We start from the raw sequence: 144,179 nt of genomic DNA, 5'->3' as shown, positions 1-144,179 counted from the left end.
AGTCACCATGCTAGGGGTGGTAGCAGAGCAGGATAAAATGGAGAGTGGGAAATGGCCCAGAAAGGCCCAGAAGGCAAGCCCTGCACACTGAGAGAATGAGAGACACAGGAGAGACCAGCTCTATGTCCCAATCCTTGGGGACCAAGGCCCTCACAATGGCCTGGATGGCTTGCCACTCTCCAGCTCCCATGACCTCTGACCTCGTCCCTTTCTTTTCTCCCCCTTGCTCACAAGGCTGCAGCCACAGTGATTTCTTCAAACTTCAAACACTGGACTAACAGCCCGAGACTTCGCACCTGGGGTCCTCCTGGTGTGCAGCTCCTCCGGGCCACTTGCACATCTGCTCTCCTCTTGACCTCCATTGACCTTCTCCTGAGGCTCGTCTCACCAGCCTTCCCCGCACTCTCCATCCTCCTCCTCTTCCTACCTCTCCTCTGTGGTGCCTGTGGCTTCCTAGCACACCAGGTCATCGTACTCGTTGGTTAGGTTTTATGGTTGGACTGCCCTCACTTGCAGTCACCTCCATGAAGGCAGGGACTTTTGTCTGGTTTGTCCCCTGCGGTATTCCTGCAGCTGGCACATGGTAAGTGCTCATTAAATATTTCCTCAGTGGTATATCTGATCATGGTGACGTGGAAGAGGGCTGGCCTGGGTAGGAGGAGAAACTAGAGCTGGTCAGGCGTGTTCTATCAGAGCCTAGTGGGATCCTAGGCAGGGGGAAAGGGGCTAGAAAAGAGGGGCCAGGTGCAGCCTGGGTTTACAAGAGAGAGAGGGCGAGACAGAACTTGTGTTTGGAGGACAGTCGCAGCACTGAGGGGAGGGCTGGGAGTACAGGAGAGGAACCTGGAAAGTCAGGTTCTGCAAATGGAGGGAGGAGAACCTACCAGGGAGGAGGTGATCAGATTGCAAAGGCAGGAAAGGCCATGTGAGGGACGCTTGGGTAGGAGAGGAGGTCATCTGGGGATCACTGGTGTCCTTTTGGAGAGGAGTTTTAATCACGTGGCCAAGACACTAGACCTGTGCTGTACATGTGGTGGCCACCTGTGTCTGCTGAGAGCTCGAACTGGACTCTAAAAATTGTGGAAAGTTAGAGAAAAACCGATGCAATATATCTCAACAATTTTGATATTGATCATGTATTTAAAAAGATAATTTTATCTTAAGTATGTGAGGAGAAATTAAGCTATATTAGGTCAAATAAAATGTTATTTAAAAGTAGTTTTGCTGGTTTTGGTTTTTTTTTTTTTTACTTTTTAAATAGGATTACTAGAAACTTTAAAATTGTACATGTGGCCCAAATCATATTTCTATTGGACAGAGCTGGCCTTAAGAGTTACCAGTATAGATAAATGAATTTCTTTCTTCCTCTCTCCCTCCTTCTAGTTTTCTGTCTTCTTCTTCCCGCTCTCTCTCCCCTCTCTCTCTCTCCCTTCCTTTCTTTCTAGAAACAAATTCCTTTTAGCAGCTACTTTGTTTTCTGAACGGATGCCCAAGTATTTAATCTTCTGTCCCCAATAAAAATAGATGCTTTTCATATCAAATCATCAAATTGCTTTAACATTAATTTCCTGGAACTATGTTAAAGTCAGTGAAACACAGCCCATTAGCTGTACCAAGCTCTTATCCTCCCTGGGAGAAAGAGAAACTGCATAAATGAGGTTTCCTCTACATTAAGCAGCAAATAAATGAAGACCTTGGAAGAAACCACCTATGAGAAGTCCTGGAATTGCAATTACCCGCCCTCCAATTGGGTAGGCAGAAGTTTTCTTACAATATAACCGTCTTCCAAATAATGGTCCCTCTCGGTAGGAGGGAGGGAGACTGTGGGCTGCATGGGTCCAAGACAAAGAAGCTACTGATTTGGACACTTGAACCGCTGCTGAAGAAGGAAATTCTCAATGTTCATCTTGGCTGGGGCCACGGATTGTTCTTGGACGATGTGAGGCCGGCAGCGAGCCTTTATTTATCTGCTGGTCGTGCAGTGAATTTGCTCACTTTGAGAAAAATCAAACGACACTTTAAAAAGTTGTTTCTACTGCCCTCTGATTTTTATTTAAAAAAATAATATAGATAGATAAAGATATAGATAAAATGCAGCGTAGCTGTGTAAACATCCTTCCTGGAGGAGGGAGCCAGCAAGAACCAGGCAGTAGTCATTTCTATCCATGAGGAAACAGATTCCAAGTGGTCCTGAAGCCCACAAATTGTTCATTTTGTCCTTCAACAGCTGAGTGGAGAAGAGGCCTCTTCTGTACCTTGCCATCCACTCCCCACAGCCTGCCTCTCTCTCTAGGAGCTTCTGTGGGTTAATAGGAGGCCCCTCTCCACCAGAGTGGGGTGTTGGTTTTTTTTTTTGTGTGTGTGTGTGTGTTGTTTTTTTTTTTTTTTTTTTTAGTTAACACAAGTGATTTCTTCCTCAAATATTTATTTAGAAACTTGAGGTTTAAGTGGATACCTCTGGTAACCAGTTAGCATTTTCTAATCAAGGAGCAGTGAAACCAAACACAAGATTTACTGGTGCTTTCTTAGTTTCCAATGCCCTAATCTAGTTGAAGGGCAAAGAAATAATTACAGAAGGTCCTCATGTACTGATCTATTTTCTAAACAGAAGGACTCTAGTTTGCATCCAGAATCCTTGCTCAGAGGTCAGACTCACCTCAATATTGATAATAGTCACCAGCCAGCCAGAGTAGAGGTTGGGTTTCCATTGGCTGCTGACCACTCCGGCCATTTCAGTGTGACTGAGCTCCTCAGAGGGGACCCTGGGATGAGGATTTATTGCATGTGACTGATTTCAGAAATCCTGCCAGGGACTAGGGGAACAAGACAGGGACAAGGCCAAGCAGGTCCAATCTCCGGCCAAGTGCCAGCCTCAGCCTGACCCCACTCGGGAATGTAAGTTATTCCTCAGCGTCAGTCTTCACCGGAGGCAGGGAGGCTTGCCCTTCATCCCCCAGACACCAATCCCTGGACAAGGGCCAACCTGGGCAAGGTGCTTACCTCTGGCCAAGGATAGACACATGAAACAGGAAAGGGCTGGGAGACTGGGGGTGGTACCATGAGTATCTGCTGCACCATAATTTGAGCCTAGATAGAATCTTCTTTTTATTGGTACATTATAATTTTACATAATGGTGTGATTCATTAAGCTGTATCCACACATGCACTTAACATCTATTGATAAATCTCATTCCCCAGTACCTTCTCTTTCCTTCCCCTCTTCTCTCTCCCTGATCTGCTTGCTCTACTGTACTGATCTCATTACTACTACTACTACTACTCTTCTTCTTCTTCTTCTTCTTGCATTGTATATATGGGATTCATTGTGGTATAAATGGACATAGCATAATTTGGTTGATTTTATTCCCCAGTACTTCCCTATTCCCCCCTTCCTCCATTCTCCATCTCCTTTCTCTACTCTATTAGCTGGACAGAACCTTGACATCTTCCATGATTCTACTTCTCTATCTCCCAGGATTCCTTACCCTACGTTCTGGGTTGAGATGGTAATGGACATTTGACCTTTTGTGTCGCCCAATTTCTATTCTCCCCTTCATCATTGTAACTTAATGATTAAAGTAATTTAGGAAAACCAAAGTAATAGTAATTTTAAGAAATCCTTCTTCTCCTTCTTACTCTGTATCTTTTGGCAGAGATGGCTAGCCCAGATCCCATGGGTGGGTGCATGGATGCAGGGTCCAGGCCATCAAAACAGTCCTCTCTCCCTCTGGCCCAGTGACTGGCCCAGGGATGGTATCTTGGCCAGGTACAGGAGCAGAAACCACTCCTGCAGCTTCTAAGCAAAAGGTATTCAATGCAGGACAACAGGTGCTCATGAAATCCCAGGAAGGGCCGAAGGAGCACGCTCTGGTTTCCAGGAAAGATGCTCATTTCCCAGCCAGGATGCAGGAAGCAGGTGGAGAGTGGGGAGGCCCCCGTGGGGACGCCTATGTTCAAGAACATACCTAGTTGCTGCCATCCAGGCTTCCAAAGCTTCCTGATGCACGCGAAGGTGAGACCGGACACTGAAAGAACTATCCTTGGCCAGGAGCCATGACCAAAGCAATGAGAAAAGGGTCCCCCTCACGGCTGCCTTCCACACCTCACGCTAGAGCATCTGATGCGTAGGACCCAACCTGCTCGCACAACCCTACCTGGGATTTTAGTTTTCCAGCCTTGGCTGTGCAGGGGGTCAGAATGGGCTGTGTGGGCCAGCTCACCATGTCCCTGACAAGCACATAGCCCAACTCAAGTGACGAGAGTCAGAGCAGGACTTCAGTTTGGTCCATGGGAAGCGGGAAACTCTCTGTTTCTTGCAGGGTGTGAAAATGAGAAGCCAGTTGGTGGCTGCGGAAAGCCATTTAACAACCTCTAAGGACCGAAGGTGAGGCCAGTGCACAGTGAGGAGGAACCAAGGAGAGACCTACAGACACTTCTTGCTGATGACACCACTTGAAGGGTCAGAGAGGGGAGGTGACTTATCCAGGCCACATATCAGTCGGAGGCGGAGGTGAGTCTACAACTCCAGCCATGTGACTCCCCCTCCAGGCCTTCACTCATCACCTGGACCCTGGCCTTTGCTTAGAACCCGAGGTCCCTTCCCTGAGGCCAGCAGCCCTCCCACCCACCTCTGGGCGGGTCACCCAATGCCTGTTTGCCAGCCTGGGAAGTGGTGATTGGTCTGAGCCCCTGAGCAGCAGAGCTGTTGGAGAAGGCTCAGGGCACATTTTTGCAGCAGACAAGGTGGAGCCTGGGGCTGTGTGAAGGAACTAGAACAGAGCCTGGCTACTGAGGAGCTGGGAGCTGGCTTTGAAAACACCCTAGGGGTTCTCTCCAGTGGCAGTGAAATGCAGCCACACCGGTTCAGGCTATTTTAAGCTTCGGAAACCAAGGGAGGTGAGGCGGGGTGAACCCGTGGGCTCCAGGCAGATGAGTTCCAGGCCGGCTTTCTCTGTTCCTCCAAGGTCACCTTGGGTCCTTTCCCTATCACTGGGACTTTGCTTCTCTCTTTCCTCTTCCCTTTGGATGGGAAGGAAGGGCCTTCTGACCTCGGAGAAGGAGTCTGGGGCGGAGGGAGGTCGCCTGGTGGGGAGGACTCAGATTAAATAGAAAAATGGGCAAAAACATTGTCAGCTGGACCCTGAGCACTTTCCTTAAATGTGTTTGTCATTTTTATTTCATGGAATCCTCTCCACAACCCTTTGAGGACTAATGTCTCTATTTGTCACAGGATGAAACAGAGGTTCAGAGAAAGGAAATAGTTTGCCCGTGGTCACACAACACAGCTGAGATTTGAAAACAGGCGTGTCTGGGCTCCTCACTGTTATATATTATGTGAACTCAAAATTCAGCAACAGTCGAAGCGACCTTTTACTTACATTTGCTACTCTCTGTTCCTCTAAGGGCTCTGGAAGTTCCATGACGGAAGCCCCATTTTTCAGATTAGGATACTGAAGTTCAAAGAGCTTAAGAAATCTGGCTAAGGACATTCAAGGTTATTCAAGTTACATTCAGCCCTGCTAGGACAGAACCCAATTCTGTCTCCATGGCCGGCTTCTTATCTTGGAATCGGGCATAGATTTTGAAGGTTCTGAAGACATTTCAAAGACTCCCAGGACACCTACTTCAATCTCTTTCTCATTGTAAAATGAGGTTTTAAAATGTTAGGCGACTGGCCCGGGATCACAGCACAGCTCATGGCTTCACAGAATAGAACCCAGACTCTGGACTCTTGGGCTGTGCATTAGCAAACTTCTGTCTCCTGTGGACTTACAGTAGGGTTTCAGGAATGTCTTATCTTCATTTCCAGTTGGTCTGCACTGGGCAGTGTGGTTTCTACCACTTTGGCTTAGGTTTCTCTATCTGTTCACTTCACCTTCTGTCAGGTAGTTAATGAGGTGTGATGCCCAAAGAGGGGAGCGAGGCAGGCTGCTGCCGCTGTACTAGACAGTTCTGTAAGGAGAAGACTTTTCAGGAAATGACTCTCCCTGTAATCTAGTGCAGGAAATACTTGCTGAAATATCCATTGACTACACCCATTCTGTCATCCATAATTTTTTGCCATCTAAGTCCTAAGCATATCTATAGTCAGATGCCACAAAATTTCGCTAGGTACTTCTTTAAATTTTCTTATAGACAGACACTTGTCTGAGGCTGAGGGTGGTGGTAATAAGCAATAAGACAGAATGAAAATCTAGGATCTGGAATCTAGAATGGAGCACAAGAGGAGGCAGTTCTAGAATCAAGAATCCAGGAACCAATAGGCTTTTGATATCATGTTTTTTTTTTCTTGAGTGCTTTAAACAATACTGTTTCGAATACAACTAAAAGTATGGCAGAAAGTCACATTTTAATTCCTTAATTTGCCCTCACTTTTGCATTAAGTCGATAAATATTCACCAAGCTTCTTCTTATGCTGGGCACTATAAAAACCAGATGCTAAGGATACAGGTGCTCTTCCTGGAGCCCACAATCTAGCAAGACAGATAAATGTGTGGATGTCCAACTCCAAAACCATGACCCACCACAAGGAAAGCATGGGGCCACTGGTTTTTTCCTTGGGTAAGGGTGGGTGGGATTCTTGAGCTTCATGGAGGCCTGGGAGGCAGTTTTGGGAGGCTTGTGGGGAGGAGGGATTTCAGGTGAAGAGACTCACAAGGCTGAAGGCCGGTGGCTGGAGGAAGCTACAGGGTTGGCTGCAAGAAGTTGAGTCTTGCTAAAAGAGGGGGCCCTGGGGGAAAGAAGGGGTTACGGAGTTGTAAGAGGGAGAGGTGAGGGGCAAATGGGAGCCAGCGTGAATTCTGAAGAGCCGTGTGTGTGTGTGTGTGTGTGTGTGTGTGTGTGTGTGTGTGTGTTTTGGAAAGGAATTTATGTTGTGTCCTGGAGGCAGCAAAGAGCTATTGAAGAGGTTAAGCAGGAATGTGACGTGACCAGCTTTCTATTTTAGAAAACTTACTCCGGCTCCTGGTGGAGGATAAACTGGACGATTAGTGAGACCAACAACTAGAAGCCGGTTAGGGAGGATGTCAGTGACCAAAGAGCAGTTCAACGCACCAAGCGCCTGCACAAAGCCAGGGAAAGTAGAAACAGGAACTAGAGGACGCAGGAATCGAGGTGCTTAAGGGGAAGAAAATAAAGGAATTGATAATGAGGGCTCAATTTTTGGACTGGGCATTTGGTTTAAAAAAAAAAGTGGGGAGTGCTTTTTAAAAAACTAAAAAATATGTTATAAACCATTTATGGATTACAGGAAGTTGGGAAAATAAAGAGAAGAAATACCCATCATTCTAGCACCACCCATATGTTTATTTTGATTCATTTCCTTCCAACAGATCAATTTCTTTCTTTTTTTGGAGGGGTTGGGGGGGGTAGGTACCAGGGTTTGAACTCAGGGATGCTTGGCCACTGAGCCACATCCCCAGACCTATTTTTTGTATTTATTTAGAGACAGGGTCTCACTGAGTTGCTTAGTGCCTTGCCGTTGCTGAGGCTGGCTTTGAACTCATGATTCTCCAGCCTCCTGAGCTGCTGGGATCACAGGCGTGGAGATCCAACACATCAATCTCTTAGGTGATGCTTTTCTTGAATGTTGGATGGTGGTTGGGCAACACTGTGTTCTTCAAACCTGTGCAAGACTCACTTTAGACCCACATCTGGAAGCTCTGCCTTCGTTTCTTATTTTGAGGAAGACAATATTTCTGGCCCATCTCAGAATCAGTCACTTTGACTCAGGTCTTATCATGAGCATTTCAGTGTCATTTGTTCCATAGCTTGTGCAGTAGATGACATGTCCCTTCTCCCTCCCCACGGGCCATAAAAAATGGTCAAGGTGATGAAACTCCTTATGCCTTTGTGTCCTGGAAAATTGAGCCTGAGCTGCCAAGAAATGACAGTGTTCAAATTGATCCTTGCTCTGGCCTGTGGGGCCGGCTCTTGGAGAAGTTGGTGGGGGAGAGAATGGACTTTCCATTTAGCACTCTGCTATTTTCACTGCCAGGGCATGACCTGAGCCTTGCTTCAGCCCCCTGCCTGGCTCCACCAGGAGTGTCCACTATTGGCATGCTCCGAGTTCTCCACAGGCACGAAGTGAAGGCTGAAGCCCGGTTTGGGGAAGGTGTTAGGCAGCATGTCAGTGGTCCTGGCTTCAAATGAAAGGCCTCAGGGGGGCATCCAGACGGTGCCCTTGTTCTGTGTTATCAGGCCGAAGGGTGATCTTAGGCAAAGCGCACACTGGACAGAGAGAGGCCAGCCTGGAAGGGGAGCCAAGTCCGTTTGCTAAACCGCGGTGCAGTTTCAATGGAGCATTGGCAAATACGCAGCTACTGGATTCATTCTTTGGATTCTTCCTGTCCCCGTGGCCACAGGGAGACTTTGTCTCCTGGGCATCCACTGGGAGAAACGTAATGATCAGTGCATCGGGCACAGGAGGGACCTAAAGAGTGGCAGAGGAAGAACTGGGAACGTGCTGCTGACCAGAAGCAGGGGCTGGAGCAGTCTTTATCTGTCACCTGCCCTTGTGCAGGGAGAGCAGGATGGCATCCAAGGGTATGTTTGCTGGGACTTTGCCCAGGCTAATTTTCCATGACAATGGCTGCTCTATGCTCTTTGAGGAGCATTGCAATGGCTTTGCAGGCCTTGTGTGGCCCTGGCCCGAGTTGGAAAAGACTCCCTCTTGGACTTCCGGCTCAACCCAGTAGCGGGTGAGGGACTCTGGCTGCGAGTTACCCGGGAGGCCAGACAAGCATTTCCCTGCTGCACCACCATTTTTACAGAAGGGAGCCTTTACTGGTCACAGCAGGGCTGTCCAGGACGCAGCAAGTGGCCATCCCTGACCACTGGGCTCTTTCACTCCAGCTGGAAGGAAGGTTGGATTTGTACTCCACACAGTCCCTGAGAGATTCTGCCAGACAGCATGTCAGAGTGTTTTTCTGACTTTCTGGGGGCCTCACTCTTCACAGCCTGTTCTTATGAAAAATGCTAGGTGAGGTCAGAGAAAGAAAGACACCTGGAAACCAGGACTGGGCTGAAGGGCACCAGCAAGAGTGGACACTTAGTGGTGAGCAGAGTTACAAGCTGGTTTTGATGTTCCCTGATGACTTTAAGAATAGATAGAGAATCAAATAAAGGAAACTACTGATAAGGGATTTGTGACATAAGCAAGGAAAAATGCAAGTGCTCTGTTCTTTTGAGAGCAATACAGACAGCAAACAAGGAAATGCCATAAGCCGTGACCCATAGTGTGTACACACACAGGGGAGATTCTTGCTTTCAAGTCACCTTCATGAAAAGATAAAACTTAGTGAGGGAAATGACTCATAATTACTATTATTAGTATTTTTTAAGTTTGTTCTTTCAATCAAGGTGGCTCTTAAGTAGAGTTTCCCCGGGGCAACTTAATCTCTTATGTCAACATGTTGCCTACACAGGCCTCACATTCACACCTTGGGCGTAAGAGTCGAGATGGATGCTGTCCACAAGGCAGCCAATCCCTTATTAACCCCATGGGGACTCTCCACTTACAGGGCTCTAGGCTTCCTAAGCTTAAGTGCGTGGGTCCTGAGGCAGAGACGGGACCAAGAGGAGCCTTCCTAATTCTTTTTGGCAGCAAGTGACAGAAAGCAACTTTGAAGCACTTTATGAGCTAGGAAAAGGCAACTCCCAAAAGAATTAAAAAAAAAAAATTGTTTCTAGAAGAATGGGGAAGAGGAGCAAGGTAGGCAGAAGTAACAGTGTCTACTGCAACCTGTGCCTGGGCCCCCTTCCCTCCCCTTCCTCTCCCAGGTGTTTCCGCTGCCACTGGGCCATCTCCCACTCAGGACCTCTTGTTTGATCTCAACTCAACTTCTCCCACCTTGGGCACATGGCATGCATCCCAGTGAAAATCCTGATCTGTCTAATGCCTATTCGAGGTAGATCAAGGCCCACGAAAGAATTAGGATTGGCAATAGGCCAAAAGTATGGAATGAAAAGGATCCTACGGCCTTCGAATCTTACATTGGGGCTAAGGTTGATGCAGCAAAGAGATGTAATTAAAAATTCTTCCCTTTCCATCTCAGTAAACCCACCTATTCCCAAGATTCCAGGGAGTGAGCATTTGACAATATTCAACCTGCACTGCTAAAAAGCCAATATTTGACTGCTGATTGTGCTAAGAAATGTAAGAAGAAACTCAGCATTTTGCTTTGACTCTTGCCTGCAAGTGAGTTCAGGTAAGGAATCATATGGACAATTTCATGAAGATTCAAGAATAGGGCACACTGAGCTCAGAAAACGGAAACCGGAGACGATTCTTGATTCCCTCCAGGTACGTCAATAGTAGGTCGCTTCCTCTTTCAAGCCATTTGCTGGAAATGTGTGTGTGTTTGAATGTTTATTTACTCAGCTCTACACTCCTGTTAGGCTGCAAGAAAAGTATTAATCTTGTACACAGCAGTGTCCCCAACACCCAGCAAAGTACTCCCTGTGTTTCCGATGAGTTCATGGATCTTCACCTTAAGCACCACCATATGAAAGACCAGCTAACTCTATCTGCTTCTATCAGGTCTGACCTCATTTGGTTCCTCTGCTTACTCGCTTTTTCTCCCATAACCTAATTGCACCTGACCATCATGCTCTTTTATACATCATGAGATTTGGGATTAGCTTCCACCACTGACTATTCTATTTTATTGGTTCAAATTGTTGAGTGAGGTAGTGGAGGAAGACGAGAGAGAGAGAGAGAGAGAGAGAGAGAGAGAGAGAGATGACCAATTAATCAGCTCATCTATATGCATCAGGTCACAGGTCAAGAGCCAACCAGAAGAAGATTGATTACCCTTGAGTCTGATGGATGCCCACTTCGATCATCAGCTGAAGTGGAGGCAAAAGGTCACTATTAATGGGTTCAAAACAGGGTCCTGGTCAGCATAGGTCCCTGCATGGGGAATTTCTTAGAGAAAAAAGGTATGTGTGTAGCAGGCAATGTTTGACTTCTCTGGTAAAATATGACATTCCCTCTAAAGAGCTACTGTAATCAGAGAGAGAAACCACAAAGGCAGACTCACACTAATCAGTATAGAAGCTGGTGCATCCCTGCATGTCTGCCTTGCTGCATGATCTAGCCATCTTTTCTCCCTTCTTTCTAGAAAAGACGTCTTTCCTGGCCACAGGAGAGTACATGTGATTCAGAGGGGACTAATGGGTGAACTTCAGCTCCCCAGACACAGTGATTGGGTCAAGGGTGAGCAAAACCAAGCCAGGAAGAGTCCTTCCTTGAGATTTTAACAATGAATCTGGACGAGAGCGATCCTTTTCTCCTCTGAGACCATGGATCTGCTGCAGCAGACATTTTCTCCATCATGAGCTGGAGAGAATGAGCCATGAGTCCGAAGTGGGGACGGACGACAGGCTCAGAGAGCATCCAGACAGCTCTTAACTCCTGATGCCTGAAGGTCAAGTCTACCCTTGTTTTGTTCTTCCCATTGTTCGATTCAGAGATTGAATAAACTCTCCCTTCCTCTCTCTTTCTCTCCCTCCTTTCCTTCCTTTGCTTCAGTTAGTTCAAGTGGACTTTTTCTTGCCACCAAGGAAGTTCGGAATTAATACAAATGCTGAATTTGGTCATTTAGGCTAAACAAATTTTTTGCTAGATTATGAATAAAATTCTGAAATGCGTGGACATTCAAAGGGGTTGGGGAAGAGTACACTGGCTCAAGAATCTAGGAAAGACTTCGTGGTGGTAAACCTTTACTCTGAGGAGGGACAGAAGATAAAATGATGAAAGGGAGGGAAGGCATAAGAATGATCCTGGTGTGGATGAGCAGCACTGTTTTAGCATCTTCTCAAGGGTTGATTCCATCTATCTGTTTTCAAATGGAAATTCCTTTAGAATGTGAACTATTTCTTTTTTCATCCTTTCCATAACCAACAATCTTTACAACAGTTTTATGTAAACTCCAAGAAGGATAGTGTTAGTATTCTGAAAATACCCAGTGGTATTCTTATTACTTCCACAGTACTGAGAAACCCATTCCTAGCAGGGAATCTTCGTAATAAGAGGAGTCATAATTTAAATTTTCATAACATCTTATTTTTCCTTGCTTTAAATGCTCTTCCTATAATACAGTAGCCCAACAATCTTTAACAGCTTCCAGAACTCTTTTAGCTTTTCCTTGGTACATGGTAGGCCTAGAATAGTTTTAAGACTCTTTTCTGTGTTAAGTATTATTTTTAAAAGTCTGATGAAATCTATGAGTTCTCTCAAGGAAAGTGTACATATTCCATGTGTGCTACTTTTGCATAAAACTCCAGGGGATTTTCAACCACTCCTGAGACCTCTAGAGAACCACCAAGCCCTGGATAAAAACCCTAATAGTTATAGGATCTAGTATTTTAGTTATAGTGCGACACCTGTATGCCTTGAACTGCCCACAGACATCTTTTCCTACCGTTTTTTTTTTTTTTTCTTTTCTCTCCTTGGGCCTTGTTTTCTTGTGTTTAAATTTGTTTTATCACGACCTACTTCTTTTCCTTGGGAAATCATTTGCAGAACTTGTTTGGGGCTAGCTTGGAGTCACACACATTCCCCTCTTCCCCCCCTCAAAAAAAAAAAAAGAAAAGAAAAAAGAAATTGTGCTGGTTTCTGCCCAGTACGTAGAGACTTGACTCTAGTTTAATTGAATGGCTTAGGGTTATTTCGACCACCCAGGTTACATGAATTGGGGACCTTGTGGCAGACTGAATGGTAGGCAAGATATGCTCACCACTTGATTCCCTAATCTAGGAAAGTCACCTTATTTGGAAGAGATTCTGCTCATATAATTAAGATAAAGGACCTTGAGGTGAGGATCTGGATAGTCTGGATGAATCTTCAATCCAACAATAAATGTTATCATGAAGGACAAACAGAGGAGAAGCAGAGGTCAAGGGCTGCTGACAGCCACCCACACAGAGTTGGAAGAGACAAGGAATGACTCTCCTCTAGAGCCTTTGCAGGGAGCCACACCTGCTAACACCTTGATTTTAGACTCCCGGCCTCCAGAACTGTCAGAAAATACATTTCTGTTGATTTGAGTCCCCAGTTTGGCGTAATTTGTTATAGCAGCTACAGGAAGTCGACATGGGCTCCAAATCCACACAAGGGTTGACCTGTTATGACAATTCCTCTAGGGCCTTCCCTCATTCCTGCCCGGCTCAGCTGGGAGACAACATTCCTTGCTGTCCCCTGGGGCAGAGAATGTCAAAAACAGGGAAGGACATTTGACTACAAGTTAGTCTGCCACCGTTTCCCCGTTTCCTGGATGCTGGAGGAAGATTTAAGATTCCCGGGTCAGAAACAAAGGAAAGCTTATTACTCGCAGCAATAGCAGTAGCCAGAAGATCAGCATTCGAGTCAGTTCCCAATCTCTAATTCCCATCGAGTGACATGAAGGAATTCAAATAATGCACATAAATAGGTTTTTTTATGGGAAAGAAATCTGGGGTTGAGTGAACAAGTTGAACCTGTCCTCCTGTGGTGCCACAAGGAGATGCCATCTCTGTTACACTGGACAGTAGGCCTGCAAGTCCTTTGCTCTAAAGGGCGATATTATTTCCATTTTCCAAGACTAAGCAAATCTGTTCTTTGCTTTGGAGGGAAAAACTGTCTTCTAAGGCTGGTCACTGACAAACATCCTAGGGAAAATAGCTCAGGATGAAGGTGGTCAGTGCTACGGCCTGTGAGATGTGCAGAAATATCAGGGACCCTTGGAGACAGGGTGGTCTCCTAACAGAAGGTGCGGAGGGATTGGGTTTTCTTCTGACTTTCTCTCACTCTGAAGGTTTATAAGTTATTGATTGCTACTTAACCTTATCTTCCCTCTACCAGAAATGGGCTAGGCAGCTCATGCCAGCCTTCCTGGAGGTAACAGAATCAGAAACATAAATATAGGATGATTCTGCACATAAAATGCAATGACAGAAATGTGTAGGCTTCCGGCGGGTGAGGACGGGTGTTTTGCAGACTACTAAGAGATTTGGTGCAAGTTATTAAAGCCTATCGCCCTGCAAGGCTGTTTGAGCTGCCTTTCAAAGTCCTTCCAAAAGAGGAATTCTCCAACTATTTTGGGGAGTCATAGCATTGTTCAAAAAGTACAACTTCCCAGGGTGTCTACTTTGAAGGAAGCCTGACTTATTTGTATCTAGGGCTCAGTGTGAAGGTTCAAAAGCAAATGAGCTGCTTTAATACTTTCTCTTATTTACGGAAAGTCTACCAGCACTAAACTGTGAGGGAGAATTCAGGCAGGAAAGAAGACAAGGGACAAACAAGAATGACAGTTGTGCCAGGGACATTTCTCTACCTGACAGCACATTCCCACCTAGGGGTTGGGGGTGGCAGCGCCCAACTGGAGGCTTTGGTTGAAGCAGGAGGAGGCGGGAGTTGGGTAAGCCCTCCCAGCCCCTCCTGTGATCTGTTTTTATTTGTTGTTTCCCTATGTGAAGTGTTCCCTGGACTAGAAAGCTAGCTCTTCACTCTGCTCTGTGGCTGCTGAGCCTTTCACCATCTGCTACCTAACTCGACAGCCCACTTGGAGCTAGAAGTCCCCAAATCAACTAGACTGAACAGAGTTGTACCTCAATTCAACAAAAAATGCCTGCTTTCTACCAATTTCTCTGGATCCCATTGGTATGAGACCAACCTTTACAGGGACACAAGTCAATGAAATGCAGGTAAAATCAATTGATTAAGCTGGGGGGGAGAGACAGACAGAGAGACAGAGAGAGGAGACAGAAATAGACTGCAAAGTAACGAGAAATCCAAATTACCTTTGTTACGTGAAGCAAAACATTTCTGAATTTAGTACCTAGCCTAGAACAAACCCAACCACTGAGATGTGAACCTTTTTTTTTTTTTCTTCCTCCTCTTTTTTCCCTTTTTATTTTTGAGAGCAAAGCACATGTTTCCCCCTGCGTCAGCAAGCCGGGCAAATGCTGAGTTTAAGGCAATCAAAGGGCATGAACTTGAACTAAAGTTTGAAAATATAGACTGTCCTAGATAGTATCTCAAGGTTGGGAGACATTTTGACATAGAGCTGAACATAAGTCTTTTCTCCTCCATAGAACCAGTTACCCTCTGCTCTGGAAGCCGGAGAAATGGTTTACATTTCCCATAGTGAAAACAAAGATGACCCCAGTTGAACAAAAAATCACAGTTTTCCCACAGTTTGGTTCTTTATCTTGGGTCACGAGGGACATCAGACCTTGAGCTGGAAGGTGAGTTTGTAAGGGTGAAGGTGCCTCTGGAATGGAACGTGTAGGTTTTACTTAAGAGTTTTCCTAGAAATGTGCAATGACCTTTGATGGCTGTGGGTTAACTTGTGGTCCCATGGCACCAAATGGTCACATTTAAAAGATTGCAGGAGCTGATATAGAAAAGAGCCAGGTTATCTGCCCAGATCTTATAACAAGACAAAAAGGGACTCTGAGCACCCTCTCTGACGGAGTTCGGGGTCTGGAATCCTCAGGAAGAGGCCCAAGAGAGTCAGATAGCTCAATGGGCAGGGATAGGCCCAACTTGAAAGTCAGCTTCTAGCTCAGTTAAAGTAGGAGCAAAATGGACGGTCAATTGTAGTTCAAAGAGCCCTTTACTGGGCACCTTGATGAGAGTTGCTCCTTTGGGAGGGACCAGGGCCTTCAGCCAGGCAGAATTCAGAGTTGCAAGGACAGAAAGCATGGAATCCCCCAGTGGATCCTCAAGAATGAGAGTAAACGGGGCCCTCCTACTCCCACCCCTTGGTCTCTGAAATCATGTGTCCTCTCTACTGGAGACCACCCCACCTAGGAGTCTCTGGCCTAATAAACATGGTGCATCCTGAAGCATGCTCCCCACCCTTCCAGGGAGTGTCCTTTGAGCTGGCATCTCAGCTGTAGCATTGACAGGCTGTCCTGACGTTCTTGGAAGCAGGCTATCCCAGTGCAGATCACCAAGTCAACTGCCACAAGCAGATGTCCAACTGGAGAATGAGAGGCCAGTGTCTGCTCTTTGCAGGCTTTCCCAATTTTCAGGAGTGATATGTTTGGCTTCAAGGAAGGGCTTCCATCATCTGTGACTTACTTTACAACACTCTCCCATGATATACACGTGTGTGTTGGTGTCCAACTGTATCCTCAGGAAAATTAGTGACGATGTGGGCTACTCCACTTAGAAACTCACAGTCTAGGGATGATGAGTTTGCATTTGGAAACTGTAAAGGCCATCTGAGATGTCAACAAGTGTGCTGAATGACCTCTAGATTCAGGTTCTGTGCTGCTCCACATGCTATCTGTGAACCCTAAGATCTGACTCTACAAACTGTACATCATTCAGCCCTTCTACTCTGGTTTTCTGTGGAAAGGTGCCAGCAGGTGACTAGGGCGGAGGGAGAAAGAGGCTGAGGATTTATCCCCAACTCCCAAAGCCACACAACTCTTTTCAGGCTACAGGTTGGCAGTGATCCCACCCCTCACTCCGAGGCTGCAGCTACTACCTGGCAGCCCTCTGCTTCAGGTATGGCTCCCTCCAGGTTCTGAAGACCACTTCTTCCTACATCCCTTCAGGCTTGCGAGAGTAGCAAAGCCCCTCACAGTTCCTGGCCCAGCGTGCTTCACTGTCCTTTGCTAGTGCCCTCTGATCCTGACCACACCTTTGCAAAGGTCCCTTCGCTGCACTTTCTTCCATGAACTTGTTTGAGTGTGTCATCTGTTTTCTGCACAGGATTTTGACAAATACAAGTACTTTTATCTCGAGTCAACTCTAGAAGTTTTATTAATTAGCATTTTAAAAACAATTTTTATGTGGATGAGTGGTGTTGAAGATGGGAGAATTAATTAGCTATTGCTCTTGCAAAAAATAGAGTATTAGAATCTATTCCACCAGGCAATTCCTTCTGAACTGCCATTTTGGGTCAAATAGCCACCTGTTTAGGAAAGTTGGCCATGACGAGACGATTGGCTAAAACTTGCCAGGTGAACACTCCTGCAATCATTTCAAGAGAGTCCTGTGCCAGGTACTCATAGAATCTAGGACAGATTGCTGGGACTTTCTCGAGTTCATAGGTGGATTGGATGGATTGATTTGTTTGCTTATGGATTTATTTTTGTCTGCTTGCTCATAAAAAAAAATGTGTATCAGAATTTGGCTGGAACTTCTGGATTGTGGGTGAGAGAACTTTAGTCTTCCCCTACTTCAAACAGTTTAAAGCTACCAACACTTGAAAGAATGATTCAGTAATTAGGAACCATCCGACTGGCTTAGATCAGGCCACCACAGAGAAAAGCCTTCGCTCTCCTCCCTGACAAGGAGGGAAGAAAAATTGCCTTTCCCAAACACTGCACTTCCCCAAGGATCAAAGACCACAGTGGCTCTGCCCTTTGTGTCCCCTTTGTGGACCAAGGGTGGCAGGAAGGAGGAGGAAGGGCTTTGCGGTATCTTCGTAAATGTTGCAGTGGGTGCTCCCCCTGCATCTGAGGACTCTTCCAGGAGATGAGGTACTTAGCAACTCTGTTTTCAGCTATGAGCCCTTGTTACCAGTGGGGCCTGACATGGGGCCAGGCCTTGTTATAATTTACATTTACAGATGCAAATTTCACTGTAGGAAACCTCCAGAGACAGCATATGGCTAATATCTTTGAAGTGCAAGAAAGGAAAAAGGAGGCGCGTGGAGGCTGAGCCACTCACCAAGGCCGATCTGTATGTGGTGGACAGGGAGTAACTGCAGCCCCAGTTGCCTACCACATCTGGGCTGCTGTCTGCAGCAGTCCAGTAAAATTAAGTAAATTTAAGTGCAGAATCTGAAAGAGGTACATTTGTCAGTCACAACACACCACTCCAAGTCCAGGACCATGCTGCATGAAGCAGGCTGAGTAGAGGAAGCGGGCTTCCTTCCCAGAGAGCTGACTGCCTGGCTGGAATCCACAGCTAACTCCCAACATGGAACCAGAGCCCAGCTAGCCCATTGGAGTGTGACCAGCTCTAAGAACTCAGGAGCACAAAGAAGGGTAATTCGGGTGATGGTTCAAAAAGACCTGGCTCAAATGCTAGCTCTTCTTAGACAAGTCACGTGACCTTTCTAAGCCTCACTTTACCTTTCATTTAAAGGAAATACACAACAGGACCTCCATCAGAGGATGGTGGGAATGAAGAGCCACCTGCTCGTTGCTGAGCATAGAGCAGAACCGCATGGCACGTGCCCTATTGGCTACCCAGCATTCATCAGCTAATACGTTAGCAATCACAGAGAAGGGTACCATCAGCAGAGTCACCTTGCTGCTGCTTCTCAGAGCCACTGTGCATATGGTGTCCCAAAGCACTCCATGGGGGGGGGGGTGGAATAACCTTGAAGAATGCTAATTAAATGATCCAAATGACCTGCCAAGGAAATATGATGCAGAAACAGGATTAGCCGAGGGTCAGCCAATTATGGTGGGATTACTCTGTCACTGATTTGTCGGGGGTGACTGAGCGGCACACAGTATTTGGGGAGCAGTAATCACCTGCTTTCCCACACACGGAATCAGCCTCAGCCTTTCAATCTGCCAAAATGCACGCGGACTGCTAAAAATGACTCAGAAATCCGTTTGCTGAGTTGTCTTTGCAAAGCCTGGGCTGTTCTGCTATGCAGGGAAGGATTAATTGTTCTCAAGGTTTCTGTTTGCTAATCTCCTCACTAGCTTCACAAACACCCAAGGTCATGTCCAGTGTGGGTCAGACTACTGTAATGCAACTCCAAGGTGGTAATAGTCTGAGGCCAGAGTGCATTCCTGTTCCGAGTTCTTCCTGAGTTAATTAAAAAGGTGATCACCAGGCTACCACACAGGAACAGAACCAGAAAGAGACTGCCTGTCTGTCCAGTAGAGGGACAAACATTTCCATATAAGGCAAATGGAGATGAAGTTCCAGAAGTTTGAAAGGTAACTGTGGCTCAAAAGCCAGTATGTGTTCCAGTAGGAAACAGAGCCTTAATCTAGTGTAGGCTCTGCAAGGGCCCCACAGCATAGGATCAATTGGAAAAATCAAGATATTAAACAGAGTCCATATTCTATTAATACACAGGAAGATTTTGCGGTTATTTTGTCACTTGCAAAACCTGTGGTCTTGTAAATTGACCTACGAAGTGACACTGATTTAATAAGGGGAATTAGGATGAAAGTTATGCTGAAGAGAAATGTCTTTGTCTCTGGATTTGCCTGGAGTGGTCACTTACTTCTAAGGGAAAGTTTCCCACTTCGGAAAGTCCAGCTTGACCTAGTCGTCAGCATTGCAATGTCTCCCTGGAATCTCTTGGAATTTTCTCAATTACCTAGAACAAGGTTGATAAGGACTTTCCAAAAATCCATTTTATACCTATTTCATACCCAATCGAATGGATACTATTTCAAAACAAAACAAAACAGAACCTTACAAGGATTAGCAAGAATGTGGAGAAATTGGAACCCTCAGGCGCTGTTCACGGATTGTAAATGGAAAACAGTATGTAGGTTCCTCAAAAAACTGAAAGTAGAAGTATTACATGACTCAGCAACCCCACTTCTGGGTATGTATCCAAAAGAGTTGAAAGCAGGATCTCAAAGGGATGGCTGCACATCCATATTCGCCGCAGCATTATTCACCACAGCCAAGATGTGCTAGCAAGCCCAATGTCTCCTGACTGAAGGCGTGGATAAAGAACATGGGGAAGTTCAAGGCCAGCCTCAGCAAGTGTCTCAAAATAAAAAGGACTGGGGATATAGCTCTGTGGTAAAACATCCCTGGGTTCAATCCCAGTACCAAAACAAACATACATACAAAAAGTAAAAAAGAAAAACAATGTGGCATATACACACACATAAGGGAATATTATTCAGCCTTAAAAATGAGGAAAATCCTGTCATATTCTACAACATGAGGAAACTTAAGGAGATAAGCCTGTGACAAAAAGACAAATACTGGGTGATATATATATATATATATATATATATATATATATATATTTTTTTTTTTTTTTTTTTAAAGAGAGAGAGAGAGAGAGACAGAGAATTTTTAAATATTTATTCTTTAGATTTCGGCGGACACAACATCTTTGTTTGTATGTGGTGCTGAGGATCGAACCCTGGCCGCCCGCATGCCAGGCGAGCGCGCTACCGCTTGAGCCACATCCCCAGCCCTGGGTGATTCCCTTTACATAGGGAATCCAAAGTAGTTAAACAAATGGAAAGTGAGATGGTAGATATTAGGGACTGGGGGGTGGAGGGAAAAGGAGTTGCTTAATGGGTAGAGAGTTTCAGATTTATCAGATGAAAAACTTCTGGGGACCTGTTTTAAAACAATGTGAATACACTGAACACTACTAAGCTGTCACTTAAAAAGGGTCAAGATGGTACATTTTTGTCATGAGCCAGCCATGGGCTGTGTGTGTGAGCTGTGAGCATTTGAGCACAGGAGGACTGACCTTGTTCCTGCTCTGACTGGGCCATGCCTAGGTGTCCTTTACCACTCCCCCCACCCTCTGCCTTTGATCCCACCCAGCACCTGAGGTGGGCGTGGCCTCCCAACATGTCAGTCAACCTGCTGACCACAAGACATCTCCAAGCAACCCCCTGAAACCCAATCCCTTACCTTATTTGGGTTGAACTTTCTTGCGTGTGTTCCCCCTCAATAAATCGGGTTTCAGGTTTGCTGTCTCCTTGGCCTGCCTCTCTTGTCTCCCTTGTGGGGCTGAGGTCAAAGAGCCGTCACTGAACCCCCAAGAAAAAAAGGTGCTTCCTGTGTCTGTGTGATTATTTAGTGCCAGCCCAATTCACCTGAAGTGACCCTGACTGATTTAGTTGTGTGTCGTGGAACATTTTGTTATGTGGTTTTTATCCCAATAGAGAAAAAACTTAATTAGTGTTTTAAAAAGTTAAAACTAATTCATAGATAGAGGGATGGGTGGACAGATTGGCAATAAAATAATTAAAATGTTCATTGTAGGATCAAGGCACCATATATGTGTATGTGTGTTTAATTTTTTTGTGTGTTCTTAAAAATTTCACAATAAGGGCTGGAGTTGTGGCTCAATGGTAGAGCACTTGCCTGGCATGGGTGAGACCCTGGGTTTGATGCTCAGCACCACATATAAATTAAAATGAAAGATCCATTGACAATTAAAAAAAATGTTAAAAATTTTTTCACAATAAAATATTAAGAATGAAAAATCATGTAGTAATTAAGATTTATATTTATGCACCCTCTATATACTTATACTGCATATGTAGCTAATATAACTCATTTTTCTTTTTGTTTGTTTGAGATAGAATCTTGCCACATTCCAAAGACTGGCCTCAAACACTCATGCTTAAGCCAGCCTCCTGCCTCAGCCTCCTGAGTATGGGGACTATAGGCCTGCACCACTGTGCCCAGCTTATAACTCATTTTTCTTAAAAAAGAGTTAACATGATTTGAATGAGTGGAATATTGTGAAAATAAAAAGAAGGACTCTTCCTTGCATTGATTTGTTCAACATTAACTCATCAGCTAACACATGCAGCAGTTTTTAGAAAATCAACTGAGGTAGAACTAAATAGCAACTAACCACCGAGCAACTAACCCCTGCTCCTCATTCTCCAGCTCTAATCCTGCTCCCCAGAGCTAACTGTACCTGATCACTTCCATTTCTTTGTTTCTGGTGGTTATTCCTCTGCCTTAACTGAAATGCTTATACCACTCATTTTATCCTCATTAGACATCGTCTGCTGACTTCCTGCCCCTGTGGATCTGCTCCCATATACTGTCGCCTCCCACCATCTCCTCCCCTCCCCACTGCCTTCCCTCTTCCACTTCTTCCCTGCTAAATACATTATCCCGGTTCATCCACCAGTTAGCTCTGCAAATTTTCAAGTGCATACCTCTATCCCCAACTTTTGTACCATCAACCATCCCTTTTATCTTCCGATTCTTTTGTTTGTGTGATGGAGGTTTTGATCTATCTTCATCCTCACCTATACCTCTCCTCCCACTCACCCTTCACCCTTATGGCTGTTCATCATCTTTGACTTGCCTTTATATTGCTATATCTGCTTGACTATGTCAAACAAACCCACAAACCCACAACAACTCCATGTTGAAAGGTTTCATCCCGGCATGGCTAACAAGCACACCACTAAGTATATATAGCCCCTTGGAAATAGCTGGACAACTGGGAAGTACTCATGTTTACCAACACTAAGCTCCAAAAACAGGTGAGCCACCATGGCCTCCAAGTTATCAAATCCCAAATACTGATCGGGTAGGACTTTTCTCAGAAGCTGATGATTTCATTGTTGTCGTGTGGGTTATTGTTACTTGTTTGTTTGAGATGGGTTCTGGATGTATTGCCTAGGCTGGGCTCAAACTCTTGATCCTTCCACCTCAGTCCCTCAAGCAGCTGGGATTAAAGGTGTGTGCCACTGTTCCTGGATCAGAAACTGGTTGTGAAGTGCTCTGCCCTGCACTGAGCTCTCTGTGCTCTGCTTCCCCCAGAACCCTGCAAGCAGCCTTGTCCCAGGATTTCATATAATACTTTAGCAGGTGACAGCCTTGAATTGCTGTCAAAATCATTTGGCAAAGCAAGGAGAGAGCCTCTCCTAATTTTATGAACAGAGGAGAAAGCATAAGTTCAGAGAAATTCCATGCCTTACTCTAGCCACACAATTATTGCTGCTATTACTTAATTAAACTTGAATTGATCTGTAAATTCCAAGAATTGACTCTTGGCCTCTTCATCCAAGAATGATGTCCACCTTCTAATCTCAAAAACCTATGGATATGTCACTTTACATGGCAAAAGGGATTCTGCAAATGTTATTAAGTACTTGAGATGGAGATGCTATTCTGGATTAAATGACCATGATCCTTAAAAAGGGAGAACTTTCCCAACTCTGGGCCGAATGAATCATGACTGTGGAAGAAAGGGGTCAAAGTGATATTCACATGTGAGACTGAAATGCCATCCGTGGCTTTGAGGATGGAGGACATTTGCCAAGAATGCAGGTAGGCTTCTAGAAGATGGAAAAGGCAGGACCATGATTCCTCCCCCACCGCCCACAAAAGGAACAGAGTCCTTCCTGTCTGATTTTAGCCCAGTATGACCCATTTTAGACCTCTGGTCTACAGAACTTTACAATAATAAATGTGTGTTGTTTTAAATTTGTTGTAATTTGACAACTAATATATTAGATAACTAATTCATGGCCCTGGTCCAGATTGGCAGGCCCTCAAAAGATCTAAAAGCAGCCGATTTCTCATAATGACTAGGTACTAGAGAACTGTTTATAAATTATGCATAGAGAAATTTGGAACTTTTGCAAAATGAGTCATGGTGACATCTGAGTTTTTCCATATAGCTGAGTGTTTACCTGTTAAAGACTCAAAGTATATTTTTAATCTTAAACATTTTGTAAGGTGAACATTTTAAACCTTCAAGAAGATTAAATCCTTTCTAAATCATATTGATAGATAGATATGTAATATAAATATTATACTTCCACATAGAATATATATCTTCATATATAAGATGTGTCCATTAGTTCCACACATTTATTTATTCAGATATAATACATATGCATACATATATATATAATGCATATATATTCATATTTCTTTCTCCTTAAGCAGAATATATTAAACTTTAATTAACATTTTCATAATATGTGGGAGAACTTATTTTGACTATTAATCATTACCCAATATTAAAGCATTGTCCCTGGGGATGACTAAATGACAGAAAGTTACTGAATGTTGGAGATTTTTTTTTTTCAAGATGGCAATTTGAAATATTCTATCCTTCTTTCCTGATTTTTTTCAGATTATCTTTCCTGAAATTTGGCTCAGACAACTTGGTTACTAGTTGGTTACTACCACTTTGATAACAAATATTCCCAAACTGCCATTTAATAGGGAACCCTAAACCATGTGTTTACCTTGACTATATTAAAAAGAAATCACGTTTTTCAGCTCCCTGCAATCTTTAATCCTGATAGTGTGGGTTATTTTAGCTTTATTTTATCTATTTATTTTTATGTGGTGCTGAGAATCAAACCCAGTGCTTCACACATGCTAGCCAAGTGCTCTACCACTGAGCCACATCCCCAGCCCCACTCATAGTGTTTTGTACACATATTTTCTAGTTAGTAAACTTTTGAACTACCAGCAGGGTGAGATTAGGCAATGAAGCTCCGAGAAGTTAACTGGCTCTGGTGTCCAGCGGCTGACCTGTGGCAGGGACATGGTGAAAACTCAGGCTCCCTTAGTTCCTGTTCTTGGACCTGGGAGACCTATCATTCTGCCTTCAGATTGAGCAGCAAACCCTGCATTTCTTCCAAGGACCCTTTAAACCAATCAAAGAAACGTACACAATCACCATCTCCCTGCTCCAAGTACTATTCCTCTCCACCCAGTCTCAGAAGATCTAACCAACACAGTCCTCCCAACTCTGACCACAGCCACCTTGGGAAGGCATTTAAGAGGTTCCAGTTCCTAGCAGTCTGGTGGCAGCTGTTGAGGTCACCACCTGCTGGAATGGCTGAGACAGGAGGCTCCTTTCCAGGGGGTGAAATGACTGGGTCCAGGTTTATACCCAAGAGCTCCCAGTTTACTGGCCCTGAGCACTAGACTGACTTGCTCATCTGAGATCCTTCTGTGGTTGCCAATCACTGTAAGACGAAGAGACGTCAACAGGTCTGTGAGCGTAGTCTCTTCTAAGTTCACTTAGCTTGGCTAGAAAGGAGGGCCGTGGGGGTGTGTGTGTGTGTGTGTGTGTGGACTGAATGGGCTGTGTGGGACTGTCTGTGGGCGTGGTTGAGGATAATCCTGTGTCTGCGTGTCCCCGTGTGTGGTTCTGGGAGGTGGAAGGGGTATGGGGTTGTGCGTGTGTTTGTGTGCACATCGTTGTCTGTTCATGGATGCAGCTGAAGGAGAAACGGGAGAAGGGGAGAGTGGGGGACAGCTGAAAAGAGAGCCAGCAGAAAAGACAGAAATAGACGTATGGAAGGCAGAGCCAAGAGCAAGTGCAACAAGAAGGGAGAGGGGAAATGAGTCAGGAGGCGAAGGTATAGAGGAGAGCCGAGCGCAGGCCGAATGCTCGACACGAGCCAGGGAGAGGTCCACTTCTGGCGTAGGAAATGCCTCGTTGGTGGAGGCAGGTGGGTGCCAAGGCTTCCAGAGAAATCATGCCACCTCTGGGCACTTTCTGTCTCGTTGTCATAGAGGGGCTGTGCGGCCTGCTGTCTCCATGCTCATGTGTGTCCAGCCACGGAGCCTTAGCCCTGTCTCCAACCCCAGGGCCCTGGAAGGTGGCGCTAGGCCATCGACCCCCTTGTCAGACCTATGACTTATTTTTTTCTAACTTAGCAGCATCAAACAAAAGAAGTCACTCTTGTCCACTGCGTCAACATGGTATACAGTCCCTGCCTGGCCCGGAGCCTCCCGCTCAGGACATGCACGGGATGGGGATCAGGGTCTCTCAGGGGTCTTGGCGTGCAGGACTAAAGGGGCGGGGCCTGAGTCTCAGGACAGCTACAAACCACACAGGGCATTGGGTGCTGAGCAGTGACCAGGGAGAGATGCCCAGGGAGAGGATGTTGGTCTAGCAGGAAGGCCAGGGACTACTTGCTTTGGAGTAGGGTTAGCTTCCCTGTGGACCTTATCAATAGAATTTTCCTACTTCTGGGTCTCAGTGTCCTCGTGTGTAAAGAAAGGGTTGCACTGGATCAGTGGATTCTCAAGTGCTCTGGGGACTCCAGAGGGATCCATCGAATTCCATCAGGGACTGTGGCCAGGTGAGGGAGCCAGGAATCAGGTATCCTTTTGCATCAACCTGAGCTGCCTTTGTTTGAAGATCTTGAGCAGAAGCAAGTGTGAAGACCTCTGGGCTGCATGATCCCCATGTTCCTGCCAGACCCAGCACTTCGAGGTCCTACACAAAGTCAGGGAACAGGTAGTGCTACTCGGACCCAGAAGAAAGGCTGACAGTGAACTTAAAGTAGAGGCTCCTTTTTTTTCCTCCCATGTGATTAAGGCATCTAGATCCTTTGGCTGGTGGCAGCACTGAAAATTCACCCACACAAGCTGACGCCCAAACAGCACAAGCTGAAAGGGGTTAAAGCCACACCCAACCCCAAAGGGCACCATCTTGTCACCCTGGGAGTTCTGGACTGGGCAAACCATTGGTTGACATTATTTAGCCACAAATAAGCTATGGGTTTCAAGCTATCCCCTTGAAATCCATGCTACCTTGATGGTTGCAAGAAGCCAAGAGAAACCCGGCTGACTCGCTGGCTTAGAAGATCAGAGACAAGCTCTGGAGGACGGTGGTGGCCATGCCCACCTCCCTCTGACTCCGTTTTGTGTGCCAGGCCCTCCCAGCTGGTCCAAGCCAGTCCTTTCCTCCCACTCCTCATGTGATCCACCCACTATATCAACAAGCAGCTGTTGGCCCTCAGCTTCTTAGACGTAAGTCATTTCTGGATCCATGAGCTGCCCCTAAAGACTGGCCATGGCATATTCTGGAGGGATCAGAAATTGGGCAACCAGCAGAAACCAACCGTTCTCAGCTGAGTTCTCTTTGAGCTTTTCTCTTGATGTGGGAGCTATGGGGTAGGGGTGAGGGGCTGGTGTGCCGAGGGGGTCAGGAGAAGGCATCCCCCACCAGACTGAAAAATGACCAACTGCCTAAAAGCCAGGTGGATAAATCTGCCAGATCAGTAAAATGGCCTCCTGTTCTAGTGGAAGGGGATAGCAAACACAGACGTACAAAGCAGAGTAGTAATTATATCGCAGAAGAAGATGCTAAATACCTAAATGCCTGCCTGGTATCAGAGGGAATGTTATGGCGCCGGGTTTTACAGGCAGTCACTAGCTCGGATCCGGAGTGATTCTTCTCTCACTCTTTAAAAGGGCTGAGCCCGTATTTGACCAATGGCCACCTCAGTTGCCGTTTTGTGCATCGTTACCTTAAACCTCAGTCTCACTCCTCAGGCTGGAATGTTCTCCTCTGGAGCTGTCCTGAAGCCAGGGGAACCTCTTCACGGTGGGACTGTAGCTTATTTGGCACGTGGGTGGCTCTCATGATAACACCTGCAGATGTTGCTCCTCCAGGAGATCCCGCCAGGTCCTGAGCAGATGGCGCCTTCATCCCAGGATGCTGTGGCCTGGGAAGTGGCCCACCACTTCAAGCAGTGGCCTATTGATGAGAAGGTTCAAAGGCCAGGCTCCTTGCCTCAAAGGACAACGTGACAGCCATGTGGAAATGCTCCAGTGGCCCCGTGCCTAGGGTCACAGCTCGGCTTTACCTGAGGGAGCCATGCTTGCCCAGCCCCTCCTCCTCTGACTCCCTTCCAGGTCTCTCCTGGAGAGCATGACCTCACCCATCACACACCCTGGAGCTGCCTCCTCAGACTGTTTCTGAAACCTGAACAGAGACGGTGCAGAGATCCCTAATTCAAGGGCCCTGAAGAGCCTGGGTCCCCAGGTCTTTTACCTGGTGTCATAGACGGCTTCCCCCAAGCCAGCCCTGTTTCCTTCAGAGTTTTGCTGGGTGGCAGGTGCAAGTTATGGACCAGATGGACAGCAGGTCACATCCCCAGAAGGAGCTCTGCCAACTGATCTTGGTTTCAGGAGACAAATTCCTCCTGGGATGCACCTATAGAGGAAGGTGTACCAGACCTGAAGACCATGGGTTTAGGCAAAAGTGAACCCATCTGCTTTGGGCAGATGTGTAGAAGCCTACGTGAGAGGCTTCCCCTTACCCGACCACAGATGTCGACTGAAATTCCCTGTTAGAGATGCAGTCCCTCTGTTGAATACAATGTGACTTATTATGTTGTCAGCTGTTCGCAGTTTCATGTGAATTACATTGTCCCAATGTGATGATTATTCTGGGCAGCATGGGGTGAGCAGGGAGGAAATTTAGGATCAGAATTAGAAAGTGGGGTGAAGGCACCTCTGCCATGGGTTGGGGTGATTCAAGGAGCCATCGCCAAGGTCTGGCTTCTTTCCAGTTTGCCAATGATGTTGTCAGTGATGTGTTAGTAGCTTTTCGTCACTTAAGCAAAATACCTGACAAGAACAACTAGAGGAGGAAAAATGTATTTGGGCTTGTGGTTTCAGATGTCTCAGTCCATGGTTGGCCAACTACATTGCTCTAGACCCAAGGTGAGGCGGAACATCATGCAGAGGAGAGCTACTCAGTACATGGTAACTGGTAAGCAGAGAGAGAGAAGACCAGGGACAGATATAGTCCCATTGACCTACTTCCTCCATGCATGCCCCACCTGCCTACAGTTACCACTCAGTAGTCCATTCAGTTATCAATGGGTTAATCCAGCAAATGGATCAATCCACTGATGAGGTTAGAACCCTAATCATTGCCTAAAACCCCACCTCTGAACCTTGCTGCACTGGAGATCATGTTTTCAAAACAAGAGCTTTGGGAGGGACACTCCAGACCCAAACCATAGCCTGGTGACAATAGTCATTTTTAAACTTCTCCTTCCTCTTTCAGGGTCACATGCAATGAGGGACACATAGGATTTCAACATGCTCGCCCTTCCACACAAAGACAAATATGATATGCTTCGATGGATGGATAGGAGGTACCGAGAGTAGTCCAACTCATACAAACAGAAAGTAGAATGGTGGTTGCCAAGGACTGGGAAGTTCTGGGCATCTGTTGGTCGACAATGTGAATATTCTTAACACCACTGAACGGAACACTGAAAGATGGTCGATGGTAAATTTTTATCATGATTAAAAATATGTTTAAATGCATGATCTTCAAGGATAATTTGAGCTTTTCATATAGTTCATTCTCAGGAACTATTTGTCTGACTCATTTGCAGAGCTCATTCCTTTGGCACTTTCCCAAACTTAAGAGGAAAGTTTAAAAGGAAAAAAAAAAAATAGAGCAAACTGTTTCTAAATCCACCCGTATTCCAAAATTTTCCCGTATTGAGAATTTTCCCAGTATGGAGCCGTTCCTAAACCTGCCTCGTCCTTGGTTCCAAACTCTCCCATCCTGCTCTGCCTCTCTCTCAGTCTCTGGTCGCCTCCCTCCTTTCAGATTCCACTTCTCCTTCCAGGATGTTGACCGGGCTCCGGCCTCAGCACATCCTTCTACATTGTCATGTTTTTTTTTCATTCTTCTCGTTCGTTGTGGCTCTCATAAGGCTCAGAGATTGATTTGGGGGTATTTACTGAGTTCTTCTTGGCCATCCTAGGGGATAGAGATGGGTAAGGACAGAAATGGAGACAATCAGGGAAGGAACAGTGGACATCCTTTCCATGAGGCCGTGAAAATACTTCCTATACAGTATTTTTTACCCTGTCAAATCAGGGCTTTTACCCTCTTTTTTTCAGCTTTCGTTTGGGTCCTTGTTCATGCTCTCATGAGGTGGTACAGCAATTCAGTTCACTGAATTCCACGGTTCGTATTGAAACCTACTGTTCACAGGTGCCATTAAAAGATCAGAAATGGCATCTGCCCTCAAGAGGCTGATGGTCTGGGGAAAAGAAATCACAAAGAGTAAGCAGAGGGCTGCGGTGGTGGCTCAGTGGTAGCGCGCTTGCGGAGCACGTTTGAGGCACTGGGTTAAAATCCTCAGCACCCCATAAAAATAAAGAAATAAAATAAAGATGGTGTGTCCATCTACAACTAAAAAAATCCTTAAAAAAAAAAAAAAAGAGTAAGCAGAAGCATTCTTCCCAGCCCAGCACAGCTGCCTGTCCAGAGCACTTAGATTATATTAGTTGTTAGAACGGGGAGTGCTTCTCCCTAACTTGGTTGACCAGTGTTTCCTCAGTGTGGCGGGGGAAGGGGTGTCCTTACTGACATTTGGGACAGGACAATTCCTCAGTGCGGAGGGGTGTTCCATGACTTTCAGGACAGTGAACAATTCTGCTCCTAGGCACTCAATTCTGGAAGAATCCCCAGCCCATTGTTTTAGCAATTCTCCAAAAAGTCCCCCACATTTATCTCCATGTGCTTCCCAGAGGCCATGTTTCCCAGTGGGAGCCCCCAGGCTGTGGTGTAGATAGAGATCCCTCCCCATTTGTAATTTCCCAAAGGATGTGACCCTGGGAACAGCCCCAGGACGCCAAAGCCAGAACAAGATGACAAAGTGGGGTTCAGATAGGGCACAGAAAGTGCTGAGGGGATGACAGGGGGTTGGCTATGAGTCCCCCAACCTACCCGCTTCATCAGGATCTAACCCAGGGGGTTTTCCAGAGGAGCCCACAGGTTCCAGAGCTGGGACAATGTATTCATGCCACCGGGGGCGGGGGGGGGGGACACAAAGGACTGGCCTCTGACTCTGTGGACTGTGGTTTTCTCAGCACTGCAAGAAATTGGTAGGCCAGAGAAGACTGTTTCAGAGGTTCCAGAGAGCTGCTGGACTGGGGCGCCCCGATCCCCACGTTTGTGGGGCTGTTTAAAAGCTTCTGTTCTCTCCAATATTTATGTTGAAACTTAATCCCCAAGGCAACCATGTTAAGAGGTGGGGCCTTTAGGATGTGACTAGACCACATAGCTCTACCCGTATCGGAGGGGATTAGTGTCTTATCGAAGGGACGAAGGAAACTGGCCAGGCCCTCTTTGCCCTTCAGTCTCTTATGCCATGTGAGGACATAGTCGTCCAGCCCCTCTCGAAAGTTAACACCGCCATCTTGGAACCAGAGAGCAGCCCTCGCCATAGGCTGAACCTGCCGGCACCTTGATCTGGGATTTCCCAGCCTGCAGAACAGTGAGCGATAAATTCTATTCTTTATTAATTATCCAATCTGTAGTATTTTACTATAGCAGCAGGAACAAACCAAGACAGGGGCTACCCTGGATCTCATCCAAATGACAGCCTGGTGGGATCAGGAGGCTCCAGCAAGAGAGACTGGAGGTACAACCCTGAGGATGTCCTAGGCTGTTGAGGGCCACTGGGAATGGAGATGTAGCTACCCCATCAAGGGAACTACAAGAGAGAGGGTCAGCTGGAAATCTCTGAAAGGGCCCTGGGAGCAGGCCATCCTTAACCATCTGCCAGGCTCAGGAGCAGAGCCCAGCTTAGGAGTCACTGTGCATGATAGGAACTGTCTTCTGTCTCTGCTTTTTTTTCCCCCGGCCTGCACAGAAGAGGTGACCGAGGAGAGACAGAGGATCAGAAAGAAGCCAGCAGGTTTTCTACTCAAAAATTGCTCCAAGCTGGGAAAGGAGGGAGAACATTTCATTTACTAAATCAAAACTGTGCTTGGGTCTTTCTACCTCTAGCATTTAATGCCCAAAGACTGGAGTGACCCAGTTGCAGGTGAATATCACCCTTCCTGGGTAAAATCTGAAGAAGTGAAGAGAGAGGAACAGTTAAAGTGTTTTGATCACAATCCAAATGTCACGCCGGTTGAAGGAGGTTTTCATATAGATTAATTTCAGAGTAATTATCCTAACTTCACTCCACTGTGCTGTGTAAACTGCTTCAGGGAGACGTGATCTGCTTGCTGAGTAGGCAGCAAAAATCTTGGCAAGGGTACAGGTTTTATAATCACCCCCCCTCCCCCACCAGGCAATTAGGCCCTTATCGGTCTTCATTTAGATGAACAGGACAAGCTTCTGTAATTAACATATTGTCCTCAACTTAGCATGTCTGTCTGGCTCAAAAACACAATGTGTAATTTATTGTGACTGGTTTTATTGAATGGAACAAAAAAAAAATAATAATAAATTAGCCATAAATTTAGAGAGATGGCACATTTGGCGACTTTAACAGCAAGACAAAAGACCAGCTCCCAAGAGGACCGACAGGAGGGATATTTTGCTCCCTGCGGAGCTCCTCCAATGTCAGGAGTGTATGAAGCGGGTGTGAGCTTCAGGTGGACCAGCATCGGTGCTTTCAAATGACTCAGTGGAGGCTGTGGTATGTTTAAGGATGAAAAAGGGCCACACTGGTCCCAGGCACTCAGGAGAGAGCTGATGGAAACCATCAAGCTGTTTGTGGTCCATGCACAGGAGTGGCCAGGTGGCTCAGAGGGACTTGCTGGGACATTGGCTGCTTTACCTTCAAGGCAGGGTCAGCACAGCCACAATCTGCTCATCAGCCCAGGCTGCTAGGGTCAAATACCACGGACCGGGTGGCTTAAGCAACAGTTATTTCTTACAATTCTGGAGGCTAAAGTCCAAGATCAAGGTGCAGGCAGATCTGGCTCCCGGTGAAGACCTTTCCTGGCTTGTAGACAACTACCTTCCCATTGTGTCATGACATGGCACCCAGGAAGCTCGGGCCTCTCCTCTTCTTACAAGGGCACTAATCCCCATCACGGGGACCCCACCCTCATGACCTCATCTAAAGCTGATCACCTCACCTCCTAAGACGGTCACATTGGGGGTTAGAGCTTCAACCTATGAATCTGAACATTCAGTCCGTTACACACAGAAGCCGTTCTCTGCGGGATGCCCTCGGAGCTTCACTCGCGCCAACCCCCGGTTAAGAATCAGAGCAGGCTCTTTCCTTTCCCACACTCCAGCCTTTTAGGCGGCAGGGAGGGGGGACGTCAGGGGAGCTTTAGCCACGGTGTGATCAATGAGGGCCTTCAAACATTATTTGTTGGGACGAGTTTATCCTGTTCCAAAAAGAATTTAGGTGCCTTGCAAAGATAAAGGAGTTAGCAGTTGGTGAGAAAAATGAGGTATCGGGGAAACAAAGGAAGGGACAAAATATGGGCCAGACCTTAAAATAGAAGCAAGTCTGATCTATTCTGCTCAAGTAGGGAACAGTGCCATGTTTTCTGGGAGGCCAATGGCATGCTGTCCCGTCGTCTCTCTTTTTAAATTTGGAGTGAAGTCGTGTTCCTCTCAATTTAGGGGCCTGCATTTCGATGAGTTTGTTTTGTTTGGTTTTTTTATTTGGTTCCCTGACCTAAAATCTCCATTTCAATAAGGAAAGTGGGCTCCATCACAGCCAGTTGACAGTGGTCTTGTAACTCCTTCCTCTCGGGTTCTTTTCCTGGGGAACTTGGCAACTTGTAGGGGTGGGAGAGGAAGTCAGAGGTTAAGAGAGAATCGCACGGGCCCTTCAATACAGGAACTCCACGTATTGAAAAAGAAAACTCTGGAGGAAACAATTCTTTTCACCTCGGGATTTAAATGGCTCCAGACTTAACGATTTTCTAGAAGGGAATCAAACTGGGTAGGCATCCTTCCCTGAAGATAAAGCTCCGTAAACAAAGCAGAATTATCTGGATAATGGACTTGACTTTTTTGCTTCAGCTGGGTCGGCACAGTGAAAGAGAGCAGTGTTTATTCAGTTCTGTGATATTTTCATTTGGGGGAACAAAGGCTATCTTTTCTTTCAACTCCAAGAATTGTTTGCCAAGATTATCTTTATTGAAATGCTCTGTATTAATAAGCAACACCTCTACAGTCTCACGTACAAGAGTCATTTTTAGCCTCCAGAGTTAAAAAACAAAACACACAACAATGACAAAAAGGGAAGTTAAGAGGAAAACCGCCCAAGAATTACATTAAGACTTTCTAACGATTGAGCCTGTTATCTACAGGGTCAAGTCCAATGTCTTAGGCAAGAGTGAAAGGATTTGTTGCTTCCTGGCCCTTGTAACTTGGCATCTCACTTCTCCACCAAAAGCTTCCTAAAGGGACCGACCATCTTGACCTGGTGTCTCAGATCTAGGTGTCTGTACCTGTCATCTCAGTTAGGCAGTCTGGGATCTTTGGCTGAAAGTGAGAGAAATTAATGTCGCTCCAACCTGCCCATTCCCAGCCACCTTCAGCCAACTGTTGACAGCAGGTGATGTACAAATGCCTCTGAGCCTCTAAGTGGAATCCCCAGGATGAGTGGCATTATGAGCTGAATTGTTCCCTCCATCAAGTCATAGACTGAAGCTCAACCCAGTACTTCAGCACGAGACTGTATCTGAGATGGGACCTTTAAAGAAATAATTATGTTAAAACAGGGTCAGTGGAGCAGGTTCTAATCCAGTGACTAGCATCCTTAAGAGAACAGATTTGAAGCATGGGAGGAATCGATGAATTCTAGATAGGGCAGAGGGGTGGGAGGGAAAGGGAGGGGGCAGGGGATTGGCAAGGATGGTGGAATGTGATAGACATCATCATCTAAAGTATATGTATGAAGACACGAATTGGTGTCAACATACCTTATATACAACCAGAGATATGAAAAATTGAGCTGTATATGTGTAATAAGAATTGTAATGCATTCCGTTGTCATTTATTTTTTAAAAAATCAATTAAAAAAAAAAAGAACAGATTTGAACACAGATAAAACCTGAGGGGAAGACCAGATCATTTGTTGGGCCGAGTTTATCCTGTTCCAAAAAGAATTTAGGTGAACATGCAGCTAAGAAGATGGCTGTCAGAATGATGGCAAAGAACAAGACCTCAGAAGAACCAAAACTGCCGACACCCTGAACTTGGACTTTCAGCCTCTGGAATTGTGAGAAATTAGATTTTGGTTCCTTCAGCCACACCCTCTGTGGTCTCATTATCACAGCTCAAGCTGGCTAGTCCCCAGGTGGAGCCAGGGAGTCTTCTTGTCTCTTCAGTTTAAGTTTGTTGTGACCCTGTTTCTCTCAGCTTATCCCAGTTATTTCCCGTCCCAGTCATATGAAAAGGAAACCTGAAATTTTAAAGTTATTTTGCCCTTGTTGTTTTTCTCTTCAAGTTTTCAATCCATCACTAAACCAAATCTTCATCGAACACGACTACATGTGAGGTGCTGTTCCAGAGCCAGTCAGGGTGGCCTGGTTTGCTGGCTGGCTCGCCACAAATCCACCAGAGGTGTCAACAAAGCCTTCAACAACGTGGGCTGAGAAAAGCCTGAGTTTTCTTCCTTGAAGTCACTGTTTTTCTAATTATTGAAGAAATTGGGATTGTTAAAGAATTTTGACAGCGATATGAAAAATTGAGTTCTAGGGCTGGGGATGTGGCTCAAGCGGTAGCTCGCTCGCCTGGCATGCGTGCGGCCTGGGTTCGATCCCCAGCACCACATACCAACAAAGATGTTGTGTCCGCCGAGAACTAAAAAATAAATATTAAAAATTCTCTCTCTCTCTCTTTCTCTCTCTCTCCTCTCTCATTCTCTCTTTAAAAAAAAATTGAGTTCTATATATGTAATAAGAATTGTGATGCATTCCGAGGTCATGTATTTAAAAAAAATAAACACAATCAAATAAATAAATAAATGAATATACAAGAATTTTGAAAATTGCCGCAGTCTGGCTGGGCACAAATCACAAGCCACTGAAGCAGGAACAAACTTTATTTCTGAACTCCACCAGCACACTCCACACACGCTCCCCGGGAATTCTCCCGAATGCCACGCGGCTCCTCCAGGAACCAGCAACCGGAAATCCCTCCTCTGGCACTTCCCCAACCAATGGGAACTCTCCGGGAAAAGTAGCAGGCCCGAGGCGGACGGCAGGGGTCTAATATACACAGCTTAACATAACCATTATCATCTCAATGGCTTGCTGGCCACCTCTCAACCACTCCGTTCTGGCAAAAATGCCATGCGTCATTCGGACTCGGCTATGGCTCTCAGCAGAAAATATATATAAAATATTATCAAATTACTTAAATTCACTTCTTCCAGAAGAGATATAGCTATGAAGGTTTTAAGAATTTTCCTCCAACCTGATTGGAAAAATAGATATTGGGAGAATTTCTTCATGTCATGAAGCAACTTTTTAAAATCGTCGATAAAGCCGTAACAACATTCTTTCATATGGATTCATTTTGTCTATCTTCCCTCTATCAAACCATTCACCTAGTCCCATTTCTAGACAATGGGACTCTTTCAAATTATTATTAGTATTGGTTTGCTATGCTAAGTAGCCTGGCTTATTGATCCTTCATATAAATTTTTGTTCAATTTTCTGAAAATTTCCTTATGGTAAGTTCCAAGAAAGAAACTACAGGGATTACAGGAGAGGATCTTTGTAGTTCTTGAGACATCACAAAACTGCCACCATGGAGTGATTGTACAAACGGGACATAGTTTTTACTCTACAATAATCAGGTATAAAGTGACTTCTGCTTAGAATTGATAATCTCAAACTTAAAAGAAAAAAAAAAGTTTCACGAGATGATCAGAAAACTCCTTTGGAAAGCTGGCTATAAGAAGTTCAACTTTTTGCTATTGCATCTGAATTATGTATGGTACAAATCATTCAGCTTGTGCTAATCAAGATGTAATAATGAAAAGCTGATTAAAACTGAAGAATTTTAAATCTAGTATAAAAGATAGAAGGAATGTTAGGAACCACTTGCCATCTTTATAAATGATAAAAACTGAGGCCTAGGGAGGTGGACTCCCTAGGTCATAAGTCTAATCAGAGTTGACTTTGGTACCAATGTCTCCTGGGTCCTCCCCATAGAAATTTATCTTAGGAGATTCAAGTTAGGATGGCGCATAGCGATAATGATACATGACTGCTTCTTGATCATTTCCTATAAGGATATCCCTAACTAACAAGTGGCTTTCATGAGTTTAAAAAATAAAAGCAATCAAAATAAATAAATAAATAAATAAAAGCACCTTCTAATAATTGGTTAATTAGGAGAAGAGTGGTTTGCAAAGAGGATAGGTGTTGACTATGGCTTCTCTTCAGAGGAAAATGAAAATTTAATAATGCCTTCTTTTGATGGACTAGTGAAAGTCCTACTTTCCCTTCCCTACTCAGGACTTTGAAATGAACCATTAGGGAGAGGCAGAGCATTTCCCTTGCAACCTCAGAAACATGGGTTTCATATGCAAGGAAGGTGGGCAAGGAAAAATGTGGTCTCCTGGTTTTAAAAACTTAGTGTTAGGTCGGTGGCCGCGACTTGGTGGCAACTTAGTGGCAACTTAGAACAAAGCAGCCCGAGCCGGGAAAAGAACATCAATCAGATGCCGGCGGAAACGCCTGTCAATCAGCCAGATCTCCTGACTAACGCCTGTCAATCAGCAGGACCCCCTGGCCAATCCTGGAGTTCAGCCAACTCCCCTGACCAACTCCAAGGGGGCAAGGGACTCTAAGAACACCTTTTCCGGTCCGAAGCCCTTCCCTTCCTGCTGTAAGCCCCATAAAAGTCCAGTCCGGTTGAGCTTCCACGCGGTTTCTCCTCAGACCCTTCCTCTGTCCCCTCTGTGGGTCTGATCGAGTTCCGCCCGGGAGTGACATCTCAATAAAGCCTGTTCAGCGGCCCTTTTAAATCTGCCTCCTTTGGCCGCTGCCTGCCTTGTCTGATCTGACACTTAGCATTCTAAAAAAAAAAAACCCAAAATGTTATGCCAGCACTGTCTAACAGAATATAATGTGAGCATTATGTAATTTCCAATTTTCTAATAGTCACTTTAGTAAAAGTAAAGACTAGAACCAGGCATGGTGATGCAAGCCTGTAATCACAGCAACTCTGGAGGCTGAGGCAGGAGGATCACAATTTGAGATCAACCTCAGCAACTTAGTGAGACCCTGTTTCAAAATAAAAAATAAAAGAGTTTGGGGATGTAGCTCAGTGGTAAAGCACCCCTGGGCTCAATCCCCAGTACAAACTACAAAAACAAACAAACAAAAAAAAAAATCAAGAATTGGACACAACAGAGAGAGGGAAAGGAAGGGAGGGAGGGATGTTGAGAAGGAGAGGGAGGGGTAAAAAGGGAGAGAGCGAGATGTCAATCATTCACAGCTGGACGATTTTGTGCACTTGGCCAACAGCTTGAAGTCACGTCCCCAGTGCCAAGGGTTCACCTTCGGCTGACCTGTGGCAGCCACCTGAAGGCTGCCCTGCCCCCTAGAGCCATCAATCACGCCCTGGAGAACTTGTCAGGGAGAGGAGAGGCAGGCTGAGCCCTGGGCAGAGAGTTTTTCTTATCAGGGACTCACAGTCAGAGAAAGAAAGTCTCCTGATTCAGGGAGGGTGGCTTTTGTTTGCTTTTTTGTTTCTCTTTTAGCTGAGGGAGTTCCCTGAAAAGATGAATACCATTGGAAGCGGAAATTCTTGCTAATAAGAAAAAACCTTCCCCATCCATACATGTCCTGCCCAAGGGACTGTCCCAGCTTCAAAGGATTCAGCAATTGTCCCAGAGCCCCTCCTGCTTGGAGCTGCCTGAGGCCCAGTTCCAGTCCAGGGACAGCCACAGGGTTTCCAGAAAGGCCTGCTCTCTGTTTCCTTTCGCTTTGGCCAGCGCTGCATCTAGAGATGCTGAGACCACTGCTGCCCTTGGAGGATTAGGGCAGGGCGCCTAGGAAGGCCAGGGACTTGACTCTCCTGGGCTGTGCGAGTGACAAGACCTGGAAGCAGGGACTGAGGGATATGGAGAGGCCTGGCGACCTCCATGTCCAGGAGAAGGATCCAAAAAGGCAGAGGGCCTTGTCCCAAGCCACAGAGCAGGGTAAAGGCAGAGCTGGAGCTGGATGTGTCCCTGACTGGCAGCCAGCCTCTCTTGCTCGTAATTCATGCTGTAATTCAGCAGATGCTGAAATGTCCCTCTGTATTTTCGGGAGTTGGGAGCGGGGCCTAGAGAGAGAGGGCTGTGCATCATCGGGAGCCGCACCCACACCCAAAGTGGTCACCAAGCCAGTGAGTGGTGGTCCTCACAGTCACCAAGGCAACCCTGGGTGCCAGATTTGCCACTTCATCACTCCATTGATCTTTCTTGTGTCCCTACTGCACACCAGTCTCTGCTCCAGCTACTGGGGGATGCAGCAGGGAGCAAAGTACTCAACCTTTGCCTTCCTTCCCAGGGGGAGAAACAGATAATGCATGCGTAGGTTAGAAAGTGACAAGCAGAGGAGAAGGGATGAGGTATGTGGAGAAGGGAAGGGCTGCCATTCAAAACAGGGTGGTCTGTGAAGACCTGGCTGACAAGCTGTCATCCGGGCACAGTCTTCCTAGTTGGGGAACATTCAGGTGAAATCCTTAAACTTCTGACTCTAAAATAAAACAGCAATGATAACAATAATAGGTAAGTCTATTCAGAGTGCTTCTTCTACAGCCTTCTAAGTTCTTTATATGCATCAAACTTTCCTAGTTGTAGAAGCCCTGTGACACAGGTGCTCTTGGGCCAGGTGGGAAACTGTGGTGGAAAAAAGAAAAAGCCACTTGTGTGACACAGAGGGAGGAGTTGGCAAGCCTGAGACACAGTGGCTGTCGCCTGTTACACCGAGCGGAGACTGGGATACACCTTCTCTTTCCTCCTGGTTTCCCCATTCTGCAGATGAAGGGTGTAGCTATCCCCTACCCAGTGTTTGGATGAAGTGAGTCAACACTGTTGGTGCTCTGCCAGCCTCATGGGACCCTCCTGCTGGTTCTGCATGACTGTCCCCCAGTTCTGGGCACTCTGCTTCCCAAGGTTCCCTCCTGGGCCCTTGTCTGAGCACTTACTCCTGGGCTACTGGGGCTGCTTCTCCTGCAGGCAAAGGTCCATAAGATCCTGGAAGTCCATGATTCCACCTACCCCCAGCCCCTGCCCCAAAGGCCTGTCCTTTGTGCTCTCTTGGGAGAATTCTCACCTTTGCTTCTCCCCTTCCCACCTCCTGGTCCTGTTTCTTCTCACTTCCTTTCTGGTTCCTGGAGAGGGCACTTCCACTGTAAATCACTGGCTTGCGACTGTGACCACATCCAGCTTTGTGCCTGCCGCCCACCACCAGCTCAGTGGGGAACTTTCATCTCCCCAGGCCTCTGGGGGCTGAGCTGCCTGCACTGTTTTCCACCCAGGGGTCCCCAGCTAATTCCCACTGCGCTCCCTGTGTGACCTTTCTCAGGGCTCTGGGAGAGAGACCAAGTCCCCGGTGCAGCACAAGGCCCAGGCGAGATGCATTAGAGAGCTGTATAAGGAAGGCACATGCTTTGGGTAATTGTCAAGGGGACAAATCATAAACCCAGATTTTTGATCAACAAGACTTAAATAGAAACGGAGGCCATTCATTATGCTACCGGATTTAGTGCTTTTAACAAGAAACACGCACACTTATAAAAGTAAGTCCTCAAAATTCAATCTTCTGATCTCCACTATGGCTGATGAATCTCCACAATTTAGTGACATCCATGTGAGCCTGGGGACAGGATAGTCACCATGTTCAGATCCTCAGAGTGTTTATCTTCCTCATTTGGTGAGTACATTTCAACTCCCTTTCAAAGTCAGATGGCTTTAAAGATATTAGCAAATGATCAGATTTACCTTATGAGATCCCGTAGCCTTGCTTCTCTACTGGTGACATTCTTCACCCTGTCCTATATGCCTCTCAGGCCAACAACCTGAAAAATAAGGCTTGTGTTTGCACGTGTGTGGATGCACAGCATTTCTGGAAATTATTGTGTCCAACAGGGACCTCTCGATTTCACTGAGACAGGGTAGCATTACTCTGGAACTGGGCCAATTAAGGGATGCAGGAAGGGCTGGCATGTGTGTAGGGGAGGCAGACCCATCTAAGACTGGAAAGAAAGCCAGAGTCACTTAGTCGAGTGGTCCCCAGTCCCGGAGGGACATCAGCATGGGGATCTGCATGGACAGAGATCCAGAATCAGAACCACCAGGTGCTTGGCCCCAATCCAGCCTCAGTGAACCTTCAGCCTGAAGAGTCTGGCCTGAGGTTATCATAGGTCCCAGGGGGTGGGAGGGGCCAGAATGGGGCAACCAGATCTCAGCACTAGGAAGTCTGTTGCCAGGTCCCAGGGCAGAGTGGGGGAGGGAGCTCAGACAAAGCAAAGCTCAGAACCAGCCAGGGATGCCAGGTGACCACCCAGGACCAGAACAAAGCCCAGATACAGACCTAGGAAAGAAGCACTGAGCCCGACCTGAAGGAGAGCCCAGAGTGGAGCCTGTAAATCCCCCCAGCTTCTGCAGGCCGGGCCAGGAGTGAGTCCTTTCCAAAGGAGTCAGACCCAACTCACATCCAGGTGCGCCGACTTGTGGCTCAACTGCTGCACTAAGTGAGGCCCCCTGGGACCAAATCACAGAAAATCCTCATCCTCATTCTGCTACACCTCCGTCAGCCTGCCTCCAGGGACCGGAAAATGTTTGCCACTCGGGTCCTCTCTGGGGGTGAAGAAGCAGGAGAAAGGGGTTGGATGTTTCTGGAACATTTGTGGGGTGTGAATCTGGTAAAGGAGTATAAAACACTCAGCATGGACAAAGTAAATTGACAGACATCATTGATCACTTATAGGCAAGTCAAAAACCATCTTCTTCCAGTTGGACACATCAACTCTCATGAATGCAGATTTCAAAATCTCTAGGTTCTGCTGGAATTTTGTTGTAGCAAATATTGACCCAAGTTGGTGGGCCGCTGGCAGGGTCTTGCCAATGTTTTGGTTATCTGGAAACTCTGACGGGCTGTAGTGGAGAGAATGGATCCTGGGGAGTCAGGAGACCGGGCTGGGTTCTGGCCCGATCTCTGTTACCAACCACCAGCGTGTCCTTTAATGACCCTCTTGGACTCACTGCCTCCTCCCCGTTTCCACATTCTTAGGATGAGGGGGTTGGGCTAGATCTTTTCCAGCTCTATAAACACGTGATCTTATGACATAAATGGGGGCACCGTAGCTAAAATCATCTGATGTTAATTTGGACTTAAAAACCATTCTGATAAGTGTTTTCAGCCTTAGGAGGTGGCCTGAAGTGCACTTGTGAGATCCAAATTGGCCTCTCCTAAACCCCAAGCCTACGCAAGGCTCGTGGCTTTGGAGAGCTGCTTGGAGTCTCCAGGCTGGACAGATGGTACGGAATTTGGTGCCACTGACAATAAAGGTTGGTCCATATCTGGCTGAATCCTGCAGTAATAAATGCATCAAGTATTTTCTTTCTCTTTTTAGCTGGATGCAGCTCATTTGAAACAGAGCCCAAAACTCCAAATGAGGACACAAGGACCTCAATTGACAGCCTCTCAAGAAGATTAAAACTCAGTTCAGGGTTACTCTAGATCACTCAGGCATAGGCCTGAGTCCAAGCTGTCAGAAGAAACTCTGAGACCCTGATTTGTAGACACTGGGGAGAAGCAGGAGAACACATATGTGAGGGCTCTTGAAGGAAACCTGGTCACTGGTAGCATTTGACCCCATCTCAAACGTCTGCTGCTCTCCTTTTTCAAAATAAGGGGTAAAGTGAAAACAGGTCTTCTCGCAGGTAGGGGGTGACCAAGGGTAGCTTCCTCACGCAGGAGCTTCAGACTGTCACGTGATTATAAAGGGAACACTGCCTTCTGAAAACATTGTTCACAAAATATTTAACTCACAAAATTAAGGGTGAGGAGGAAAGGGGATTCTTCGTCCCTCTAAGGAATTCTTAGGTCCGTGTATGTGAGGTAGGGCCCACTGTCAGAAAGGAAGCCCGTGCATCTGGGAGGGGCGCTTGTCTGGATTTGGGCCAGGCAGAGGGTGATTAGGTAGCAGTGGATACTGGCCAGCCTTGGGTGGGGATCAGAGGTGACCAGATCTCTCCAACATGCCCCATGTGAGGTCATCCCTTTGCCTCGTCAACCACGGACACGCACATTTATGTCACAAGAAAAGAATTTGTCCAGCTGTAAAAAAGATACAGTACAAAATGCCCCATGTGCCTTGGGAGACACCTGGACACCACATACCTGTTACTTAAACATACCTGTTACTTCCCATGATGATGGTGGTACAGAGGGACTTAGGTATTTTTTTAATATTTATTTTATTTTATTTTGGTGTAGATGGACACAACACAATGCCTTTATTTTTTACGTGGTGCTGAGGCTCGAACCCAGGTCCCGCCCATGCTAGGCGAGCGCTCTACCGCTGAGCCACAATCCCAGACTGGGACTTAGATATTTTCAAACCCACAGCTAGTTCAAGAATAATATATATCAGACCTACAAATTATTGTCTTGTGTTATTTCTAGAATCCCATTGTAGAATCCCATTTTTAGATTGTGAAGATAAGTCCATTCCGCTCTCTTTTTAAAAATGGTTATATGACACAAATTTACCATCTTAGGAATTTTAAGTGCACACTGCAGTATTATTATGGTACCACAGATCTCGAGAACGTTTCCAACAAGCAAATCTGAACTCTAGACCCGTGGAACAAGAGCAGCTCCCCATCTGTCCTCTCCAGACTCTGGCCACCACATTCTACTTTCAGTTTCTCTGCACCTGACCACCTTAGATACCCCCGCAGCCCTCAGTCTTTCTCACACTGTCTGGCAACAAGTTCAAGATGCAGATATTATTATTGCTTTCATTTTATAGCAGAGCAGACTGAATCATTGAGAGTGATTTCTCTAACTTCATAGAGCTAGTAAGTAAGAGTCAGACCTTGAACCCAGATCTCCTGACTTCTGGGCTGTGGTGGTGGCCCTTTGCCACAGCACTGCCCACCACCCCTGCTCATATGGAATTAGTAAGAACCAGGGTATTTGCAGATGTAATTAGTCAGGTAAAGATGAGGTCATATTAGACCCCAATCTGATGACTGATGTCCTTAAAAGAAGGCATAAGAACACACAGAGACAAGGAGATGTGCACAGGGAGAGTCCACGTGGAGAGGGAGAGAGAACTTGGAATAGTGAGAAAGCAAGCCAAAAAATGCCAAAGATGGCCAGCGCCTGCCAGAAGCGAGGTGGGGCCAAGGAGGGTTGCTTTCTTGCTGCCTTCAGAGGGAGCTCAGCCCTGCTGGCAACCCGAGTCAGACTCCAAGCCTCCACAAAGGGAGGATAAATTGGTGTTGTTTCAAGCTGCCAAATTCGCTTCAGCAGCCCTGGGAAACCCAAACAGGTGTTATCTCTCTTGAAAAGGAGTCCAATACTGACTTCCTCCATGTCTATGGAGTGTTGAAAGGGGCTTCGGTAGTGCCTAAACACCCTAGAGGCTCCCAGAGGCTCCATCTAGAATTCAGTCTTCCCTCTTCCCCTCCTGGCCAGCATCTATCCTGTCTTCTTTAATTCAGACCAACAGCCCTAACCCAGGACCCAGGAGGAAAAGGGACACCACGGTGAATCCACTGCCTGCCATCCCAGTTGGTAAACATTACAGGACCTGGGCACTGGGGCATGAGATGGTCTTCTTCCATGTGATAGGCTGAAGATTTAAATCTCTCTGCCCTTGTCCTACTCAAGCTCTTGAACCAGAACGCCCTGGAGTAATTTGTTCAGAGCAACCCCAGGTATGCGCGTGTAGAGTTTTGGGTAGTCTCTGCTACCTGTAATTGTATTGGCTTACAGTAAGAAACAGAGGTCAGGATCCAGCTGGATGTGGGAGTGGGTGCCGTAGGATGGCTGTGGGACTTGTTCTGTGCATCCAAGTCAGCATGCTCTCACAGAGGAATCTGCAAAGTCATATGAAAGAAGAGGAAAGCTAAAAGGATGTTCTTCAGACCCATGCTATAGCAAAGGGGTAATGCTCAAATTTGTAGAGGTTTTGAAAAGCAAGAGTTTCCTCTTATGGGAGGAAAAATAGATTAGCATGTGAATCACGATGAAAGTTTCAGGTTTTCTTTACAATAGCGCTGGAAATGCCTTGCATGGTCTGGCTGATCTCCTGGTGAAAGCAGCTGTGTTACATCCACCAGCGTCCAATAACCAGTGACTCAACAATCTGTGGTCCAGTGGACTCTCGAGCTGGAAGAAATCTCAGAGTTGATCCAAACACACTCCTCTGGCAGACAGAGAAGGGTAGGCAGGGAGACCCTCTCCAGTCCCTTCCTTGTCCTCCCTGCCTCACCCCAACCAAGTGGACAAAGGACTTTGCCCTCTGTTTTTCTCTTTGCTTGCCTTTGCTATCTTCTCCTTAAATTCACTTCCGTCTGCATTGTCTCTGACGATACATCATTTGTAGTTTGAGTTGTGGGCTTCAGTGGGATATAACTAATCAACTACCCATCCATCCACTCAACTATCCATCCATCCATCCATCCATCCATCCATCCATCCATCCATCCATCCATCCATCCCATACTTACTGAGCAAACTCCTATGGGTCCACCACTGTGCACCAGGGATGTAGAGATCATTAGGGCAAGATCCCTGTTACCAGTGAGATTGTAATCTGATCAGAGGTATAAAACTAGTATGCAAGTAATGAGCCACAAACCAGCCTTCTTCAAAGAGTAGTTCCCCATCTAGCAAAGCATTTGAAGAATTAGAGAAAAAGATTTTAGTAGAGGATATAGCCAGTCTTATAAGTAGGGATCATTTATTGATCTGTACAATTTGAAAACATAATGAACCTTGGCAACTGAGTATCCTGAATTTTTCAAAATAGCTCTGCTGCAAAAGATTCTATTTTCTTTTTAGTTCATGTGTTCTGACTGTCAGTCAGGAAATGCTGGATGCCATGCTGTCAGGGTTTTCTGAATCCATACATTCTTCTGAGCACCTTCCTTCTCTGCCTTGGATGGATTGGATCGTAGGATTTTCAATTCCAGTGTCTGCCATTACCCCATTTCTATACCCAGAAGAGTAACCACCTGAGCCATACAGTAGCTACTTCAATTACTTGAAGCCTGCTTCAGATGGGCACAGGAGACAAGAAGCTGCGTGAGAGAGTCAAGGAGCACTGGGCTGTTGAGCCAAATGAGAGAATGTGATGAAGATCTTGGAGTAGGCACCAACAAATGCTTCTGGGGAATTCTCCATGCAACTTGGAGTGGGTGTTGGGAATGAGTGGGGGAAAGCCTGGAGAAGATGCTCAGGAGGTGGGAGAGAATCAGAGTGATTCTTTCATCCAATACTTGACCCAGCATGAACTCTGCTGAACTAAGGGCTGGGGCCTGAAGGCTCAGACCCCCATAAGCAAGAAGAGTCTTAAAGTCTTTGCATTTCTGTTTCATAGGTAGAAGGACCCCTACTCTCTCTTTCTTTAACAGCTCGGAGGAAAAAATTAAATCAACATCTTTTTATAGTGAAAACACATCTCTCCATATACGGAAACACATGGCTCCCTGAGACACAAATGTCCAATTAATTGTGGACAAATTTAACCAGAAATTAGGAAGCAGGTTAGGAATGGCCCCAAATCACCTGGGCCTTCATCCACCCTGCCAGCCCCATGGATGTGGAGTTTATTTCCCCAAAGGTTGTGCTTTACTGGTGCGTCAACTTGAATTATCAAGGAAATTTCAAAAATATTCTATATCATATGCACATTTGAAGTGGATGTACAAGTTTAGAGTAGATTGGTTATAAGCCGTCGTTTTCAAACACACTTTGGGTGGCAACTGAATCCCAGGCACTCAATGGGGCTGAAAAGCCGATGTCAGGCTGGTCCTGTGCCTCCTGCGGCTGGGGCTGATCCTCTTTTGAAACAAACAAGACTTTGGGGCCTGAAACCTACTCTGCCAGTCACCAACATAACTCTGCAAGTGAGCTCCCTTCAGTTCCACCCCAAGGACACCAAGGCACTGCCCAGCTCTTTCCTAAAGTGGCATTAGCTGCAGTAATACTCAGAAAACCTTCTGTCTTAAAAATGCTTTGGCCTCAGGCGTTTCACCTACATTTGTCTTATGTGGAGGTGGTTTAAGCACTTGGGGGGCTGTTTCCCCCCTCGTCCATCTCGCCTGTGGATTACAGGAAAGCATTTGGAGCAGGGACGAGGAACTCAATAATCCTTTCTGGATCAGATGGTGAGCTGGGATGGCGAGCATTACCTTCAGCCTGTGTTCCAGGTCACAATACACACTCTCGCTGGGATGGACCTAAGAGAACCTATTTTGTGCCAAGGACCTTACATCTCAGAGAAACTACGGCCCGGAATGGGTTATTGATCCATAAAGCTTGGAATCATGGATTCCTAGAGCTGCAGGACCCTCCAGGCCTTTCGTTAGCTAGTTCAGCCACCAACCCAAGGAGAGACCCTTTCCACACACTGGCTGCCAGATGATCACCGGGCCTGGGCTTGCACATTTCCGGTGACAGAGAATACAATGGGTTTTTTTTTTTTTTTTCTCCGTCCATCCATTTACAGACATGTCTAATTGTTGTGAAGCTCTTCTCCGTAATCAGACAAAATCTGCCTTCCTGTCGCATCCACTGACAGCTGCATTCCAGAGCTTCCGGAACAAAACTTGGTGTCCTCTGGATCCCAGGAGCATTGCTCCCACCCCCACCACGGCATCTACCCATCTGGCCCATTTACTCCCCTGCTTTAGTTCCCTGGAGAGTGAGGTCCACACTGACCGTTGGTGACACGGCAGCTTGGAGTGTTTATTTATTTTGCTTTTGTTTATTAATGATAACCACCACCTGTTCTAAGTCCCACCCATTCCCTTCCCCCTTTCCTGAGGTGCAGAAAGCCCTCATTAGAACAGCGGGTGAGTTCACTGCCCTCTTTAAAAGCAAGGCGATGGAAAAGGCTTGTGTGTCTCTTGACAAGGCTGCTTAAATATAATCACAGATCTGTCACAAAACATGCAGGCTTGTGAGGGGTTGTCACATTTTTTCCTGCAGTGGGAGACGTTTGAAGAAAAAAAAAATTTTTTTTTGAAAGTTAATTCAAAAGGAAGAAAGAGGAAAAATTAAGGACTAAGTGATTTTATGAACATTTTGCATAACTACCATATCACTAGCTTTGCCTGGATTAATGATATCACAGAGGATTTCTAAATAAAAGAGAAAATGAGACTTGGAGCCGTATGCGTAGTAAGGAGTTGGACATTCCCATTCTATGAACTTTCAATTCTCTTGCTCTAGTGAGAGGCGGGAGGTGGAAATACTCATTTCAGGTCCAGATTTAAGCCCATCATCTGAAGGAGGTTTCTTCAGAGATGTCCTGCTCACATGATGGCAATTACTCAGTCACATTCTACACCACGATTCCAGATTCCAGGGGAGTTATGAATTCCCAGGCATTTTTTTAAAAAATGTTCTTTTTAAAGCTATTTGGATTTGTATAAAGGAAAAAAATTCACATCCTTCCGAGTTCTGTTGATGAGACCATGGGGAATGTCCTGGTTTGCTTTGTCTTTCAGGCTGGCCTCTTCAGTGTCCTGAGGACACTGGCCTGGACCTCCAAGTCCTAAAAGGATTCCTCCCTGAACTTAGCATCTGGATGCTTCCAGGGTGTGGCCGCCCCACCTCACCCCATTGCCCAGCATTTGCAGGCACGGTTTCAAGGACATCTGAGCCTAGAGCCCCTAGCTCCTCCTGGCTAGATCCTGGTTGCTGCAGGGACAGTCCTAGGGCCCAAGGCAGTATTAAGTCCTAGAGTCCCAAGGATATTGCTGCGTCACCCCGTTGCCCACTCTCCCAAGCACTGCAGTGATTTTTAAGGCTTCTGCAACCACTGAGCAGAAATAAGACTTCGGAACTCTTCCTGGCTTAAAATGTGCTTTTCGTTTTCTCACCAGCCCACGTCTCCCACCCCTTCTTGCCCTGAATTAGAAGCACATCAGCAGACAGATCTCAGGACCCTAAACTGCCCGAATGGCGGGTGTCTATCTTCTCGTTCTCCAGTTAAATTCTCCTTCCCCTTCTCCTTTTCTTTTTCACAGGGTCAGGCTAAATGAGAGCATTGCATTCAGAGACGGCTTTAGCCTGGAAACACAGCCTCCCACCAACCAGCCTACCCTCTCCTCCAAATGCAAAGCAATCCCACTCTTTTCAATTCCCAGTAGTTGTAATGAGGATTATGAGAAAGCACCGTAGATCAATTTTCAAATGAAATGTAAGAAGGCTTTCCAGTGCCTAATCCTGACTGTAGAGTACAGCCACAGTATTACCTGGAGTTGCTATTAAAAACCAGGCTGAGCCTCAAATTAAGTTACATTGTACCTGCCCAGGGCAGCAGAAAGGGACATCAAAGAAAGGACCCATTTGGATGACAAACAGAAATAAATGCCTGGCCTGGGCATTGAAGACATCTGGCTTTTTTTTTTTTTTTTTTTTTTTTTTTTGAGGCTGATATTTGTAGGTGGGGACAATTAGAGACTTTAATGAGAACTGGATGTGGTTTCCGTATGCCCTCTTCTAACTCTACGTGAGTGAGTCTATTTCTGAAGGCGTCTTGGTGTGTTGATTGTCTATTCCTTGCTCTTTACAATTTCTTTTTGCATTTTAATAAACGAAAGTAGTCTTTTAGGTAAGAAGTCAAGGTTGGCCTGAATGCATGCAAGGTCAGAATTAGACTATTTTAAAGGGAATGTGGTTTCATTACTTTCGACCTAGAGCCATAGTAAATTGCTTGGAGAGGACGGTCTCTTTGGGATTTGCTCAAAGGGAAAAATAACTTTTGTAATTAACATGTCATTTGTCTTTTGAAGGACTTTGAAGTGTTTTGAATTCATTCTCATAGGCAGTTTTAACATTACCTTCTATGATCTTTTTATAGTTTATCTTGATCCAAAATCTGTCAGATTCTGCATTGGGTGACACTTTATAAAAAGCGTTTGGTTGTCCTCGATGAAGCAGGACCAGCAGCTCTAGAGCTGGCCAGACCTGGGTTTGAGCCCTGGCTTGACAGCCCTGGGGGGAGGGGTGGCTGGGGGCATGCCACGCACCTCTCCTGGGTTCTGTTTCCTCACTGGTAAGTGGGAATAATGACAATCTTCACTTCTTGGTGATGTTGTGATGAGAAGAGGACAAAATGCACATGGCCACTGATAACAGGGCTGGGCACGTACATCTGCGGCCCTCCAGGGGTTTCTGAGAAAAGGGGCACAAAACGGTCAACCTCAGAATCTGAAAGGGTCCTGTGCTCTCTCCCACCCTTCCTAGGGGGAAACCAGATGACAAGGACACCTCCTGCTGTGCCCAGGTTTAAGCCTTAAATAAATAAGAGATTTAATCTCGCCGGAAGCAAGAGCATTTTGTTATGGGTACAGAAACATTTTATCAGTCTTCAGGCAAAGTCAACAGTAGATGAAAGGATGTCATTTTTTCCAATTTTTCTGATACGTAGGGTGAGAAAATGGCAGTGTGAGTCTCTGAGCAGCCTTCGAGACACCTGTGGTACGATAAATAAGACCATGCTGGAGTGCATGTGGGGAAGAGACCTGGACTGGGTTTCCTGGACGCCTGGATTCTACGTCTGTCGCCGTCTGTTTAGGGCTGCTGTAGCGAACGCCTTCAGCTGGGTAATTTAAGAAATTTATCACTCACAATTCCAGAGGCCAAGATCAAAGTGCCGGCAGATTCTGAGTCTGGAGAGGGCTTGCTCTTTGTGGGTGGTGACGTCTTGTGGCATCCTCACAAGGGGTACAGGAGCTCCTTCATGCTCTTTTATAAGGGCCCCAGTCCCATTTGTGCGGGTGGGATTCTCATGACTCACCTCCTCACACTACTGCCTGGGGGAGTGTATCATCCATGTGTGAACTCTGGCCACCTCCAGACCACAGCGGTCACGGACAGTGGCACTGCTGATACGTGAGACTCCATGGACCTCTTTCCCCTCAAGAGGTGATGTCTCAACTAGTTGGTCCCCACAGTCTCTTGGGCTCCCGAGTCCACCACCAGCGTCCACTGGCTGTGATTTCTCTTTGGGGGTTAACAAAGCCTGCAGTTAACAGTGTTGGGCCATCCAATGAGACCTACCTTGCAAAAAGGTCACGGCAAGATGTGCCTTTCCTCCCAGATATTTATGCCCAGGAGAAAGACCCCTCCCAGCCGTGCACTAGGGTGACATAGGTGCCAGCGTTGACTCCACAGGTATTCACTGGGCATGTGCCTTTCAGCACTGCTGCCCACCATCAGGCCCGTGGGCATGGTGGTTAAATGGAGAGGAGGGGGGGAGGGTTTCGCTACTTGGTGAAAAAACAAATTCAGGTGAACCCTCTGGCTTTTATATAGATGGCCAACAAAGCTTACCTAACATTTGATCAGAGTGATGGAAGGTCTTTTACACAGAGTTCTGGAACTTTACATATTTAGTTCCAACTGGAGCATCCTCGTCCCCAGTGGAGTCTGGTCCTCTCGGGTGACTCAGTGGGAGCACAGGCTGCTCTTTCTTCCTGACGTCTCTCTCAGGCCAAGCCCACCTGCCCCAACACAACAAGCTCTTAAAAATCAAATGCCCTTCTCTATCCTTTTTAGATGAGGAAACTGCTTTGTGAAGCTTGAAAATGGGCCACCATTTAAGTAGCAAGTTTGGTAGGACTGCTTAGTTGTCAAGATATAGATAACATCTTCAAGTGCCATGTAAACAGATCAAGAGTCGGGGAGCAAACCCCGAGCATCAATTTAAAGAATGACTCCCCCACACGCCGGCTCATGATTCACTCCCTGAACAAGCTGTCTCCCTTGAGCTGCTCCCCAGCTCCCAGGACACCCAGAAGGAGCTGCAGGAGCCCCAGGCTTTGTTGCTCTGATGTCCTCACCACCCCCATCCCCTAAATGAGGGCTCTCCCACTCCTAATTGTTCATATATTTACTCTTTTTATAAAAGATTCAAGTTTAAAAGAAAGGAGGTTTTATTTAATGGGCTAAGAGCTGGAGTTGAATAGAAGGTTCTAAGTGGCACAACTATATAATGGAGGATGGGGGTAAAAGAACACAGACTTTGGGATACTGACAGGCCTTCCAGGAGTGAATGGAGGCCATCTGCGGGCCTTGGTGCCGGGCTTCTTCGGGACAGCCGTCCTGTTAACCTACTCTAACGTTTGCTGGGCTAAGACTAGAGAGGCCTGCTTTGCTTTTCCTTCCTTCTCTCCCTCCTTGCGGCAGTCTGGCTGGGCACAAAATCACAAGCAGCTCAAGCAGGAACAAACTTTATTGCCAAAACTCCTGCGATCGCCAAGCACGAGGTCTTCTCCTGGGACACATCACACCAACAGGAGCTCCCTCCTCCGGAAATCCCTCCTACCGCACTTTCCCAACCAACGGGAACTCTCCCTGGGAGTCCCCGCAAGAGCTCCAAAGTAGCAGGCCGAGGGGGAATAGCAGGGGTCTAATCTCCAATTGAATACACTTCTTAACATAACCATTATCATCTCAATGGCTTGCTGGCATTACCTTTCAACCAAAAATGCCATGCGTCATTCCTACTCGGCTATGGCTCTCAGCACCTCCTGCCCTTCCCTTTTTAAACCAGAACTTTCCATCTGTATTGGCTTTCTCTGCTGTTATGGCAAATTACCACAAATGTGGTGGCTTAGTGCAACAGAGATTTATTGTCTCAGTTCTGGAGGTCAGGAGACCAAGCCACCTCAGGTGGCAGTTCAGAAGCCACCCTTGTTCCATGGCTTGTGGTTCCTTGCAGCAATAGCTGTCTTCCGGCCTCTGCTGCTCTGCTCCCATCTCTCTCATTCTTCTGTGGACCCCTGTGATCACATTGGGACCCCCCAATTGTCCAGGATGATCCCCCATCTCAAGGTCTTTAATAACATCTGCAGTCTCTTCCACACATAAGGTAACGTGTTCTGAGCCTCCAGGGTATCAGGCTGCAGACGTCTTTAGTGGGGGGCATTATTCTGCCCACTCAGCAACAAGAATTGCTGAGGCTGCCAGACCGGGGGAGTGGGAGCTGGGAGGTCACCGAGTGGAAGCAAGGCTCAGGTTTGACTTTGACTTTCTGAGTAAGCCTACAGGCCAGAGCTCTGGAATGGATTTGGACAAATGCCATTATTCTGGGTTCTTTTCACAAAACCATATAGTTCATTGTGCATTTTACCAAAATATTAATTCAACTGCCATTACAGTGACAAGTGTGTATGAATGTATATACAGAAATAAAAATCATCTATCATATCTTCCTTTATTTATTTAGTTTTTTTTTTTTTTTTTTGGTACTAGGAATTGAACCCAGGGGTGCTTTACCACTGAGTTACATCCCACCCTTTTTAAAATTTGAGACAGGGTCTCGATGAGTTGTTGAGGTTGGCCTTGAAATTGTGATCCTCCTGCCTGAGCCTCTCCAGTAGCTGGGATAACCATGCCCAGCTCATCTATCATATTTTATAAAGTTGAAGGCACCCAGAAAACAAAAGGAAAGGTATTTCTGTTGAATTTAGCCCTTCTTCTTCACGGTTTTAGGCAAGATTCTGAATTTTTCAGGTAAGAGTTTAAGGAAGGGGTCAGTGCCTGTTGTAGAGACACGAAAAATCCAAGAGAACTTTGGTGTGTGTGTGTGTGCGTGTGTGTGTGTGCGCATGCTGGGGATCAAACCCAGGTATCCTGTGTGCTAGGCACGCACTCCACCACTAAGTTCTACTCCAGACCAAGAGAACTTTTAACCCTGGTAAAGGGAGTTTTCACCAAGCTATTGAATTTACTTTGGCCCTGCCCTTATTTACCATTGTTTGCACCTATTCTTTGCCCTCTAGTAAATAAAATCAAGAGTTTCCCCGAAACACAGACCATTGTTGGATTTCCCTTCATAAAACAAGTGGCAGCCACCCCTTCCCCCAGCACTACCCCAAGAGCAGCAGAGGTGCTCCTGTGCCTTCAGGACCATCCATATTCCTAGAGAAAATATTGTCTTTCAGTGGCCTAAGGTTGCCCTTAAAAACTTTCTCCCTTCTATCCCCCACAGAATTACGGTCTCTACAGAAATATTTAAAAAGAAGGCATCCCGGGAAAATGCTCATGACTTTCCTCTAGGCCTTTTTACTTTGGGGACACCAGCAACCTGTGCATTTGGATAAAGCTTCATTTGGAATAAAGTTTGAGGTTAGGGAAAGGCAAGCTAATAGCCCTTTGACAAATTCCAATTTTATGTCACCCTCTTAATCTTTAATCTGGTTACCATATGTTGTTTCTGAAGGATTAGTTGATTAAAAGACTGTATTTGCAGTACTAGCTTGCCCAAGCCAGACAATGCCAGAAAATGAGAAAAAAATAAGTAAATGTGCCAATGACATTTGAAAACAATGCTTTTTGTCTAATAAATTCTTACTTTATTTTGAACTTCGGTATCTGTTTTATTGCATGTGTTTAAGGTATAGAAGTAGATTTGATAAGCACCCATACATTGAACTAATTAATATATCTTTCACCTTACCTGGTTACTCCCCTGTTTTTGGTGGTGAGAACATGTAGAATCTACTCTGGGCAGATTTCCAGGGGACAGCCAGCACTACTGGTCATCTCCATGCTGTTCATTACATTTCCAGAATTTACTCATCTTGCATAATGGAAGTGTCCTTGACCACTATCTCTACATTTTCCCCTCCCACTAGCCCTTGGTAGCTACCATTCTACTCTGCTTCTGTGAGTTTTGCTATTTTAGATTCCAGATTTAAGTGAGATTGTAAAGTATTGGTTTATTGGTATCTGGCTTACTTCATTTACTATAATGTCCTACACGTCCATTTATGTTGTCACAAGTGCCAGGATTTCCTTCTCTTCTGAAGGCTGAATAATATTCCATTGTATGAATATATCACATTTTAAAATACATTTATCTATCATTGGCATTTAGATTATTTCTGTATCTAGGCTATCAACAAAATTCAACATCCTTTCATGATAGAAACTCTCAACAAACAGCTATGAAAAAAATGAATTTCAACATAAAAGCAGCACAGGTAACAATATACCTAATGGTGAAAAGCTGAATGCTTTTTCTCTAAGATCAGAAAAAGACAAAAACACACTTTAAAAAAAAACAACATTTCTTTATTTTTTATTATTAATTTTTAAAATTTACATATGACAGAGGAATACATTATAATTCGTATTACACATATAGAGCACAGTTTTTCATTTCTACTTAATGAAGTACAAGAAATCCTAGCCAGAGCAATTAGGAAAGAAAAAGAAATAAAAGGCATCTTAATCCTAAGGAAAGAAGTACAGTTGTCTCTGCAGATGGTATGATCGCATAGAGAGAAAAACCTAAACACTCTATCAAAAAATTGCTAGAACTAATAAGTAAATTCAGCATGCTTAAAATTTTAAAAAAATGTATCTGGACTGGAAATAGAATACAGATTTTATTCTAAATTCATAAGCATTTTTTACAATAAGAAACAAATATAATTATTATTTAGAGAATCTGATATTAAAAAAGAATATGATTTAATTCACTGATACTAACAATGGTTGTAGGTTTGGGACATCTCTAACAATATTTTTGAAACAAAATTTAAACTCTAGTATAAGTAAGTTAGAATTTAATATTGGATTGTGTATTTTAAAATATAGTAAATATTTGCATAGACTTAAATAGTCATTGTAATAGTTTCTTAGGACTACTATTTGTGGTACTTTGATGACTTAAAAACTTTTTTTTTTTGCAGTGCTGGAGATCAAACCCAGAGCATTGTGCATATAGTTTCTGGGCAACAACACTTTGACACTGAGTTATACCCACAGCCCCAGGTGGTTTTTTGTTTGTTTGTTTCTGGTTTTTTTTTTTTTTTTTTTTTTTTTTTTGTCTCTCACAGTTCTGGAGGCTCTAGGTCCACACTCAAGGTGTTGGTAGGGCCATACTACCTCTGAGGTTCCAGGGAGGAATTGGTTTCCATGGATATGGTATATTATTAATTGATTTTTGGAAGTTTAATCAACTCTGCTGACCTACAGTTTATCCCAGTTGGACATTATTCTGACATCAGCTGGTGTGCTGCAATTCAACTCTGGCTTGAACCAACTAAAGTTAATTCACATCCTTCAAGGTAAAGGGTATGATACACAACAAGTTGCCCTCACTTCTGAATGACTTGCTACCAACCTGCGGTGTCCCCATGAGCTTCTTGGATTAATTTATTAGATAATTAATAATAATTTATTAGAACAATCCACAGGACTCAGGAAAATGCTAACCTATGAGTACAGTCAAACAAAAGCCATGGAAGGTAAAGGTCTGGAAAGGTCTAGGATGCAGCTTCTGTGCTTTCTTCTCTTAGAATCAGGGAGTGCCACCCTCCCTGCACATCCATGTTGTCACCAAGCAGGAAGCTCTGCTGATTGCATCCAGGGATTCCATTACATAAGCATGATGTATTGAACACTGGCCAAGTGATTGGTCTCCACCTCTAGATCCTTCCTCTCCTCCCTGGAGTTTAGGAGGTCAGGGTGATAGCATGTCTCAAAATCCAGACCTTCGAATCACAGCGTGGGTCTTCCCAGCTCCCATCCAGAAGCTCTCTAGGGACATACAGTGAATCATTTCATTGGTATAAATCCAGGTGCGATCTAAGAAACTCATAAATAACAAATACATCTCTATCACTCAAGGAATCCCAAGGGTTTTGAAGTTTCCACGCCAAGAACACTGGAAAAGACCAAAGCCTTTATTAAACAGTAATCATAATTATTTTTATATGCTGCTAAATATAATTTCAATACTTTTATTAGGAAATTTTGCATCTATACTCATGAGACATTGGTTCTTAGTTTTCTTGAGATGTTTTGTCTTATTTTGGTATCAGGCTCATAGAACGGATTGGAAGTATTTTGTGCTATTTTTTTTTTTTTGTAAGTATTTTGTGGAGAATTGGTATTACTTATCTAAATGTTTAGAAGAATTTGCCAGTGAAGTCATTCATTTTTGGGAATTTTTAAAATATGTTTTTAAAATTGTAATTATTTTTATAGGTGTATTCAGACTTTCTATTTCTTCTTGAGTCTTTTTCAGTCATTTTCGTCTTTATGGAAAGGACTGGCTCTCCAGGAGCCTTCCCCTCCTGGGTACTCAGGGGGAGGAAGTCCCGCCTTCTTGGCCCCACTTGAGTGGCGTTTCCATTACACTGACCTGGGGCAGGGGTGGGAGGCAGGGCTCAGGACTCCCATGCCACAGATGCCCTCAGCTCTTATTGAGACTTAAGATTTTCTTGAATAAATGTTCCATTTGCTGCATGCTCTTGGAACAATTTCCAGAGACTTTAAATGGTCATTTAAAAACATTCTTCACTAGTTGTGATTATTCACTGGAAAGAGGGAGCTCAGAGGTCCTTGTGTGCCACCCGTGTGATGTGACATTAAGTATGCCTTAATCCATCACTGGTCATCCTTTTCACAGAATGTGCTGTTTAATTCTTGACTTCATAACTTCTGCTGGCTGTGAACCGATTGGGTAGGACTAACCGAACGGAAGGCGGGGGGAAGGAGACACTGCAGGCATAAAATGTGGGGAATTAATATTGAATTGAAAAAACATATTAAAAACTGGAGTGGTTAACTTTGAAGTCAGAAGGCTAAAGTTATAAAAAGAACTAGTAGCCGTGTTCATTGAACACGTGGGATGCTTGCGATGCAGAGCAAGGTACCTAGGTTAGAAGCAGGGACTCATCTCCTGGCAGGATTGCTAGATAGTTGAATATGTACTTTCCATAGATCTTTATCTTTCCATGGCTAATCCCATCAGTACTAAGCTGCAGCCTGTCTCTCCCTTCATGCACTGTAGTAGGATTCAAGGGGCACTTACTTCATTAACAGGAATTACTAAAATGACTTCAGTGTTGTACCTTTCACCCATGACACCCACAGTGAAAACACCCAAGCGTGTCTTAAAGCTTGTAATAGCAAGGTGCAAGGAAACCAAACAAGGTTGTTGGCCGTGTGGGTGATCATTCTGTTCTTCCTCCCCAAAGTTAAACAAATACAGGCAGCTGTTTTTTCCTCCAGGACTTTCTGCAAGGGTGACTTGGGTAAAGCTGCCCAAAGACGGGGGGCCGGGGTAAACAACCTCATTAGTCCCGGCATTGCTTGTGTTCTGAGGTCATGTCAGCTTCCTGAACTGGGCAAGCCATTGTTCTTCCCTTTCCAGGATGGGAAGATAAGCTATACTTCAAATATTTGTCCTCCTTATCTTGTCTACTCTAATAAGGGACTTGATTGTGGTGACATTTCAAATAAAACGCTAAATATAGAATTAAAGAGATAGATATTATTGAATGGGATGACTCCAATTAAAATCCTAAACCTATTAAAGGAAATGAAAGCTTCTTGTGTGTTGGCAGGAAAAGAGAACTTAGCCTTTCTGAGAGATTTTCCCACTTTGCCAGGGGGCAGTTCAGTGATTGCTTCAATAAGGGGAAATAAGAGCAGACTCGTAACAGCAATATTACCCACTGGCTTCTCCTAGCAACTGAAATTAAAATGTCCTTGACCTATTTTAAAATCATTTACAAAGTTTGATTAGATAATTACTACTTACTAACATTATATCCTAAGAATGGCTAGAATCTGACTTCAGAGGCTAGAAAGTGCAGCTGGACTCATACCCCCCCCCCACACACACTATACCTATATAAAATTTGGGCATGTCTACACAATTTGTGTGTGTGCATATATCTCACAAGAGCTGTGAGTATGGCTTAAAAGTTATGGGGTCATCTTCAAGCTAAAAAAAGCTAAACCCTGTTGTAATTAAGTTAACTGAAAGTGCCGTGGCGAACAGCAAGATGAAGTAGAGCATTCCTTCATGTGAAAGACATTCCCATTTTATTTTTACTAAAACCGACTTAAAAGCTCACTTGAAGCAATCCCATATTTTATTTTGAGGGGTTTATCCCTTCTTGGAAAATAATCAGGTACTGGGTGCTGATGACGGCAGCTCACAGGCCTAGAGGCGGAGGTCAGAGGAACTGGGAGAGTTGCCTGTCAGTCGGTGAGGCTCCCTGACGGCCTCTGCCCTGACCAGCTGACCAGGGGAGAAACCAGCACAGAACATTACAAGGTCTGGATGTAATCTGTGTGTCATGGGAAAAAAAAGCTCAAAGAGAAATATATTCTTTAGAAAATGGTCAAGATTAAAGTTACAACTCTATAAAATATTACATGATTATTGTATATCAGATACTTTTTACAGATCTTATTTTAATGGAGTTTTAAAATATTCTAAGTAAGGTTTTATTTATTTATTTATTGGTACCATGGATTAACTCAGGGGTGCTTAACCACTGAGCCATATCTCTAGCCCTTTTTTATATTTTATTTAGAGACAGGGACTTGCTGAGTAGCTTAGGGTCCTGCTAAGTTGCTGAGGCTGACCTTGAACTCACAATCCTCCTGCCTCAGCCTCCCCAGCTGCTGGGATTACAGGTATGCGCTACTGTGTCTGGCCTAAGTAAGGGTTTATATCTATAAAGGTTATCTCAAAGATTTTCATGGACTATTCATAAAAAAGAGGGAGAGGGAAGTGAATACCAAATTGTTTTTTTAAAAAAATTCTTCCAAGTTTGAAGGTCCTGACCTAGTTAGGAGTTCAAAATGTAAGTTAAATTAGCTAGATTGGAGTTACACAAAATTATCGCCACTAACAAGGTTGTATCTGGTTAACTAAAAACATTTAAAATAATTCTCTGAGTCCTGTAAACTTCTGTATAAGTGTCCTACTTGATTAGTTTGTAACGTTATGACTTGGGCATAAAAAACAAATTCATGTTGGAATGCACCTAAACAGATTTGTCCTTATATATTGTAAAACATACCCTTAGAATGGCTCAGAACCCCGGCCCCGTGTGATAAATGCTTACAGATCACCTTATGGACTGTCTGAGACATTCATTGGCAGAAAATTCTCTCTACAGCAGGTGTGATTGTGCAATGTTTTGAGCATTTACTAGTTTCTAGTCGCTGTGTTGAGTGCTTCTCTGACATGGTCACGATTCTGTACAGTTAGTAACATCCAGTTGAACAGACAGGAAAGTGCATATCAATGGAGATGAAGTAATTTGCTCAAGGTCATTCTGTTGTCAAGCAACAGTGTCAGGTCAGCTGGCACATCCTGGATGTGACACTATGCCATGGGGCAAGTCTACTCTCATTCTGCAATTTTTTTCTTGCACATGTTCATCATAACCATCATAGCCCCAGTCCAACAAGCATTTATTTATTCGCCATTATTTCTTGTACCATTCATTACCTGTTTACCTTTTCCAGGGTGCACACAAGCTATGATTAAGGGAAACAGAAGTAAGATTGTTCCTAATTTTTCTCTAAAAAATTGCTAACTTGTAAATTTTCAAGCCATACAAAAATGCATGTTAATAAATACCACTTCTTCCCTATCTTCTTCCCCAAATTCAATTCTATATAGCTATTAGGAGTCTGTTGTGTCCTACTTTCTAATTCCTTTTTTTCTATTCATAAGAACCCTTAAACATGTGTCCATCTATGTATCTATTTTTCCACCTGTGTGTGTGTATGTACATGGGTGTGTATGTACATATGTATCTTTGCTTTGAACAATTCCCATATGCACAATTCAGTTACTATGGTTTAAGTAACACCAGTCCTCCAAGAGCACGGTTCAAATTCCAGCTAGAAATTAGACTGTTGTCCTCAGTCTGCAAATCATTCATGTAGTAACTTATGTGCCCCATGACTCGAAACCAGTAATGTCACTTCTTTCAAAGTCTGTTATGGCTGGTCACTGGGCATCTGTAATTCATTCAGTTCCTGCAGAGAGCAAAGCATGTAGTGACACTGCTTTGTTTCCTAGTGATACAGCCATGTGACATTTTACAAAGATGATGAGTCAGCACAGGGCACTGGCCAACAAGGACAAATAGTACAGCAAAGAAATTAAAAGTGATAACAATGGAAGTGAAATCGGAGAGGACCGTGGGGTCCTGACACTGCTGCGGTTTGATAGGACATGGGTGAGAAGCCAGAGAAACTTAGTGAAGGGAACTTAATAAAAAGATGTCCCAGAGGAAGTGGTGCTGGCATAAACCGTCACCTCAAAAACTCTCGGAGCCATTTCACAACACTGAGAGCAAAAGAAAGGAATGTGACAATTTGCCAAGGTATAGAAAGGAATTACTTGCCCTATATCATGACTTACATCCTAAGAAAGCAGGCACAGCTGGAATGTTCTCAATGTTCTCGTTAGGTTTTTGACAATAAAACCCTGAATTCTCAATATCGGAAATGCCTTATAGTGTACTAAAGAAATATTAAATTTACTATTTTTCATTTCTCCACACATTTATAATTGAAACTTCAAGAATGAATATGTTAACATATGATTTTGAAGGCCATGGAACAATCATTTTTTCCCCATTGATTACTGTTTTGCAGTTTGTTCGCCTGGTCATTTTTTATGGTCTTGCCTAAAGACTCTATGTGTATGTGTATATGTGTAGGTATAGAATCAGTTTTAAAAAATAAAAGCATATTCACGTTCCTTCTGAAACTTGTGTTCTTCCTATAACATGTGAGTGCAAGTAGATGTGATTCTTTGTAATGCCTGCATTGTATTCCACTGCATGGATAGACAGTTGTACAGAGAACATTTCCTACTGATGGACATATAGGCTGTTTTCAGTTTTTCACTATTACAATGCTGACATACTTTCATGCACATATTCAAGTATTTTATGGAGGCAATTTCTGCAACTACTGGGTCATTAAAATAAGAAAAATATTTACCTTCACTACTGTTCATGGCAATAGAAAGCAACACCACAACATTTTACATTCGAATGGCCAAAATTCAACTCTGACAGTACCAAGTTGGAGAGAACCTGGGTCCACTGGCTCTCAAATATTTTGCCAGTATTAGTATAGTTCAGAGAGCCTCTTTGAGAAACACTATCCAATGTGGTTCCTGTACTTCACATAGGTACCTGTAGGAACTGGGTTCTTTTCCCACCAACGCAATTGAGGCCTGGTATCTCCCTAGACCTTGTTAGTCATTAGTCTTTTTGTTTACTTATCTCCTTGACTTTCCTTTCAACTACAAAATAAGGTCTGGAGCAGACATCTTGTCTAACCTGTTCATTACTGGACTAGAAGAGCATAAAACACCACTCAGCGAGTAGCTGAGTGAATCATTTTGCACCTCCTGATACAGTGGGACTGCACAGCTTTTCATCACTGTCTCTTCTGGGGACTGCACGCTCACATTTCTTGGACTTTTCCAACTGGGGAATCTCTTATTGCCTATAGGAGCTTTTCACATATTATACACAGTATTTCTATGTCTGTTTTGGGTTTTGAAAATATTTTTTAAGTTTGTCATTTCCTTTTTCATTTCTTGACACTTTTTGTGTGGTCACACCTGTCAATCTTCCCATCACTGCTTTTGGGTTTCAGGTCACTCCCAGGAATGGCATTCTAACCTTCCACACTATTCTTTCCTTTCTCTTTTCCTGCCATTTTTGTAGTTTTATTTTCACGTTAAGTCACTAATTCCTTTCCAATCTATCTGCACAGTATCAGGTAGAGAGTTAAATTTTGTTGTTCTTTTCAAATTTCCTAATACCATTTACTGAATAGGTCACTCCTTTCCCATGTTTTTTTTTCTTTAATTTTTGTTTTTAGTTGTCGATGGACATTTATTTTATTTTATATGCGATGCTGAGAATCAAATCCTCACACATACTAGGCCAGTGCTCTACCACTGAGCCACAACCCCAGCACCCCCAATGTTTTTAAAAATCTGTATGTAATTATGACAGCATGATTTTATTTTGAAGTGTTTGTTCATTTTTTAAAAAATAACTTTATTCCCCCAAAGTTCAAATAAATCATGGCTTACAGGTTTCTAAGTAGTAAAATTATCTTATATATTTATAACAGAAAGCACATTAAAAAAAACCCCAGAAACATGGCTTGAGAGGAAATATTTAATCTATTTCATGAAAAAAAGTATACAGCTTTAGAAAGAGAGGCAGTAGGTTTCCACATGAAGTATAAACATACCTTCACTTTCTAAGATCACATGTACCGCACTTTTTTTTTTGCATCTCTGAAGGCCCCTGTGCTTACTGCAAATGATTAATACATGCACTCAAAGAAAAGACACTGAAGAATACGGTCTTGAAATAAAAGTAGAAATAGTGTTGTATAAAAATATATGTCTGTCTACATTAAATACTTTAAAAAAGCACAAATAAATTCTTCAAGAACTAGACTGTACCTACAAGTATCAGCATCTGAACTTGTAATCTACGATTTTCATTGCATTTTCAATCAATGAAGAAAAAAATAAATATAATTATACTTTGGAATTGTAAGGATGAAGTCAGCACAGCAGACCAGCTCTAGTTTGAGAAATAAAACCACATACTTTCTCCACACAAAAGATAGGAAAGAATCTGAGTTTTTATAATTTAATGTATTTATGAAATGTTATAATTTGAAGCAGTGATAAATGTATGTAAATCTCAATTACACAGCAAATTTTGATTTCTCTACAAACCACTTGTAAAGTAATGACAGTGATCCTAAAATGGCTCTCAATTATCCTAAGAGGGAGATTTAAAATTTTTTTTTTAACCTATGGGAAGTATAATTAGAACATATAGATCAAATGACAGTGAAATTAATTTCAAGTCACAAAGGGTATTGCTCCCCTACTTTGAAAACTGATAATAGGAATTTAAGGGGAGGAAAAAAATCCCCCCACAAGAAACTCATTCTTCCCTATCTATGGTTACTGACCTGACCACAGTTCCTCCCTGAAACTTCTACACAAACTCTGTGGTTTCTAAGGAGCGGGAGGTAGTGCGCAGGGGAATGGTGGTTTCTGTTTTCCAGATGATGCTAATGACGACGGTTCACAGGCATGGATACAGCACAACGTGTCACACGCAGCTCCATCCCAACACAAATCGGCTGGTGTTCCCTCCCAGTGGGATTAAGAATAATGACTATGAAATTTTAAAAGTGGAAGACAGTTACATGGTGGAGTCAGGAACTTGTCTGTTTTTACCCTTAAGAAACATAATTTATTAACTAATGTTTTGTCCTATTTATCTCAACATATTTTTCATGAGCATTGCACAAACTACGTAAAGAAAGAATAACAAAAATTTTGCTTAAACTGGTCTGCTTAAATCTGAAGTCTGATTTTTTTTCTCTACTTCTCAGCACTGAGTTCTCCCTTCACTTATTTCAAATGGAAACCTGTAACCAAACACATTAAAATTAAAAAGGGGTAAATTGTGTTTGTTCAAGTATTTAACATTAAAAATCTGACAATGTTGCCTAACCCTGTGTTTCTTAACCAAGACTGATAGAGGAAGGAATCCTTACCACTTCTGGACAGTTACAAGGATGCTTTTTGGTACAAGACTGTTGAGTACTCATTTGTGCTTATTTAGTGCTTTTTAATGAAAGGTGGATGGTCCAGGGGGAGGAATACTTGGAGATGTCTGCAATACTCTGCTTTTGGTCCTGAGGCTTTCAACAGAACAAAACATCCCTTGGTCCTCTTGAGTGGCCAGGGAAGGACACCAAAACAACAACTAACTCTATCTAGGCAAATGGTCCATGACACGTGGCTAGTATTTTAACTTTACAACTCTAACCTTTGAAAATGATTAAACCAAACCAGCACACTAAGAAAAGGAAGGGCTGTGTCAAAAAGCCGAGTAGGGCCTCCTCCATTCTTCTGTATGCAGACTCTGCCAAAGGAGGCCAGGCTAAACTGCAGGTTGAATATGTGCAAGGGCCAGGGCTTGTCGGCTGTGGAATGTACATAGATGACTCGTGCCTCTCACTTAAAGTACTATTCTTTATATTAACCTATTGCAAAGAAATGAACGAAAAGCAAACTTTTACTTATTTGGGACAATACAGTGATTTAAGATTAGTGCTAATTCTTCATTCACATAAACTATGTGCCACAGGTGGAAAAAGCAATCTTGGTGATTAATGGTAAATTCGACTTTTAAAATATGTCAACATTCATCACTTTCTTAAATGGACATATATCACCTTATAGATTTCAGGAATGGGATTTTATACTAAAATTAATAAATTCCTTAGTGCATGCTACTGTTAGTATTTATTAAGCAAGCCATTTAACAGTGAAAAGATGACTGCATTCTGTATAAGAATGATCATTAATCAGAATCACTGGCAGATAATCACTGCTAGCACTTTGCTTCATTTCTTTTAATAGCATCTAATGCTGAAATCATAGGCTGACCCTGGCAAAAACTTTACTCAAATTGAATTACATGTATTTGTGTCATTGTGGAACGGTCTGCATACCAGTATTTACGAAGCAAGAAAACACTAGACTTTACATTACTAGAGCTAATTTGCTAAGGAAACAAAATTTTCTTAAAAATACAAATGATCTTATCAGGGTTTGAAACAGTCCTGTGCTAAGAATTGTTAACTCTTGCGGCCATGGTCTTCATTACTGTCTGCAGACCAACTGAAGCCACACAGGTGGGACCAGCACTGGGATTTCTTTAATACACGCATCTGCCAAGAAAATTTGTGGATTAAAGAAGAGTCGTATATAAAAATCTTTGGGGAAACAATTATTCAGACCATTTTAAGGCCTGAATAATAGTTTATAACAAAAAATCATGCAATTAAATGGATTTAAACTTCAAAAATAATCATTAAGAGTACTGGGTTCTCTGGATTGACAAATTACTACATAGAGCCTGGAAAGATGCCACTTCCTGAATGTGTGACCTTGACTCTGCTGGTATAACTGCTCACCCCTATCTCAGCTTCTGGTCCTTCCCTCTTAAGGCGATCCTGAGTTACTGTACAAAGCGTTTGAAGAAGCACTGGGAAATGCTTACTACCTAGTTGAAGGCCTAAGAAAGTGTTCACAGAAGTAAGTGTTCTGCATCTCGGCTTTTTAACCTTATACCCTAGTGTAGCAGAGCCAGGAATTAGGAGACCTGAGCCAGGACAAAATATCTACCATTCACTCTCCTCCCTCCTCATCCCACATCACCTAGCAACTGTGGACACCCAGCCCTGCTCTAGGTATCAATGTCATTTTGGGAGCTTTCTGATCTCAAAGCTGTGCCCTCATCTGCACAAAGGAAACAATAATCTTCCTGTCTAGTTTATAAGGTTATTTTGAAGCTCAATTAAGGCAGTATCTATTAAAGCACTTTGAAGATCCTGTAAGCACCATCAGAGTGAAACTTTGGGTTAAAACACGTATCCTGGTGCAAGTTGTTAGGCACGTGCTGTTGGAGTATGGTTCAGGGTGTCTGGACCTTCTCTGAAGCAAGTGGATTATTCATGGGTCCAGAATATCTTTTTAAAGTTTTAATATGACTGTAGGCATGCATCTTTATAACTACAGTACTGTTTCGAAAACAATGATATGCTTTATTATAGAACTTTCTCTTCTTCAACCCCAACTCTATGGAGAATACTAACACAACAAATAGTTGGTAGATAAAGATTTTCCTGTAAATTTGCAGTTGCAAAGAAAATGTCAAGCCATGTGTGTCTGTGGTCAACTTATCATTATTATTAACTAAGCCTTTAAGTAGCAGTTTCATTATTTACTAAATGCTAAAAAAAATTATTATGCTATAGGTACATATTTTTATTATCTTCCCCAATTTTCCAACTTTGGAAAAACAAGTAAAGAATAACTTATCTCAGGGGTATTAGCTTGAAAGTAGACTGGCCATAAAAGAAATGTGAGAACTTCTTGAACTAGTCTTCATATCCATGTACACATACACACACATTCATCCACACATATTATACAGTTTTTGGCTGCATTAAGACCTATATATTAAGCTTACTGTAGCTTTTTGAAGACCTGATAATACTCTAAATACATTATTAGACAGTTAGGGATAAAATTGTTTTTCATAGTCTTTGAACTTTGCCAAAGTTACACTTATAGGTGATTAAACACAAGGTTTTCTCTTGTGAATAGGTTAAATATTTGTTTGAGATAGAATACTCAAGATAAGCAAAATTCTTTCCAGGGATCATATTAATCCTGAGTATAAATTTTTTTAAAAAATCTTACTATTTGTAAAATGATATCACAGCAAGGAGAAAAAAAATATATAATTCAGGGTAAAAATCCAGGCATTATGTCAAAATGTGTGTAATGTTATCTTACTAGCATTTTAATTAAGGTGACTTAACTGAAACTTTAACTCTTTTGAAACCCACTGGACATAACTTGTGCAACAGAAAAGCAAAAGTAAAAAAATAAGAGCCCTAACGAAAAACAGAAGGCAGACATGGATCAAGAAGTTTTAAAAATAAACTTTATAGTGCCTACTCTTATATAAGAGGTTTATGTTAGTTATAAATTCTAGAATCACTTTTATATTGCTTTAGTGTGATTTATTCAAAATCATACTAATCCATTATAAATAAAATTTTTAGTGTATAAAACAATGCAGACTGGCAGTGGGTAAGAATAAAAATGTTCAATAAAAGAGTACTCTGAAAATCAAGAAAAGTATTTGCTTAAAACTAATCCAAAACTCTACCTAGGCAAGTAAAGGGAAAGCTTAAAAAGTAGTTTTGAATTTTTAATGTACACAAAAATATATAAACATATTCTGGGTATTATACTGAAAAATAAGTCATCAGTTATTTCTACATTAGCAAGTTAAAACTCTATTTCTTTTAGAGAGTGAGACTATTTATGTCCTTATACAGGAAATGAGCCAAAATATTCTCATCCTGTCCAAGTGGAAATGAGAAGTATGATAAGTCAATGACATTAAAAAGTAATAAGGTCTATTCTCCATAAAAGAGAAAATTATGTTTTGGTTGTTTGTGGAGGGAAAAGGTTTAACGAGGTAATTACATACAATTTTAAACAGAATTCTTTTTTATTTTATATTTTTCTGTAAAAGTAGTTTTTGTAGGCTATTAACTAATCAAAGTCATGATCTATACATTCTCTTAAGAGATTTCACCAACCTTCTGAAACAAGTAAATACTATGTTTCAAAACTGTATTTCCCAAAATATACATAAATGGGCAGACAATGTGTTTAAAAGATTACACTTCAAATTTAGCATTGTTTTTAAAGGAGGGGAAGCATATTATGTCATATTGTTTAAAAATATAAGGAGGGGAAGCATATTATTCCATATTGTTCATAAATATTTATTAAATAAATAAACATGGTCCACCTGAGGTTTTTAAGATCTTGTAAGCTGATTAAATCACAAACATGTTGAATCTACTTTTGGAAAAACAAGAGTAAGTTTTTAGATAGTTATAAGATAAATTGTGATAACGGTAATTTTTTCTAAAAATCTCCAGTATTCTCAGTAGCTATTTTTTTTTGGAGTTCAAAAAACCAAAAACCAACAAAACAGTATATGTTTTGGCTCTAATATTTTAAAAAGTAGTTAAGATATACTATACCTGTGAATTACACAAAAGTACTTCACATTGAAAATTTCAATATGAAGACTTAAATGTGATCTTAAAAAACATCATGATCAACAATCAAAATTTAAATTTTAAATATGGGAATCAAAACCCCAAAACCAACAAATCTGCATTTAAAGCTTACAAGTAAAATATAAATTTCTGAAACAACATACATACCCATTTATATCAGATTCAGCTGTCACAATAAATTTTTTATCACAGACAGTAATGTGTCCTAAGTCCCTTCTCCTTGAAAGTTATACTATTTCTGGGACCCATTCATTATCTAGTGATAATGTGTTCATTCAAAAACCAAACCAAACCAAAAAACAGTTAAGGAACAGGCCTATATGTTCAACTTTTTCTGTATAAAGTTATAAGGCATTAATAATGCTGTGTTAAAACAACAAATAATTTATAATAAAAATAGATCAAAACTCTCTTTTTAAAAATATTTCAGCTGAGAAAATCACAGAAGGGAATAAAGATATATGTAACCACCACATGCTCTAAGCATCTACTGTAAAGAAAATAATATATACTTTTTTCTTTTTTGGCTTAAAGTAAACCTTATGCCTTAAATGGCAGGTATCCTTACACAAACATGTAGACTGGAGCTTAGGTCTATCTAAAGTTACTATAAAATTTACATATGCAAATGTGTTTATTTCTATTAATAAAGGTAGAAAAAGTTAGTTAAAATACTTGGTATGATTATATCAGCACTGCAAATTATCTTATAATATTCTTTAGAGTGTAGTCTTCAGTCTTTTGCCAAATAGCTGCAGAGATTTCATATCTTTGTCTAAATGATGGTCAATGACTTAGCTAATATAAAAGCAGAATGAATTTGTGTACAATAATAAATAAGCATAGCTTTATTTTAATTTTAGTTGCTAGAACTGAGCAATGGGCGTCTTGAATCCAGAAGCAGAAATAAAATTTTTTCTGTAATGAAAGGAATGGAGGACAGGGCTTGTGACTAAGTGCTGCTAGCTGGCTTGCTAGAATACATACCTGAGCTCTACTGGATCTATGTACCCTGGTTGTGTGTAAGTTATCTCTAAAGGCTGCCTGAACAAAATTCCCTTCATCATGCAAGCACTGCTGTCTGCACTACAGTAATAGAGAAACACGCTGATAGATACAACTGCTGTAAGTGATAAGCAATTGCCAGGAATTTGCAGTGAAATCGTTGGTTGGTTGGAAATGTTCTCTATGTCTCCAGATGGTATCTGTCCTTGAAGAAGCCACTCATTGCCTAGAAAATAAAAGAAATAAATTGTTAAGATTGTATAAGAAGACAAGTAGGAGACTGGAAAAATCTCAGGGAGACAAGATACATTCAATCAACTAATATTGATGAAAGTTTCTAATGCTGGGCACTGCAATCTGGGGCAAAGGCATAAATATAAATAAGACATAATGACCACAAATGAGCCCCATCTGGTGATTTCTATATGTAATTATTACAATTCTTCCTTTGTTTAAACACCATAAATCATAAACTTAATTCTACTGAAATCAAGCTGAATATTACAAATATGGCTCTAGATCCTTGAGCCCCAAATTTCAAAATGAAATCTAAGCAGGATAAATAAACACAAGCTATGTGAGATAACAGAACATTTTACCACAGAGAAACACAGAGACACAGTACAAAAAGAACTTCATCTAGAGAATACAAGTGTATGTACAACTCCACAGTGGCTTTTTAGTTAAGATAATGGTAAATTCTGAAATATCTTAGAGTAATAATAATAAAAATACAGATAATGCCATATATACAATCTCTGAGTCCAAACAATACAGAAACTAAGATTTTTTTCTACCTCATTTTAATAGATAAAACTCATCTTAGACTTAGATACTAAGATCATCTATATAACAAACATTCAATAAACCACTAAAGAACTTTAAGCCTTCTAGTATTAAAATTCTTAACCGTCTGTATTCATTTCGAGCCTTCTCTCTGAGGAAGGCCTGTGTCCTATTGAGGAAGCAGTACTGCACGGACATTCTGCTCACAGGGGCAGACACCAGGAGTCAGATTTGGGAAACACAGCAAGAAAGTCTTCCTGCTAGAGAACACTCAACATCTCTCACGATGCATCATTGTCTTGGCCTTTGTACAAAAGCTGGGTCCTCCACTGAGTAGCCATGAGACACTTTTTAGCTTTTTGTCTCTTTTCTTTGCCTCCTGAGGAGCCACAGACTCAAGAGCCTGCCTCTATTAGTTTTCTCTCCTCTCCCCTTTGGTTGATTGCTTCTAATATTCGGTTGACTGAAAAATGAAATTTGAGAAAATTTAAGACACCCCATTGCTCAGTTCTAGAAACTGCAATTAAAAAAGTTAAGAAGAATAAGGAGAAGGTGAAAGGGAAGAACTGGAGTTAAGTGTAGAGAGTTTATGCAGGAGTTTTTCAACAGGTCTATAATTCTCCTGAAAATTCTTTGGCTTTCTTTACTTAGTTCTGGACTGGGAGCATGCTCTACTTAATCCTTGATTTCACTTGATAGAAAATTAGCACAGAATTTCGTAAATTTTAAAGCCAGATGGGTAAATAATAAACTGCTCTATTTTATATTCAAATCAAGAAATAAAAGAAAATATTTCTTAACCTATTTTCATATATATGACATTAAGGATCTGTGAATTTATAATATATGCCAGAGGTTTTTTTTTTTCTGCTTTTTTTTCTTTTGGCTTAAAACTTTCACATATGCTAACCACTTTAACTGTCTCAAAAAGCAGCCAAAAAGAGAAAATATCTTTTAATCCTAAGTGTACAAATGTATTCCATAAAATAATTTTCAAAATCTTGCCTAAAAGTTTATTTGCCTGTATGTAATAAAAATGGCACAAATATCTTGGACAAGTGATGAAAGAGCTAAGTATTTTCCCCCAGACACTTCACTTTAGTACCATTTGTATTTTATATCCCAATGACTTGAGAGTAATTCATCTGTTTAACAAAGCAGAGTTAAAAATGTTAATCTGTCAACATCTTATTTTAAAAATCAATACGCTGCTCTACAATTACACAGAGAGAAATGAGATTAATGATATCCAGCTGATGCACCACTTCAGACCTGGGGGCACAGACACAACAGTTAAACCAGCAGTATAGGGTCTGCTGTGAACCCAGAGGGCTGTGGGACAACTCTTCTGTCTACAAAGCTAGCTCCAACTCTCTGAGTAGTGCATGGCTGCCCCGCTCCTTGTAGGGAGTGAGAGGGGTGGTTTCCCTGTAGGCTCAGTCAGCCTCCCAGTCTCTAACTGGCATCTACACAGCTGGCCCACCAAGTTCTCTTTGTCCTCTTGATTTAGACTTGTTGAGTGGCTTCTGTTCTGAGAATGTATGAAGGTAAGAAGGCATGAAGCCAGGATTTGGGTAATGTACAAAAAAAAAAAAAAGTGTGTGAGAGGGTATGAGGGAAAAAGAGTTGGGGAGGAAATGGAAGATTGAGTGAGAACGTGTGAAAGAGCGTGGGAGACTAGGACAGAGGATGATCATTTGAGACAAGAAGTCCTACTTTCAGAAGTTCTGGACCACTACTATCCCACTGTAAAACTGCTGTCCGCTACATTACAGATGATGGAAAGCTCTAGAAAAACTCTAGTAAAACCAGGCGGTATGCTTATTCCGTAGCATCCATGAATGAAACAAGAAGCTAGCTCACACTATAAAGGGCAGGGACTGCATTAAGGTGACTAGACAGATGAGTTACAGAAAAAGATGTTAAATAAGGAGGTGCCACTTCATTTCTCTATTTCAGACTTTAAAAGGTTCTTTTTGGGAACAAAAATGAAGAAAAAATGAAGAACAAGCTTAGAATATGGGAAGAAGTATAGGCAAGTCCATTCTCTAAGAAACTGCTAACAACTGAGGTGTAATTCAGTGAGTTACACTGTTCTTTAATAAAATGGAGGAAAGGACCTCTGAGATCAAAGAAAACTGCCAATGTGGGTTAGATCTAAATTCATTTTTTTCATATAATCTTCCTCAATCACTGAGTAAAAAATAACACATGATAAATGAGCAAAAATTATTGTATTAAACATAAAAAATTTATTAAATATTTTCATACCTTCAGCTGTTAGAAACCAGCAACTGGATACTCCTTCAGTTAGCTTTGCTCCTGACGGGAGGTCCAGTCTGAGCTTGAACTGCAGCGTCTGCCCAGGACAAGCAGTTACTGTGGAAAGCCCAATGCTCGGGGCAGATTTAGGCAGTTTGGGTACCGTCTTCTGTTTTTCCACTAGGAATGGGCCATCTACCACGGCATTTTCAGATCTGAGGACAGGGAGCTAGGAAATCAAAAAATCTGTTATTAAAGCACCAGTACTGTACAGCAATTGAGAGTGAGTTTATTTTTAGATTTCAGTAGGAAAATGAATTTCTCTATCACTGAAACTGTCATTCTAGTCTGAATTAGAAGGTGTTTTTCCTGATGCCCTCCAGATTCAAAAAGAGAACCAATACTTATAAAAGAGTAATTGTCCAATTATGTTTATAGGTGGCAGGAAATCAAAGCAAGATTTTATGAATTTAAATGTAGTAGATATATCCATCCCCTTATAATTTGTAGCCAAGTATGTTATTCATCTTATAACAGAGATCTATGTGAAGAAAGATGACAGCTTTGATGGTAAACTGTTTTTTATTTTAAAACATATTCTTTGCAGATTACTAGAATTTTAGAAGAAACAAATCTTTTTTCCCCCCCAGGTAAAGGTGATTCATCAAGAGGTAGCTATGATAGACACTTCTCTTACAATTCTATTATAGACCATGTCCACATCTTTAAAATGTGGCTTCTAAAACTTCCTCTGGCAGATAATTTGGTACTGGATTCACCATAGGGAACAAAGATTACACGATAATCTCAGGATCACTGCGTAACACCACCCAACCCACGTGCCGTGTGTATGTAGTATGTGCTGGTGTATCTATATATTTAAAAACAGATCTGAGTCCTTCCTTTTCTCTTGAAGGTTCATCAAATTCTCTCCAACTCCCAGTCTCTTTCTCAAACTCTCAGCACAGATGGAACTTATATTTTAGGAATGACAGGATATCCTCAAAGCAGTCCTGCTGGTCTGGTTATCACAGAACACAGCGGAGGAGGGCTTACTATACCACCTCCACGTGTCACCTGAGCCACTGGAGATGGTCTGACTCAAAGCATCTCTGTCAGTGCCATGGCACCTGAGTACTGTTCTTAAAACCACACCCTCAACTTATGCTGCAGTTCACTTACCACAGAAACTGTTCTTGTTTCTAAGTCCATCACTTTAATTTGGTGATTATTGGTATCTGCGACATACAACAACCGACCGTTCTCTCCAACACACAAGCCTCCTGGCTCATTAAAAGCTGACTCAGTAAAACTGGAACTGAAAACATCATTTGTGTCTCCGGTTCCTGCTAATGTTGTACAGCTTTTTGTTTTTGGATCCACAACTTTAATCTAAAGAAAAAGAACAAAATTTATGTATCTGAAGATCCACCTCAGGCTTGTATAATGGAAAGGTACAGCATCCAGAAAATGTTAGAGTTTTGGATAGCCATTAAATTATCAATAAATCTAAAAAAAAAAGTAGGTATTTCCTTATTCTCTTGAAAAGCCCAACACTTATAATCTAAGAAGAGGTATTCCACCCCAAGAACTAAAAACTGTGTATTTTCTAGGTGTAATCTTGGATAAATTTTTTTCTATAATTAAAAATAAATATTTCTATTGTCTTTCTTTACAGTGGAACATACTTTCACAACTGAACTGACCCTTTTCTCACGAGCATCTAGCACTGACAGAAGATTTGAACTTCTTTAATGACATCAGTCACGTCTCAAACATATTAAATTTATGATCTCTTATTACAAAGTGTTAACATTTGTTATCTATGGATGCTTTCTAAAAAAGAAACATGCAATGGGAACTGAAGCCACTAAAAAGACAAGTGGGGACGCTGGTGGAGATGGGATTTCGTGGCAGCAGGCACTTCGAAGACGAGAGCTCAGAAGCCCTCGCCTGCTAGTTGACACATTATCTTCCAGGCTATTTGCTTTCTCCTTATTTCCTGAACATATTTTGATGGATCACAATTCATAACTTTTTTGTGGGGAGGGGTACTGGGGATTGAACTCAGGGGTGCTCTAGCACTGAGCTACATCACTGGCCCTTTTTATTTTGAGGCAGGATCTTGTGCTATGATGCCCAGGCTGGCTTCGAAGTTGAGATCCTCCTGTTTCAGCCTCCTCAGAAGTTGGGACTCCAGGTGCGTGCTGCTGAACCCACACAATTCATAACTTTTTATTATAGCCAAGTTTAGTGCTTTTCCTGCTTCAGATATCATCATAATATCTTGCCAAAGAAAGGACCAGAAGAAACACAGAACAAGCTGGTACACAGCTGCCAAGGGCTGTTGTTCCTCTGTATTCTGGAGTGGCACTAGTAGGAGGCACACAGATCTTTCAGCGTTTTAAACACCACAGGCAAAAGCAAGGCATTATATAATTCTGTCAAGACTCACCTTGTGATTATAGGAATCTGCCACATAAAGCAAATTTCTCTTTTTATCCCACGCTACTCCAAGTGGGTGTTGAAGCTTTGCACTGAGGCCTACTCCATCGACATCACCAAAAGCAAATAAATTCTTTTATTTTTTTTAAAGAGAAAGAAACAGCAGTTATTAATTTTTATAATGTTTGTTAGAAAATAAATACAATCAGGGCTGGACACTTGCTGTAGACTGGCAGGAACTCACAGGACTGTGGCCTAGGCTGGTTTTGGTGCATCACCACTCTACTCACGCGTGGTGAGGAACAGGCTAAATCATCGAGGCTGGTGCCCTTTTCAACCAACATCTAATATGCACTCTTCTCTTCTCAGTGAGCAATATTCTATCCCTTCTGTCTCTCTAAAGCCTTAACGTTTACATGGTTACATATCATCAAGTAGCACTGATTTACTTTTTTTAGTCGGCTTTACTTGTTTTTCTTTATACTCATATTTTCTTAGGCTTGACCTCCATTTGATCTCATGAACAGGCCAAGAATGACTTGTCCTAAGTTTCATTAACTCTGCACAATTCAGGAAACTGACAGCTTGATTAGTAACTGGGCACACTGCAAAAGTGACTTTCTTTACCATGGGATCTCTTTCTCCTCCTACGAGGTGCTTCACTGCTCCATCTTTCAGCGAAACGGTTCTCACTGTACTGCTCTCGCTATCTGCTACAAATAGGCAGCTCCAGGGATCTTCAGAGGCCAGAGAAAGACCTGAAGGTTGGGCAAAGCCCGCCTTGTGAGGATACGCATTGTTTCGATTTTCCTCATTTCCACTTCCAGCAAACCGAAGGCAGGTTCCTTTTTTTAGCTCACTGAAAGACAAGGTCATAGATGGCATCAATAGATGGGATATTGTGCCCAATATAGTCATCCAACAATTAATGAAAATGATCTAATCAATGGTGATAGCACTGTTAAAAAAAAAAAAATCAAAATTAGTGATCTTGGTCTAGTGAAACTGTGCTAGTCAGCCTTCTCTGTATAGAAACCTTCCTACTTTTCTTCAACATACACACAACTGAAAGCCCTCTCAAAGGCCAAACAGGAAATCCCTGACAGGATTGGAATTATAAAAATAATGGTCAGATTGTTTGATAAAGTTTATTCCCAGTTTAATGTCCTGACTGGTTTGCTGCATGAAACATTAAGTTCAGAAAGGGAACTAACAGGACTACCTAATTCGTGATAGTGTAAAGCTTACATTTTCATTAAAAATGTTTATGCTCTTGTGTAAAAATAGAGAATAACAAAAGGAATTAAGTAATAGTTTTTGAATGAGAGCCAGGTCAGGCATCACTACTTTAGGAAAATGACATAGGCTGACCTTACTGCATTGACTACTGAGTCACATCAAATCAACTTCTTACATACATAGGGAAATGTCCACTCAGGATACTGGAATGATCCTTTTTGTGATATAGAGAAAGTTTTACAGGTTAGTTTCTAAATTCCATGCATAGGGAAAAAGCTGACTTAAAATGTAATATTCAAAACAAATAAATTGAAAGGTAATTACTATTAAAAGTCTGAATACTTAAAAATTGAACCCCCTTAATCAAATAAAAAGAGTGAGAAAAAGCAGTACCTTTTAAAACATTAGGGGTCATTACTACTTGAGGACCAGCCATGAATAAAGATAATGCATCCTTAAAACTAAAGTGAGGGTCAATGTGAACCAAGTGTTCATTTTCCTATTATGAACAAGAATGATGATCTTATTCAATTAAGAAACTTAGACAGCTCTTGACCATTTATGTCCAAAATAGCCATCACCCAGAAGAACATATTCTGGCAAGCTCCATTACTTCTGTCTGCTGTTTACAATTAAGCCTCACGTACGCTGCTGGTAACCTCTAGCCTGGATAGCACTGACAGTCTCCTCGATGGCATCTCTACCTCCAGTTTTGTCCCAATCTGAATGCTGCCAGGGTTCTTTCAAAATCACAGAACTAATCATGTCACTCCCAGCCTGACCCTTTCTATAAAGGCCTGCAGAATGTCCAAATCTCTTAAGAGGACTCACAAGGCACTGGGTGATCAGCTGCCACTGACATCACTGGTGCCAGCTCTTGCCTGGAAACCGCCCCATCCCTGTGGAAGCCCTGCTCCTCCATGGGGTCTCAGTCCAGTATGCCTCTTCCAGGAAGCGTTCTCTGACACTCAACTCTTACTGATAACGGGTGTTCCTCTTACTTATATTCAGGACAATTTCAACATGAAGACTGCTCCAGTGATTCTTTTCTACATACACTGTTTTTGAATTGTTTGTGATCTGATTCTTCCTCTGTAGCCCACCGAGTATGGCAACTGCATGTTTTCATTTTATCTTTAATTTAGTGAGCATATCTTTTCATCTCTAGTACCTAGCACAGAGTGTATTTAATAAATATTTTTATATGATTGTTGTAAAACATTACATAAATATGTTTCAAAGCAACACACACACATATACATAATATTTAGAATACCTGATATTTTCAATTTTCTATATAACTGCTCCTTTCTATTGATAAAGATAATTGAGAGGACCTTACTTTCTATGGTGATTTAATGACCTTTATGGTCTACTGACTTTTATACTTCATTTATTTTACAAAACCTTACTGAGTACCAGATACATAATTAGGTACAGGGGATGCAACAATGAAAGGGACAGAGCTTCTTTTTTTAAAAGATGGTCTAGTATGAGGACCTAGTTAAAGAGGGGAGAGACAGGAAGAAAAAGAAAGGCTGGGCAAACTTACAAGCACAGTGATGTAATGATATTTGGATTACAGTGAGGCCACAGAGAAGGGTGTGGCCATCTATACCTGGAATGTCAGGCAGAGGCAGAAAGGCTCTATGGGAAAAGATCTGTAGAGACACCACCTTTCCATTCTCATATACCCTATGTTGGCAGTAAATTGATCTGTGTTTATGGTATGTGCCAGGCATTACACTGAGCTCTTCACAGATTATTCATTATCAAAGAAAGCATAGGAGATCAATATGAGTAAGGAAACTGAGGCTTAGAAATCAAACAGATGAGTTCTCCTAAACTCAGAGTCAGTCAACGGCAAAGCTAGGGTTCAACTCAGGCCTAACTATAAAACCTGCACTCAGTGACCACTCTGCCACGCGATGCTCCTCCATCTGAAGGAAGAACAGCAGTTACGAACTATGCGTCATTAGTTAAGGGCTCACCAAATATTTCTAGTTCTTTTTCTGGATGCTCAGGAGGACAGCTCTTCCTGGGCTTCTAGAAGCCAGATGTGATCACAAGACTTGCTTGGCTCGTGAAATGTGAGTAGAGGTGATGTGTGTCACTTTGCAGAAGTTTAGGGGCCAGTGAGTGACTCGCCACCTCCTTCCTTCATGATCTGCCTTGATGATGGGCAAAGCTCTAAAAGGCAGTGGCTTCATCAGCCAGGGTGGCAGAGCAGCGCTCCCCAGAGAATCTACACAGTGAGCAAGGAAAGTGTCTTGCTCTGAGCCAGCAAGAACTGGGTTGTTTGCCCTGGTAGCATAACCTAGAGTGTCCTGCCTAGTCCAGTGGGCCTGGTGAGCATGGCAACCCTCGGGGAGGGAACTCTGAGCCCCTAGAATACAGTCCACTCAAAGAAAGATGCAGAGACTTACTTTTTCTTCGGTAGTTTGCCAGAGTCCAGCAGGAGTGCCCATATCTGATGGGTCCCTGCCATGGCTATCCATAGGATGTCATCTCTCTGGACCTCTGAACCTTTATAAAAAATAATAATTACTATATTCACATCTGGTAATATAAACACTCCACTTGTTTCAGAAATTTAAATTCATGAACAATAGCAATATATTTATAAATCACAAAAGAAAAAATATGTTTTATGTTTTTATGTTGCTTTTGAAATTTTTCTGTTTTGTGAGAGGTTTACTTCTTCACTTATAAATTCTTTTTCTTCTTTTTATTTCAGTAGTGGGACTGGACCCAGGGGCATTCAACCACTGAGCTAACTCCTGTACTTTGTCCTTCCATCCCTGCCCCCACCCTTTTAATTTTGAGACAGGGTCTTGCTAAGTTGCCCTGAGATTCTTCCACTTTGGCCTCCTGGGTGGCTGGGATTATAGGCGTGCGCTACTACACTCAGCTCAGACTTATAATTTCATCTGGAATTGTAAGATTTCATGAGAATCCAAAGTGTTAGGATACACTAAAATTATTCAACACATGTAAACAATGTGTAATAATTAAATTAGGGGAACTAAAGTATTCTTAATAGGCTTATGCTTCTCTGCATTCTGAGCACAATGTTTTTAACTATCTGATTTCTTATCATATATAACAAAATAAATGAGCTGACATACTCTTCAAAGAAATTCTCAAATATCTAGAACAAACCCTCTAGGTTATACTCGTTAATAATAGCTTCTTTGAACAATTTCCATGAAAGAACAGAACTTTTAAGAGTTCAAGAAATGTGTATTTCCATCAGAGTCTGTAATTCAGACACAAATCAAAACAACTACTTAAAAACCCATGGTTAATTGGTTGTAACTTTTAAAAAAATTTAGGACTGACATACAAAAAATAAAACCAAGACTGTAATATATGATAACATAGCTTTTTACTAAATATAATTTTCTTTTTTAGAAAGTGAACGATATCACAACTTATTACAATGGGACAAAGGTCTACTTCTCAAATTAATTCTACTGTTAAGATATTTTATTATTTTAATTTAAAATGTATTCTAAAGTAATTGAGGCACTATAACTAAAATAATTTGTTCAGACATTATCTTATAATAAAAGGAATGTCTTAGAAAGGTCATGTTATTTATGTTTCCTTTAATTTTATGTAGTTTGTATCCAGGAGAATTTTTTTTTTTCATTAACTGGTATCTCTTTCAATTTAACAACAATAAAAAAAACAAAAACAAAACAAAACAAAAAAAAAAACCACACAACCAAACAATTAACCAAAAAAACAAAAAACCCACAAACAAACAAAAAAATGCAATGATGAGGATCGTCCTCAAATAACTGTGGCTGCCATGTGCCAAGCACTTTCCAGAGCTTCATTACAGTTTCTCAAAAGCCCCGTGAGAGAGATGCTGTTAGGAGGGCTGACTTATAGCTGGGTAAACAGGCTCGAAGAGGTCAGATAACTTGTCAGCCTCACAGAGCTAGCCAGCGAAGGAGCTGGACTCTGAACCCAGGCAGTCCACCAGAAACATCAATGCCCTTAACCATTTCACATGCTACTTCTTTCTCCGTGCTCTTAATTGCTATCCAGTAAAATCTAAAGAAAAATAATTCATTCAAACTTAGTATTTCATACTCAAATATGTCTATAATCATAAATTAAGGTAAAAATGACACTGGTGTCCATACATTCTGGGAACTGAGCCTCTACTTACCTACCTTAAAACTAGATCAAAAGCTTTCCACAATTAGTTTTTAACATTCCACACTGCTCCTTCAGCTGCTCTAGAGCTACACTCTGGGACTACTAGAATGGCTGCAACACTGAGGCTAATACCACATATACACTGAAAGGTCCAAGGCCTGCGGAGCACTGGGACAATGCTGAGAGGCAGCGACACTCAAATGTCAGCCACAACCATTACTGCATGACTTTGGACTTTAATTTTATAGCATGTCATTTTAGGGGAGTCCTAAGGCATTTACAGACTGAACAGCCCTTGAGAAGATGGCACTGAGGGTAAAAAGCAGGACACATCTTCCATGAGCACTTGTTAATTTTACAGTGAGCGTTACTAAGCCTGTCTCATAACAGAGGATACTCACAAAGGGCTTGGTTTACAACTGCTTATTTGTGTTCAATCTACCATGAACACAAGATTATAAACTTCTCAGCATTAAGCAATGAAAATGAGTTTATGCTCCTGCTTAGATGACAGTGATAAGAACTAAAGAAATGGCCAAAACAGAAAAAACAAAAACTTGAGGAAGTGACATAAACAAAAGGCACAGAAAGTCCACCAAATGAGCAATTCTCATGAATTTTAACTTAATCTGGAAGGTTTTCTAATCCTAATTTTCCAAAGCCCATATTTATTCAATAACATTTTTAGAATCCTATCTGAATGAAGCATCATAAAAGATAACGATTTCAAGTCTACCACTCAGTCCTCCCATTTCTCTGAATAGATCTAATTATGCTATAGAGTGATGGGCCACTAAAAGAAGAGAGTTCTGGACCCTCTCTCTATTTCCTTAGCTGTGGAACCAGGTGGCTTTGGCTTTGAATTCCCATTGTATCATTTGTCCAGCCTGTGTACCTCAATTTCCTCATCTGTCAAATGAGAAGATCTAGTCTTGGTACTTGGGATTGAACCCAGGGGCATTTTACCACTGAGCCACATCCCCAGCCCTTTTTATTTTTTATTTTGAGATAGGGTCTCACTAAGTCATTGAGGGCCTTGCTAAATTGCTAAGGCTGGCCTTGATCCTCCTGCCTCAGTCTCCTGAGCCTCTGGGATTACAAGCATACGTCACCACACCAGCCAACTTTTAAAATTTTACAGAGCAACTATTAGAAGCCATAAATAAATTTAGTAAGGGTATTAGATATAAAGCCTATATAAAAATGAATTCTATTTGTATACCATCAAACAAATACAAACAATTTTATAATGATAATGTTTTAGAAAACACCAAACACCTATGAGCAAATCTAATGAAGGATGTACGTGTCCTCTTCAAGAATCACTATCATGGTGGCAAAATTACGGATACACTATTCTTCCAGCTTCTCAGGTCAAAGCCTGGAGTCACCCTTAATCCTTCTCTCACAGGGCACACAGGATCCCTCAGTAAATCCTATTGGCTCCTCATTAAAATATATCCAGAATCTGAGCACCTGTCACCACCTCGTTGCTCTAAGCCATCATCAGGGAGTACCGCAAGGAGCACCCGCTAGCTGGACTATCACCTTGTCTCCACATGAACGTCCTCCCCTAGGAAAACCGGGGCAGGGTGAGTTAGGCAAAACCAGCTCTCAGCCTAAGAGCCCCAACTTGTTAAAAAGAGCTATGCTGGTGCACATCTGAAAGGCCAACCACACAGAGCCCCCGTGGTCGAGTTCTCTGAACAGGTCAGTCCAGCTCAGCTGGGCTCACTACACACGCCAGCAAAAGCCTCGCAGTAATGAAGTGTGAGCACTTGTTTAACCTTGGTCTCTGGGAACTTACTTCCTTCAGAAGCAGCGCAATGAGAAAAGCAGAAGAGCAAGGCTGTGAGGCTGTGGCAGATCTTTGGGACTCTACACATCAAGTGACGAGGAAGGCGGTGCAGCGACCACCTAGAACGCTTCCTATGTTTAAGGCTCTAAGTGCTGTACCCGGGTTCCTTACTTCTATTTTACAACCTTGAGAAGTCTTGTTATCATCATATTCATTTTATAAAAAAACTAAAATTCCACAAGGTTAAATAAGTTGCTAAAACTCACATAGCTAAATCTGGAATTCGAGTTCATCAGTGAGTCTGGCTGAATTATTAGTGTTGTGATAAGAAAGAAGTACAGAGGTGAACCTGTACTCTTCTGTTCAGTTCTTTGGTTGGCCCCTTTCGTTCTGCTCTGACCCACAGATGGCTCTGGACAATGTCCCCACATCTGTTTTCAGTGTGATGAGATAGATAAATCAAATGTACCACATTTCCCATGGCAGGATGTGCAGCTAGGCTGACCCTGTCTGCCCTTCTCTCTGTAGACCCTACAACTTGTGTATGTATGGTTGGATAATCTAACGGTATATTTTCTAGTTCTCTGCCTTCCCATTTTTGTTATGGTTCCTATCATCAGTATCTCTTTGTGCCTTTCATGACAAAACTCTCTTGTAGCAAACAATGACAACCGCAAAGACTCACACAGAACTTTCTATGAACTGATGCGCATTCGTGCTCCTAATCCTCCTGGCCTTGGGGTGGGTGCTACTTGTATCTTCCCTGCTGATGAGGAAACTCAGGCATGAAGAGGCTACAGGGCTCGTCTCAAGTCCATAGCTGCAGAGATGGAGGGACTCGGAGCCCAGGCAGGCTAGCTCAGAGTCCATGCCCCACGGCACCACGAGGGTCCACCTTGCAAGAAGTTTTCACCTGCCTGGTGATCTGTTTCACTGCGAGCTGCAGAGTCTGTTGTAAATAAAATGTGTTTAAGAAAGGAAAAGAGAAACGTGGCCAATGTCACCTTTGATGACTCTCCAATTTACACTGTTCTCCCTAGAGTTTAGAATCTCTAAAGCACATGGATGCATCACTAGGTATGGGTATTACTTCTGCTCCTTCTAAGAAGAATAGTAACCAAGAACATTTCCATTTTTAAATTAACAGTGTCCTTGGTATTACTGACATTTAGAGACTCATGATGAAAAGTAAAACAGTAAAAATAAAGACTCTCCAATTTACACTGTTCTCCCTAGAGTTTAGAATCTCTAAAGCACATGGATGCATCACTAGGTATGGGTATTACTTCTGCTCCTTCTAAGAAGAATAGTAACCAAGAACATTTCCATTTTTAAATTAACAGTGTCCTTGGTATTACTGACATTTAGAGACTCATGATGAAAAGTAAAACAGTAAAAATAAAGACGATACCAAAATTGAAAACCTTTTATAACCCTCAATAAATATTAGAGAAATAGTTTCAGAAAACAGGAATGAAACCAACAAATGTGAAAACTATCTGAAATTCAGTGTTTATAAATTTAGCTGTTTTAAGCCATTACGACTGTACTCTCTTGGTGGCCTCTGAAATCCTCCTTGGTGCAGACAAACTCGTCCACAGCTTCTATGAAGCAAACCCTCGAGCCAGGAGGGAAAAGCAGCAAGTGCACAGGAGAGACCCGTGACAAGCCCGTGACAGCTGTGGGAAGGCAGAGGAGGAAGGCCACACTCGGGAAGCCATCTGGTCTTCAGCCAAAGACCTAGGGACACAAGTAGAGGTCTCATGCTGGGAGAGAAGCGAAACACTTAGATCAGTCACAGACACAAGACAGAATTCAGCTGCCAGAGAGGAGAGACAGCATCCAGGTGCTTAGGAACTTCCTATGAATGAGGCTGGACCAGCCTAACAGACACCCCATCCCCAACACAAGCCTAGTGCAAAGTGACCGGAGCAGCAGTCTGTCCCTGGGGGAGCTGTGCGGAGAGAAGTGCTGTGTGGCTCTGCTGTGCTGGGTAGCTGGAAGCTGACGGTGGGGCACCTCAGCCCTCCTTCCCTGTGCTAGGGCCACAAAAGGGAGCAGCTGCCCAGGTACAGAAAACAGAAAGCTGCAGTACACTGACAGTAACCACAGCAGTAATGAAACCCAGGCCTGCTCAAGCTTTAGCCCCAGGTGACAGCCTCCTGTAATGTGACATAAATGTACAGTGGCACACAAAATGGCGGGCATATAAGAAACAATGAGAGGACACTCTTAAAGGTAAGAAAATAAATTACACATTTTGGAGTGATAAAGAAACCAGTGGAACCAGATTCAGAGAAGATGTGAAATTTGGAACTATGGAACCCAGATGTTAAAACATCAATGCTTACTGAGTTAAAGATTAGAGGAAAACACAGTCAATGTACCGAAATAGTTGGGAAACTTCATCAGAGAAATAGAATCTCTAAGAATAAAATGGAAAAGTTGCTTTTAAAAGAAGTCATAATATTGGAGACAAAGAATTCCTCATCAGCTGACTAAGTGAGGCCGAGGAGAGTTAGTTAGTGAACCTGACAACAAATCAATAGGAACTACCAAACCAGCACAGGCTGAAAGAAGAGTGAAAAAAAGAGACTACAACATGCAAGAGTTGGTGGATATGACATCAACGAACCTGATGTACGAGCAAATCAAGTCCCAGAAAGAAGAGAGAGACAGGGGCAGAAAAAATTAGTTGAAGAAGTAAAAACGGTTAAGAATTGCTTGAAAATAAAGGATATCAAACCAGAGATCCAACTCCAGGCGGGATAGCTCCTAGACATATGGAACTCTGGGAACCAAAGGTAAGAGCCTGAAGGAATCAGAGAAAAATACACTTTACATGTAAAGGAACAAGAGACCTCCTGTGGAAAGCGATGCCAGCCAGAAGACCAAGAAGGGACACCCTTAAAGAATAGCAAAAGAAAACACTGTCAATCAAGATTTATGTATGGAATAAATATATCTTTAAAAATATACAAGCTAACCACTTTTTCAGGCCAGAATAAAGGCAAAATAAATCATGGCAGCAGACTTGAATGAAAAGAAACTTTAGAGGCAGTTCTTCAGGTAGAAGCAATGCTGACAGACACTTGGACCTCTAAGAAACAGCCACTTTGGATAGACAGTTGGCAATTTAATTCCTACACATTGCACAAGAGAAGTAAATATGCTTACACACACACACACACACACACACACACACACACTCAAAACAACAAAAAACTCCTGTACATAGCTTTTATGGGGGCTTTGTGAATCACATGTCTATCAACCGGTGAAAAGGAAACTGGGCACAGGAGGACAACACACTAGTTCTCGATAACAAAGAAGAACAAACTTCTGATAAGTGGAACAATGAGGAATCTCCACAGCATTAAGCTGAAGGGAAGAAACTTGACAAAAGACACTGCTGAGGAACAGCAGACGGGAGCTGCCAGTGGTGGGAGGGGCTCGGTGATGGTGGAGAGACTGAGCAAAGGGGCAGGAGACAACTTTTTAGGGTGATGGAAGCAACTCTGTATCTCGACTGTGGTTGACTGAACGCATCTGTTAAAATTCATAGAACTATATACCTAGCAAATTTTCTTTATGCAAATTATACCTTTGCTAACCTAAGAAAATAATCTTACCAACATCAAGTCAATGTGACAAGAGTATAAAATCTTCCCTCAAATTTTAGATATAAAGATGCAACAACTGTTTTTCAAAATAAAAATCTATTAGTCACTGCATAAAATAATGCTACAAAAATTTCTGATCACTTAATTATTTATAAAACAGAAACATTTTATGGTATTTTATAGAATATTCATGGAAGTAATAAAAATGTGTTACCTAAGCACTAAGTACCAACACTATAGATAATCAGACCAGCAGGATAAATAACTGGATTTCAATCATTAGAGGTTTTATAAGAAAAACTAAATTTCTATCTAGGGAAAAATGCTGATTAAAGGGCTAAGGAAGGTTAATGGGATTCAGGCACATTATACTTTTATAAATGATTCTAAATCAGGTAAAGTCTAATGTACTTAGAGACTGGCAGGGGTTCTGACCTCTGTGATAAAACATTTTTCAGGTTATTGTCTGGCGTCAGTGGAGTCAATGCAGACCTGATACACATTTTAGAAATATGGCAAACTATCTGCTAAAAAATGTATTTATTGAAGTCAGTAATAATTTTTAGTGCATGATAAAGTTCTGGCCATATATAGAGTGACAATCAAATAAAAAAAGAAAAAAGATGAAACTCACTTTTGTAAAAATCACTTTGTTAATCATTTTTAAGCTTTATCACCGTGACAGCACACCAAGGTTACATATGCAGGCCCTATGCAAAATAGACACATACACTCACAACTTACATATATATTTAAAGTATTCAGAGGATTTCAAGTCCGTTTCTCTATTTTCACCTTGAAGTATGTTGTTTATTAAGCTGGAACTCTTGGTTGAGTACATATGTTCAAAGATGGATTTGTCCTTGTTATTTTTCATTCTCTTTACCTCATCTTTACTTTCTTTTACTGTTTGTTTATTTGCAATACTGAAGAGTAAACCCAGACAAAGTACCTCGGAGGTACATCTCTAGCTCCTCCCTCCTTTTAAAAATTTTGAGACAGGGTCTTGCTAGATGTCCCCTGCTAAGTAACAACTCCAGACACTCTTGCCTCAACCTCCAATAATAATTCAAATATATATGAACCACTGCAAATGAAAGCAAAAAAAATTGTTTCTACTTTGAATAGAAGCAGAATAGTTTAAAAAGATTCAGTAAAGGCCAGTAGTTAAGTCAAATTGTCGAATTAAGTATGAAAACAGAAAGAATGAGTTAAAACTTTTTTTTTCATAAAAACTGAGTAGAGGGGCTGGAGTTGTGGCTCAGTGGTAGAGTGCTTGCCTGGCATGTGTGAGGCCCTGGGTTTAATCTTCAGTACCACACACAAGTAAATAAAACAAAAATGTTCACTGACAACTAAAAATATATTTTAAAAAAAACTGAGTCGATTTTAGCTCTCAGATGTCTACATGTGTTTTTAAATTCTCATCACACTTTAAGGAAATCAAAACAACACATTTTGGGTAGTAAAAGAAAGACTGTCAGGTGCTGCTTAAGGAAAAGGCTTTATTCTCATATCAAAATATTGGCTAACAAGTGTACATTTATATGTCTTAAAAGACAGTATTTAAAAATTTTTTAGATTCCTAAGATTTTTTCCTATATGGTCAATTATTGTGCTGACTCACCACAGTAAAGAGAGATTCTACTGTATTTATGTACTTCTGTTTTTCTTTCACAAAGCATTGGTAGATTAGAAAGAAACTATCTCTAATGAGATAAATAAAATTTGATAAAAAATTTGAAGCAAAGGTAAATATGTTAATATTAAAAAATGTCATGTTGTTCATTATACTTTACTAAAGATAAATTTGTCTCTAAGTTTCCCAGCAATCAATACAACAAGGCAAACAGTTATGATTTAACTTAAAAACAAACCTGAGAAAACATAAACAACCTAATACTCAGGAAAAAGAAGTATAGTTACCCATAATACAAAGACCAGAAAAATTTTCTCCAGTAGACAAAGGTCACTTATAAGGCAATAATTCAAAATGTCAGCAAATATTTATAGTAGAAACTCTATGTCCTACAGGGCTGTGTTTGGAAATAAGTAATGTGAATATATACACACATTACAAATATAGATGAATATTATGTTTATGAATTGATATATTTTTAAATAAATGGCATCATGCTAAAATGCAATTAAGTAAACACAAGTACAGCAAATATCCTATAATCCAATTTTCCATATTCTGACAATATACATTAATTCAGAATTAGATTCATGCAATTAAATTAAGAGTAATTTAAAGCAATGGTTCTTAAAATGTATTGAGTGACACACTACTTTGAAAATGTGATGAGAATCTAAATAATTCTTCCAAATCTTAAATAGAATTTCTGGGAATACACATAAATGAGTACATATCTTATAAAGCCTACCCACTAATGTCTTGGGCCAGAGTAACCACTGTGGCTGCAGGTCTACCACAGAGCCGAAGCTGCTTTCTCCTAGCCAGCACTCTGCAAGGGACTGAGTTTACGTACATTCACCTTACCTACCTCCTGCTTCTCCTGCCACAGGCCTGAGTGAAGATATTTTCAACTCTAAGTTAAATGCAGAGCCATGCTCTGTTGAGCTGAGGCAGAGCTCATCTCCTTTCTTAAAAACTGAGCAAAATAAACAAGTAAGTTTCAAAGAGATGAAACCTGATGGAGTGCTTGACAACGGAGCCAGCGTTTCCTTGAAGATTGATTTGGGTGCCTTCTCACTACAGAGATTGACAACCAGAAATGCTATACCATAAAGTATGATTGAAAAAATTTTAGCCTAGACAAAATTTAAGTACTCTGGCTATTAAATAAATCCAACTTAGTAAAGCATGCAGGAAAGTACCTTCTGTTTTTAAACAATGTAAAATACATGATACATAGTGAAAGCTGAATTACGGTTCTCAATTCTTCACTTGCCATGGCCTCTTTGTAAGCAAAGTATATATCCTTATTCTCTGACTTTGAACTTGGTTATGTGACTCGTTTTAACAAACATACGATGTTATAGTAGGTAAATAGGTAGGGCATGAACAAAGGCTTAAAATGTGTATAACTGGGCTTACCCTCTTGCACTTCTGCTTTGTTAATAGAAGAATATACCTCAGATAGCTACCGGTCCATGGAAGGTGAGCACCACATGGACTAGATTTATACCCAAACATGCTGATCAGCTAAACCCCAACTCCATAAGTGAGCAAGAAATAAAGGTTTAGAGCTGCATATGGTGGCACATGCCTGCAATCTCAGCAACTTGGGAGGCTGAGGCAGGAGGACCCCTAAGTTTGAGATAGGCAAGAGCCCTATCTCAAAATAAAATAAAAAGGGCTGGAGGCGTTACTCGGTGGTAGAGCACTTGCCTAACACAACAGAGGCCGTGGGTTTAATTTCTAACGCTGCACACAGGAAAAGGAAAAGGAAAAGGAAGAAAGGTTGGTTAGTTTAGGTTTGTATGAGTCTTGCGATGATTTCTTGGTGGCATTATTGAGGCAATTACTAATAGACAAAGATGATACAAAGTGGCAAAATGCAAACATCAGTAGCTACATTGTTGTATGGACTCCTGGCTGTAAATAACTTTTGGGGGTTAGGGGATGTTATATATTAAGTGCAGAACTTTCTTCTCTCCCTGAGAGATGGAAATTACATGCCAAAGCAGGAATTCTCATTCACTTTAACTATGTTACTGACAGCTACATTTCAGACTGCTTTTCCATCCATAAGATTTATGTTCTGCTTTGCCATCTGTAAGATTTATGCTCAGTGTTGTAGCAAAGGCAAGGAGGCAGCATGATAAATGTTGGCAAGGATTTAACTATGAAATTGTTTAGAATTTCGAATGCATGGTAATAAAATGGAGATGAGTTTTAATTAGTTTATTATAATTTTAAATTCTCTACAAATGACGTGTCCCCTCTGGCCTGGGCCTGGGATGTACTGCTCCACAGTGCTGCCTCCCTTAGAGGATGACAAAACAACTCATTACTGTTTAGAACAAAAATTCCAAAAATGGAGTTCTCAAAAATATATTCCATGTCACACTAAGTTAAATATATTACATGTCCATGGTACTAACCCATTCATTTACTTTAATATTAAAAGCTTTACAAAAGCTAATCACAATGGAAAAATGCCTTTGAATTATAACTAAATTGGCAACATAATAGAAAATTATCTCAAATGTAAAGCAATTCAACAAAGCTAGCATGTATTGACTCTTTGACTATATTAACCATGAACCATTTATAAAGCCTCTCAAATTCCATTTTTAATGGACTCTGCTAACTTCTTTATTTGTTTTTCTGATTTTAGACATGTAAATAACCATCTCTGTACCACTAAGGGCCAGTAAAAATAAGTGCACTAATAAGAGGACTCCAGGATTTCTTTGAGTGAATTAATATAGGTAGAAAAGAACATATGAACAATGTCAAGTCTTGTTTATTATCAATATTTGCATATTCAGTAGGGTTAATGTTTTTAATTGCTCAAAAGAAGGAATCATATTTCAATACTGTACAAACTGTTAAAATCTAAAGAAAAAGCAATTCTCTCTTTGCTTTCTTGACTTCTTTTTCAAACTAGAGTTAATAAGGACACTAAGTAATATACTTCATAAATAGTCTCCAAGTTCTGAAACTATAATCCTTTCAGTTTTCTGAGTATTCTTAAACTAAATATGTTAACTGGAAAATGCTAAGATAAAATTTTTAAACTTTAAGTTAGAGGACTATATACTCCATCTTGTATATAAAATATAATTGTTGTGTGTAACATTTATACTAGCCTGTATATATTACTGTTGCCTTTGTTGTATACAATTAACTCCAAGTCATAAGTACAAAAGTCATAAAATAACCAGCAATACAATTAATCCAAATGAGTATTGCAAGAATATTTTTTTAAACTTTAACTTTTATTAAGCAAAGTTTACTCCCATTGAATATTGAAACCACACATACCTGATGTTCCCAAAGCGACATCCCATGGGGAGCTAATGGGTTGCTGCTCTCCTGCTGCTCCTCCTTCTCTGTCTGTTCCCTGAATTCCAATGCCAGCTACAGTGCTCACCTTCTCAGCCTCTAGGTCAATCTGTAAAAATTTAATGGATATGTTACATGTAGCATGCTATCTTTTTTTTTCTTTTGTGATGTAGAGATTTCCAACAGAACACAGACAGTATTTGCAACACAGTGTTTCTGAAAAGGCCAATTGATTATAAGGAACTTTCTATTTAGTATAATCAGTCCCTCTCAGTTCCCCACCTGTCTACCCCCGACTTCACTCCTCTCCCATCCTCATCATGCGCCTGCCAGAACTGGCCTGGACCTCATCTTACCTTGAAAATATTTTAAAAGAAAGTGAAATTTTAAAATACAATCTAGCAAAATGCATGTTTCTTTTTTTTTTTTAAAGAGAGAGTGAGAGAGGAGAAAGAGAGAGAGACAGAGAGAGAGAGAGAGAGAGAGAGAGAGAGAGAGAATTTTTAATATTTATTTCTTAGTTCTCGACGGACACAACATCTTTGTTGGTATGTGGTGCTGAGGATTGAACCCGGGCTGCACGCATGCCAGACGAGCGCGCTACTGCCTGAGCCACATTCCCAGCCCAAAATGCATGTTTCTTAAAATTAAATTTCTATATTTCAATTTTGCTTGGCACTGATCCAAGAATGAGCCAGCCAATCAGCATTCCCAAGATCCCACAACTAGTGTATGTCACAGATCTGGGATTTGAATGGATGCAGTCGATGACTCTATTTCTTAAATGAAACAAAAAGAATGTTTTAGGCACTGGGGATTGAACCCAGGGCCTTGTGTTCAAGGCAGGCATTTTACACTGAGCCACACCCCACCATAAAACAAATGTTCTCCACTGATTAAAAAAAGATGCTCTGCTTTCAAATCCCGACACCTTCCCAACATTTTACCACGAAGACTTTCAAACACATAGAAAAACTAAAATTTGCAGCAAATATCCATACACCTATCACCTAATTAGATTCTAGTATCAACACTTCACTTACTTGCTTTACCATATATTTTTTTCTAGCTATTAATCCATTTCTATTTTTTGATGCATTTCAAAGTCAACTGCAAACATCAGCATACTGTCTTTATTAAAAGATCAGCACTTCATGTGCTTTTGTTTTTCTTTTCCTGATAACAGGGGTCTCACTATGTTGCCTAGGCTGGTCTGGACTCTTAGGTTCAGGCGCTCCTCCTGCCTCAGCGTTCCTAGTATAATCAAGTGCAACCATGCCTGGCTGACCAAATGGCTTTAACTTACATTTCCTTCTTAACTCACAATGTTGAATACCTTCATCCATGCTTCTAGTCATTCCTTTATCTTCTTAGATTCTGTTCAAATCTTTGGCTCATTTTTTAAATTGTGCTGTCTTCTATTTCAGTTGTAGGAACCTCTGAATATCATGGATACTAGACCCCTAATAGATGTTTTGTTTGTTTGTTAATGTTTCTGAAACTCTGTGTTTTAATTTTTTAAAATGGTAAATTTTAATGAGTAGGTATTTCAAATTTTGATAAAGTTTAATATCATTTTTTATGATTACTATTTTTTGTGTCCTATCTTAAGAAGTCTTTGCCTACTTATAAATCACAAAGTTAATCTCAACCATCCTATGGGAGTATTAAATGGCTTGTTATTATGGGTTTTGTTTGTACGTATTTTTTGATACTGGGGATTGAACCAGGTGTGCTTAACCACTGAGCCACATCCCCAGCCTTTTTTATTTTTTAAGAGAGTCTTTCTAAGTTGCTTATGAGGCTGGTGACCCTTCTGCTTCAGTCTCCCAATTCACTGTAGTTTTGATATGCAATTTCTTGCTTAATAAGGATGACAAGTATCTTTTCTGGTGTTTATGGGCCATTTGAGAAATGTTTCAAAAATTTAGTTTTGTCAGGCACACTGGCATATCCTATAATCCCAAGGATTTAGGAAGCTGAACAGGAGGATCACAAGTTTGAAGCCAGCCTGAGCAATTTAGAGAAAACGTGTCTCAAAAAAGTAAAAAAGGGCTGGGGATGTAGCTCAGTGGTAGAGCACCCCTGGGTTCTATCCTGAGAGAGAGAGAGAGAGGGAGGGAGGGAGGGAGGGAGAGAGAGAGAGGGAGGGAGGGAGTGAGGGAGAGAGAGAGGGAGTGAGGGAGAGAGAGAGGGAGAGAGGGAGAGAGAGAGGGAGAGAGAGAAAGAAAAAAGAAAGAAAACAAACTTGGGTGATATTATAGGAAAGTTCTAACAAATGTTCAAAACCCAGTAATTCCTATTAGGCAACTTTTACATTTAGGTCCGTGAGACATCTTGAATTGATGTTTGTCTATGTTGTATTAGAAAAGTGTATTCTGTTTTAAAAATTCCATATGGTTATCTAGATGTTCTAGCACCATTTGCTGAAATTATTTTTTCTTTCTGTGTTTGAGTACTTTGATGTTTTTTGAAAATCAAATTTTAACTAGCCAGGCGCAGTAGTACATGCCTGTAATCCCAGAAACTTGGAAGGCTAAGGCAGGGGATCCTAAGTTCAAAGCCAGCCTCAGTAACTGAGCTAGGCCCTCAGCAACTTAGTGAGACTCTAGCTCAAAATAAAAAGGGCAGGGAATGTGGCTCAATGGTTAAGTGCCCCTGGTTTCAATCCCGGGGTAAAAAAAAAAAAAGAAAAGAAAATCAAATAACTGTATATATATGGGGCTACTTAAGGCTCTTCCTTCATTTTTCTTGATCTATATCTACCCCTTGTGTAAGAACCTGCCTTTCTTGATGAATGTAGCAATATAGGGAGTTTTCAAATCAGGTAGCATAAGTCTTTAAATTTTGTTATTTTTCAGGATTGGTTTAGACATTATATACCCTTTGTTCTGTGTTTCCATGTAAATTTTGGAATCCACTTGTCAACCCCTACAAAAAAAGCCTAGTGAAATTTTGATTTGGATTGTACTGGATTTATATATAGATCAGTTTGGACAGAACAAATATCCTAATATTGAGCCTTCAATATTAATTCTATTAGATACATTCATATAATATCTAACATGGAATTAATTTTCTCAGCAATATATTATAGTTGGAAATACCTCAGTATCCATGGGGGATTGATTCTAGGGCCCACCCAGTACAATAAAATGCCAGGATGCTCAAGTCTTGAATATAAAATGACAGTATTTTTACATAACCTACATATATTCTTCCATATAACTTAAATCATCTCTAGATTACTTATAATACCTAATGTAATAAAAATACTATGTAATAGTTATACAGTATTGTTTTGAGAATAATGACAAGAAAAAAGATTGCACATATTCAGTACAGATGCAATTTTTTTTCCTGAATATTTTCAATCCTTGGTTAGCAGAATCTACAGATGCAGAACTTGTAGATAGAGAGGACAGGCTATATACAGGTCTTGTACATATTTTGTTAAATTTATTCTAAGTATTTTATGTTTTTGCTGTTCTGTAGATAGAATTTTAAAATTCTAATTTCCAATTAATTGTTACTAGTATATAAAAATAGAGGCCAGCACCATGGTGCACGTCTGTAATTCCAACAGCTCAGGAGCTGAAGCAGGAGGGTTGCAAGTTCAAAGCCAGCCTCAGCAATTTAATGAGACCCTTAGCAACACAGTGAGAACTTGTCTTTAAAAAAGAAAAAGGCTAGGGATGTAGCTCAGTGGTTAAGTGCCCCTGGGATCAATCTCAGTATCAAAAAAAGAAAGAAAGAAAGAAAGAAAGAAAAAGACTTGATCTTTTTATATGGGTTTTATGTTCTATGACTTTCCTAAATTCACTTCTTAGTTATAGTAGCTACTAATAAATCTCTTAGAATTTTCTGTGTATACATGTCACTGGCAAATAAAGACAATTATTCCTCACTTTTTTATACTTCTTATTTCTCTGTCTTGCCTTAATACGATGGCTAGAACTTGCAGTAAAAGTGTTCCCAATACTGAGAGGAAAACATTCACTATTTTGCATTAAGTAAAGCTGGAGCCTTTTTGTAGATGCCTTTTATCATATTAAAGGCATTTATTTCCATTTCCAGCATGTTCATTTCATCATGAATATAGATTAAATGGTTTCAAAGATTTTTCTTCATCTATTTAAACAATCTTAAGGTTGTCATCCTTTCTTCTGTTACTACAGTAAATTTATGTTAATCTTTTTTGGCAATACCTCTTTGCATTATTTCTCTAGTGTCTGCTCTATAGCTGTCAGAGATTATAGAAAACTCCTCTATTTAACCTTACCAATATGTTTACTGAACCTGATCTGTGAAAATATAATAGGCAACTTGGAAAGGGTCCTTGAAATAGATCTTGACTTGAGAAATACATCATAGAAATAGACAAGAAAATTAAAAAACTCATCTTATTAAAAAAGAAAATCAGACCTGGGTGATATTACAGGAGAGTTTTAACAAATGTTCAAAACCCAGTAATTCCTGTTAGGCAAATTATTCCAAAATACAGAAAAATGAAACTAGTTGATTTAATGAGGTTAGTGTGACCTTGATTCTAATATCAGATGAGCAGAGTACTTGAAGTTTTGGAGCCATTTAATTTTGAACATGAATTTTAAAATACTAAATGTAAATTTGAATAATCAAAATCAACTTGATTCCTAAAAAATTAATGTCAAGGTAAGGTTTATCCCAGGAATAAAAAGATGGCTCAACCTCAAAAGAATCTACCAATTCTTCACATCTACAGACCAAGGACAAAAAAAAAAAAATCATACAATCATTTCAATAAATGTAGTAATAAAACAATTTTCAGCAACTAGGAGTAGAAATTTTTCTAACTTAACAGATATTCTGTTTTTAAAGTTACAGCAAATATTAAACTTTTGGAGAAAATACACACACTTAATTTTAAGATCATGAGCATGACAGGATACCCATTTACTCTGCTAATGCTTAAACACAACGGAGGTCCTAGATAGCAATACGATAAAAAGGAAGAGAAAGTTTAACAATCAGAAACAATTTGTTTATGTAGACATTTGTATACAAAACATTCAAAAGTTTTTGTTTCGTTTTTGTCACAAATGAACAAGTTGATCCAAAACTTCATATGAAACTACAAATGACCTAGGAGAGGCAAAACAGTCCTGGAAAAGGAAAAGGGGGAGCACTCAGATTTGCTGATATAAAAACACTTAAAGCTATAGCAACAAAAGTGATGTGGTCCTGGCCAAAGGACAGACATATAGGTGGATGGAATAGACTTTAAAGTTCAGAAATAAACCCACCCATTATAATCAATTGATTTTCAAGAAGGTTACCAAAATTAATTAATGAAGGCAGAATATTCTTTCCAATAAATGATTCTGAAGTAACTGGATAGGCACATACAAAAGAATGAAATGGGGCCAGGAAATATAACTCAGTGGTAGAGCATTTGCAAAATCTGTTAAATCTACTAAAAACTTAGTGAATTGTATGCTTAACTGGTGTTTCATGATACATAAAATATAACAAAACACATCATTTAAGATAGCTATGCAAATAAAACATTGTTTTACAAGGTCACATGTAAGTACAAAAGACAAGCACTAAATGTATCAGACTGCTGCCACAGACTTGTTCGCATAAGGGAATGGCAGTTGGAGTGGAGAATAGGGATGTAGGAAATTTTCAAGTTAATATATGTTTTAGACCAAACAAGGTTCTGCTTGGAACAATGATGTTCATGTGTGTGAAAATAGGACTATGATCAATTTAATCTTCTGCAAATGAGGTCTTAAAAACAATGTAATAAATATTCTTAAAAAGGAAGGGAAGAAGTAATTTTGCTACCTATTTTTACAGACGCTACACTAAGTCATATAACAGAGAAAAGTTTAGAATGCCTAACTTTGAGGTGATTATGTTACTTAAATGCATAAGCATTTGAAATGCAACACCATGGTCAATCCTCCAAAACCTACTAAGTTATAAAGCAGAAGGATGGAGCACACTTCAAAAAGAACAAGTCCTCAGGATTTCTGGGCTAGCCCTCTTGCTACTTCAATGGATGGCTAATGTCCATGACATTCTGGAGAATTACAGAAACATACAACCCCCAACACAAAAAGGAGGAAGAAATATTGATCTCTAAGGGCTCAATAATAGAAAACCACTTTTCTACAAAGTAGGTATCATGGAAACATCAGTCCCATGAGAAGCTCTACCTAAAAAGGTTCTTCAGCAGTAAGTTTAGAAACATTACACGACTATGCCACCACTAACATACTCAGCAATATATTACCATATTTGAGAAGACAACCTCCAAGAGTTTCAAAAATTACATCTATTTTATTAATCCCTAAAATCCTTTTCTCACATAATACCTCTTTTATTAATAGAAATATATATATATATTTAAAAATGCTTCATTAGGCAGATGTTATTTGTTCATAAATTAACAAATGTCTACTAAACACCTTCCATAGACCAGGCCCTGTTCTAGGTGCTAGAATTTCAACAGGAAATTCAACAGGGTGTGGTTCAGTGGTAGAAGACCTGCCTAGCATGCACAAGGTCATGGGTTGCATCCCTAGAACACCCCCAAAAATAAAAGAAAGAAAACCTATTTCTTGTCTTCATGGAGATTTACATTGCAGAAGATAGGAGACTTACATTGCAGAAGATAATATTATATATTCCATATATATTATCTGCAATTACCTAACAGTATTATTGAATAAATGAGGACAAATGTCAACCCTGAAAGAGGTAGTGACTAAAGCAAGAAAGTACCTCAAACAATATGTTCATCTAGCAAGAAGGGTCAGAGTAACTTAGTTACTTATCATCCAAATAGATGGCAACTTAAAGATCAGGAATTATAGCCCAAATAGCTACAGGTGGGGAACATTTAAAGGAAGTGGGTATGTCCAAAATGGAATATGACAGTCGCATCATTCATGTGACCAATTTGAAAAAAATAAAGAATACCCGCAAAACATTATGTATTTATATGGTATGAATCCCTTTGTTTTTTAAAAGTTCTCTATAGAAATAATCTTTTAAGTATAAATTTATTTGTATATGAGCAGCAAATCTGAAAAAAATCTGAAAAGATACAATTTTTAACTGTGGTTGGTCACCTCTAAGGAACTGGAGTTGATAAACAGTAAACTTTTTTATTAACTAATTTTTTCTTTCTGTATTAATAATTTTTTTTTAAAATGAAGAACACATATTACTTTTAATGAGATGAAATAAATTTTAAAACTAATTGATCAGTGAGTGTTACCAGCCAACAAGTTCAAAGCTGAGGAGAGGCAGGAGTGGTAGGACTTTTTTTTCCCTAGATTGGAGAAAATTTAACTGGAAAGGACAAGGGATCATTGTGTGAATTAGTGGTCAGGGGAAAACCTCAAAATGAGAGCTTTTGGGTAATCAGGCACATAACTTTCAAACAAAGGATAAACAAAGAATTTATTGGGTGGTTCTTCTGTGGCAACTATAAACTGACACAAATAAAAACAAAATACTTAAGAATAAAACTAAAGCAAGTACCCCTGAAAAGGTGGAATAAGGATGATCTGATATGCTTAAACATCACCCTTCAACCTTGAACATTTAATGTAGTAAATAAATATAAGCTTTTCTGATCAGAAGTAGTAAAACTTAAAATGGGAAATTACCTTCCTTATGAGGTGGTTTTCAGTGTCTGCCACGTATATGACATTATTCTTCATGACTACACCCTGTGGGGAGTTAAAAGTTGCCTCTGAAAATATTCCATCTTTTCTTCCAGGGTTAGGTCCTAAAAGACAAGACATAACTCATGAGATAAAATTTTCTGACTAAGAAGTAATTTCAAAGTAAAACCAACAAAAATGAAAATAAAAATTTATATTTAATGCTGAGATTTTAAAAATAAACAACATGATACTTCTTCCCTCAAAATGAAAATGTTTCCCAAGGTATCTATTTTTCTCAAGAGTGAGTATTGGTAATGACAGGGCTTTTGATGTAATAGTTACTAGTGAACTTCAGCAACACAGAAGAAACAAATTTTAAAAGCACTTTACTTATTAACTTTCTAAACTAAAAAGTTAAAAATAATTTTAACCTTTCAACAACTAGCTGAATTATTTTCAACAAAATAATAAGATAAACTCCTTTATAATAAAGTGAAAATTATGCACCTCTTCCCTAGAAAAGCACACATACCCCACACTATCTCAAACAGTGCAACAGCCTCAGCTGAGTCCTTGCTCTCTGTTTTACCTCATCATGAATTTAGGCCTATAACATCTCATCCATATTTGAAGATTCTGGTCCAAAGGCCTACTCAGACTTTACAAGGGATGGAAGAGTTCCAAGGGTGGGGAATATAAGATGATAAAACACAGTTGCTATTTCTGGTTCCTGGAGAAAAGCAATTCGAAGTCTTTAAGTCAGCAGCCACAAACTGCTCTGCAGAACTCCACTGTGCTAGATGTGAGATAGGTAGGAAATGACCTGAGGAGTCTACATACATGGCTTAAATCCCAGCTCTGCCCCTTCCTGGCTGACGGTTTGGGCAAGTTCTGTGCCTCAGCTTTTCTTCTATAAAATGGAATTAATAGTACCTAACCTACAGCATTGCAAGAATAAAAATAAATTAGTGCAGGTATTATACTTAGAATAATGTCAGGCATACAATATTACTAATGACACTACTGTTGTTGATGTTGATAAGAGTTCCCAGGGAAAAAAGCACATGGTGGGGGAATTGTGTAGTCACTTTAAATTGGAAAATATTGTGTATTGCAGTCCCCTTTTGGATATTTGCGAAACATTAACAGAGTAAGATACAAGGTGTCAGATGACTCACAAAAATTTGTTAAATCATATATTAGTGCTTCCTGAGTGTATTTGACCAAATAATTATTTTTAAAATATTAAAGAATAACTATTAATATATCATCAGATAGCATTATTCTTAGAAACATTTGGGAAATATAGCTTTTGGGTGGTTTCCTTATTAGCAAAGAAAATGGTAGAATCTATTAAAAACTCATTTATATCACTTTAGATATAAAAGACAAAAGAATTCTCATAAATGCTTGGTTTACACAAAAATACTAAGTAGCCAAAACAAAACATAACACATACTCAAATAAAAACACTAAACAAAAGACATCACTACTTCAAGAGGTAAGGCAGTACCTTGGCAACCTGGGAACAGCATGATGGCTCAGGAGTAGGCCTGGCTGACCTGTGCTTCGGGGTGCTCCTACCCTATGTCTAAGGCCGAATGTGTTGCGCATCTTGATTCATGACCCAAAGACATGAATCACTTTTCTCTTTGACTAATATGTTGTTACATTTCAGTTCAGCCATGGATAAGCAGAATTAGTAAGGATGTACTTAGATTTTATTAATTATGTACATGTTAAACAAGAGGCTTTATTTATTTTTTTTAAACGTAAGGCCAGGAAGATATGGAACAAAATGATTTATCCTTAAATGATTCTTTATTTTGCTACATTCAAAGGGATCCAGAAGTATGCTTAAGTTCTTATGGGAAAAAGGAGAGAAAAGTAAAATTACATACAAATCCTGGCTTATTAATTTTATAATCTAAATATTAAGTTCTTGAGGCACTGTCCTGGTCTTCAAGAAGATTTTGTTGGAAAATAAAATACAATACTTCTATTTAAGATGTTAGAGGTCCAAAATATATGTATTTTCATAAGTAAGTATACATTTTATTAAAAACAAGACAGGATATATAATTATACTGAAAGGATACATAACTTAATGATTTCCTGCTTTGACAAGACTTTTTTTTATTTTTTATTTTATTTTATTGGTTGTTCAAAACGTTACAGAGCTCATGATATATCATCTTTCATACATTTGACTCAATTGGGTTTTGAACTCCCATTTTTACCCCAAATACAGATTGCAGAATCACATCTGTTACATACTCACATTTTTACATAATGGCATATTAGTGACTGTTGTATTCTGCTACCTTTCCTATCCCCTACTATCCCCCCTCCCCTCCCCTCCCCTCTCATCTTCCCTCTCTACTTCCTCTGCTGTTGTTCAATTCTCTCCCTTTTTTTCCCCTCCCCCTTGCCCCTCATAACCTCTTATAATTTTGTGTATCATTGAAGGTCTCCTACCATTTCCATATGCTTTCCCTTCTCTCTCGCTTTCTCTCCCCCTTGACAAGACTTTTTTTGGATATTTTTGTTTGCTTTTTGAAGAAGTAAGATTAATTCATATACATTAAATAACAATAATTTTGTAGTTAGAAATTAATGTGTTGTCTTTCTACAGTTTGCTATTAATTATAAATTTCAATTTTAATATATTTACGTGAGTTATTTTAAACTACAGAACATATTATATAGCATAATTAAAAGGAAACTTTACCTCCAATACTGTACTGAATTTGTCCATTCTTCCAAATGACCAAAATTCTATGATGTCCAGTATCTGCTACTGCCAGTCTATTAGTAGCATGGTCCTCTGTTATTTTGCCAGGAAACAGCAATGGTGAAGGTGGCAAAGAATCTTTATAGAGCTTTATTCCAATTTTATTATCTCTGATTTGTCCCCTTTCTTTGTAATATTTTAAAGCTATTGAAGTGTATAAAAATAATTTATCTTTGTGTCCCTCTCCAATCAAAGAAAATAACATATTTCCGCGGGGCCCAAGGATGACCAGAGTGGGCCAGCAAGAAACTTCTAGCTCTTGCCAAAGGCAGGCATCTGCATCATTGACCACAGGGTGGGTGATGTTGTATCGGAGAACAGCACTCTTAATGTTGTCCAGGACTTTTTCATTTGGAAACTTAGCTGAGTGGACACCAACAATCAGAAGACCATCTGGAAGACGGAAAGCATACAAGAAATATTATGAAGTATTAAACAGCATCATCTATACATTAGACTTCAGGTCACTAAGAGGTATAAACAGTTGATAAATTTTTAAAAAAATACAACTATAGTATCTTTAATGGCATAGAACACACGTATAAAAAATTAACAAATTTTTTATTATTTGGAGCTGTAGCACAGTGATAGATCGTTTGCCTAGCACATGTGAGGTACTGGGTTCAATCCTCAGCAGTACCACATATAAAAATAAATAAATAAAATAAAGGTATTGTTATGGCAGTATGTATAAACGTGGCTGTATAACCAATGTGATCCTGCAATTTGTACTCGTGGGGAAAAATAAGAATTCATACCACATCTGAATCAAATGTATGATATATGGTATGTCAAGATCGTTGTAATGTTCTGAGCAACTAATAAAAAAAATAAAGGTATTGTGTCCATCTACAACTAAAAAAATATATTAAAAAAATTAACATATTTTGCTGGGTCTAGTGATGCATGCCTGTAATCCCAGGGAACTGGGAGGCTGAAGCAGGAGGATCACAAGTTCGAGACCAGCCTCAGTAACTTAGCAAGCAAGACCCTGTCTCAAAATAAAGAAGGACTAAGGATGCAGCTCAGTGGTAAAACACCCCATTTTTAAAAAAAATTTCATGATAATCTTTATTTCTATATAAAAACACACGTGATCAGGGGCTGAGGTTGTGGCTCAGTGGTAAGAGCGCATACCTAGCATGTGTGAGGCACTGGGTTCAATCCTCAGCACCGTATAAAAATAAATAAATAAAGGTATTGTGTCCAACTTAAAAAAAAGACTAAAACAAAAAAAGTGTGATCAAATTCATGGGCTATTGTAGTATTAAAATTTTTCATGCCTATTGGCTAGATAAAAGCTTTTAAAAAATAGTATTTATTTATTGCAGTAATGAAAATACTATTTGAAATAAATTCATTGAATAAGCTTAATGGCAATAAAATGACAGAGGAAAAAGTCAAAGAACCTAAGATAGTTCAACAGAAGTGATCCAACCGAAAGAATGCAGAGAAAGAAGACCTTGGAGATCTGTGGAACAGGTTAGAAGACATAAAATGTAACTAGAATCCCAGAAGAAGAGGAGAAAGAGACTGGGGAAGAATATCTAAATAACAGACTTCTAAAATTTGGCCAAAGATATAAATTTACTGAATTTAATGTCAGCAAACAACAAAAAAGGCAAATTACAAGAAAGTCCTGCCTCGATACAGCACAAACAAATGGCTGAAAACAAATGATTAAATACATCTCAAAAGCAGATATTGAATAAAGATACATGAGGAATGGTTGCCAGAAAGCTGGATGTAGGGAAAGAAATGGGAAGGGCTGAATACTTCTTGCCCTGGGCAAGTTAATTCACCTCTCTGTTGATCAGTTTTTGCAAATGAGGGAACTATCACTAACTGCTTCCTAGGTCAGGCAGATTAAAAGAATCTGTGTAAGGCATTTAGAATAGTGCCAAGTATACAATAAAATCTCAAAAGAACTTAGCTATTATTATTTTTTAAAGTTGTAAGTATAAAGATAACCAAACAAACTTCTCAAATCATCAAAATAAATTAATAACACACGATGTTGGGAAACACAGCAATACTTATTATGTGTCAGAACTGTGTTATTGTGTTTACTAGGTCATGCCCACAATATGTGTATTGGGTTATACACATAATGGCACAATGCTTTTAGACAATAATCATAGGAATCAATATGAATGGGTTCAACTCATCTATTAAAAGAAAAAAGTATTATACACACTGAATATAAGAGATACATCTAAAATAAAGTGAATCAGAAAGGCTACAAATAAGGGATAGGCAAAGGTAGAGCAGGCAATAATGAACACAGGGGAATACGGCATTACGTCTTCTCTGACTCCTGGGCCAGTAGAGCGTTCAGCTCCCTGACAAAGGAACCTGACTCTGCTTTCACCTCATTAAATAAATTGGAAGCCTATGAAAGTATTTCTTTATAAAAACACATGTGATCAAATTCATGGGCTATTGCAGGATAGCCCAATTCCAAATTGTCTTTGTTCTTCCCTACTTCAAACCCATCCTTCCTTTTCAACTGCCTGGCATCTTCAAGCTGAGTTGCTGCACACAAAAACAACAGCCTCATGCAGAGGTCCGCACTAACGTACGCTCAATAAATCCCTGTTTTTCACTACTTCTAATGGTTCTGCTTCTCTTTATCAAACCATGACTAATACTAAAACCCTACATCCTTGTTTTGGTCCTACCTCTGCTATTACGTGTATGAAATCTTCAGCTACCCACAGGCAGTTTCCCTATCATCCCTAGTTGGATGAAGCTCTCCTTAAGGTACATTCACCAGGAAGGACACATGTGCACGGTATTCTGAGTTCTTGGACACTCAAATTGTTTTTCACAGCTTTGACTGATGCTTGAACACAGGGTTGGATACAGTAATCCTTGGTTTACTCCTGAAATGCTTGCTTGTATCCTGTTTGTGAAAAGTCTGACAAGTCTTGATAACATGTCTTCTTTGCAAGTCATCTTTTTGTCCCAGGTCTTGAGTTTTTTTTTTTTTTTTTTCTTTCTTTCAATCTTTAAAATGGAATAGTTTTATTGGGATACTGCTTGAACTGTTTTGGGTCAATTTCCCCTTGTACATGGTAGGAGCCCTCAATACGTAGATTCAAGTTTTCTTTCATTCACACTAAGTTTTCTTAAATTCTAATTTTAGTTATTACACTGGTTCTGGCCAGTTGTCTTGATTTTCTTGAGTATCTCCAAGTAGTCTTATGTTGGACCTCCTTTGTCCACCTACCAATTCAATCATTTTTTTTTTCTAAATCTTTGAACTTTTTTGTTTAGTTCATTTTCTGTCTCCAGGCTTTCTTTTTCCCCTGCTTTACTTAAATATCCCTTAGTACATTTTTATATGAATTATTGTCCCTTGAGTGCCTTATAATTTAGTTTTCAATTGTAATATAATTTCGAACGTTTCCTTCCTTTTCTTTCCTGATCTCAATCAACACACATTTCTTCTTTTTTTGTCTTTTTCTTAGTTTTTCAATTTCTGAATCCAGTTGTTTTTTCATTATTCCTAAATGCTGTTTGAGGATATTTAATTCAGTATGGAGGAAGTGTTACAGTTTTTGTCAATTTTGTGATTGGTAAAGTGAGACTTTGCATCAACATTTCAACTCTGAATTGCATTCTCAGCTTTCCCCGGTTCTATACGGATGTGATCTGGTTTCCTATTCCTCTTCATTTAGTGTGCAGGTTCCCAGCTTGAGAGTGCCCTCTTCTGACAGTTCCTTTTTTTCTGTGAGGTTTTATTGATGGATAGCATCTCTGAAGGGAGGAGTGTGTCTTTCTCTTTTGTTTCTGCTAGATCCTAAACTTTTCCCTCTTATTTCCTTCTTCTCCTTCAGCTGTCCATCTCAAGGGAGACATATCTGCAACATATGGAATTCTCTCCCCAAAGCAATGCTCCTCCCATGGAAGAAATGCTTCCATCCTAGCCCTGTATTCTTTTTTATTTTTTGTGGTGCTGGGTATTGAACCCAGGGCCTTACGCATGCAAGGCAAGTATTCTACCAACTGAGCTATATGCCCAGCCCCTGCCCTGTATTCTTTCAGAGCTGGTAATACATTCAAATCTGTGTTGAATCTGGGCACTTTATACTGGAGTTTCTCTTTCTGGGGGTGAGGAGGTTATTCTGTTTTTGCTTTGTTTGCCTGATTCCTTTAATCCACTTATTTTTTCTTGAGGAGTCTTTTAAGTTTCCTCGGTCCCTGTTCTTAGCACCTGCAGGCTTGTAGCAGCAGGACCTTTCCTGGTATTTAGTTTATTTCCCAACTTACATGTGATGTGAAGGCCATGATATTCTGTCTCCTAGTATTATAAGCTGCAGGGTCAGATATTGTTTTATTTGCTCTCCTTGTCGTTTTTATGTTTGGGGAGGGTAGGGAAGGAGAGTGGAAAGGTTTAAAATTAGGTGGGCACCATTCTCCAAACCTGGAAGTAGCACTGACAGATTCTTGTTTAAAGTATGTTTTAGCTTTTATATTGCTCACTGGTTAAATAAATGTAATTGAGTTCTAAAACCAGTCCCTTACTTAATGGAAAAATGTAAGCAGTATTTTTCTTTCTCTTTTTCTTTCTTTTTTCAGTACTGGGGATTAAACTCAGGGGCACCACTGAGCCACCCCAGCCCTTTTTTTATATTTTACTTAGAGGCAGCATCTCGCTGAGTCACTTAGGGCCTCCCTAAGTTGCTGAGGCTTAAACATATTACATATCTGCAACAATTACTATCCATCACAATCCATTGTACGTTTTCCTACTAATCAATATACCTCAACATTTCCTGAGGGTGTTCACTAGGTGAAGAGAGTGAAGGAGATTCCAGGGACATGCAAAGAGGTCACAAGGAAAAAGTCAGCATGTGCAAAGAGGTCACAAGGAAGGAGAGACAGAAGTGACCAAGAGAAAACAAAAGGTGAGCAAGGGATGGATGAGAATAAGGAGAGAGGGTCAACCTTAAAGTCAAAAAGGATTAGATCTTCAGCCTCAGGGCAATGAAAGTCATTTGGGGATGAAATCCATGTCTCAAAGGCTCTCCCAACAAAACCAGGGGCTGAGGTTGTAGCTCAGTGGTAGAGCGCTTGCCTAGCACGTGAGGGACTACAGATCTGCTATATCCACTCTTGTCCACCACTGACTTATCTACCCAGGAGTCAGACTGAACTTTTAAAAAATGCGAATCTGATTATGCCCCCCCCCCACCCCGAGAGAAAACCCCTCTCTGGTTTTCCACAGTGCTTAGTATAAAAACCAATCTCATCTCTCCAGAATCTTCTCCACATTTTTCTCTTCCCCCAGAGTGTTTTAGCAACCTGGCTTTCTTTTACTTCATCAAGAATTATCACTGCTAGTGGTCCTCCCTTATCCATTGTCCATGGTTTTAGTCACCTGCAGTATGATCATAGCCTGAAAATTACAGAAATAAACAATTCAAATGTTTTCAATTGTGTGCTCTTCTGAGTATGTGATGAAATCTCATACTTTCCCACTCCATCTTAGGACATAAATCATGCATTTATCCAGGGTATCCACACTGTATATGCTACCCACTTGTCTAAGTTACCAGATCAACTGTCACAGTATCACACAGTGTTCTAGTAACCCTTATATTACTTCATCATGGTCCCAAAGTGCAGAAGTAGTGATACTGATAATTCACATCTGCCAAAGAGAAACGATTCTTTTGAGTGAACACATGAAAGTTCTTGACTTAATAAGGAAAGAAAAAAAATTGTATGGCAAGGTTGCTAAGATCTGTGGTCAGAATGCATTTTTTACTAGTCTGACTGTGAAGAAGAAAAAAGAAATTGATCTTAATTTTGCTGTCAAATCTTAAACTGCTAAAGTTATTTATGCCACAGTGTATGATAACTGCTTAGTAATAACGGAAGAGGGTGACAGGTTATAGGGTTCAGCACAAGCAGTGGTTTTGAGAACCCCTGGGGTCTGGACCATATCCCCATGTCAAGGAAGATGACTATGTTCCCCTGGCTTTCAGGCCCTGATACCTGGTGTTCCCTCTGTCTAGAATGTTCTCACCCTCTGTCACCCTCAAAAGCCATGCTTGTCTTGTACACCTCAGGCTCAATTTTTACTTTTGTAAGAGAGCTTTCTTTAAGCTTAAACCAGATTAAACCCCATTATTGCCTGCGTGGCATCCTATAATTTTCCCTTTTAGCACTAATGAGAAACTACACAAATATGTATGTGATTATTCAATTATATGCCTCCCCTGTAAACTATAATTTTTGTTACTCACATAGGGATCATGCATATTTTATTATTCACCTCACAGCACACAGTATATAAATAGGAAATAAAAGAACAGACAGGATTAAATACTGAAAGAGATGTACATATTTATAAATTTATGTGACACATAATCCAAATAGGACATCTATAATGATCATATACAAAGTCCACTGTAAGGTATCTACACTTCCCTTTTCAGTTTTAAGAACTTGAAAGTATAGAGATTTTTAAAAACTCTTTTGCTTTTTCTATTCATCATACATTATAAATATACATATTTTATATATAAAAGTTAGGTTGGAAAAGTTTCTTCCCTTTGGGAATCTTTTGCCCACACAAGGATCAAAACTACTCCATTTAAATATAGAAGAAAAAAAAAAAACAAAGAGAAGGAAGGAGGAGAGAAAATAAGGAGGTAGGAGGGGAAGGAGGCAAGAAGAAATATCAAAACTTATAATTGCTTCTAAAATATTAGTAATACAATAACTTAAGATAAATCATTTTAAAAGCTTCAAAGGTCTTATTTTTCACATTTATACACAAATATTGAATACAAATCTATCACAACTGCATATGCCATTTTGGTAGATAGTGTAACAATCTGGGTAAATAAAAGTCCTGAGGATATGAGGGCATTTTTGAAGGCGGTAGAAGGAGACATTCTGATATCTAAAAGAGAAGCAAGACTTCACTAGACAACAGGCTTGGAGATCATTCCAGGCACAGGGAGCACTGTGGGCCATGGAACTGAAGTAACAGGACATGGAAGGAACTAAAGGAAAGCCAGGAGTCTAGAACAGCTTGAGGGAAGAGAAGAAGGTGTGGAGAAGATGTGGAGAGGAGGTAGAAGAGCTGTGGAAAACAGGAAATAAAAGGATCAAAATCACTTCGATGTCAACTGAAGCAGAGAACAGAGGCAAATTTGAAAGACAACAAAAAGCTGACATGAGGCCACTGTTCACGCTAAAAACCCTGAAAATTTGTCACAAATTGACCAATATTTTTAGGGTACCTTAACTGTACAAGGACACAAAATAATAGCTGAAGAAGCAAATATAAAGTATGGACATAAAAGAGTTAACAGAGCAGGCCTGGCGGCCTGGAGGGCCTCTTTCTAAGAGGGCTCCATCCTGGCTCAGGAGGGTAAACTGTGGGATGGTTCTCAGAACTGGCAAGAGTGGCTCTCTCTGTTTGCACAAACAATACAGTTTAAGCCGAACACCTGCTGTCCTTCTGGGAGTCTGGAATTTTGGAACATGCCAGCAGACAAGACATGCCCACATGATCAGCCCCCAACGAAAACCTTAGGTGTTAAGCTGTTAGTAAGTGTCCCTGGTTGGCAGCAACTCCAATGTGTCTCTCAATTTTCCTTGCTGAGGGAATTAGGGTATGCTGTATGAGAACTTGGGAGTCTTGTGCCTGGTCTCCTCTGGACTCAGCCCCATGCATCTTTCCCTTCCCTGATTTTGCTTTGCATTCTTTCACTGTAATAAACCACAGGCAAGGGCACCACTCTACAAGGAATCTTGTTGAGTCCTACGACTAAATTAAACAATGGTGATTTGGGGAACCCTGATAAAAATGAAACTATTTATTAATTCATTTAAAGGCTTAGTTTTACTATAACATTAGAAGTACTTTATTCTGTATATTAAAGTACTTTAATATTTAGTAAAATATTACATACAAAAAAGCATATACTATATGATAGAATGCTAATATTTACTTAATAGTAACCTGACGTTCAGGTTTTTAACAGTCTGATTTAGTTATACACTAACATGCGCCAAGCAATCACATGTTAAAATATGCAAAATCTTCCTGATAAATGTTTTCTTATAAAACAAAAGGCACTGTGCTAAATCTGGGTGCTAGAGAATAACAGACCAATATATAAAGCATAAAGTTAAAAAAACTTAGAAACTCTCTAGTAGTAAAAGAAACTGCTGAAGTTTAATACATAATGTGCTAAAGTATTATGAATTAGTGACTTTAGGACAGTTACATTCTTAAAAAATGTTTAAGTATCAGAATGACTCATCACTATTAAACATCATTTACCTTTTTCTTTAAGTCTCTTTGCATCTGTCATTTCTCATAGACTATGAGAAATTGCAAACCTGAGTTTGTTTATTTTGCAGTACTGGGGATTAAACTCAGAGCCCCCCATGTGCTAAGCAAGTATTGATCTATATTCTCTGGCCTTTTTATTTTGAGGCAAGGTATCACTAAACTGATCAACCTAGCTTCAAACTTGTGATCCTCCTGCCTCAGCCTCTGAAGTTGCATTACAGGCGTGTACCACAATGTCTGGCCAACATTGAGATTAGAGGCATGTTCCACCATGTCCAGGTAAATCTGAGTTGAAAAGCTATTTTACAGAGGAAAGAGACTGGGTTTTAAACTGGGTCTCTTTTAAGGTGTTTTGAATTAATAAGCACTTCCTCATTAGGAAGAGAAATTTTGGCTTACTCAGAAGATGAACAGAACATTCCACAGAATTTAAAATACACTACAGAATGACACTTCAAGAACATAAATAGCACCGCACCAGATATGTTCAGAAACATATCAGGTAGTAATTGAAGAAGACATTTAGCTACAAGAAAGCACAGCTAATTAAGTGACAGCTTACTGAACTTTCAGGTGGTAATCTCTGTGTATACCTTCTTTTGTGAATATGAATTAACTTATCTTTGACAATATAAAAATCTTTTAAGTTACCCAGGATTTCCATATAGTAGCATATTGTTGAAGTATGTTACTTTGAAATTACAAAGTTGAGACCACTTTCAAAGCATTTTTTTAAATGCTTAAAAATTTATTTCACAAACAATATTCTAACAGCCAAATGCAAAAAAACAAATTAGTCAGTCAGTCTACTGTCCCACTCTATCAAATGAGCTATCTGGGTAACAAATCCTACTCAATGGTATGCTAGTAACTAGCTCATTGAAGGTGGGGGGAGAGGAATGAAAGCGGGGGAAAAAAAAAAAAAACAAAAACAGTTCAGAAAAACCAAAACCCTGATTTGAAGCATTTGTTGATTCTGTGGGGTAAATACATCCAGTATGGAAGATTTCAAGCTCACACTGGCTCATCAGACTTACATATTCAACAAATGTCCTTCATGTGCCTGTAGCAATCAGTGCTGATGCACTGCTTGCACAGACCTGCCCCCCATCCCCCGCAGAGGGCACAAACGCATCCTTAAAATAATCATTTTTAAAATAGGGGTTAAAACACCATATTTATGTTATTATGTTTTTTTCCATTAAAATTTACTATATTAACTATTTTAAAGTATACAATTCAGAGCACTGTTGTGTGCAGCCATTACATACATTTCCTGAACACTTTTCATCTCGCAAAACAGAAGCTGTGCCCATTAAACAGAATTCCCATTCTCCCTCCCCCAATAACAGCACTCCACTTTCTGTCTCTGATTCTGACAGTTATTAGTACCTCATGTAAGTAGAATCATGCGGAATGTTTTTTTGTGACTCCACATTTCATTTTGCATAAAGCCTTCAAGTATCATCTGTTTGTTTACTATTTAAGACTGAATTCTATGTATGTGTGCACAAGTGTGTAAGCTTTGTTTACTCTGGTACTGGTGATTGAACATAGGAGCACTTTGCCACTGAGCTCCATCTCCACCCATCCCTTTTTAATTTTTACACTGAGACAGGATTTTGCTGAGTTGCTGAGGCTGGCCTCGACTTGCCAACCTCCTGCCTCAGCCTCCCTGGTAGCTGGGATTTCAGGCATGTGTCACCACACTCAACTAAGGCTGAATGATATTTCAATGCATGCACAGCTCACATTCCATATCTAAGCTGTTATGAATAATGCTACTTGAGAAGTCTATTCAGATCTTCTTTTCTTCAGTTTGGTCTTTTCATCTGGGTTACCCAATTTGTCTGGCATTTTCTTATAATCTGTTTTATTTCTATAAAAAAATAAAAATGTCCCTAATTTTACTTTTGATTTTAGCAATTTGAGCCTCCTCTTTTTTTTTTAATTTTAGTTCATCTAGTTAAGTTTGTTAAATGTGTTGATATTTTCAAAGAACCAATTTTTGACCTTTATTATTTTTCTACTTACTATCTATTTTGTTTCTCTCTTCCCAAACCTTTATTGTTTCCTTCTGCCAGCTTACAGTTTAGCTAGTTCTTCTAATTCCTTAAGCCTGAAAGTCAGTTACTGATTTAAAGTATTTCTTGTTTCCTAATGTAAGCATTTGTGACTACAAACTCCCCTCTTAGCATTGCTTTTACTATGTGCCCTAAATTTTCTCTACATATTTTCTAGTTGCCATTGTGATTTCCTGTTTGGTCCACTGGTTATTAAGAGTGTCTTGTTTAAATTTCCATAAATGAGGGTGGGGTTGTGGCTCAAGTTTAGAGTGCTCACCTAGCACGTGTGAGGCACTGGGTTCGATCCTTAGCACCACATAAAAATAAAATAAAGATATTGTGTCCAACTAAAAAAAAAAAAAGTTTCCATAAATATTTTAACTTTGCAATTTTACTTCTGTTATTGATTTCCAACTGCATTCTATCATGATCAGAGAACATACTTTGTAAAGTATCTATCTTTTTAAATCTTCTGAAAATTACTTTGTGGTCTAATATATGATTCACCCTGGAAAATGTCTGTGGAGAGCCATCCGTGGACTATATGTGGTCCAAATCGGCATGGAAACCCACTGAATAGGAAAATGTGGTATTTGGGAACTTCCAGTGTCAATCCGGCTAGTAAGATCACCCAGATACATGTGAACCTGACTCTACCAGGTCCCACACAGCACCAGAGACGGGGTGACCTGCTGTGGCCACACAGCCTCTCTGAGATGAGTGTAGCCTGTCAAGATGTCAATCAAACTGCTAGACTGCAAGACATCATGAAGCAAGACTCCACCCCTGAAACCTTATCCCTGCCTTTGATGCACCCTCTTAAATAAAACCACCAGAGCCATTTTCAAATTGTTCAGCTCCAGCTCCTGTGTGGGCTGGACCTATCAGGTGCTCTGCATTTAAAACTATTTTTCTGTCTTTGTTTTTTATTTCTTCACTAATTATTTCAGACTTTATTTTCTCAGGGGGCTTATCTCCTCCCGAACAGGAAAAATTACCGTAGTGAAGTGCTGGCCACCTTTCGATAAAATGTCCCATATACACTTGAAAAGAATTGTCTAATCTTGTCAGATCTGGTTGGTTTCTTGTGCTGTTGGAGTCTTTTATTTCCTCATCTTCCACCTGGTTGCTCTACTGAGAGTGGTGTACTGATTCCTCCAACTACCACTGGAGAACATGTGTTTCTCCCCTCAATCTTTGTCTCACGTATTTTGATAGTTTGTTAATAAGTGCATAAGTTTTTATCTAGTTCTATTGATCTTTTATTAACACATAATGACCTCTGGTCCTTTTTGTCCAGTATTAACACAGTCTCCTCTGTGCTCTTTGGGAGATTATTTGCAAGAATTGCCCCGTCCATCATTTTACTTTCAACCTGTTTGTATCTGGGGATCTAAAGTGAGCCTCCTGTAGACCACATATGGGTGGATTATGTTTTTATCCACTTTGCCAGCCTCTGCCTTTTGATTAGAGAGCTTAAACCATTTACACTTAAAGTAATTACTGATAAGGGAACAATGACTTTTGTCATACTGCTATTTGTTTCCTACACAACCTCAGAGCTTTTTTTGTCCCTCATTTCACATAGTCCCTTTTTTGGGGAGTGGGTACCGGGGATTGAACTTAGGGGCTCTAGACCACTGAGCCATATCCCCAGACCTATTTTGTATTTTATTTACAGAAAGGGTCTCACTGAGTTAGTTGCTTAGAGCCTTGCTTTTGCAAGACTGGCTTTGAATTTGTGATCCTCCTGCCTCAGCCTCCCAAACCGCTGGGATTACAGGCATGAGTCACTGTACCCAGTGACTTTTCTAGTGTTCAACATTGATTTTTTTTAAAGTAAATGTTTAAATTCCCTTCTTATTTCCTTTTGTGCATATTCTTTAGCTGTGTGTGTGCGTGCATATTCTTTAGCTGTGTGTGTGTGTGTGGTGTGTGTGTGCGTGCACACGCACTTACCATGGAAATTATATTTAACAACGAAAGTTATCCTACTCCAATCTGAATTTGTACCAGGGTAACATCAATAACAAAAAAAGTATCGTTTAACATTAACAATTCCATGCCCATCCCTTTCAGTTCTTGAGATCATACGATAACATCTTTAAACACTGTGTATCTAAAATCATGAAGTGGTAAGTTTGGGGGGGCTTTGTGTTTTTTTTTTTTTGGGGGGGTGCACTGGGGATTGAATCCAGGGGCACTGAACCACTGAGACACATCCCCAGTCCTTTTTATTTTTTGAGACAGGGTCTTGCTAAGTTGCTTAGGGCCTCACCAAATTGCTGAGGCTGGCTTTGAACTTTGATTCTCCTGCCTAAGCCCCCTGAGTTGCTAGGATTACAGGTGTACAACACCTCCTCCAATTTTCACATTTCCCTGTTTCTCTGCATGCCTTGTAATTTTTTGGTTGGAAATCGAATAGTTGCATCAAATAATATGGTAATTCTCCCTTCCCCAAGATTCATGGTCTGTTGTTATTTTGATTGTTTAGGGTGTCTCTGTTGAAGATCATCCTGACTGTAAACTTAAGGGCTTCTGGATCCCTTCTGAGTCTGCATTTTCCCTTGGGCAAGAAAAATGACTTTCTAAGTTTCTTCATTATACAGCTGGAACTGAATATCTTAGTCTTCGATGTCAGCCTCCCACAACAAGAAATAAAGGGGGAAAAATAGGCACCAGCCCCTAAGATCCACCAGAAGTCACCTCAGTCATATGGGGAGGAGCTTGCCACAAAGTGGAAAGGTCAACAACAGTGGGCACTGCCGCTTGTCTGCACCTCTGTGACCAGATGGGGCATCAGCAAGAGAGCACAGATCAGATATCTGCCATGGTGCTGGAGCTGAGGGCTGGGTAGCTGCTACTGTGCTCAGAGCTGAAAATGATCAAAATGAAAGCATCTTGCAGTCCAAGGCCTCCCTGGAAGCTGGAAGCCTTTAACAGATTCCAGAATTCCAAATCAGACAGATTCTACCAGTGCAAATGTTGTCTAGGTGGACATAAATTTGTTACTTTTTACTCCACCATCTCCCATGAGTTCTTTTTCTACTTAAAATGTATTTTACTTTTCAGAAGTGTATTTGCACATAAAAATATAATTTCCCACAACACGCTTTCATACAAATAATGTTTCCAATAAAGTGGTAGGCAATTAAGGGTTTCCATTTGAGGAAATCAATGAACTTGCTGTAAGTATGGAGGATTCACCAATTAAGTTTACCAAATGCCATTCAGGAGACCATCTTAGGTAGGAAATGGTTAACCCTGGGATTCTTAACCCAGTATGCGGTACCCTTCTAAAATGCAAACTCATCATCTCACCCTCCCATTAAAAAACCAAAGAATTCAAAAACAAGCTTTTACATCTCCAGATCCTCAAAGGAAGCAAAAGTCTCAACAGTTAAGAATGCTACACAAGGACTTCACAATGTGGTCCTAAACTGCCTCTGTTTCCTTTTATTTTTATGACAAGCCCTTATGATCCTGCCATATTAAATGATTCGCCTGTTCCCAGAGCAAGAATTTGACTCTTCTGGGCTCCCCTGCCTGTCTGGCCTAGCACTCCCTGGGCCAGCGTAGCCCTCTGCCTATTTTCATTCGCAGGTGCAACCCTGCTCACTTCTCAAGTTCTAGCTCAATCGTGTTTCTCTGAGAAGACTTTTTAATGTCTAAAAGCAAAGCCAGATATCCCTTTCCTCAGGAGTTCAGTAATGCTTTTTATTCAACTTTGTTACATATTTACTCATCAGTTAGCAGAGTACAGTGCACATAATTCACACTTTATAAATGTGCAAGTTTGAATAAGAGACACAAACATCTAAAGCCTAGGGAATAATGATATATTTCTTCATAGAGATGAATTTTTGAAATAGGATTTAGCCACTGGGAATATTTAAGTTCTTGATAAATCTTTTGATTGGTAATTTTAAGACACAATCTAGTATAACATAAAAGCATCTGAAGTTTCATTTGCATTTAAAGTACATCTAGATAATCACATTTTTAAAAAACTAAATTTCAAGATATTCTTCATTTTTGTACATGTCTATTCCATCTTTACTCCACAAGATCTGTGATCCTATCTCTTTTTTGATCGACTCTAAGAATAGTAATTAAATTTGTTAAAAACTAATTAAATGAAACCTTTAATCAATTTCATTTACTCTCATGTTTTTTTTTTAAGAGAGAGAGAGAGAGAGAGAGAGAGAGAGAGAGAGAGAGAATGAATCTTTTTTGTAGATGGACACAACACAATGCCTTTATTTTATTTTTTTTATGTAGTGCTGAGAATCGAACCCAGGTTCCGCCCGTGCTACGCAAGTGCTCTACCGCTAAGCCACAATCCCAGCCCTTCTCATACTATTTTTTTAAAGTAAAAAAAAAATCATATAATTTTTCAAACTTCTACAGCAAATACTAAATATAATCTCATTCACTTTTGGAATCTGTAATACCATAAAGGAGGATTTCTAATGTGCTCTGAAAAACATTAACTGTAATAAATGGCTTTTTAATGAAGCAGGATGAAAGAAAATGTATGTTATTTTGCATTCCACTGTAGTTCTTGTCATTTGATATTAACAGATATTTCTAGAGAATTGAGCTAGAACTTGCACTTCTTAATAAAAATTTTAAACCTTATATCACAGTGAGAATAGTATACAATCAGGGCCAGATGTTTCATTTTTTTCAAAGAACATATTTAGGTAACTCTTTTAGACATACAAAAAGATCTTTTCAGACATCTGACCATGAAAAAAGAAAGTTGTGCCCTTATCCCCAGAGATAAGCCTTATCTAAATTCTGTTTTTGAGTTAGGCAAACCATCATCACTAAGTTAACCCTTCATGAAAAGGCACAGGGAGTTCTTAATCCATAGAGAAGAGACAGCATTTAGAATCACTGAAGTCTTTCAAATGCTTTCTCCCATGAGCAAATGAGTCAGCAACTCGCCTACCCCGGGGCTATCTGTTAGAAACTCATCAAAGAGCAGATACCTTTATCGGAGTGCATGTGTTCCAGAGCATGGAGATCAGGCAACAGGTGAATACAGTTTATGCAGCAGTAGGTGAAGAAATCAAGGATGACCACTTTCCCACAGAGATCCTTGTAGACAGAAATAGGCTCCTCTGTGTTCAGCCATTCTAACCCTGAAATTTACACAAAAAATTACAATAGTTAAAGGAAAAGTCAGATAATTTATCTGAAACTTTCCATTCAAATGTGAATCTTTGTTTTTTTCTAAGACTAGTGTAAATAGTCAAACACCTTAGGAGATGATGAAACTATTCAAAGTCTGTGGCAGTTGAAATAAACATTATTTTGTTTATAAAAACCACTTTTTTCTACCAATCAATAAGGCAAGTCTGTAGAGGTTAAAGTCCAAAGAGGAAAGAAAGAAGGAAAGGAGGGAATGAGGACCAGGTAGGGGAATAGGAGGCACAGAGGATGGGAAAGCTGCTTTTATGGGGAAGTATGCAAATATAGTAAGCAGCAGCTACTACATTATTTCAGAAGTAGTGTAACAGTCTGTGAAAGGGGCAAAAATATGTTTAGGCAGAAATGAGGAAATATCAAATATTAAGAAGATCGAATTGCATACACAATTAGGTATAAATGAGATATTGAGAATGCAGCTCAAGCTTAAAAACAGTAAGACAGGACTAACCAAAAAAAGGAGCAAAATGTTTGACATAAAATATAACATACAAAATGCCTAAGCCAATCTCATAAGAGAAGCTGAAATGTTTTAGTCAGATGAGACCAGAAGTACAAAATAAAATATTTTAAATACAAAGTTGGAAGTAACATTAATATTGATGAAGAATGAGTTCCCTTCCCTTCAAAGAAAAATAGGATCTTACTGATCTGTACTTTTGTAAAACAGAATTTATAATTGACTATGATTCAAATTTTAACTCTGTACTATGATGATTTTGTTAAACTAATACTAAAAGTACAGCATCCCCATTTAACCAATTTAAGAAAATAAAGATAAATTCATTGCATATAAGTAAAGGTAGCTATTAAAAATATTTATTGCATATTGAATTGGAAAGTATTTTATAGCAACTTAAAACCAAAACTAGGTGGTATAAATACATATAGTACTTATCCACAGAAGCTGTGTGCCAAACCCCCAGTGGACACCTGAAAATACCAACAGCATTGAACCTTAACATCTCAAGCCTTTTCCATTGCAACCGAACACATCATGTTCTGGGCCCCAGTGACTTCTGAAGTTTGAGGTGTGACAGCATAACAAGCACCAATCACTTTTTCCTTCCTCACAATTTGACAGATAAGAGATTACTTCTTACCATAGGTCTTAGCAACCTCAGCATGGGATTTTTTTCTTATTGAGAAGTTTCACCCTTTCACTTAAAGAAAGCCCTTTATAGCTTCTCTGTGGCATATCTGAATTGCCAGAATCACTACTCTTGCCCTGGGGGACCATTTTTCATTAAAATAGGGGTTACTTGAGCATAGCACTGCGGTACTGCTACATTCAATCTGATAACCAGGACAACTACTAAGTGTCAGAGAGTGGGCAGAATACAGAGCAGGGATACAGACAAGGGGATGTTTCACATCAAGGGACAAAGGGATGATTCACATCCTGGGCAGGACACAGCAGGAAGGCATGAGATTTCATCCAGCTACTCAGAACAGAACACAACTTAGAACTTATGAATTATTTAATTTGGAATTTTCCATTTAATATTTTTGGACTGCAGTTGACCACAGGTAACCGAAACCTCATACAAGGGGGCCTAATATAGTAAAAACAAATTACTACTAATAGTAACAGGAATTACTTAATTAAAATAAAATTCTAGAAGAAAATTTCCAAATCAAACCAATATTTCTACCAATAGGCTTAACTAGTGAGGTTTCAGGGTAGTTCTATTATCCATTTTGATAAAAGTGTTAATTATGTGTCAGATCAAGCAATTATACAGAACTATTAGATACCTACTAATCATATAATTTTTTTTTTTTAAGGCAGCAATTGAACACAGGGATGCTTTTGTTTTGGGTAGTACCAGGGGTTGAACCCAGGGGCACTTAATCACTGAGATATCCCCAACCCCTTCTTTTTTTTATTATTATTTTTTTTTTATTTTGAGACAGGGTCTCATTGAGTTGCACAGGGCCTCACTAAGTTGCTGAGGCTGGCTTTAAACTTGTGATTCTCCTGCCTCAGACTCCCAAGTCACTGAAATTATAGGTGTGCACCACCATGTCTAGTTTATACCTAACAATTAATGAAAATTTCATATTCTACTTGCAAGACATTATTTATAAATCTGCTTCAATGACTTTTCTATATATTGTCCAGAGTACTTAAGTTGAGAGCTTAGGGAAGAAATTATATTTTAGTTGTTGTGCTAGGTCCTTAATAATAATGGCTTAATGTATTTGATATTAAATGCATTTTATCACAAAAAATGAATGCAATAAGCTGCTAACATTTAGTAAGCTCTCCTGTTAATTATATGCCCTCCATATAATATCCTGAAAGATAAGTACTAGTTCCACTTCACAAATGAGAAAAGGCTTGGAGAAGTTGAGTAAATTGCTCAAAAATCGCACAGCTAACAGAGTAATAGGAATTTAGTCCCAGACCTGCCTAAATCCATCCATTACACTGCAAGGCCTCCCATAAACATTGTTTTTTCTAAAAAATGGACCAAGAATCAGTTTTTGAGATAAAGTTATGTTTATGACTTGATTACAGTATACTAATAAGCCAAGAAAATATTAATTTCTAGCATTATGTTCTCAATAATGAGGTTCAGTAGAAAAATTAGACTTTGTATTTGACAAAGTCTGTTTACTTTATTATGTGTATTCCTTATGGGTCACAGAGGCCAAACTTCTTCATAATAATATATATATATATATATACACACACACACATTACTATAAATATAAACAAGACTAGAAAACAAAAACACTCCAAAACCCTAGCTGGTGGCTTCCTAGTTATAACTATATAGCTATAACTATAGTTATAACTAGTTATATTATAACTATATAGCTGCTTTTTTACAGGGTTTTTACAAATTATGCATACATTTGTGCATATATACATACAATATTTTTGAAGTTTCTGATGGGATAAGCATTCAAGCATTCATGTACCCAGTTCTGTGTGTGTGTGTGTGGGGGGGTGGTTTCCTGGGTATTCAAACCAGGAGCAGTCTGTCTCTGAGCTACATCCCTAGCCCTTTTTAGAATTTATTAATTTAAAAAAAAAATCTCTAGTGTTTAAATTTTTTGCATTTTTTGGAACTGAACCCAGGCACACTTCACCAGTGAGCTCCACCTCCAGCCCTTTTTATTTTTATTTTTTTTATTCTGAGGCAGGATCTTGCTAAATTGCCAATACTGGATTTGAACTTGTAATCCTCCTGCTTCAGCCTGCAGTGTCCCTGGCATTACAGTCTTGCACTACATGCACTCAGCTCATGCACCCAATGCTTTTGGAGGTATTCCCCAACATTTCAAATCCAATGTAAGATTAATAAGGAAGCCGGTGGTGGCAGTGGCTCACGCCTATAGTCTCAGCAGCTTGGGAGCCTGATACAAGAGAATCCCAAGTTCAAAGCCAACTTCAGGAAGTTAGCAAGACCTTGTCTCAAAAAATAAAAAGGGCTTGAGATGTGACTCAATGGTAAAGCACCCCTGGGCTCAATCTCCAGGGGGAAAAAAAAAAGCCCTTTTGAAGGTGAGTGCAAAAGGTGTGCAAAGACACCCAAGACTGTTGTCAGAAGAGGTTAGCTATCCCTTCCACGAGATAACCGAACCCTGCCACAGCTAACCAATTAACTATACATGTGGTTTCAGTGTCATGCCGGGACACATGCCAACACCACCAGACAAAACAATGCCACTCCCAAAGAAGGTAAGGAACGGTTTCATTTCAAACTGCACTGCTGGGAGTATCTATTCCCCTTAGGTTCCAAAGGAGCACCCAGCCAGGATGCAAACCCTTGGAGACAGGCTATAAATGATTCAGATTTTAAAAATTAGAAGTCTCCCGACTTTGGGCCGAGGAAACCAGCAAACACGGGGTCTGCAGACCGTAACTAAACTCGGGCGGTCATTAGCTGCGCAAGTTACCCGGCCTTCTGGCGCCTCAGTTTCCTCCACTGTGAAACAGGACTTGTAAGAGCACTTTACTGGGCTCAGATAACTTCCCCTTAAGAGTTCAGCAAGCCGCGGTCAGCAAACGGCAGCCAGCAGGCTGCAGAGCTGAGGGCCACCAGGCTGGGGCCACGGGCGGGAAGCACCGGGCAACCACCGAGTTTCCGGAGCTGCCGCCGGACTCGGGCCGGACTCGGGCCGGACTCGGGCCGCGGCACGTCCCCACCCTCCAGAACCCCCCCCCGCGCACCGCCTCTCGGGGACACCCAGGGCCGGAGCGCGCGAGCCCGGGGCTGCCGCGCCGAGGAAGGGGAGGTCCCGGGAGCGGCCCCGTCCCTGGCCGGCCCCTCACCTTCCGGGAACTCGGGCACCGAGAGGTCCTGCTCCCAGCCGTCCACCTTCTGCAGATACTGGTAGACCAGGTCGTCCTTCTCCTGCTGGGTGACGGCGTCCAGCAGCGCGTACTCGAGCGAGGTCTGCGCGGGCAGCAGGCCCGAGAGGCTGCCGCCCCGCGATGCGGGCGCCGCCATGTTCCGCGGGCTCCGAGGCGGCCCGGCTCTCCCGCCCGGCCCCGGGCTTCAGAGCGGCGCCTCCGCCTCGGCCCCGCCAGCCCCACTGACCGCCAGGCCCGGCTTTTCTTTTTCAAGCATGCGTTTCAATGCCAAAGTCCAGAGAGCCGCAACTCCCGGGCTTGTAATTAGGCTGCAGTCGCAGGCCACCCCGCCCCTTCCAGGTCCCCTCGCCGCGGCCGAGTCTGGACATTCAGAGCGCCAGATTCAACAGGGGCAAAGCCTGGGGTGGGGGTGGGGGGCTTCTTGCTCGCTAAGGGACCCCTCCCCAACCCTCCATTTCGGAAACTAATAGGTTTCAAAACAAAAATAAAATAAATAAATCCATAGAAGTTAAAAGGGCACTTAAAAATCTTCATTTAGAGTCCCACTTTTAGACTAAGATCAGCCGATTCGACACAGCTCTGGCAGCGAGAAGCGGTTCCCGCCAAGGACCCAAGGTAAAGGGATAGGAATGTCCTCGAGGGAGAAAGCTTTTTAAGTTGGGAATGACTGGCCAGTGGGCTTTGACTTGTAACCAAAAGCTATGTTGTGCCTCTGGGAGTGCTGAAAGTGCGGGCGCGAATAGACTGCCAGCCGAGCGGGCGGTGGGGGCGCGGAGGGCTTCTGGCGCAGCTGCAGCTGCTCGCTGGGTGCCGTGGCAGGTGGGTGGCCACGAGGGACTTCTGAAGGGGAGAGATTTGACGGCAGTATTGGAGCTGGCTGCGCTTAACGTGGGGAGAGTTAAGGCCGCACTTGCTTCCTCAACCACCTCCAGAGTCCAAAGAGGAGGGTGGGAGGCCTCTGGCAAGGACCTCCAGAGGAGGCTGGTGGAGAAAGTGTCGCCCCCACTGCGGGACACAGAGCCTCTGTGGTCTGGAGCGCCCGAGTGTGACCTCAATGAAGCATCACTACCCATATTTACACTTTGTTCACTGTTCAAGGTTTGTACCTTGCTAAAGGAGGAGGATACTGGACGGACCCAGCAAACTGCAGATGTTGAACATCCCGGAGTCACGGATGAGGACACTAATCACACACTTACTTGATGACGGTGTGTCAAGTTTCACTAGTAAACTGAGGTAGCCAGCTAGTGTTTGGGACACTTGCTGAGCTCCTCACCCAGAGACTGTACCTGAACTTGTGCTATTTGAACAATTGCCCACTTGAAAGAGAACTGACAGTAACTGCATAACAGTTCTTCAAAGGATTGTTTTAGGATATTTTTGAACCTATACATTCCATTAGGGCTTAATTTTCAAAGTATTTCTATTTTTATGAATCAAGTTCTGGAAAGGACCACAATACCAGAATGAAATAACAGCCGCAGGTGAAAACTTTACAGGTGCTACTCCTGTTGTGGTTATTCTGAGTTTTGTTGTGGTATTAATAGAACAGAAGGTGTTCTTGGGCACAGGGTTTGTAGCTTGCCAATGTGTTAGTTGCCAAAGCTTTAGGTTCCCATTGAGTTAGTAGATTTTTCATTACATTCAGTTTATTCCTCAGCAAAAAAAAAAAAAAAAAAATTGTAACAAGTTTAAAAAATTTGTGACAAGAAATGGACTTGATTTACTAAAGATTAATGCTTCTGTAGTGGTAAAATCATTTTGCCATGATAGAAGACATGTTTTCGGAAGAAGACATCTGGGAATACAAATCTAAAAGAAAACCAAAACTAGGACATCCAAATAATTGCTCTGAAAATATTCCAAAATCGGTTGAAAAAGCAACAGATGGGAAATACCAGTCAAGACGAAAAGGAAACAAAAAGAGAAACAAAGAAGCTAAAGGAAGGGTGGACTGTGAAATGTGCTTTGGAGAAACCAGTTCCCAGACTCCTGTATCTTCTAGTCAGAATTCAAGTTGTGGAGATGGTAGTCAACAGTCCCAAGACCAAGAGACCACTCCAGGAAGACACCGAAGAACTCAAAAGCTCAAGCAAGTGTCCCCAAAGCCGCGTCCAGTTCACGATGGGTACTGCCCGTACTGCCAGATGCCTTTTTCCTCATTGCTAGGCCAAACACCTCGATGGCATGTTTTTGAATGTTTGGATTCTCCACCATTGTCTGAAACAGGTAAGGTTACAAAAAGAGGCAAGAGTCTCTAAGTGGTCTAAAAGGCCTGTATGAAGTCAGATGTGTCTGCTCAGTGAAATGAGCAAGACAAGCAATAAACCAAAAGAAAGATGAGATACTATCCCAGGTGATGATATCATTGCAAAGAAAGTTACAACCCTGAAAACAGCTTTTTGTTTGTTTGTTTTGCTTGTGTGTGTTTGTATGTGTCTGTTTGGGGGGTCAGGGGGAGGCAAGGAAGGTAGGTAGTACTGGGCATTTAACCCAGGGAGCTCTACCACTGAACTATATATCCCCAGCCCTTTTTTATTATTATTTTGAGACACTGTCTCATTAAATTGCCCAGACTGATCTCAAACTTTCAATTTTTCTGCTTCAGCCTCCCAAGTCACTGGGATTATAGGTGTGCACCACGACACCAAACCTAAATACAGTTTAAATGTATTTTGACTTTTTCATAAAGGTGTCTGAACATCTCAATTATTTTTCATAAATGTTAATTGAACCCTTACTGCACTAGGTACTTTCATTCTTTATACTTATTTGACTCACAATGAACATATAAGGTAGGTGATACTGAAATTTTACAGATAAGGGCTCTTAAAAGTTAAATATCTTGGCCAATTTATTATCTTTTTGGGAACTGTATAGAAAATACATCCTTGTTTCTAAATATGATTGTGTTGTAGTCATCAGGCTAGTGTATAGGAAGGAGTCTTAGTTGATTAAGATGTAATAACGAAAAATGTGCCAAATAACTGAAATAATGCTATGTGTTCGTTATCTTTAAACTTGAAGGTCATATTTAACATGTAGAAAATTCTACTTTAAATATCTGAAGAAGGAGTTGAATGACATATTTTAAGGTCATCTTATTTTTTTTTAAGAAAAGATTATTTGAAAAGCAATTTAAAAGAGTATTTGATTTTAAAATAATTGATAAATAGTAGCTTGCAACATGATGCTGAATTGTATCAGTATTTTTATGCTGATCTCTTTATTGTGTAGTTAACAATAGCTATCCTTGGAAATTCTCAAGTCCTTAAAGGAGGACTGGTGGTTTTCCACTGGTAGGTTACTTTGTAGTATTGATACTGTCAAAACTTACCCTGTAATACTTTTTTCTTCATTGAAATTTTCAGAGTGTCCTGATGGCCTTCTGTGTACCTCAACAATTCCTTCTCATTATAAGAGATACACTCACTTCCTGCTTGCTCAAAGTAGGGCAAGTACTGATCCATTTAGCAGCCCATCACATGTGGCAGGTGGGAGTTTCAGTGAGACCCAGCCAGGCTTTTCTTGTAGCCTAGAGGAAAGATGGTCTCTGCATCAGAAACAAACTGAGAACTTAAAAAACATTTCAAATGATCCCTTGTTGATGACACAGTGTCTAAAAAAGTCTCAGCCTCCAACTGAAACCAATAAAAAGATTTCTTCTACAAATAGTCAGACCTCGAAGCAAGCTTTACATTTTACAGCATTTGTTAAGAATGACAAACTGGTAAGAGCCGGTTTGCCTTTTGCTGGGGCAGAATTAGACAGCCACAACAACTCACAACGCACACATTTGCCATTGCCAGAAAATGACTTTGGCAGCTGTGAAATCTCCTATTCTCCACTTCAGAGTGACGAAGAAACTTATGATATAGATGAAAAGCTGGATGATTCACAACAGGAACTATTTTTTTCTGAGAGTTCTAAAGATGGCAGCCTAGAAGAAGATGATAGTTCTACCAGTTTTAAAAACCTCCCTGGTCCCTTCCTGAAGGACCTGGAGGAGAGCTGCCCCAAAGTGAATAGCTTCTTAACCCAGCAGAATAACACTAAAGAATTGTATAAGTGCAGTGCTCTAGATTCTTCTCAACTTAGCTCCCAAACAGAGTGTAGTATTTTATATGATGATCCAGAATATGCTGGTGGACGGTTTTTATTGTCTTCACCTGCATTAAGAGGGGAGCCTGCTGCTTCTAATTGTCAGACCACTAAAGCAAAGCCTGGTGAGCCAGACTTTCACGCATCTCAACCAAATAAACAGAAACAGGTGATTGAAAACCCAACTGTACCACTACTTCAGAGTAAGATGTCAGAACCTTTTGGAAGCCAGGGAAGAGAGTGTCTTCCTTTGACCCAAAGTAAAATTAGACAACTATCAAGTGAGAACTTCTGTACTAGAAATGATGCTAACTCACCACATTTCTGCAGAAAGATATTGGATGGTATGCTAGATGGTGGCATTACAGTTTTGAATACAGGAAAAAAATCAAGTACACCTACTGCTAAGTCTCCTTTGAAGATATTGCCTTCTGATCCTAAGTGCAATGAAAGAAATCCTTCTACCAAGGTAATGAAGCAGATGGATATAGGTGTGTATTTTGGACTGCCACCGAAAAGAAAAGAAGAGGAATCACTGAGGGAAAGTGCAATAGATGGGATGAACTTAAATCCCATTGTAAGTCCTAAAGGAAAGAGGTCCCGGCAGTACAAGAGGAAAGCAGAAAAATCTTTAAGTGATTTAGAATTTGATGCAAAGGACTTAAATGAGAGTCAACTTTCTGTGGAACTGCCTGCTGAAAGGTCACAGCGGCAAAGAAAAAGACATAAAAAGTCAAATTCACCACAGGAAGGAGTACGTGGGAAGAGGTCAGGCCACCTTATTAACAATACAGAATTGGGAACAACCAATTCCATTGAAGACAATACCTTCAAAAAATCGGCTCATGGAAGGCTGCAAAGAGGTTACATGAGATTTTCGGACTCAGCTAATTCAGGGGAATTAAGAAAAAAGACATGTCCCTTCTATAAGAAAATACCTGGTAAGTTGGAACATCAGTGCTCAATTTATCAAAGACCCCCAATTTTTTAACTTAACATTCATTTTCTTATGTGTGTGTATATATTTATGGAAACGATTTGTGTACTCTGTGTTTGCTTTTCATGATACTTCACGAGTCTCTAATATAATTTTCTTTTTTTTCTCTTTTTGGTACTCAGAGTCAAACCCAGGGGTGCTTCATTATTGAGCCACTTCCCCAGGCCTTTTTATTTTCTGTTTTGTGATAGGATCTCACTAAGTCATTTAGGGCCTCACTAAGTTGTTGAGGCTAGCCCTGAACTTGTAATCCTCCTGCCTCAGCTTCCCTAGTTGCTGGAATTACAGGGTTGTGCCACTGCACCTGTTAGTTTCCTTTTTCTTATTTGCTTTATATTGTTATTCCATTTAACTCGGCAAACTTTTATTGAATATATTCTGCATACAAGTTACTATGCTAGTTAGGTAGATATTACAGATTATAGAAAGACAAGTAGAAATTGAGGAAAGGCTCTAAGTAACTATTATGGATAAGAGGCAGTGTCTAAGCACTTGTGAGAAATATGAAGTCCTTCAAAGAAGAAAAATCCTATAGGTTTACCTATCAAAATAAAAGCCAAACATTCTAAAACCATATTAGAACTTTCCCTGCCTTTTCATATTTTTGTAATTTTTTTCTACCTTCTGAGTTCAGAGAAAAATGTGTAGTAATTTTTTATTATGTGTGTATGTGGTACTAGGGATTGAACCCATGGGTTCTTATTCCCAGCCCTTTCTGTTTTTACTTTATTTTGAAACAGGGTCTCACTAAGGTATTAAGGTGCATGGGGCCTTACTGAGTTGCCAAGGCTGACCTCAAATTTGGCATCCTCCTCCTGAGCCTCCTGAGTCTCTGGGATTACAGGCCCATACCACCACATCTAACTATGAATTTTATTATTGAAGAAATCCATAATTATTCTTAGAAGAATGTACAGTAAAGCAGCCAAAATATACTGGGTTTTAGAAGATTTCTGTTGAGGTGCTTTATTGATGTTTTGGAGCTATAATTTGTTCAATGTATTTGTTTTATTTTTAATCATTATTGTATTATTTAATACCTTTCTGGACTTTTAGTAAGCCAGGACGACTAAGCCACGTGTCAAAAGCCTCTAGAAGTGTGAAAGCTGCTTGTTTGCTTGCTTGTCACCTGTCCTCACACATGGCTCTTCTGTTTTAAACACATTTGAAGACTGTATTCCTTGTTTCCCCTATGAGAAAACTTTTGAGGCATTTTTTTTCCATTCCAACCCCATAATGAAGTTCAGATTATGTCTGTACTTTTTATATCTTTACTTTGTTTTTGTTTTTATGTGGTGCTGAGGATCAAACCCAGTGCCTCACATGTTCGAGGCCAGTGCTTTGCCACTGAGCCACAACGCCAGCCCCATATATATATATATATATATATATATATATATATATATATATATATTTTTTTTATAGTGCTGTGGCTTTTAGAGGGCCACAAACTTTTGTAAGATTTGGGATTATTTGGGGCCTCAACCATTTTTGCCCCTTTAGAAGCATATCAATATCACCTGCTGAAAATTCACCTTTCAGAATTTCCAAAACATTCTCCTTTTGCTGTTTTGCAGAAGTAAAGGATTTCAGGTGCCCAGTAAATGTCGTAAAAGTATTAACAAAGAATTAATTGGTTTGTGATTGGTTTAAATTGTTTAAAAATTTATTTATTTGGTGGAGTTATACACACATGAAAGTCACTATACTGGAATATTTAGGAGAAACTTACAAGACTTATTCTCACCTTTTACTAAATTTATGCAGCATAAGTTTTTAAATAATTTATGGTTAATAGGAAATGAGGTGTGAAAAGGATAGGTGTTCAGCATCTGTGGTCAGATCAGGTGTCGCTGATATCCCCGTTGTTGGTTCACCCAGCCTGCTGGTGCTTTCCTTGCAGGAACCAGCTTCACAGTTGACGCCTTTCAGCACGGTGTGGTGGAAGGCTGCACGGCCTATTTTCTCACCCATTTCCATTCTGATCATTATGCCGGATTGTCTAAAAACTTCACATTTCCAGTCTATTGTAGTGAGGTAAGTTTTCGTATTCTAAGTTCCAACTTTATAGACTGCTGCAGATTTTTAAGCATTTTGGTTACAAGAGGATTAATTAAATGGTTAAGACCTATCATTGTAGTAGGAAAGATATAAAAAACAGATTCCAAGGTTTTAAAAGTTTTAAAATGAAATGAGTTAAAATCAGCAGTTATAGTCCATTTTTGAAAAATGCGTTTTGTTACATGAGGAGAATAAACGATATGACATGTCGAGCTAAAAAAAAAAAAAAAAAAGATTTCATTCAGTGAATGTTCTTTGAGTGCCTAAATAGGTATAAAAGGCAAAACACCTAACTTTAAAGAGCTTAAGCCTGCAGGGAATTTGTGTTGTAATAAAAAAAAAAAAAAATGGAGTGCCTAGGACTAGGGAGAAGAGAACTGTGTCACAGGCCAAGGTTAGAGAATGACATTTCATGTGAAAGAGGTGCTTTGAACTAATTATTAAAAGGTGAAGATTTTAGTCCCTATCGCAAGGGCTTTAGCTGGGATTTTATTTAGTCTTCACAGAATTTATTAAGTATCCTGTTTTTCTTAGTGAAGCTACCTGAGGCTTGCTGAGGTTAAGTGGCAGGCCCAGGTCACACAGCAAGTAATGGCAGAGCCCAAATTTAAATGAAGGTATGTCTGATCACAGAATGAGGCAGAGGAAAGAGAAGATAACTTTCCAATGAGAGAGGAGAATTTGTGTAAAGGCAGACACCTCAGAAGGTGTCTACCTATTCTAGACTGTGTAAAGGCAGTCTACCTATTCTAGACTCTTCAGAAAATTCAGAAAGTCTGGAACACACTATGGGGAACCTCAGGAGACAAGCCCATGGCCATGGCAGGGACCAGATAAGGGTTTTGTGCATGGTGCTGGGAATGATGGGCCTTTCACAAGTGAGGAAGGGCCGGTGTGGATGTTCAAGTAGAAAAGTGACAGGTTGTTTTAGAAAGGCCTTCCTGACATTGTGGAGGGTTTAAATGAATAAAAGTGTGAAATCGAGAGATTATTAAGATGTTGTAATTCTGAATTAGATATGAAACAAAATATGTAGTGTTTTGCTGTGTCAGAAGTAAGCACATCCTGTTTTGTAGATAACTGGCAACTTGTTGAAGAGCAAGCTTCATGTGCAAGAACAATATGTCCATCCATTGCCGATGGACACTGAGTGTTTGGTGGATGGTGTCAGGGTTGTTCTACTTGATGCCAATCAGTGAGTATTACAGTCACCTTAATAATGGTTCATTTTTTTAAAAAATATTCACAAGGAAATCATATTGGCATGGGTATTTAAGACCTTTTCTGTTAGAACTGGAATGCCTGGTGCTTCTTAAAACTCCAGTAAAACATGTTTCCACTTGTTAAAAAAATGTCCCCAATTACAGAATCAGAGAGTAAATATAGAGAAATCCTCTAAATGTTGCCTAACCTTATTTTAATTTAATCGTTTTTCTTTTCAGTGCTAGAAATTGAACCCAGGGCCTTGCACATGCCAGACAAGCACTCTGCCCTGAACTGTATTCCCAAATCACTATACTTGACATATGAGACTCCATCTTATTTTTTTTTTTTTTAATACTTTCACATGTTGGTCTTCAAAAGATAACCTTTTGACCAGGAGCAGCGGCCCATTCCTAAAATCCCAGCAACTGGGGAGACTGAAGCAGGAGGCCAGACTCAGCAATTTAGGGAGACCCTAAGAAACTTAGCAAGACTGTGTCTCAAAATAAAAAATTCAGAGCTGAGGGTGTAACTTGGTGGTAAAGCACCCCTGGGTTCAATCCCCAGTACCAAATAAAATTAACAAATAAATAAATACCTTTTGCAATTTTCTTTAATATACGTTTATGTAAACCAAGAGCTCACCCTCCATTTACATACTAGGGGATTAGTTGCACTACCATGCCCAGTATCCCCACTGCCACTTTTAAATTAAGAAATCCACCAGGCTTTAGATACTAAAGATGTAAACTGGACCTGGTACTGCACTCGTGTAATCCCATCTACTCCAAAAGCTGAAGCAGGAAGATTACAATTTGAGGTCAGCCTGGGCAACTACTTAACGACCCTATCTAAAAATAAGAAGTAAAGAGGCCTGGGATATAGCTCTCAGAGCGCTTGCCTAGTGTGTGTTGAGTCCCTGGGTTCCATCCCCAGTACTGGGGGAAAAAATGATTCAGATTTTTCTTTCTTGGAAATTATTTCAACTCCCCAACCCCACCCCCACTTTTAAATGTCAAGTGCTGATGTTAGGGGTGGGGGCCTGGAAGCCACTAATCCTTGGGTGCCAGTTCTTGTGACTCCACTGGAAAGAATTTGAGTGAAACATACAGTAGGAAGCGAAGGTTTAATAGCGTGAGAAGCTGGGTAGTGTGCAGCATGGGGACTACACAGACTGCCTGGAGAGGGGCCGTGCGGTGCTCACAGAGTTGGGGTTTTTAAGGAAATTGCGTCCCTTATTCTTGCCTCAGTTTTCCTGTCCCCTTTAATTGGTTCATTACCCTTAGCAAACTTTCTCTGTTGGGGTCTTCATATTCTGACAGGGCAGTTGGGTGGTTGTGAAATGGTTTTTGGTGATAAGGAAGGGTTCCAGTAACTTGGTTGCAGGAGATGGTGGTGACATTTTCTGGAAACCGTGGTCCTGCTTTAGGAGTTCATTAACTGAGCTGAGGGGAGGTCTTGACATACCAGACGCCTCTTCTCGATGTTCTTCTGTTTCAGTTAGGATCCCCAGGATTTAAAATCATGATTCCCCCAAGGGATTATAATTCTCTACAGATTGGGGAAGGTTGGGCATTCCAGCTCTCATTCCCAAATGCTGCTGGCTTAGATACGTTTTCCTGCTGTTCCTATTTTATGATTCCTGTTTTTCTTGGTGCATAGGCCTGATATGTGTCCTTCATTGTCCTTTCCCTCTGCCCACCTGTTCATGGCTAACTAACCTATCTAACACTATCAGCACTCATGTTCCCGTAATACATGACTCTGCTTCTTTTCACTTTTCCTAGAATGTTAGTTAGCTCCTGTTCTGTTGATAGCAGAGAAGTTTAGGGAAAGAAGTAAGACTAAATCCAAGTTTCCTAAAATCCAGGCCAATGTTATACTTGGGGTTGCTTTCCTTCAAGGTTTTGTCTGCTAGCTCTGCTGCTATTTCGTTTTTCAGTCATCATTTTAAGTTCTGAGTTTTTGAGCCAGCTTTATTGAGGTGTTCACCATAGATTACATAATTAGCATAACTATCTGATCAAGCTAGTATGGTGTAGCCTGTGCCTCAAGCATACAAATATTTGTCTTATCAGACAAAATATACCAGGGGCTTAGAGCTCATTCCCCAGGCCAATGACCAGTCCTGAAGTTGGCCTTTCTTGGGAATGTGCAAGGTTTGAGCCTCTCCTGCCTGGGGAGTCAGGCCTTTCCTGCCACACCTTTCTTTCTTCAACCTAAGTTTCCTTGAGTTCTGAGTGTTGCATTCCCTCTGAGCACAGTGTTGTGTCACTGTGGTCAGCTAATGGTTTACTAACTTGTGAAGAAGGTACCCTCCCTTTAGGTGCCAGTCTGTTGTAATCTTCCCTAAGCATGTTTGTGTTCAGCTGCCCAGGTGCCACCATGATCCTTTTCTACCTTCCTAATGGTGCTATTGTATTGCACACTGGAGACTTCAGAGCGGATCCCAGCATGGAGCGGTCTCTTCTTGCAGGCCAGAAAATCCACACGCTGTACCTAGACACCACGTAAGAGAGGCGTTCATTGAGTGCTTCCTTTTCCTGCTGATAGCATTTATTCTGTATTTTATGAATTTGCTTGGTAATTAAAATGATTGGCTTAATGGTGATTATTATTTTAAAGTATTAGCAGAGGAATGCTGTTTGGAAAATATACACTTGAAAAAGAGCATATTGGGGACTACGTGTCTTAATTGATGATAGCTAATTTTTTTCATAGTTCTTTTAACAAAAATTTTTTTTTGTACTGAAGATTTAATCCAGGGTTGCTTTACCACTGCACTACATCCCAACCCTTTGTATTTTTTTTATTTTGAAACACGGTCTTGCTATCTTGCTGGGGCTGGCCTCAAACTTGAGATCCTCCTACTCTGTCTTCCAAGTCGCTGGGATTACAGGCATGTGCCACCACACCTGGCTATTTTTGAGTATGTTTATAGGACACCCTTTTACTGAAAGGAGGAAGAAAAACTGAAGAAAAATACCCTTATAGGTTATTCTTCCAAAGTGTCTGTTAACATATCAGATAAAAACAGGAAAATGATGCCAAATTGCCATTCTGTTTCTGAGTATTGAAAATTGCTTATAAAGGTAACTTATAAGTGATAGTTTTGAATTTAAACATAGTAGTACAAATCATTACATTTTAATTATATATGTAATCTATAGATCAAGGTATAATTGACAGATAAAAGTACTATATATTTCTGGTATATAGTGTGATATTATGTACTATAATACCTTATCAATTTGTTATAAATTAATTCTATTAACTAGTTCAACCTGTTGGAAGAAGTTTAAATGGGATATTTTAATAAAAAATGGCCTTTCCACATCCAGTTTTCTTACAGTAACTAATTTTTTCCATTCTTTTATATCTACTTTAAGTAGTAGATGAATTAAGAAAATAAGTGAAAGCCAGGCATGGCAGTTCATACCTATAATCCTAGCAGTTTGGGAGGCTGAGGCAGGAAGATCACAAGTTCAAGACCAGCCTCAGGAATTTAGCCAGACCCTGGGGGTTGGGATATAACTCAGTGGTAAAGCACCAATAGGTTAAATCCTCAGTACCCCAAAAAGAAAGAAACGAAAAGAAGTTAAAAAACATTGTTACATAGTTCTAAAGAAAATTGTGTATTTTGTCATGAGTGTTGATAGGAGAAAGGACTGAATTTTTCCCTCTTTTCTGGTGATTGACTAGCAAAAGTGATTTTGAAAATTGGGGAAAATGTATTTATTGGGTATTTGTAATTTATTACATTTTAGTGAAATAGTGCTTACCTTTCATCTCAAAATATGTATAGATAGTATTTTAAAATTAATCTTTCACTGGGGTGTTAGTCTGTTTAGGGCCAACAGGATCTTTTGTGTTCCTTTAATTCTATATATATTTCTGTATGTGCAAGAAGAGATAGTATCAACCATGAAACTATGAATTGATCTAAACATTAAATTCATGTTTAGTTTCATTATTTTAAATTATTTAGTCCACATATAATCCCTATCAGTAGTATTTTCTTTGATAGTATTTGAGTTGGAAAGAAAAGATACTGAGATACATAATCGATAACTAAAATAGGGGACTGGCTGGAAATATTCTTAGAAGGAAAAAAGTCTTGAGAAAGGCAATTTCTTTGAAGTTGATAAAAGAAATGTACTTGAGCACATGCCTATAATCCCAGAAACTTGGGGGGCCAAGGGGAAGGATCACAAGTTTGAGGCCAGCCTTGGCTTTAGTGAGACCTTATCTCAAAACAGGAAAAATAAAATAAAGGGAGTGGTAAAGCACTCTTAAGTTCAATTCCCGTTACTAGGGGGCGGGGGGAACAAAAAAAGGGAAAAAAATCCTTAAAAAGAAATGAAAACTCACAATCCCCATCATAAATTAGCCATAACTTGTGGCAAATGACTTTAACTCCAGGAAGTGACCTAACCATTGTGGTTTTAATATATTATACTGTTGTCATATGTGATTTGCTGCAGCTTATCTCCTAAAATAGCATCTATGTTAAGACCATAGCTTTCTTCTGCTCTTTTAATAAGTACCATATTTCCATATTAAGCTATTGCAGCCCAGAGTACACCTTTCCATCTCAGCAAGAAGTTATCCAGTTTGCCATCAACACCGCCTTTGAGGCTGTAACTCTAAACCCCCGTACTCTGGTTGTCTGTGGCACTTACAGTATCGGAAAAGAGAAAGTCTTCCTAGGTGGGTGGTAGCTGTATCTAATTTACATTAACGTATTATAAACACCAGATTCTTTTTGCATAAAGCCCTGTCAGTGTCTACTCCTGCATTTGTACATATTTTCTGAAATTATTCCATATTTTCTTTGAAGTTGAAGAAAGATTCATAATATTTGATACATTTAAACTTTGAAAGGCTTAACTTTATTGAAACATTTGATGAATATGCTTATCTTAGTACTTATAAGATATTTATAAACAAGTGCCCATGTGACATTATTATTATATAACTTTGAAGGATGAGTAATGCATAATTGTATCATCCTTTGAGGATACCTGCTAGTTAACTTTTGTTGCTTTATCTATGTATATATTACACTAGTTTGTCTAGGAGATACTGTTCTGTTTTTGTGGGGTACTTCGATTTCTTAAGTGTGATCACATTATCTCAATCATTAAGATATGAAGTGTTAGCCTAGCATGGTGGTACACGCCTGAAATCCCAGTAACTCCGGAGGCTGAGGCAGGAGGATTGCAAGTTTCAGGCCAGCCTCAGCAACTTAGTGAGGCCCTGTCTCAAAATAAAAAATGAAAAGGACTGGGGATGTAGCTTAGTGGTAGAGCATCCCAACCCCCAGTACCAAAAATAAAATAAAAAAGTAAGTTCTTTGGAATTATCACAATTTATTTCACACAGATAAACAATTAAATGATTCAGCCACTTAGAGATATAGTAAATGTACAAATGTTTTGAATTTGTTTTTGATAAATTCTTATTTTAAAATGTGATTAAATGACAATTTTATGATTTTTCCATATGCCGTAATGTTTCTGTCTTTAACCTTTTGTTTTGCCTGTAGCTGTTGCTGATGTTTTAGGTTCAAAGGTGGGCATGTCCCGAGAAAAGTTTCAAACATTGCGGTGCCTCAATATGCCTGACATTAATCCCCTCATCACCACAGACATGTGGAGTTCATTGGTCCACCTTCTCCCAATGATGCAAATTAATTTTAAGGTAAGGATTCAAGAGAAGTGTTTAGGGTGAACCAGAAAAAGATCTAATGATCATAAACTAGAATCCCATTTTACTTGCATATAAACTTCAAGAAATTCAGGTATAATGAAATCACCTATTTTAAAATTTGCCTTAGAAAGTCTTTCAAGGGAATTCTAAATGTTTTTAGTTCTTCTGAATATGTAACTCTAAAATTCTAAATGTTTTTAGTTCTTCTGAATATGTAACTCTAAAAAAAGTTTGTGTGCCAGGTGTTTAGAAAATAAAGAACTGTCATACAGGAAGGAACAGAAATAGAAAAGAATGCATGTGTGTTCATTGAATCCTCCATGTCAAGATCACTTTCCAGTTCTTTCTGGGTGGGTGGTGGAAGTGAGGGGAGAATTCTGAGTTCTTACTTCAGGTCTGTTCTGTTCTGTTCCAATATTAATATTAAACCTCTGTAACATTGGTGTGTGTTGAAAATTTACTTATTGAGGATTAGATCAAATAGTGGAAGTTCCTGAGAGGAAGTTCTAGCATTAGTTCTTGGTTATAAACTGAGGCACATATGACACAGCCTTACCGTGATTTGGGGGCTTGTCTGTCAGGTTTGTTTACATAAAGAGGTTTATTCCATATATTTACATGTTGATACTTGTCAATGGAATATTTCGAAAAATACTGAATATTTTGTATTAAACACAATTCAGAACATACCGCACAAAGAAATATGTTTTTACTTTTGCTCTAATATTTGTAAAATAACTTCTTTGGAACTTTTTGAAATGGGATGCTAATTACTATTGCTATCTCTGTTTTATAAATTATAATACGTTGTGTAAAGAAAATGAATGTTAATTCTTGATTAGGGAAATTCTTTCTGGTCTAACTACTCCTTTTTTCTGTGAGACTAAGGTGAACTATTTATGGCCTATTTTCATGAGTATGTGTAATCCATAAAAATTTTAGGCATGCCTGGTATTTGTCCTAGCACATCTGTAATCCCAGGGACTTGGGAAGCTGAGGCAAGAGGATTGCAAATTTGAGGCCAGCCTCAGAAATTTAAATGAGGCCCTAAGCAAATTTAGCAAGACTCTGACTCAAAAGTAAAACAATTTTTTTAAAAAAAAGGGCTGGGGATGTGATTCAATGATAAAGAGCCACTAGGTGAAATCCCTGGTACACCCCCCCCCCCAACCCAACAATTCAGGCACAATCAAGCCAGAGTATTGTCCATTATTTCTCCCCTACCCCAGTACTGGGGATTATACCCAGGGGTGCTCTACCAGGGTGTTCTTCCACTGAGCTATATCCCTATTCCTTTTAATTTTTTTTTTATTTTTTAATTTGTCTTGCTGAATTCCCCACGCTGGCTGGAGACTTGAGATCTTCTTTCATAGTCTACCTTGTCACTGAAATTACAGGCATGTGCCACTATGCCTGGCTTGTCCATTGTCCATTGATGGTTTTGGTTTTGTTTTTGTTTTTTGGTACTGAGAATTAAACCCAGGGGTGCCCACTGAGCTATTTCCCCAATACTTTTTATTTTCTATTTTGAGACAGGATCTCACTGAGTTGCTGAATGTCTTGCAAAATTGCCAAGACTTTTCTCAAATTCGGGATCCTCCTGCATCAGGTTCCACAGTTGCTGGGATTACAGGCGTGCACCACTGGGCCGGGCACCTGATGTTTAAGCGAGACTTGCAGACATATTTTAAATGTGGGAGGCAATTAGTGTGAAGACTAATGAGATGTCATCAGTCATAAGGATGTCCAGTAATATCCTGAAAAGGGTATAGCATATTTTAATCATTTTATTTTATAGTTTTATTTCCAAGTTTGTTTTTATTTTATAGTTTTTTTAATTTTAAATTTATCTATTCTAATTTGTTATACATGATAGCAGAATGCATTTCAATTCATAGAGCACAATTTTTCACGTCTGGTTGTACACAAAGTAGAGTCACACCATTTGTGTCTTCATACATGTACTTAGGGTAACGATGTCCATCTCATTCACCCATCTTTCCTATCCCCCTGCCCCTTCCCTTCTTGCTCCCTCCCCTTTGCCCTACCTAAAGTTCCCCATTCCTCCCTTGCTCCTCACCCACAATCCCCATTATGGATTAGCATCCTCATAGAAAACATTCACCATTTGGTTTTGGGGGATTGGCTTACTGCACTTAGCTTAATATTCGCCAACTCCATCCATTTACCTGCAAATTCCATGATTTTATTCTCTTTTAATGCTAATTAATATTCCATTGTGTGTATATACCACAGTTTCTTTATCCCTTCATCTACTGAAGGGCATCTGGGTTGGTTCCACAGTTTAGCTATTGTGAATTGTGCTGCTATATACATTGGCTGCATCACTGCTATAGGCTGTCTTTAAGACCTTTGGGTATAAACCAAGGAGTGGGATAGCTGGGTCAAATGGTGGTTTCATACAGAGTTTTCCAAGGAATCTTCATACTGCCTGCCAGATTGGTTGCACCAGTTGGCAGTCCTACCAGCAATGTATGATATCCCTTATCCCCCCACATCCTTGCCAACACTTATTGTTCTTTGTATTCTTAATAGCTGCCATTCTGACTGGAATGAGATGAAATCTTAGAGTAGTTTTGATTTGCATTTCTCAATTGCTAGAGATATTGAATGTTTTTTCATATATTGTTGATTAATTGTATATGATCTTCTGAGAAGTGTCTATTCAGTTCCTTGGCCCATTTACTGGTTGGGTTTTTAGTTTTTTTGGTGTTAAGTTTTTTTAGTTCTTTATATCCCTAGAGATTAGTGCTCTATCTGATGTGCATGTGGTAAAAATTTGCTCCCATTCTGTAGGCTCTCTTCACCTCACTGATTGTTTCTTTTGCTGAGAAGAAGCTTTTCAGTTTGAATCCATCCCATTTATTGGTTCTTGATTTTGTTTCTTATGCTATAGGAGTCTTGTTAAGGAAGCTGGGGCCTAATCTGACATGATGAAGATTTGGGCCTACTTTTTCTTCTATTAGGCTCAGGGTCTCTATGGTTAGCCATCAGGAAACTGCAAAGCGTTACCAGACCAAGACACCACTTGACATCCACTAGGAGAGCTGTAATAAAAGTGATGGTAACAATTGATGAGGATACATGGGATTGGAACCTGGGTCTTTGCTGGTGGAATTTGAACTGGTGTAGCTATTTTGGGAAACAGTTTGGTAATTCCTTAAACCATATCATGTGGGGTGGCCATGTGACCCAGCCATTTCATCCTATATGCCCAAGAGAATTGAAACACACGTCTGCACAAAACTCCTATGGAAATGTTTATAGCAACATTACCCATAGTAGCCCCAAAGTCAAAACAACCCAAATGCCCATCAAATAGTGAATGTTTGAATGAAATGCGATCTATGAATAGATCTATTCATAAAACAGAATATTATTCACCTGTAAATAGGAATGAAGTACTAATGCATCTGTAATATGATTGAACCTTGAGAACACTATGCCAGACAAAAGAAGCCGGACACTGAAGGCTACTTATTGTATGATCCACTTACATGAATTCTCCAGAACATTAAATCTGCAGAGACAGAAAGTGGGTTAATGGTTCCCAGGGCTTGAGGGAGAGGAAATGGAGAATGACTGCCAGTGCTCAAGGCTTCTGTTCCAGAAGGGGATAGTGGTGATGGTTGCCCAGCTTTGTGAAAATACTAGAAACTGCTGAATTGAACTCTTAAAGGGTGGGGCATTTATCTGCCTGGAAGCCAAGGGGGGTTAAGAAAAGAATGAGGGTCAAGGAAATGAAGACGGGAAATACAGAACATGTGCCCAGAAAAGGATTTGTTTGTTTATTAGAAACAAGGGTTTTTATATTGTGAGTCACAGGGAGAAATGGAAGATAACTGAGGAAGGCAGTTGTTGATGAAGTAGGGTTTCTGAGTGGGATTTGGAACACAGGTAGATTCACCAGCCCACGGCTTTACAGGCTATTTTCTGATATATGTGGCCTTCTTTTAGACAGCTTGTATTTACGAGTCCAAACTGAAACAAGAATTAAATCTTCAAGCAGCTACAAACTCAAGAATTTTTATGTAAGAATTCAAACTGGTTTTAAGGATTCAGAAATGTTCATTAAATCTATATTTTTAATACTCATTGTCTGTATTTTGCCACTTCTAAGAACTTATGCTAAAAAAGGAGTCCTTTGTGACAAGATTCCTCTGTGAAGCTCCCTGATGATGGGAGTTAGAGAAAGCTAAGAAAGGGCCGAGGATTTCCATTAACCAGACCCAGAGGGCGGGGCTTAACAGATCCTCTGCCTTGGAGCCTGTCGGCCTCCAGAAGGTGACGTCTATATCCTCTCTGCTCCTCCCTGATCTACCTGGCATAATCCTGGAGCAGATGATTCCTCCATTAAAGTGTCCTGGTATTGATGATATTTCTTGAAGATTTCTTTTCTTCAAAACACAGATGTAGCAGAAGCTGTTGGTTATCATGGTGTTATATTTTAGTTAGTAATTAGATAATTTTTTTAATCAGCCAAAAATAATTTTATTGCATCAGAGGTAATGACTTTTTATGAAAAGATAAGCCTAATACACTTTTCTGGGTATCCATGGCCTTCCTAAAACCCTCTGAAAAGCTATAAAAAGTAATCCCTGGGTCCTATTTATGCTATATGGTTGATTACCACTGCTGATTTAAACCTGATTGGCCAAATGTGGTAAAACATTTTAAAAACAATGATGCTATAGATGATTGTCTTCATACTGAAAAATAGTTCTAGTGACATTGCCAAAAGGACTTTTCTCACAAATTGGTTCAATAAGCAGAAATGGTCATAGAACAGAGATTTTGTGTCAACTAAACTGTTTATAATAAATTTCCTCACGAGAGTTGTTCTGAAATCATGGTAAATGGACAACTGGTAACTGTTGACGGTCTCTTCTGAAGGTTGGCTTGTATAACATCTTAAGTTTATGTTTGTGGCACTAGACTGCACCACCTGGTGTTTTTGTGGTCACTGATTTGTTTCATAAAAAGCAGAAATTAGTTCTCTTTTTAAATTGTCCTGGGTGTTTTGAAGTAACAAATAGGAATGGTTGGGTTGATGACATAGATTGAAAATTGAACTCTGAGCTAATGGCATTTCATGTATAATTACACTAAAACCCAGTTTCCTGTCTTGTCCTTTCTCAGTGAAGGCAAGGAAGGGAGAAGACACTGGGTTAGCTCAGGCTTGGACACCAAGGCAGCAGCTTGAAACTTTGCAGAGAATATTATAATAGAAGCTTATTTATACATCCATCCATGCAAATTTCTTTCTTTCTTTCTTTCTTTTTTTTCTTTCTTTCTTTTTTTTTTTTTTTGATGTTCCTAGTAGTTGGTTAGAAATAGGACTGTTTTGTGGCAGATGCTCTTGTATTGACCTCAAATTAATAAACAGGTAATTGATACAAAAGAAAAATCCAATGATTTTCATTTCATCGGTGAAGTATATTTTATTATTAATCCATTCTAATGAATTATTGAATAATTGAAACTGGATGTTATTCTGGGCTGGGGATATAGTTCCATTGGTAGAGTGCTTGCCTCATATGCTGGGTTCAATCCCCAGCCCCACCAAAAAAAAAAAAACTGAAACTGGGTATTATTCTTAAAATTATTAAGATTTTTTAAAAAAAATCTCTCATGCCACTATTATCCTTAGTTGGATTTCTCTTAGCTCTCAAAGATTGAAGTTTGGTTATCAATTTTCTAAGAGTTTTATCAAATATCATTTATTGTGACTTTGGTTTGGAGTTCCATTCAAGATATAGTTTTTACAATACTAGGGATTGAACCCAGAGACCCTCTGCCACTGAGCCACACTTCTAGTTTTTTGTTTTTTTGAGACAGGCTCTCCTTAAATTGCCCAGGCTGGCCTCGAACTTGTGAATTTCCTACCTCACCCTCCCAAGTACCTGAGATTATGCATGTGTATGTATGAGCATGGTAATGCCCAGCTCTATTCAAGATTTATAAAAGGAGCATTTTACTTCCAATTATAGTGGCATAAAGAGTTTGAAATTTAATCTAGTTCATGTTTAAATGGTAGAAAGGTATGAACACCTGAGAATAATGCTACTGTGATCTTTAAAATATATATCTGGAGGCTGGGGTTGTGACTCAGTGGGAGAAGGCTCGTCTGGCATGCATGGGGCACTGGGTTTGATTCTTGGCATCATACATAAGTAAAAAATATTGAATCCACCTAAAATATATATCTGTTAGAAGTATAATGTCGCCATCCTTACAAAATTCTGTCAATCCTCTGTCAGTTTATGTGTATGGAGTCGTGTGGGCACTGATGTTTACCACTAGTGATGTTAGAGTCTCTTGCAGTAGGATTTGGAGAGAGGTGTTTCTTTGCTTTTTTTTTTTTTTAAACTATCTGAGTTGTAATTTGCTTACATTTAATTACTCGGTGTTTCAAGTTGTTTCCTCATATTTTTTAACAGTACCTGAACTTGTTTAGATAAGCAAAGAAGAGCTGATAATCTATTCAAAGATTCCATTTTTTTTTTTGGAAACATGGCTGAAAGGTCGTTGCAAGCCAGTCTTAGCAACTAAAAGCTTCTCATGACCATGCCAATGTGACATCTGTAATCATCCTGCTTAATTCCACATGACCCATCTCCATTGACTGCTGAATCAACATGCTGTTTTTTTTTTTTTTTTAAACAGGGTTTGCAGAATCATTTGAAGAAGTATGATGGGAAATATGATCGGATTTTGGCTTTTCGACCCACGGGATGGACGCACTCTAGCAAGTTCTCTAGCATAGCAGATATTACTCCTCAGACCAAGGGAAACATTTCAATATATGGTATATTATTAAATTTTCTCACATTTAATGTTTATAATCATTTGCATTTCTTAAAATCAACATCCCAAAGCCAAAACAAAACCAAGCACAAAATAATTTAACAATTCCTGAGGGTTATTTTTTGTTTATTTGCTTGTTTTGGGAGGGTATACTAGGGCTAAGAGGAGCTTTTCCATTGAGCTACATCTGCAGTCCTTTTTTGTTGTTTAATTTTTTATTTTGAGACAAGGTCTTACTAAGGTTTTGAGTCTGATCTTTAACATGAACTTGCAGCCCTCCTGCCTCAGCCTCTCCTGGGATTACAGGCATGGATCGCTGCACCCGGCAATAATTCAGGAGTTTTAAATCTCTCTACAACTCTAAACCTCTGTCTAGTCCATTGTACACTGATACAGAGGAGCTCAACCAGTAGATAGGTATTGACAGATTATTTCCTTTGTGTGATCTATGATATTTAGAGGAAATTGCAGAACTACTGAAAGGAGGAACTCAGTGTCTATAAATGGAAGTCTAGATTATGCATGAGATTGTGAGCAGGAGGAGAATGGCTTAGATGTGGTGACAGCAGGAGGGACAGACTTGACTTTGGTGTTCTCCTCTCCTGGAGGGAGTTCACCATTGCCCACAGAGCTGGCTTAGTTCCATGGATGGCTGGTGTCACCAGACCAGCGGCTTAACCTTCAGCCTCTGAAGACTCTAGCCGACTCAAAACAGGTCCTCCAACCCTTCTCTCTGGTATTTGATCTTAAATAAAGGAGATAAAGGGATTTTGAGGGTTTCATCTTTTTCTAATTGTTTATGTATGTAAAGCTTGGGACTAGAACCTGCTTACTTGTTCTAGAAGTCAAATCTGCCTGCCATTCTTCACATTTGACTTATATTTCTTCAAGATTTTCCTGAAATCTATAGCTGAGTGAAGTGTTTTAAATAAATAAATAAAAATAAGAAAATCCCAATTAAATGGGACTCTCTAGAAATGGATATTTTTAAGTATATGCATAGAAAAAAAATGAATTTTTTTTCAATGTTCTAAGTTTTATATTATTTTTAATGTTTTAATCTTTATTTTCTATAAAAATACCAAATTTTCTTATGAGAACTAATGCACCAAGGAATTTGGACAAGAATGCTCAGGATTACTTTTCTGTTTTATTTTGCACTCGAGAGCTTGTTTGGTTTTTATTTATTTAACTTTCCTATGTACATATATGGATATACCACAGTGAATTTCACCATCATGTAATCCATAAGAAATTAATTTAAAAAATAACTATGGGTAAATAGAAGAAAGATCAGTAGGGGGAAGGGGGCAGATAGTGGGAGAGGGAAGGGGAAGGAGAGCACTTTTTTATTAGTTTGATATTTAGTAGGCAATGTCTTCACATTGGTCTTTTCAGGAATTCCTTACAGTGAACACAGCAGCTACCTAGAGATGAAGCGTTTTGTCCAGTGGCTGAAACCGCAGAAAATCATACCTACCGTAAATATTGGCACCTTGAAATCTCGGCACACAATGGAGAAATATTTTAAAGAGTGGAAATTGGAAGCTGGATATTGATGATACCACCACAGAGGATTCAGCAGTAGTTAAGTTCCTTGGGTGTAGTTAGTAGTTAAATGGTATGAAATACATTTTATGTGAACTGCCCCATGAAGATCACATAATTTATTTTCTCATTTATATTTGAATAAGATATTCATGGTGCTGAATGCCTCTCAGAATCATCAAAAGTAACTGGGTACAGTGATACATTTCTGTAATCCCAGTGACTTGGGAAGATCAGGAGTTTGAGGCCAGCCTCAGCAACTTAGCAAGGCCCTGAGCAATTCAGGAGACCCTGCCTCAAAAATGGCTGGAATGTAGCTTAGTGGTTAAGCATCCCTGGGTTTAACCCCTGGAACCAAAAAAAAAAAAAAAATTCATCAAAAATAACTGAATATTCTCAATTTCTTGCCTCTTCTTCCCTGGAGGCATTTATATTTCACATTATGGTTTAGGGGAGAAAACAAAGGCAGTTTTGGTGAGCAAAAGAATTCATAGTGATGGAAAAACTGTACCAAAAGTATTATATACAAGTAATTATGTATCTTTGAAATTATGAAATAAAATTTTTATATGATATATATTCTTAAATAAAAATTACTATAAAATTTGATAGAGTGTCTTTTGGTGGGTTTTGTCATTGTTTTGTTTCCTTTTTCATAGACTTTTTTTTTTTTTAAGAACAATTTTAGGCACAGAGAAAGATTGAGCAGAAAGTTCAGGGTTCCATACCCCCATACCCCCATGTCCTCTCCCATTAAGAGCAATCCCCCACCAGGAAGGTACATGTGTGACAGTTAATGGACTTATATTGACATATCAGAAACACCTTGGTCCACAGTTTAACTAGGGCTCACTGTTGGTTAGGTACATTCTGTGGGTCTTGACAAACCTACGAGAGCACATCTATTATTACCGTATCATACAGAATTGTTACAGTGTTAGAAATTCTCTGCACTCTTCCTGTTCATCCCTTTCTCCCTCGTATGCCCTGAGAGTTACTCATCGTTCCACTGTCTCCACAGATTCGCCTTTTCCGACACGTCCTACGGTTGCAGTTATATATCATGTGCTTTTTCAGACTGGCTTTTTTCACT

The 144,179-nt window shown here is 40.6% G+C and overlaps 2 protein-coding genes across 3 annotated transcripts; one reads left to right on the top strand and one right to left on the bottom strand.

The window, feature by feature from the left end:
* Window positions 1–62,388: 62,388 nt before the first annotated feature.
* Window positions 62,389–121,014, bottom strand: Nhlrc2 (NHL repeat containing 2). The gene is made up of 11 exons (XM_026389094.2): window positions 120,595–121,014; window positions 116,087–116,239; window positions 100,638–101,093; window positions 97,907–98,028; window positions 90,219–90,348; window positions 78,094–78,193; window positions 75,056–75,287; window positions 74,439–74,561; window positions 73,166–73,375; window positions 71,993–72,212; window positions 62,389–69,161 (listed from the first exon to the last, which is right to left on the bottom strand). Exons 1-11 carry the CDS (start codon window positions 120,770–120,772, stop codon window positions 68,905–68,907), a joined length of 2,181 nt encoding a protein of 726 aa, XP_026244879.2. The 5' UTR covers window positions 120,773–121,014; the 3' UTR covers window positions 62,389–68,904.
* A 46-nt stretch (window positions 121,015–121,060) lies between these two features.
* On the top strand, window positions 121,061–143,597 carry Dclre1a (DNA cross-link repair 1A). Of its 2 annotated transcripts, XM_026389092.2 has the most exons (10): window positions 121,061–121,251; window positions 121,735–122,865; window positions 124,008–125,678; window positions 127,638–127,771; window positions 128,872–128,990; window positions 131,368–131,508; window positions 133,563–133,708; window positions 134,547–134,701; window positions 141,398–141,539; window positions 142,937–143,597. In XM_026389092.2, the coding sequence occupies exons 2-10, from the start codon at window positions 122,403–122,405 to the stop codon at window positions 143,095–143,097; spliced, it is 3,132 nt and encodes a 1,043-aa protein (XP_026244877.2). In that variant the 5' UTR covers window positions 121,061–121,251; window positions 121,735–122,402; the 3' UTR covers window positions 143,098–143,597. The 2 variants fall into 2 exon arrangements, with proteins under 2 accessions (XP_026244877.2, XP_026244878.2); XM_026389093.2 differs by lacking the exon at window positions 121,061–121,251 and having other exon boundaries at window positions 121,457–122,865.
* Window positions 143,598–144,179: the final 582 nt, after the last annotated feature.

This window comes from Urocitellus parryii, chromosome 5 (genome assembly GCF_045843805.1).
Source record: "Urocitellus parryii isolate mUroPar1 chromosome 5, mUroPar1.hap1, whole genome shotgun sequence".
NCBI classification, from domain to species: Eukaryota; Metazoa; Chordata; class Mammalia; order Rodentia; family Sciuridae; genus Urocitellus; species Urocitellus parryii.
This window is presented reverse-complemented; position numbering and strand designations above follow the sequence as displayed.

What these genes read in the sequence shown, in the direction of transcription:
- Nhlrc2 (XM_026389094.2), bottom strand. Translation starts at nt 120,772, where the DNA reads ATGGCGGCGCCCGCATCGCGGGGCGGCAGCCTCTCGGGCCTGCTGCCC. An exon ending in GGCAAACTACCGAAGAAAAA is followed by an intron (nt 75,288 to 78,093) that starts GTAAGTCTCTGC and finishes CTTGTCTTTCAG; the next exon opens with TGAGCTAAAAAAAGGAACCT. An exon ending in CTGGTTTCTAACAGCTGAAG is followed by an intron (nt 69,162 to 71,992) that starts GTATGAAAATAT and finishes TTTATTTTCTAG; the next exon opens with GCAATGAGTGGCTTCTTCAA.
- Dclre1a (XM_026389092.2), top strand. Translation starts at nt 122,403, where the DNA reads ATGATAGAAGACATGTTTTCGGAAGAAGACATCTGGGAATACAAATCT. An exon ending in ACGCTGTACCTAGACACCAC is followed by an intron (nt 131,509 to 133,562) that starts GTAAGAGAGGCG and finishes TTCCATATTAAG; the next exon opens with CTATTGCAGCCCAGAGTACA. An exon ending in AAAAGAGAAAGTCTTCCTAG is followed by an intron (nt 133,709 to 134,546) that starts GTGGGTGGTAGC and finishes TTTTGCCTGTAG; the next exon opens with CTGTTGCTGATGTTTTAGGT.